The 117,500-nt window shown below is 38.0% G+C and overlaps 6 protein-coding genes across 6 annotated transcripts; 1 reads left to right on the top strand and 5 right to left on the bottom strand.

The window, feature by feature from the left end:
* Nucleotides 1–25,046: 25,046 nt before the first annotated feature.
* ackr3a (atypical chemokine receptor 3a) lies at nt 25,047–30,427 on the bottom strand. The gene is made up of 2 exons (XM_079253717.1): nt 30,300–30,427; nt 25,047–27,483 (listed from the first exon to the last, which is right to left on the bottom strand). Exon 2 carries the CDS (start codon nt 27,412–27,414, stop codon nt 26,245–26,247), a length of 1,170 nt encoding a protein of 389 aa, XP_079109843.1. The 5' UTR covers nt 27,415–27,483; nt 30,300–30,427; the 3' UTR covers nt 25,047–26,244.
* Nucleotides 30,428–46,289: 15,862 nt separating this feature from the next.
* LOC306766831 (NAD(P)H dehydrogenase [quinone] 1-like) lies at nt 46,290–50,652 on the bottom strand (the record flags this gene model as incomplete). Its single annotated transcript, XM_079254681.1, has 6 exons — nt 46,290–46,586; nt 46,667–46,768; nt 46,841–46,954; nt 47,027–47,157; nt 47,247–47,414; nt 50,550–50,652. The coding sequence occupies 6 exons, from the start codon at nt 50,650–50,652 to the stop codon at nt 46,290–46,292; spliced, it is 915 nt and encodes a 304-aa protein (XP_079110807.1).
* Nucleotides 50,653–51,243: 591 nt separating this feature from the next.
* LOC306766830 (NAD(P)H dehydrogenase [quinone] 1-like) lies at nt 51,244–52,540 on the bottom strand (the record flags this gene model as incomplete). The annotated part of the gene is made up of 6 exons (XM_079254680.1): nt 51,244–51,540; nt 51,621–51,722; nt 51,795–51,908; nt 51,981–52,111; nt 52,195–52,359; nt 52,537–52,540. The coding sequence occupies 6 exons, from the start codon at nt 52,538–52,540 to the stop codon at nt 51,244–51,246; spliced, it is 813 nt and encodes a 270-aa protein (XP_079110806.1).
* A 12,838-nt stretch (nt 52,541–65,378) lies between these two features.
* Nucleotides 65,379–80,969, top strand: LOC306766652 (vang-like protein 1; the record flags this gene model as incomplete). Its single annotated transcript, XM_079254459.1, has 9 exons — nt 65,379–65,449; nt 66,220–66,391; nt 73,597–74,025; nt 75,005–75,180; nt 76,412–76,545; nt 76,703–76,738; nt 78,092–78,242; nt 79,845–80,079; nt 80,709–80,969. 9 exons carry the CDS (start codon nt 65,379–65,381, stop codon nt 80,967–80,969), a joined length of 1,665 nt encoding a protein of 554 aa, XP_079110585.1.
* A 3,020-nt stretch (nt 80,970–83,989) lies between these two features.
* LOC306767009 (calsequestrin-2-like) lies at nt 83,990–91,083 on the bottom strand. Its single transcript, XM_079254898.1, has 11 exons — nt 90,630–91,083; nt 88,356–88,440; nt 88,135–88,235; nt 87,904–88,015; nt 87,380–87,453; nt 87,170–87,300; nt 87,015–87,060; nt 86,881–86,935; nt 86,186–86,286; nt 85,976–86,050; nt 83,990–85,823 (listed from the first exon to the last, which is right to left on the bottom strand). The coding sequence occupies exons 1-11, from the start codon at nt 90,864–90,866 to the stop codon at nt 85,509–85,511; spliced, it is 1,332 nt and encodes a 443-aa protein (XP_079111024.1). The 5' UTR covers nt 90,867–91,083; the 3' UTR covers nt 83,990–85,508.
* A 14,152-nt stretch (nt 91,084–105,235) lies between these two features.
* On the bottom strand, nt 105,236–107,371 carry slc5a3b (solute carrier family 5 member 3b; the record flags this gene model as incomplete). Its single annotated transcript, XM_079254177.1, has 1 exon — nt 105,236–107,371. The coding sequence occupies one exon, from the start codon at nt 107,369–107,371 to the stop codon at nt 105,236–105,238; it is 2,136 nt and encodes a 711-aa protein (XP_079110303.1).
* Nucleotides 107,372–117,500: the final 10,129 nt, after the last annotated feature.

Raw genomic sequence — 117,500 nt, 5'->3', positions numbered from 1 at the left:
AAATATATTTTGCAGAATTTTATTACATATACTATATGTGGTCTGTCTGAAGTTTATGGTCGCGGTTTTGTCAGGGAGACTGTTAAAGACTAAAATTTCTGAGGTCATCTGTTGTGAGTTTTCTGAGCTGGATTATCTTGTTGGTTTTATCTTCTGCTTTTTTTTTTTTTTTTTTTTTTTTTTTTTTTTTTTTTAACAGATTGGATTTTTTTTCCTGCCGTGAACTGTTTCCTGTGTCATCAGCTGGAACACAAACCCAAAACATCACTGATACTCTATAGGGCTTTACATTGAAACAGGTGTTGTTTTCATTGACTCCTGGACCCCTTTTCTCCATACATGTCTTTGTTCATAGTGGGCCATGAATCTTCTTTTTAACAACACCATTTAACTTTTATTATATAGTATGTATTTACTTATAAGGCTTTTTTTTTTTTTAGCATAACAAAACTCAGCATCTCTGCGTTGTTGAGTTTTGTAATAAAGGCTTCAAGCCAGCTGTTTCTCCATGTATGTGTGGGTTCTCCAGTGTATCTGTCACCCCACTCTACCTCCAACAAAACCCTCTTTGCCTTTTGTCAGTTCATCTTGCTAAAATAAAGCAAATTTTGAAGAGGGGCTCTCAGATAATGACATATTACTGTTATGTTTACTTCATCTGTATAATTAGCTTTCTGTCAGTTATTTAAACTGCATTAATCATCTTTTATGTCCCACTGTGTTTTGACATAATAAACATATTAGGCCTGACCACAACTCGTGAGCATTAGTGGACAGAGTGGAACAGTAACTGTTTGCAAAAACCCACTCCTGGGAGAAACAGATCGACACTTATAATTTAGGGGTAAATGGGGGACAATGGGTCACTTCAACAGGCCAGAAAATGGGAGCTCTCTGTGGGAACTGGTAAATTACAGGACAATTTACTCATTCTGCTATTGGCCTACTGAATGTTTTCATGTCAACAAAGATTACCTCCCAACTTTATAAAAGGACTGAATTCCCAAATTTAGTTTTTATGATTCAGAAAGAGAGAAAAAAGAACACTGTACCAAGTTTAATATTTACTCGCAACAGGCAGAGTTTTGGTTTATTAAATGTAGAAATCCACTCCTGATAAAAATAGCTTTATACGATCAGATAGAGAGATTTTTATTCCTTAATTTAAAGTGTATTTATGTGTATGTGATATTTTGCTGCATGAGCTTTAAATCAACTTACAGTGAATCTCATTTTCTGTCTTTCAAAGTGGCTAATTCTGCGGCAAGTCTGAGTGGAAGGAGGCTTTCATTCTTGCTCCTTATGGGGAATTTTCTCTTTTTGTCCATGTACAGGATGGATTTGAATCAGGATGATTTTCTTCTCTGCTGGGAATAATATTAAATGTTTCTAGTTCTAGGAATACAGCAGGAGCATCGTCTTCTGAGTGTTTCTCAGCTGTGGAAATAAAGTGATCATGTGGGGGAAACTCTTTGGCACTTGGTGCACATCTCCTTTGGATAAGATAAATTTGTTGAAGAAAAATAGTGAGAACCATCACCATCGCGTGATCCAAGAGAGACTTTGGATCCTGACCCCATCTGGTGTTTCCAACAGCTGTTGGACCCACCGTGGAGAGTGTTAAAGTGTCTGGCAGTTTCAGCAAATTCTCCAAGATCCTCTTCCCCAAGCAAAGATACATTTTGGGATTTTAACTGTGGCAAGATGAAAGGTAATTTAGAGGGATAGATGCAGTTACTTTCATGTATGTTGAAACAAAAAATCACTTGTTCAGATTCTGAATGAGCTCAAACAAATGTTTCTTTCTGACTTTGAAGCTAAACAGCGTCCTGACATAATTTGAATTGAGTCTGTATGGATAAAAGCTGACTGTGAACCACCATGTCAAACTGACTCAAATGATTATTTGATCATTTTACCTCTGGATTGCTGACAAAAGTTTTTAATTTACTTTTATTTTAATAACATTCCAAAGGTTTATCTACATATAAAAAGTCCAAGCAGTGAATTTCACAACAAAATGTGTGAATAATGATGCTCTCCAGCCCACACGTTTATTAAATTGATACGCTCTCTAAAATTTTAATGTTGCGTTCTGTATCTCAGGGCTATCCTGTAATCAGTCCTTTGAGACATGAATGCACTGCAATAACAAAGTATTTGTAATGGTTGTTAATTGATTAATGATAAGCAATGGCAAACATTGTTGCACACAGCAGCTAGAAACCAGAGCTTTCAGTCAGTTGTGGAAAAAATAACAAAGCCATTCCCTCCAGATATGTTTTACAGATAAACGGGTATGAACTCAGTACTTCAAAATATGTTTATAATCTACTGCCCCTGGCCATTTAGACTCCAACTGAAATGACTGTCATTAATATCTTATATAAGCAAATACAGACGTGTTTTTTTTTTTGTTGTTGTTTTTTTAAAAAAACAAGTTAAAAAAAAAAAAAAAAGAACACATCATATCCATGTGCTGTATTGGTGCTGCAACAAGCAGGGAAACTATCAGGAAAGTCCCTAAACTAAGCTGCTGAAGTCAACAATGCTACAGACTCATCCTTCGTACTTTGGCATCTCACTTTATACATGGACAAATGAGTCAGCAAACATAGAAACTTAATATCCAAGTATTGCTGATGTATCTAATGCTGATGCAATTCAGTCATCAACCCTTAATGTCTGGGTTTTAACATAAAATGGCTGTAGTTTTTTTTTGCAGATCCCTCTTTGTTTAATAAAACCTTTATTTAGACACATAATCTCATTGCGATCAAGAAGCCTTTAATAGGAAAGACCGAGGTTTAAGAACCACACAGGGTGGATTTGAGCAAAGAACAGGCACATGCCTCCTCAAATCCCCAGGTCTTTATATTTCATGGTGTAGTTGAGGCACGGGACATGACAGGACAGACCGAGACATGCTGTTTATAAAGTAAAAAATGATACCTCAATCATACCATATAATACCACTGAGCACACAGAGGGGAAAGTCCAGTTATTTTATGGAATGTATGGAAATAACACCTCAGCTGCACTGAAAATACATTCACTGCAGAGTCCCACACACTTTGAAAATCTGTTCAACTCTGTTCTCCTGAGTCTTCTGCCCTGGCAATGACATATGCGAATGGTATTATCATGGGAAATCACTCGTTTCATTTAAAGACTTTAAGGATGTACACAGACATCCTGACAATGTGTTGTCCCACTGTCCAATTAACCTCCCACAGAGAACGTAGGGAAGCGAGTGCAAGAGTGTGCTGGGTTACAGCCCCCGAAAGACACGCAAACCTTTGAGAGCACTTCATCAACATTCGTACAGTCCGAGTGTTGTCATTCATCCTATAGATATCCTTCCAGGTATTTTCCTTCTTTTATTCAGATTTCCCTGCTGCTGGTTGGCAGCATGAAAGGCTAATATTGACTTTACTGATGTGCCTTTGTTTGACATGGGAACGCTTGAGGCCTTGGCTGGTCCTGGCCTCTTTGAGTGGCTAACCAGAGGGGCCTGGAAGATAGCCAGCATGTATAGCTGCTAATAATGGATTTGTTATACTACTCTCCTCTGCAGATGAGAAAATGTGGAGTGAAAATAAGCACCTAAAGAAATTACTCTGCCGGTCCATTTGAATTAGAGACTACATTCAGCAGTGATAGTACTTCAGTTATATTGTACTTAAAAGAGACTTTAACTTGAACCTGTTTGGCTTCCTGAAGTGTACTCAGAACTAAAACACTTGAGAATGGCTTAATAGAGAAAGATAATTCTGTGTTTTTCTCCAGGAAACACTCCTTGACGTATAGAGAACACACAAAGCTGAAAAATGTGGATCATTGTTGAGGAACATGGGTGGGCCTTTGCCAGCAGATTACGTGAGGTACTCCATCAACAGAAATCGAGGCATGTAAGGGCGCTCCATAAATCCACACGAGCCCTGACAAATATTTTTTTGTCATGCAGAAACTATCTGAGAGACAAACAGAAACATTTGGAGGAGATCCACCCTGCACTGAAGTTCAGTAATGTAGCACATCAGGGTTGTTATGCAGGCAGCAAAAAGGGTGTTCCTTCAACTGGGTTACATAACGTCTAGAAAATGAAAGCTTTTCATTAAGTTTGTGGATTTCCCTTGAGTAAAATAACCAGTCCCGTGGGTCACTGATTAATTAAGGACACTTTTTTACTTCTCCCACAACAGTATGTGTCATAATGGCAACTTTCCAGTCAGTTATTTTTAATTATGTCTGTAAATGGCAAAAACTAGTAAGAGACAAACAAAAGTAACAATGTTATTTTATATATCAGGCAACAGCATAGCTTTTTTTTTTTTTGTCTTAAGTGCTGCAAATAGTGAAAACATTGAGAAGAATAAGATGTTTGGTTAATTTATCGCAAAGTATCAGATTTAACAAACAGAAATAATTCAAAGTAGCTTTTGTTTTTAGAACAAAGAATGCAAATTCATCCATAAATAATTTAAATAGTAAGAACAAAACTGTGAAAAAAATCTAACACTACTCAGAAGAAACAAAAACATCTGTCTCCAAAGCAAAAGATGTTATAATCTACAAATAAGCCAAAAAGACCTCAAACCTGATTGTTCTGTACAAACTGTCCTGTTTTTGAGCATACAGCAGGAAACAGTAATGATTTAAGATTTTGTACCTATTTAAAAAACAAAATAAACTGGTTATTTTGATGGGATATTATCCATATCACATGAATGACATTGCCATCGGACAGCAGTAAATTCTTAGAAGTCCCATCATTCTATGTTGATTTTTACATGCAAACTGCCTTTTGTCATTAGTACAATTCACTATCATGCTAATTTTAGGGATATTATCACATTGGTTTGGAAGCTGTGCTGCTCAGATGGTGTCTCCTTGGACTCCTTTCAGAATCTATTATTATGAGTATCCATGGCAGCAGAAGTCTTGTTTACAAATGATTAATCTCTCCTAAACCATATTAATGAGCAAAACACACCAAATGCCAAATGAGCTGAAGAGCAAACAAGACGGACAAAAGAAGATCAGGAACAAAGAAGACATATTCTGTCTATTTTCTGTGCTTACTGAATTTTGTGCTTAGTTAAAGGTATTGTTATGGCTGTATTGAATGATTTTAGCTTACAAAGCTGAATTTAAAAATTCATCAATCAGACTTCACCAAAACCTGATTGCTCTTGTCCCTCTAGGCTGCACCGTCCATTTGAAATAGGACGACATGCATACTGTACCTGTGGTGTGAATGTATGTGTGTTACAAAAAAAAGGGTTTGTTTGTGTGTGAGGAATCTTAAGCTATTTTTCCAACCTTTCTGCTGGGCAATGTGAGGTTGCTAGCTAACAAAATGGACAAGCTCGAAGTGCTAACAAGGACCCAGAAGAAATACACAATTCAGTTTTGGTATTTTGCAGAGACATGGCTGTTAACACATCCTGGAGTTCATTGTGTGTGGATAGTATTTCAAGACAGTAAGAGCAAACTGACACAGCAAAGTTAGCAGCAAGTTAAAAGGTGGAAGTGTTTTTGACCACTAAGGTGTCCTTCTAGACATGTCAGTGAAAAAGAAAGGTTTTGCTCATGGGACTCTGAACTGTTAGCTTAACAGCTTACGACTTCATCAGCTCAGTTGTTGCTAGGCTACACATTCATACCTTACACAACACAGTGAGGGAGCAACAGTGTGTTCAAGTATGCTGGAAGAAAGAGGGGAGCAGCCGTCACTCTCTAGAACAGAATTTGACTGTGAATGAATTATTCATTATTAATTAATTATTTATTAATTATTTATTTTAAAATTATGTTAGATTAAAAAAATACTACTATTTCACTCCGATAACTACTAAATTATTTTAATTTGATTTTATGAAGGTGTTAAGGTAGAGATAATGAACTGGATGCAGTTATGGGCTGACTTGTCTTTGCACATGGGAAGCCAAATCTCAAAGGAAGCAGAAAACTCATATATTTGTTTTCCAAAATGTCAAAATATTTTCTCAGTCTAATATGAGATCAAAGTTAGATATATACATATATGAGCGAAAATTGTATTTGCACTTTTTAGATAAAAGCAATACACTTTGTCAACACAGCACTACTGTTAAGTGACCACACGCATTGTGAAGTTCAGCCTAAGAGGCTTGATCACTGCAAACAAACAACATGCTCATGCAAATTGAAAGCTTTATGTAACAATTTGACCACAATGATGGTATTTAATGTTTACCAGAAAATACTATAAGAACAACCAGCTATTGCAGAAATAACTGCATGGCTGCCATGGGACAACCTGTGTTTGTTTGGCTCCATACCTGTTGCTGTCTGTCATGACAGTCAAGTACATTTTAGATGCACATTCCTGTGGTATTAAGACACTCATGAATCCCTGGCAGGAATTCCCCAAGCGCTCGCTTTTGTTTTTCCTGCCACGTCCCTACCCTGCCGCTGAGGTGAGGGAAAGTTCAACCACACAAAATCTGGAATCTGCGAGAGCATCTTTATTTTTCACTACATGGTGTTCCTCGATTCTTTGGTGGATGTTTGAACATGGCACCTAGAAAATACACCTACGCTGAGATTTTAGATATTTTGGATACCTTCTTTTTGACTGTCAGCTATAATGGTGTGTGTCTCTATGGATGTTTCACAAAGGCAGAAACATGATCGTCAGTTGAATACATACAGTTGATAAATATAATAGCTGTGAGATGGCATAGAGCAGAGGGAGAATCATTTTACATGTGAAAAAGCCAGTGAGTAACACTTTCTAACAGGAAAACAGTTATTCGAGTGGAAATATTGGCAAAGTTTCAATGTTTCATGCTGGATTTTGTTTTTCTTCAGAGTAAAGAATATGTTTTTGCCCAAAGGAAGTTTTCAGTGCTCCTTCCAGGGCTATCTGTTAACTGTTTTACCAGAATGATTTATGGCCGAATGTGGTCTAAAATCGATATAACCTTGACTCCGTTGGGTTGAGTAAAACCTTCCTCAAGCCTCTGACATTTTCAGAGATGGTAAAGATCAGTGGAATGAAGACATGAACCACAAGGGCTCTTGGTTTTCCTTGTGCGTCATTCTGGGGAAGCATAAGTAGATATCATATCAAGATGTTGGTCTTTATGATATTTACCTACTGTGCTCCACCTGTACTATCTGTACAGGATGACACCATAGAGCACACTGACCGAATCATCTGATAATTGAATAAGACTTCTTTTTACAAAATATCTCTTTGAAGCACAGATGAGGAATAGTTTAAACTAAATAACGAGGTTGTACAATAAAAGGTTTTATTTATACACACTGCAATTGCTTTCAGTTTAATTGAATATTTTTGGCCCAAAATTTAAAAAATCTGCTAGATTGCAATTACAAGTTAACAACTAGCTGGTGAACACAGTAATGAAGCAATATGCAGCCTAAAAGTTCAAAGTAGAAATGAGCTCTCCCCCAAAGGTGCTGAAAACCAAAACACAGATAAAAAAGACATTCTTCAGGCAATCAGACAGCTCCGAAAGATTTAGTGTTGCTTTGCACCTTCTGTATATGTAGACAGAAGACAAATAGCTAACAGCTTAAATCTTTTAAACTCATCAGGTGATAAAATGTTGGAATGTTTAAAACGCATTTTCAGAGTTCATCTTAAGCTTATGGAAGGTACACAACACACAAGCTTTAAATGCAAAACACAAGCAATTCTGGGTTGTTGTTTTTTTTGGATTGTTTATAGGCAAATAATCAAGGTAACATGTTTGAAAATGTTCAGAAATGTATGAAATTCTGGTCATGTATGTACAGGTTGTCTGTCTCCTCACAAATAGCTGCTGATTAAAGGGCACAGACGCTTTACTGTAATTAGTGGGGCAGAAAAAGAACAGCAAACTCGAGGATGGCAGTGCTGGAAAATACTTGGAAACACATTAGCAGAAATATCCTAATTAATCAGAAACATTGTATTTTACTTTATTTTTTCCATTGTGTTTGTACACAAGGTTGTGAAGGTTTTGGCTCCTACTGCAAACTGACATCCTCTTGGCACATTAAACATGTGCCAGTCCACCCGAGCTATGATTCACTGTGGCGACCCCTTCAAAAAGAGACAAGCTGAAAGGGTAACAACAACAAAGACAACACTGTTATCATGGATTGGTCGAGAGCCAACATATTACAGCGATTAAGCATATATCGTTTATGTTTCAACATGTATTGGTGCATCTGAAATATCAACAAAGACATTATGAAAAAACATACAATAAGGTAACAAAATGCAATTTTAAAAAAAGCAATCAGGAATGCATACTTACATACTTGTGCTTCATCATGCAAAGAAAACACATTAAATTCATTCTAATTGATCCAACTTTCATATTTTGTCATGATGTGTGTTTTGGTTTGGACTTTTTGTGTCTTAGTTTCCGTCTTATTTTGTAGTTTGTCCTGTTGAGTTCCCATGTGTCTTGTTTCCTGGTCAGGCTTGTTCATCATTAGTTTCACCTGTTCTTGTTCGTTCATTCACGTCACCTGTGTATCGTTTTGTTTAGTGTATTTATACCCTTGGTTTTCTGTTCTCCTGTGTGAGTTCATTGTGTTTCGTTACTCCCCTGGGTCGCAAGTCTCCTGTGTTCTTGTGGCTAAGAATTAAAAACTGGCTTAACTTTGCACCCCTGGCCTCAACTCTGTATTTGGGTCCACACCGACAGTGCTCCCCGCGACATACTCAGAAGATAGCAACATCTCTACAGTTTATAACCCGAGTTATTTGGACATATATCTTATCTGTGTAATGTGGAAAGTGGATTTTCAATAAATCATTTTTAATTATAAAGCATCTTTCCTACAAATAAATAGAGGCACAAGTGCTTAGCATTAACCCTTTAAGGTCCTGATCTACCATTTGGTAGAGGTAAATTTGCGGTAACTTTCATTAATTTCTTTAACAAATTGTGGAAATAAACCCGCCTGAGCCATTTCTACCAACTGGTTTGAGTATGTAAAACCCAAACTAAGTGTTATAACACTACTGTTTCAAATTTTGACCATTTCACTGTTGGTACATTATTAACTTCTTCCACTTGACATCTCTACCATTTACTAAAGAACATTTATTTTGTTCATTCTTGTCCAAAACAAATGGAAAAACACAGAAAAAAATTTTCTCTGGACTTTTTGTCAAAGGATAAAAGCAGAAGAGTCAAAACAATATCACCCATCTAATCCCCTTAAATCAAGAACACAGCAAACACGGAAAATCATGTCTCATGAGGTGCTGTCTAACCACATTAACTGTATTGGGAAGCTAAGACACTGAAAAAATAAAGATGTTAATATTACATAAAAATTTGAGAGAATAAAACATAAAACATGAAAAATAAAAATATAGAAACACTAAAAGACAAAAAATATTAAGATTAGATTAAATAAAACAACACATAAAAAATTAACATATAGTAAAATAACAGACTTATCTTATAACAGGATGAAAACAATTATCGTCTCAGAAATGATTAATCAACATTTTTACTAAAAAGGTAAGTTTTAAGCTGCCTCTTAAAGACATCAACACTCCTAGCAGCCCTTTGACTTTACAAACCCAGCCTTTGTTCTCTGGCTTATAGGTCTTATAGATCTTAGATTTTGATTAAAGTGCAAGAAATCTTTGTTTCAAATGCAATAACTTTTCCAAACTTACAAATACCTAACTTTTTCTATCGCAAATTATTTTGCTTGCAAAATTGTGCCCTGTACTTTGCCACTACAACAAAACATTAAAGTATTTTTATATTTCTAAGTATTTACTTTTGTGTTTTTGCTTCAAACTCAGATTGTGAGCCATGTTGACCCTTTTGGAAATGTATGATTGAACCAAACCAAACTTAAGTGAGCAGTCATAGGCGTTAATGGAAGTACAAGCTGGCGGTGTTTAGGTAACTGATGCGTACACTTTCACTACATCAACCCAACCGTTGCCCCCAAGTGACTAAAAAATCACAAAATCCTCAGCGGGGCCTGCAAGTGAGAGCATTCTTACGACTTTCCACGGACTGCTGTGCCTTCTGTGAAATGTTGACTTTATCCTTCTCCACATGCTGATTTGGGTCATTTGCACACTTTTGCTTGTAGTTTACAACTCAGTGTGCCCCAGCAGAGGCAGCACTAAAGACGCTGCTTTCAGCACCACAGCATTCGAAACATTTATGGCTGCTATTGTCACTCCCTGGCTTGACTCTTGGTTCATGCTGGAAAGTGAAACATTTACTTACTCACAAAAAATTATGTAACCAGGCAAAATGGTGACATTTATGTGATTTGCTCTTATTTGTAGAGTCACACCACTTTGCTACATTGGGACTCAGCTGTTTTGTTGAAAATGGCAGACAAGGTAGGCTAAACCCAATTTCTTCACTCAGATGTTCAAATTCCTTCATCATGCTGGCACGACTGCTTTAAAATCAGTCTTTTTACACCAAATGTTCAGGTTTTACATAAGCCCAGAAAGTAAGCTGGTCAAATGGTAATAGGTGAATATTATGACTGAGATTTCAGATTTCTTCACTGCTTTGGGAAGAAAAAAGTATGAAAAGAAAGCAAATAAGCTTACAAACTGGGAAAATATGACTAAACTAAGTAACCACTCCAAACAAACCCTCTTAGGATTGTTCAATGATGACTGACAATTTTAAATTGGTGGAAAAAACTATTTTTATGACAATACCAAATGTGTGTAAGGCCGTTCTCACATTGAGATAAGATTGTGCACTCTGCTATTTGAGAAAAAGCAGGTCGTGCGAATGGGATTAGGGAAATGGGAGCAAATGTACACGAAAGTACACTAAGAGTCTCATAACTGAGGATAATGTAAAAAGCAGAGCCGATAATGTTTTTAGGGCTATGTCATGCGCACCTTGACCTATCGCAAGTCTCATGGTACGGTCAAATTGCCAGAAAAATCCACTCCTGTTGTTTTTTTCTCAGTATTTTGTCTGACCTTGTTAGAAAATGACATGAGGATAAGGAAATATGGCGGGGGGAAATTCGTCCATACCCTAGAAAGGATGACAACACTACCATCATAATCCAGCCAGTCTTAACATTACGTTGTGATGTGGGTATTTGTAGTACTTAAAGTTAGTCAAACACATTCTACACAATAACAGTGAAATATATCATACAGGCTTCTCCCACTCAAATTTATGTCCATGACGCCAAGTCAGAAAAATTGCATGAAAACAGTTTTTGTCTTTGTTGTGGTCAAAAGGAATTATGGGACAGAATAGGAATCCTTTATTTTATAAAGACTGGCCCAGTGATTCATATGCCACAGAGGATGGTAAAAAAAAAAGAAGCAACAAAGTCCCCTTTTTTAAACATTTAGTTCATTCAGTCATATCTCATCGTGGCAGCTTCTCACATATTTTTAGGTAATTTAATAGGAAGCTATCAGAGCAAACATGGCTGCTCGAAGTCAGGCACAAGATTTAATTTCTTTTATTCTTCTTGGAAATGGAAAAGGAAAGTAGTTGCATGGAAGCACAAATCCTTGTGGTGATTGAGCTATGCACATAAACATCTTCAAACTAACATAAAACTTTTACTGCGCCTGTTTCTGTGAGAAAATATAAACGGAGCTGCCATGTGTTCTCACCTGCTGCATGACAGGCACATGCACACGTTTCCAGACAGCCTCGCATGGGCGCCTATAATGCACATTTACCACCTTAAATACACAGACACACATGTGTTCAGAAACATCTGTGAAACACACAAGTCCTGATTAATGTGTGTAGAATCTAAATGAAAGGGACTAAGCCTTTGATATCTGTATATCGGTGTTTCCATTACAAGGCCACCTACTCAGTACTATTTATACACTGTACTGCAAACATAATCCGCATAGCAGGAGAGGTAGGAAAAAAAAGCAGTGAGTCTTGTGAAAATGGAGGGAAAATGTGTAATAATTTAATTAAGAATCTGGATTAACAATGGAAAATAATTACACAGTCTGAGGTCAGAGATGGTGTTGAACCTCTGCCAGTGCCAGAGCCTGTAACTGTCAATGACCTGTGTTTTATGTGTGTTTGTGTTTATCCACCCCAGGAGCAAAGTCTGTGTGTGTCCAACCTGTGGACTGGTGTGGATCTGGTCAACTGCATTTGTGTCCCATCCACAAAACCCCTCTGGTGGGCCCAGGTGATTGATGATGCCTGGAAGCTGCACGACTGCATGGTGTTCATGTAAGTGCTGTCTGTGCTGCTACTTGATAGGCAATGAATGATGGATGATCTGAGTTCGTGTGACCGTGTAGGTAAGTTTGGGTGTAAAGGGGTGACAGGTTAGGATGGCCCCCGTGTTTCAGGTGTTATTCTAACATTATTGATTACAAGGTGACAGGCATGTGAAAGGAAACTATTTAATACTGTAGCAGAGAGTGGTGAAATGCATACCTTCCCCCCCCAAGCTTGTGTTTGTTCAAACCCCCGACTTCTCCTATAAAATTACAAATCATACACCAATTGTAAGATCAGGATGGAAAGCCTAGTTTTAGTAGCAGAGTTTAGTTGTAGCATTTCAACCCCAGTGAAAATATTCATTCATCAATCTTTAGCGTTAAACAGACGGCAAAAAGTTCACTAATTTGACTAAAAACACAGTTTACAGCTTGTATGTTGGGTTAAGGCTCAAAGGAATGCCCCACATGTGATTCATGTCTAAACTAGATCCTTTGAGAATATTCTGACTGATTTTTCAGTTTTTTTTGTTTTCTTTTTAATAATTAATAATTTGTATTTCAGATTATCCTAAGATCAGTGTCCAAATACTTCAAACAATCCAAATATATACTTTAGGCTATGCTCTGGTATTCCAGTATAGCTATGGTAACTTTAATAAAATGAAATGAATGATTGCAGCTAGAAAAGAATTTAGCTGTAAATCAACCATGAAGATTTGAAGAATTTCTTTTCCCACTTTGCAGCCAACATGACCGCTCTTAAAAATAATCCCAAACGTAAATTTCCATGGAGGCTTGTTTGCTGCTAAAAGGTTTCAGCTGACAGTTGCTGTACTTACAAAAAAATTAAAAGAATTTAAAACATTTTGGCTTTCCAGTGGGTTGCAGGTTGAGTGTTCCTGCAAGATTGCAGAAACGCTGGACACTCAATGGTCTGTAGCGACAACTATCACAGATAATAGACAACACACGTCAGAGTCTATTCTTTCAGGGGTCTGCAGTGTTTAGGACACAAGTATCAGTTCAGCTTGCTTAAAATCTCAGCTGAGGTAGAACCCTAAAAGTTTTAATTACTAATGGCCACTATGATGACAAAACAAAGTGCATTGTGGATTCAGCGCACTGCATCATGGGTACCTGCAAACTAAAACATATGTGTGTGATGATAGGCGACTAGATGATTTTTTTTAAAGTTCTGATAGAAATCTGATCAGGCCAAGACTGCTAAAATCTGATCAGCTCCCAGTTTCGCGATTATGCCCTAGAAGTCAAAGTTGCTCTGCATTAAGCCAGTGGTTTGCAAACCTTTTGAGCCATGACCCCCATTGCTGGAGTTGGTGACCTCCACCCACATGCTATGACTGAATGATTAATTGTGTGCTGTATCAAATGGGTCATCTTGCTGCCGTCTTCTAAATATAAGGCTGGTGAACTGTCAGAATCTTAACTAATAAAGAGGATAAAGTGTTTTTTGGTGGATTTGGTTCACCGCTGTGACCTACATACCCATAATCAGATTCTCACATGGAGATAATGTCAATTTCAGATTTTTAATATGATATCTGTACAAACTTTGTTGTTCATTTGTTACTGTGTTAATAGATACATAAAAGAAAAATAGAAAATATACAGGGAGCCCTCCATTTGTGCTGATCATAATATATGAATAAAAAACACACAAAGCAAGACGAAAATCAAGCTTCACTTGAATGAACTCCGGTAATTTTCTCTCTTTCATGTCTTTTTTTAAATGAAAAGGAGAGAAGGGAATTTCCAGAAAAATATTCAATCAAACAAAAAAGCTTTTTTTTCCCTGCTCATTCTGTTCCCCATCATCCATCTGGCATTTTGGCTCCAAACCCCACATTATGCTCCTTTGATGCTTTGTGTTGCTATAGTGACCATGCAGCACAGATCAAGATTATACATTTTACATCACACATGCAAACTTGATAAGACAGCAGGCAGTGAGGTTTTATCTCTATGTCTTCGTGTTTAGTAAAACTGGTGCATTATTGCACAGTTTCAACAGGGTGAAAGGTCAGTTTTTGTATTCTATGCCTTACAGATTTCCCAGATCTCTGTCACAGCTATTGGTGGTACTGATTACTCCATTGGCTCTTCTAGTGTTTCTCCTACGGGTCTTCTTTTTAAAATCTTTGTTTTTGAAACAATAAAATAGCTGCAGCTGTGACAACAATAATGACTTGAGGCAACTAAAGCCAGCAAATGATACATGGGGGCAACTCAAAACCAATGAAGAGGTGAAAGGGGGCAGAAGGGGGTAGTTAGGCTTCTGAAATTCTTCTATTCATAACTGAATGCCAAAGAGGGAAATACAATCCATGGCATGTTTTCATTTGGTCAATTGTGTGGATGAATGCTGAGGTTTGGTGTCACACTGGGCGTGTCAGCTCTCAGTTTCCCCAACCTAAACCACCCTCACTAGACCTTCACCCCTACCCGGAAACTACAACTTCCTCCTCCATTCATCTCACTCCGATTTTGTTTTATTTCTCATGAGCTCTTTCACAAACTCATTTGTCAAGCCACATAAAAGTTTACTGAGCCCTGTGAAACCAGGCGGAAAACAGTGCTCTCGTGATGCTCCTTTTTATACAAAAAGAAGAAAAAACCAAAACAGCAATCAGCTGGATATTTAAGTTCTAGCAGGCTAACAATAGAAAGCCCAGCCTGCGTTGAGTTGAGAAATACACTGTTAAAACATAAATATATAAATAAAACCAGTCAAATAAAGTTCATCGTATTTGTGTGGGTGTGTACACTATAAATTCCTTCTTATCGCAGCATGGTGCTCGACATAAGTCACTGGTTGTTTAAGCCAGAGGGAACCTGTAACCAAAACAACGTAATGGAGGAAGAGTTGAGTGAGTTCCAGAGAAGCTGTGGAAGTTTCTGTCCGTCGGGGGCAGTAACTACGGCGATATGAAGTATGACAAGTAGCTCTCAATTCAGCCAAGACACTAGAAAGTAGTTGTTGAATGACAGGGAGACATTTGTTTTCACCTCAGGGTATCAATATTGTGTGTGTGTGTGTGTGTGTGTGTGTGTGTGTGTGTGTGTGTGCGTGTGTGTGTGTGTTACTGATGGTGAGAGAAACTCCCTGTAAACTGATACCATGTAGTCAATCAGTCCTGCTATTCAGACAAGGAAAAAAGTAAAGCAGATAGGAGAAGAGACAGCAATGTTTTTCTTTCCATTTTAGTGCTGGACAGACCAAAATACATCATCAGGAACAATCACAGTTGAACATTTTTTATATATAATGACATGTCTGAAGAATAAGTACAGATGAAGAATTAACGTAGCAGCCTTAAAAAAAACAAAAAGTTATAATGGAACACAATCCAGTCAGCAATCTGGGTCCCTTTCCAAAACATAACCAAGATAACAAATGAAGGGAAATCATTTCTGGGAGACAGTTGCCAGGATGTTTGATCCTTCATCCTTGTTTTTTTGTGTGTCAGTTGAAAATTTGTCAAAGCATTTACAAGACTATGCTCTGCCGATGACCCGGTAATGTAAAGAGCAGGTGTAGGGAATGAGCATAGTCAAATTACATTTTTTTTCCATTAATTGTGCAAAGCGTGGAGCCAACTTGGGGATATTACTTTACATGTTGAATTTGTCAAAATTCAGGTGTTCTTATGATATTTACTAATTCCTGGGCACAGGTCAAATAAGCAGAATTACACCTCTGGAAACACAATGTACACGTTGTGTAGTTCTGTGGTGAGTGTTGGGTACTGGCATGTGTTCAAACACAACATTTCATCTGTGGTTGGAACGTCGTCATCAGAATATCAGAATGCAGACAAAGAATTGCTATTGTGTGTGCTGCATTAATATACGACAGCAAAAAGCTGAAAGCTCCAGATTTTTGGAGGGGATTTCCATGTTTTTGCCTTAATTGTTAAATATCATGTTCCAACAGTTTATATGGTGACCTAAAGGTGTAAAACAGCAACAGGGGATAGAGCTGAGGAAATCTATAAAATGTCAACATTTGAAAAAGTTTTGGTGTTATGTTTTCTAAAAATGTTTTTTTTTTTTTTTTTTTTTTTACTTTACTTTCTTTTATTGTGTTTTGTTAGTCCGGGCAGTGAGATGGAAGAGGCGTCGGCTGTTTTTTTTTTACTGAGAAATGTTGTCTTTTGTGGTTTTGGTTTGCATTTTCTAAAAATGACAAATTTTCTGTTTTTATGTGTTCGATTTTTATATTTGATTAGTGTTTCTGCTTTGTTTTCAGAAATGCTTTCTTCTGTAAAATACTTAGCATTTTCTGTTTCATTAGGTTTTCTTATCCTTTTTGGTAATTTTGTTTGTGGAAAATATATATTTTTTTTGTTGTTGCTTCTTTATGTGCTTTGTTGTGCTAATTTTCTAACGCTATTGTGTTTTGTATTTTCTGAAATTTGATTGTGTCTCAGTGTTTGCTGAAATATAGACATAATCGTGAGTATAAGAATTAACAAAACATGACAATGGTCTTCATTTTCAACTGTTGTTGAAACACTTAGGTAGTTCAGACCATCAAACTCCAGGGCTACAGTCCTGCAGATGTACTCCAACATACTTGATTTATTTCAAATGGATCAAAAAGCTTTGTTGTAAAGTTCTGCACAAAGGCCCATTCATTTCAGGCAATCATGAAGCAGGAAAACATCTAAAATCTGCAGAACTCTTGCCTTCGAAGACTTGAGTATGAGCCCACAACTCACTAACAAGATTGAGAATATTTTAGTGCAAACATTCCTGAAGGCGAATAAAGACATTTGTGTGCATCAAACCATTATTAGCATAGTTTTATTCTCTGTCAAGTAGAGAGAGAAACCTAAATAAACAAGTCAATTTCTCCTGTTTAATTGCAATTTTCTAAAGCATAACAAACAATGTTTTTTGACACTGAGAATAAAGAGGTTCCTGGACGTTCATAGACATCAAAAACATGCAAATCTTGTTATTGTGAAGCAGTTTTTTTTATATATACATAGGGAATGTCTGTTTTATTTTCCAATTGCAGCTGTATTTTGTGCTTCGGAGGTGGCATACCTCTCATTTGTTTTCTGTTTATTTCATGAATTTATGATTTTTTTTATATTTAGAAAAGCTGTCTTTCACTGTACACTTCTTGAGATTACACATAATAAATGGTGCTACGTTAGTAAAACTGCCTTTCCCATTATCCCTGAAAAGAAATTCCAGTTTGACATTTCCCTCTCGATAAGTTTGCAAGGCACACATAAAGCTTATTTTTCAGTAACATTTTCCTGAATTTGTCATGACTTAGAAAGCAGACAGAAGGAGGAGACAGCTACAGGTTTATGAAGCTTATTAAAGTCAGCTCTGGTGTGGTGATGTTATGTTGACTTGACTGGGACTCACGCTTTTGTCTGAAAACACAGGCGTGTTTATTCAGTGGAATGCCACAGTCTGACCCCAGACGGGAACCGAAGGAGGACGTTTAGCAGCTCAAACATGATCACAGACAAAACATCTCACGCAGCCAAAGGTTTGCTGGGTTTTTGTCACATCAGAGAAGCACATAAATCCTGCTTTTTAATGTAGCTGTCTCTGTTAACACACTCTGACAGCTGAGATAAAGGTATGTCAACACCTTTTTTTCTCTGTTCGGGATCAAAATAAGCTTTCATTATCTGCAGTCGGTTTTAAAGTATTATTGGTAAGTCATTCATTATGTAGCTATGTAGGGGGGGGGGGGTGATTTAACAGAGAAACTTTTCTAAACATGACCACACTGGGTTCAAAAGCAAGATATTCAAGCTTAACATTTTGCACATACACACATATCATGCAATATTGAATATGGGATAATGACAAAACAGATTAGTTAGATAAACACTGGTTGATCAAAGTACCACAATACATTGAAATCAAGTTATAACCATCCTCCTAACTCCAAACACATTACTGGGTGCTTAGAACATAACTGACAGATAAAATAACTACGCCAAACCGTTTGTACAGGCTTGTGTGCTTCTTTAAGTTGTAAAGCAGCTGCGTTCTCTTCCATGACACATCTCTGAAGTCTCATTATCTGCTTTGACACGAACATGCTGCTTGGATGATCAAGTGGAGACTGAATTTAAAGTTGCACATCAAGGTGAGCTCTCGCAACTGACAGAACGGTGGATGAATTAGGTGACATCTAAACACCGGATGTATGGCTTCAGCATGAAGTGTGGTATAAATCAACCCCCTCAATATCAAGCCGTCACGGCCATGTGTGTCCAGCCTATACAGTTACATTTTTGGATCTGGAAAAGATTAGAGCTTCCCTACCAACAGTAAGCCACAGGATAGTTTATGAGGGGTTGAACAAAAGGCATGGAGTGCTGGGTAATTGTACAGAACATCACATCCCATGATTCAGGATACATGTGAAGCTTATTTTTGGGATACACTAATCTCTATTTAGTCCAAAAAAACAGATTCAAAGATTATGTCAAGCAATCTGTGGGCTTAAAGAAACCACATTGCTGCTGCCTTTAATGTAGTCGTGACATGGACGTTTTTAAGATCGGACACTTAAACAGTTTACAAACTGCATGTAGCATGATTTGAAGATACATTGAATTTGTGTTTATGAAGGAAAATGTTTGTGTTTTGGATGTTTGTTTTGCTGTTTGTGCCTTCTAGCACGACTTTTAATGTTTGTTTGTTTGTTTTTTTATATGCAGCACGTGAAAGTCTGTGGCAGCCAACAATCCAGTAACAGGATATTTGAGTGTGATATGTGATACGTAACTAAAGCAAAAGATATAATGCAAGCCATGATGTTTTCGCAATACACCGACATTATTGATACAACAGTCTAACCAAGTAGATTGTAATTTAAAAGATGAGTTTTCATACCTAACCTTAACTCAGCAGGGTTAGTGTTTGTTTTACAGCAATGACAAAACTAGTGAATTCACAGGGAAACGATGACAACATGGAAACACATTTTCAGGTGGTAGAAAGCAGTAACAGAATCCAAACCAGATGTTTTAAAGTAAAGTTACTGAAGACACTGGTCAGGCCCAGACATGATCTCAGGTCTCCTACTCAGCAGTTGGTAGTGAAGCACCATCTTCATCCCCTCCACATATGGGCTTTGTGCCTTATTAAATGCAATACAACAATCAAAATGTGAGTTTTCTGTGAAATGCTATGACACAAAACACATGAACTGCTCTGCTAGTACACTAGTGTGGATGTCTGTGTGGCTGCTTGTAGGCAATGAGTGTGTTTTTAAAAAGTCATTTTCCTCACTTTGATGTGGTTTCATTTTAATATACATTAATTGCTTTTATCATGTTAAACACTTTGTGTTGCCTTTGGCAGGAAAAGTGCTTTATAAATAAAGTTTGATTGGATCATCTATCTTCAAATGAGCCTTTCACGATGATTGCCTTGGTTTTACAGCCGTGGTATCAATGGTCTGATTTAAATGCAGCTATATTAGAATGAATCCTTTGTCAAATGACCCCAAATTGAACATGTGTTTTCATTTCCGTAACTTTTATCTGTGTATTATTAGTTAGAAGAATCAAAGCTATTGGGCTTGGGTCGAAACACAATCCGTCAAGAGGCAAACTTCATCTGTCAAAAGGGCACTATTCCATTTTCTTTGTCACCTCTGTGAGAAAAACCAGTGACAACAATGACACTACCCTGCTGAAAGCTTCAGACATAAACACTGGTCGCAACCATTGGCCATATTAACCATCCTAAACAATTCAGTCATGCTGTGACACCATCAAACTGTCTGGATTTTTCCATCGTGGGACAGGTTAGTTTTGCTGCTGATGAGCTGTTGCAGAAGTGTTACAGTGGTGAGCTAAAGAAAAAAAACCTCTAAACCAGCTGCCCAGTCACAGTGAAAGATTTGGTTGTTGAAGAGCCAAATATGTTGATACAGAGATACAGGAACTGAAACAGAAAAATTATTTTACATAGATTATAATTGACTTTTAGTAGTTTTAAATACTTTTTATCTATTTGTCTACATCTTCAGAAAAAAAACTAAATGCATAAATACAAATATTGTTTGTGCCTCAGTCAATGCTACAGGACTCATTGTGTCCATATTGTGACTTTTTAGCTTCCCTTGGGTCGGCGTGTTGTATTTTGGTAGCAGAGATTGCTGGTCTTTTGTTTTCTTGTTGTTTTTTTTTTTTTTTTTTGTGCATTTCAAACTAAACAAAACCCTTAAGAGTCTCCTCTATGAGGTTTTCAGCTTTAGTCATGTTCAATCCACTCTTCATCATCTGAAATAGGAACTATTGGGCAAACCAACCTTATGCTTTCAGAGACCCTAGAAGTATCATCATTAATCCCGAACAAAGCAAAATAAACACCAGCACGCTCTCAGTTTCTGTTGATTTATTCCAGCTCACTGAAACAATCTGCCTCTATAATGTTATCAAAACAGGTTCAATAGGCCTTGACTTTGCAAATTAATGGGTACCGTTGGTGTTTCCTTATCCCAAAATCCGTTTCATTGGTCTCTGAACTTAAGTTTTTTTTTTTCCTTTAAAATTCAACAGAACATCTGTCAAGCATCTGGACATATGTTCTCTTTATCTGAGTGCTAAAACAACTCACTTCTCTAACTTTTTTTTATATCCATACCAAAAACTCCTTCTGAGGAAAAACAGCTGCAGCTTTCTGTTCTACTTTATTAATAATTCAAGACCTTTTATTCACCATTAGTCTCCATTTTAAATCCCCACCACAGTGAGCAAAGTAAGCTCAGACTTAATTTGGAAATGAACCTACTTTAAAAGTCTGGCAATGGTCCAAAAACAATATAACAGTTTCATTTACAACACTGGCCTTTGCTGTTTGTGTGAGCACAGTATGATTAATGTGTGTACATTTTCAAAGCGTGCTCCTCATGTGGATAGCACTAAGGAAAGCTTTTACTTGAAATTATTCTCCACCTCTGCACCTCCTCTCTGTTTCTTAATTCATTAACGTTATCTCCTCTCATCATAAGATAGATGCAATCGTTGTGCTATGAAAAAACATTCCATTAACAGGCTTTCTGGCCCATTACCCATGCTTATTAAATCAAACTCAAATACCCTTGTAACTCATATATGATGGTGCTGTAAAGAATAAAGGACTGAAATGGATATCAGATAATCCCTTTATCCAGATTTGAAGTTCTGGGCATTTTGAATGTCATACATTTACTATAAATCTTTCTTTTTGTTTGGAAAGTTTTACACAAATCATCAGAAATGGGTCACATTTCACATACAGGCAGTAAACTGCACTTAGAGGTAAAGTGTTAAGGCAGGGCTGTTTAGAGTGCGCTCCTTATTATAATAAGTAACATCTTATTCAAAGTGTATTTGAGTTTGAACAGAGAACTGCCCACTCTTGGTAGCATGTTTGAAACGTCCTGCATATGCGACTTGAAGGGAGTAAAATCAAATTATAGCTCACCAAACTGTGACAGTCAGAACAGCAGCTCAGCACATTCCAAGTGAAACATAAGCCCTTCAGTTGTGGAGCGGCAGAAAAGCTGCTTACCATGAGCAAAGCATCTCCCAGGAAATAAAACTAAACTGCATCATCAAATATGTTTTTAGGAGATGGAATACCACCTGATCACATTGCAAATTTACACAATAACGACATCTTCATTACAGCATTTGACAAGTCATGAATATGATGTCAACAGTCAACATTTTGTTCCAACCAAAACATCCACATGAACTTCCACCTTACCAGTTCAGTTCATAAACACAGCTGATCTAAAAAATTAACACAAAATAAATAAAGAAATAAAATAAAAATCTAGAAAATCAAGGGGATCATCATACCAGTAATGGTCCCCTTGGCAAAGTAAATTTGCTCAGCAGAACACAGCATCCAGACAATCATTCTGCTTGCTTAAATGCTGGACAAGACAAAAAAAAAAAAAAAAAAGAATAATAAAATAAAAATAAATAAATAAACACAGTTGAATAATAATTTTTTTTAAAAATTGTTTGCATCATACTGGCAGCAATCATGCTAACTGGGCTTGCTGGGTGAACTAGAAATACATTAACAAACCTCAGTTAGTGTCCATGTTTGTGCATTGAGATAATGCAACCGTTTGCCATTAGGTCTATAGTAAATAGAGTATGTAAGCTGTATAGATCATGCATATGTCCGACAGCTCAGAGGATTTATATAGTCCCTGTAATGAGAAACCACTATTTTGACTCTTATCTGTAGAGGGGTTCTGTCCGTCATCTGGGTTTGATAGCATTTAGATTGCACTTGATGCACTTTGAGCATAATTCACAACATGTCTGCATTTAATCTAGTTACAGCACACCAAAGCTTGGGAGCACACAGGCTTAATTAGGGCCCATAACTCTTCCTCTAAGAGCTGCTTCTGGGGTGATTGCTCTGTCAGAGGCAAACGAACCTGCATTCCAGTAACTACAAAGCATATGCACTCACTACATTTGAGTTACTTAGTGAGGTTCACTGACCTGTGAAGAACCAACTGAAGGTATTGACAGGGTCAAATGAGAAGGTCTTGTGTCGGAAAAATCATTCACACAAGAAAGGAGAGGGCGACCACCACACCCCAGGAGCGCTGCAAGATCAAGGCTGTGTCTTGGAGAGAAAGGAGGCTGGGAGGGTATCATTAGCAGGTCACTCACTCAGTTTGACCTTCAGAATTCTCTGCACAGCTTCCTTATCAGAGCAGTGTGCAACAGTGTGGCCTGACTATGTCACTGGTTAAGCACTGAACAGGGTTGAGCTACTTTTCACTGAAAATCTTTTGCACACCTTGCTCAGCAGTTTCTGTCTCAAGGGTACTGGTGATGTGTCTAAAGACCTAAAAAGCAGGACAAGATACCGATAATATGTGTGCAAGAGGTGAACATTTTGAAAAAAAAAAAAAAACTGTAAAAATAGTTACAGAAAAAAGAAGCTTGATGTATTACTGGAAATCATCTGCTCCTGCCGTGTTTTACAATAAGATAAACACAACCTCAGTTTAAATTTATTTAAATAAAACTGAGCCAAATTTTGATGAATTGATCATAAGTGAGTTGTGCACCTTTTTATACAAGCAACATGTTTGGCAAGTTGCTGGTCTGCAGCATTCAAGTGTGTAAACACATTGCCAAATGAGTGAAATACATCAGCAGTGATCTTAGAAAAACAAATATTGCTGCTAGGTAATCTGGGAAGGTTTACAAGTTTGACTCCAAGTTATGTCAAACTCTGTACAATGATAAATATTATTAAAAGGTGGAAAACATTAACGTTAGTAAGCAAACTTTCCAGGAGTGGATGTCCCAGCAAGTCCATCCTAAAATCTAATTATGAAATTGCAAAAGATCCAAGAGCTACATTTCAGATCCTACAGGTCTAGTGTAGCATGTTAGATATAACCATGTTTTGCAAGGCTTTAGTATGACTGAAAAAGAAGGTGTTAAAGTTTTACAATGAACCAGTCAAAGCCCTTCTAGTCTGACTAAAATGATGTGGTGGGAGTGTGAAAGAACTCTGCATAAACCTTAATGAGTGATCCAAAATTCCTCTACAATGATGTGAAAGTGTGATGGCATCATATAAAATCAATACCTTGGACTTTTTGCAGTTAAAGGTGGCGCCATGTTTTCTCCAGTCATGAACTGTACTTGCTTTTTACACTGCTTCTGCCTTTTATCTAAGTTTTGCTGTTTATTGGATAATGGCAGCATCATTTGTCATGTTGTGATTTATCTGAGATTATTTTACTCAGTTTTAGGATGTTTTGAGGATCAGATGATTTTCCTTTATGATGTGCTGATACATAAAACCTAAGAATTTAAGGAGGATTTACTTTCCTTTTCTAATGACCATATGTTGTTTTGTTTTTTTTTAAAGGGTTTTAGAAGTGAAAGCTTTACAAATATGGTGCAAAAAGAAATAAACTATAATAGCTGAAGTAATGTAAGGACTAAGTTTGGCAGGAGTATCTCACAAAGAGTGAGATCCATCTGCATCAAAGCATACATCCATCTGCCCAGAAGTGTTCTTTGGCCATTGTGACAGTTTTCTTTATTGAACTCATCATCTCATGGGAGGGAAGGATATAGACGCTGGTTACGAGCAAAGGATACGGAAATGGTGATGAATCGGAGCTGAGTGGTGTTTTGTCATGTATCCTGAGGGCAACAGACAAGGTTTTGTTCCTCCCACTAAGACAATTAGTTAAACTGAGCCAAGTTTTCATTGTCGTAATGAAATTGTATGGTTGGAGTTGGCAATGAAACCAGGTAGCATGCACATTTCTGTCAGTCCAAGTTGTTTGAGGCTTATCAGCTTCCATACTGTAGCTCTGCAAATGGACTGAACTTTGTTGGGAATTTTCTTTTTTTTTTTTTTTATCTGTGTATGTAACTAAATAAGAAGTTAAACAAAAGAAAAAGCAGAACTAAAACCAATGTCTAAAAAAATGCAAGTTTTCTAACATGGAATAAAATAAAACACTCTTATTAAGAGTTTCATATTAATTAAAAAGACACTTTTCACCATGACTAATTTATCTAAAATTTTATACACCCTCCAGACCTTTGTGCATGCCTTATCATATTTTGCATTTTTAAAAAAAACAACAAAAAAAAAACAGGATTTAATTGACCTTAAGTTCTGGAAAATATTAAGTCTTTAGATTATTTTGACAAAAATCAAAGAAACAAAACATTTTCTCTGTATTTAATACATTAAAAAAAACACACGTTACACATTAAAATGTCAAAGGAATGCTGTTCTTGTAGAAACTTGTCCGTCTCCAATTCTTTTCTAATCACAAACTAAAATCTTTGCAGATTACAAGCATGTGTATCTAATCACGTGACCAATCGCACTGTGTGCCAGCAATGCAAAACAATACAGTAAGCAGATTCAATGTCTGTGACAAATAATCAACTCTTGGCATCAAGCTTTGGTTCATAAACACACACACGCTGAGCTTTAAAGGAATGCATTTATGTTTTTGTGTAATTTGGTCTCAAGCAATGTTGCACACCACAGCTGCTGTCTGCATTAGAGGAGTAAGGCTATTCATTCATGTTATTTGCTCATAAAGTTTGCGCTGGCTGTGGCCTCCATGCTGATAGAAGGATTAATAACACATGGACATGTGAATCTCTTTCGCCACTAGCACTGGTATAAATTACAGACACAGCAGTCTGTGTCAGCTTTCAGCAAAGTCAAGAGCTGCATGTACATATTCGCTCTACATGACCAGTAGTCATAGCTGAAGCCTCCAGACAATGCCGTATTTAAAACAGAAAGAAAATTAAGTGGTAATCTATCCTGGCTGGCTGAACTACACTAATTAGCAACTTCCTGCTGCTTCCTGCAACACGAGATTGATATCAGACTTCTTATTTAAGCAGAAGCAAAAACACGAATATTTATATCAACAAATGGAACAATGTCATCTTGGATTTACAAACCAAACTTTTCTGAAGGCTTCAGCTGATGCATCATGAGGTTATGATTCATCATGAGACAGCAGGACTAATGCAAAGAGCCCATCAGTGGCTCGACTCTTAATGATGAGGCAGTATTGTGCAATGTGGAGCACTGAGCTGACATCAGTGTGTGAAGACTTTGCATTACATCGTGAACAAGGCAAACAATATTAAAAATGTATATAAATACAAACTAGATACAATGATATTACTCCGTTGGTACTACCAGTATACATTACACACCACATGCAAATACACACACTACACATTCACACTTACACAGTAAAGGAAATGATGTCATACAATTTACAGGCCTTGGTTTGGCTTTACAACTATAATGAATACATATATGATTTTAATATTAGCTGTTATTATAAGCTGCTTTAAGTGCTTTTCAATCTTCAAGTTTTCTATGGCAAAAGCAGATTTCTGTACAAAGAATGCTGGATTGGCTTTGGTGAAGAGACAGAGCAAATCAGCTGAGTCATAAGTTTATATTGCATTCGAATCATTTAGGTTTTGTCTTTCAGCTGAGTTTTCCACAGCTACAGCAGAGTATTCGGTCTCAGACATGTTGGAAGCCTCGATGAGACGTGCCAAGCCCGTCCTCGTCGAGTATTTAAAAATGAAGGCCTTCATGAGGTCGTACCGGTAGTTTCTGTTAATGAAGTTGTAGAGGATGGGGTTGAAGCAGCAGTGGAGCAGGGAGAGGCACTGGGTGAGGTGTAAGGCCACATAGATTACATTCTCCATGCCGCATGTTAGCGGTACCATGCCCAGCTGCGACAGGGCATCAGCCAGGAGAATGGCATGGTAGGGACCCCAGCAGGCCAGAAAAACGACGATGTAGGCTAGAATCACCCTGCGGCTCACACGGCGCTCCTGCTCCACTGGAGAAGGTGATGACGAAGAAGAAGAAGAAGAGGAACGGGTGAAAGCGCTGGCCAACAGGGCATAAAACACTGCAATGACAGGAAAGGGGAGAACAAAGCCCAGCAGGATAAAACTCAGCTGCACTCCCACCATCCACTCCATGGGGTTGTCCTCTGGGTACACAGGCCTGCACAACATAGTGTCCCCATGTGTCGACTTCACAGTGCGCAGGAAGTAGGTGTCCGGCAAGGAGGCCACCAGAGCCAGAAACCACACCCCTACACATGCACCACGGCGAATGAACTTCCTCCGCGCACCTCCCTCCTCTCTAGGCTGCGTCAAACTTATGTAGCGGTCCACACTCATGCATGCCAGGAAGAAGATGCTGCCGAAGAGGTTGACAGAGAACATCAGGTGTGTGAGTTTACACGCCACCTCTCCAAACGGCCAGTGGCCATGCTGTGCCAAGGAGCTCACCCACACAGGAAGTGTTGCGCAAACACACAGGTCAGCCACCGCCAGGTGAGCGATGTACATGTGCGTTTCGTGACGAGGGGTGGAGTCTCTTTGAGCGCGAAAGTTTACCCAGAGGACCAGCGCGTTAGCAGCCAGACCAACGATGAATATGAACGTGTAGAGAACACACATAGAGTACAGCAGAGCGCTGCGGTTGAACGCCGTGGCGCACACCTTCGCATCCACACTTGTAATGTTGCTGAAGGTATCAGAGAAGTTCAGGTCACTTAATGACTCCCACAAGTCCTCCAGCTCACTTGTGCTCAGACTCATGTTTCAGCTTTTGGAGAGAACCGCAGACCACGGGGAGGTAACACACACCACTTCTGACTGGGATGGATCCTGGAAAAACATGACATTAACTTATTATTTCTTGTAACATACATTCGTCTTAATAACCTCTAAATGTTAGCAGTTTTTCACATAACCATCTCATTTAAGAAGCAATTTTCTGTTGCATAAAGCGTGGCTTATTTTACACATGGGGACCCCCTGAGCTTAATAAAACATAAGCTTACTTATGGTATGCTACCAGATCCTGAAGAATCTTAATGTGGTTAACTTGTTAAAACACTGCTTTCATGAGCTAATAACAGCTCTCTGTTATTGTGTCACAAATGGTGGACTTTTCTGTGATTGATGTGCACTCCAGGGGCAGCACAATAAATGTTTACATTAGCTCTGCTTGGCACAGAGTGCACATTGGACATAAGAAAGTGGGATCGTGAAACCCAAACAGAGTGTATTTCCGGAGCGTTCTGGGCGTTCCAAGATAAAGCCACTGGTCAGGGTGGGAAACCCGATGCCTCTTTAAAGACATTTTTCCTTTAACATGCTTGTTATTGAAAAACACAACAAATCCCATGTCTCTTCCCTGCACACAGAGCAGGAGCAGAGAGGGTGAGAGATCAGCTGTCATCACCCAGATGATCAAAGAAAATCCCTGAATACGTCATTTTACAACATCTGAATCTGATAATGCGGGAAAACACCAATTCAAATGCATTGCTCATGTATGCATACTGAAGCAGCGTGCCACATTATGAAAGTAGCAGACTAGAGCACTTTGGCACGCCAATAACCCGCTGCGATTCCTCTGAGCTTGGTGGACCTCTGAAATGTTCACCTCTGCATGGCCTGTGTTCACAGCTTATTGCTGCAATGTCTCTCTCAGCTAACTGTCAGCCTGCCGCAGTGTGCAAGATCAGAGGTGAGAGGTGATAGATCAAAACCAGAACACAAGTGGCTTAACCCTGCTGTTGTCCTTGACTAGCTTGTGCGCCCACAGAGTGAGTTGTGTGCAGAGATCTGCAGGAGGTTTGACGCCTGCGAGATGGCCTGAGTGAGGTTAAAAAGAGGGTCACCGACCACTGGGTGACACAGCACGCCAGAGAGCAGTAAAATGTGACCGTGTCAGACATCTGTCTGTGTTGGAGCAGGATTTTTGCTGTACATTAGGGTAATTGGCAAAAAGTCACTAAGAATGAAGGAAAATAGTAAAGATTTTAATTTTTTTTAAAAAAGCACACCAGGAGTATTTTAGGATGTGCAATTGTCTAGTGATGGTCTGCTTTTAACATTTGCTTTAAAACACCACATTTCAAGGGCATAAAAACATTTAAAAAAAAAAAAAAAAACAACAATTATTTGAAAGCAGCAATTGCCAGATATCTTTCACAGTGGGATTTTAAACCTACAAAGCAGCATACAAAATTATATGTTGCTGCAGCATGAAATAGAAAAGCAGCTCAAGAGATAGTGAAATTTTGTTTTTATTATTATTAAGCAGTCATTAGATTCAAATAATAAAAGGCACAGTCGTATAACACTAAGTGGTGTGAAAATTTTATTTGATGATGGGTTGGACTGTATTTCTCAGTCTACTGTTTACATTTCTCTTAATTTTCAATGTCTACGAATTTAAAGACTGCCTGTAGCACCCCAGGGCTAAACCTGCATCCACCTATTATGTCCTCTACTGTTCGATTTCATTCTTGTGTTGTGCTCATTCGTGCATGTCATGTGCTTTGGATAAAACATACATACATATATATATATATATATATATATATATATATATATATATATATATATATATGTTCAGATACATATTTAAAAGAAAAAGATGTGCCTTGGCAGCTATCTATATTGCATACATTACCGACACATTACCAGCATAAGATATGTTAACGGTGGTATTACAACCTCTGCTTTGTAATGGTAACACTTTCACCTTTTGTTATTAAAGCTATACTATATCTTCTTTCACTTTAAATCATTAAAAGATACCGGGAAGTTCTATTTATTCAAACTGAGAGATTTTCTGAGCAGAGATAATCCTCCCCAGTGGTTTGTCTAATTCCCGTATATTATATGGAAAATACTTAGAGGTGCCAGGTTTCTCTGCAGGCTTCAAGCCAATTAATCTTTTCACACCCACATCAGATAACCCACACTGCACAAAAAGCTCATCGTTCCCACTGTATTTCTCTCTCTTTCTTGTCCCCTCTTAACCCACCATCCATTCACAATTAGGGCGAGAACATCTTTTGTTTTTCAATACACTGAAAAAAGAGCAAATAAGGTATTTTCATGTGCAAATGCTGCCGTCAAGAATAGTGCAGGTGCAGCGTGTTTGTCAGGAATTCCGCCTGTCAGTCTCGATCAACAGGCTTTAGTTTGAGGGAGAGAAAAAAAAACAAAAACAAACGAAAAAGTTTGGACAGGACATGATGTTTCCGCGTAGATAAACACAGAAGTGTCGTTTTGTGCGTCATTACGCATGAGCACAGAAAGGCATGAGCGATGCCAGACTGCTACTGGGCACAAATATCATTGTTGCCATTGTTGATTTGTATCAAGCTGGAAACGAACTAGTGTTGTGTTATCAGTTCTTAACGCACTGTAGCTCAACTAGAGGATTCAATGGAGAGGCAAACAAACAGCGTCCAACACAGGAAAAAAAAAAACTCGAAAAAATACGACTGAGGCATTCCTGTTATAACTCAATTTTTGCATAATAATTGGTTTATTCTTTCCGAAATGCAAAATAGATTTGTCTCTTCTAAAGAAGTCTCTTTATGGGCGGTAAGGGAGCAATGAGTTTCGCATGTCACGCATCTCTGTATTAAAAAGCTGGAAAACTTCGCTATTCTTACCGCACAGCTGCTGTGGCAACTTTTTCCTTCCCTGTCTTCAGTCTCCTCGTCTCCTTCGAAGAACAGATTTGTTTGCGAATATTGTTGATGCTGAAAGATAAACTCAGTTCCACAGCAAGTAACTTGCGTGTGCCTCACTCCGCCTCCTGGAATGAATGTGAGCTTCTATGTTAACCTGCACTTGCTGATGTTCTCGGAGTTACGCCTCCAAGGCTGGTCCCAACAGAAGCACACTGACATGACGCCTCATCCCCTCAACAGCACGCAGCCCAGATAGCTTCAGCAAGCAGAAAAACTGAAATAAATATATTAATAAAATACAGAAATATATTATTATATCTAATAATATTTTTTAATGCAAATATATTGCATTAACAATATTACTTTTTAGATTATTTATGAACTACGGAAATCTTTATCGTCAAAGTTTTTCTTTAACAATATTTGTACATTGACATTATTCCTTTGAAACCTGAACAAATTAATTTGATTGTGTTATTAAAAGTTTTTATAAAGCCTTTTATACTTATACAGTGCTTTTTTAAAAAGTAATGTTGACCACTCAAAGCACTTTGCATTGGCTACTACATGAGGGGAAGGTTGAAATCAAGATATCAACCTCTTTGTTAGACATCTCCACTTCCTCCTGAGCAACAGTCACCTACAGCCATAATGACAATTGGAAACCACAACAGTTTCTTTTGAGTGGATGTAGCAACACATTTTGCTATACATAAACCCACATTAAACCACCCTACAGGGCCAGCATCCTGTACTCCTTTGAGTGCCACACCCCACGTACCTACATGTGAAACCAAAATCTGAGACATTCAGTAAAACCACATTGTCTGTCAACCGTCTCTTGCTTCCACCCAAAACTGAAAAACGGGTTAAACCCAAAAAAAAAAAACTCTCCACATAGTTAACTGCAAACACCCTCTGAATAACGAACAACAGTTTGCATTTTCATCTCATGCCATTTTGCCATTATCTGGGACCTTTTCGAGCAAATCATACAAGTAAAGAGGCAAAGTATTTAGGCTATAAGGAGGGACATGTAAGCTGCACGCCAGAGCCATGTTGCTTCATTGTCATTTGAACCACATTCAGTCTCATTTCAGGGAACATTCTTTGGAAGCAGCACAAAGCTGCGTGGGAGGCTTGTGTTTACAGAGAGTTGCTGAAAGCTCACCTGCAACTCTGGTGGCCTCACAGCTGCTTCCACCAGGGCAATTAACCCCAAGTTCAATACAAAGACAGGATCACAAAAGGAAGCAAGAAGTAGGGTTTTTAAGTTAGGAATGCAAGGAGCAAAGGCGTTTGTCTTGTAAAATCATGATATCACACTTTGATTGATATGTGAGGAAAATTATTTTATTGATGTAATGTTCAGTGAGTAAAGTATTAATGTTGCCAGGTTCATTGTGTCCAGCATGTTTCCTTATGGAAAAAAGATATGGCACGCACAGGTCACCAAACTTACATGTTTATTATGATTGTCTGCCAAGAGTTTAGAGATGAAATACAACCAGTAGGCTACTCTGACCTCATTAAAGAGCAAAGAAGTAAAGTCAGTTTCAATGAGGCTTTATGAAAGCTCCCACTACGCACGCATACCCATTGTCCTCCGTATCAGGAGCATCGGGGGGGATTTGTAAGCCTTTCTGATAAGCATCCGTAGTCCCACAGACTGCTGCCAGCCCTCTATTCTGCAGTCTTCATTCACAGGGAGGCCATGAGAGAAAACAGCAGGGGGGTGTGTGTGTGTGTGTGTGTGTGTGTGTGTGTGTGTGTGTGTGTGTGTGTGGATGTCTGCAAGAAAGAAAGATAATGATTTTAAAACTAGCAAGATCATTTCAGATGCATTTTGGGTGATGCAAAGCCCTGAAACAATTATGTGCATATAATTACAGGATAAAGTCATATATTTTAATGTTTTTAATGTTTGAACAAATAATTCTTTTTTCTTTTCTTTTCAGGTGAAGTATTCTGGTCACGCATGTTTTTAAATAAAGTTGGACACAAAATTCTCATTGTTTTCTTCGCAGTATGATGTTTCAACTACTTTCTTTCTATTGGAAAAGGTTTTTGGAGCTGACTTATTCTGGGTTTTTTTTTATTCTGTCAGCCTAGTGTGATAAAAGTGTGTGTTCTCATTCTGATAAAGAAACAGGAGCTACATGATGATGATGAATGTCATCCTAATGTCCTAGCATTCTTGTCAAGATGCAACTAAAACTGGAAAATTACTGCAAAACTGTCATAAAACCCCCATTTCCCTTTGCTAACCAAGGTAACATGACTGGAAACTTTTTACAACCCTTGGATTATCAGCAAAATATGTTAAAAAAAAAAAAAATCAAATAAATAAGAACAATAGTTTAATCACAGTTTTCCAGCTGGACCTGTTGATTACAAGCCTTGCCCAGACACAGGGGCTTGAACTGGCCAGTTCGAGATTAGGAATGGATTACTCTACCACTGGACCGACAAGTGCTAAGATGTTAAGCTTGTTAACCTTGATCATTAAAGATTAGCTTCATATAAGGGTCAAAACTGCAAAGATTTAGATGCAGTTCAATTAAAATGGATTCACATAACACCAAATGTTCTTAAAATGTATAAAAGTTCATTTTTGTGTTGTTTATTGATACATAAATAAATTGTTTGTACCTATTTTTATTATGTCCTTAAACATCAAAACGGACAAATAAATGCGTCCACATATACAATTAAATAGAAACTTTTTGTTTGTTTGTTTGTTTTTTAGCATTTATTTGATGGGTCATAGTTATACCTATTAGATGTGTTTTTATATAACTGAGTAAATGGAAAACTTCTGCAGGCTCTCTGTATGGATCTGTCTGGAAATGTTTCAGTCTTAAAATTTGGCCTAATTTGGGGTATGTCCTGTTGATTGATAGGTACAGATATCTGGCTGCAAAAAGGCAGAGTTTAGCACACCCATGTTAGCTGATATAGCTTTAGCCCACCTACATCAGTTAGCTGGTTAGTTACCATTATCTCAGTTAGCTCTTAGCTACAGGAAGGACAGAGTTTTATAGATATCAATTATCCACCCGACGCTCATAGCCCCCCTCTCAGCTATACTTCTCCGCCCAATTTTGTATGTTCTGGGAGTGACGGCTCACGTGACACTACTAAGATATCGACTGAGGGAACCACTCAATGAACTTCAATTCAGCTTTCCAGACCCTATGGGTGACGTCACCGAGGCTCCTTCCTATTTTTAGACAGTCCATGGTTAAAATATTGTCTGTGAAAAAATGTAAATTGCAAGATCTGTTCATAGAATAACAAGTAATCCGGAATGAAACTTTTTTCTGAATGATATTTTGAGTGATTTCAGGCCATTTTAAGCGACATTTTGTTTTGTTGATTATATCATCATTTACAGCTAATGCACATGTTACAGCAGTGATGCTTGATGCATTAGATGCACTCTGTCTTTGAGTGTTATGTCAATTTAAAAAAATGTTTTGTGAATGCCATAACATTCGTTCAACCTTCATTGCTTGACGTTCTCATTGATAATAACCTAAAACACTGCTGCACATGTTTTGAATATACAGGATATCTGTAATGCATTATTCATGGATGTGCAGGGTTTTCAATCCAATAACTGTTATGTAATTTAATATGTATATTGATGCCTATGCATCAAAAGGTAACACATTACATTGTTAAATAGTGTAATAGTAGAAGAAAGAAAATAAAATTAAAAACTAACAAAAGGTAGAAAAAGCCCAGCTTCAAGGTTGGATCAAGACATGAGTCCCATGTCTGGCAGCATTGCTTTTATACCGTTCTTTCCTTATTATCTCCTAATGTTGTCCATGTTATTTGTTGACCTCAAGTTGCCATGGATCATTAGTTTTAAAAGTTGTGATGCATTTTTATACAGCAATTCACTCACTGGAATGGGCAATGCATTATTGATGTCTATTAAGTCTGGAAGAGTATGCAGGTCCTTTGTTACTTTTGTTTAGGAACTCCCCACTATACTTCCCAGAACGAGGTTTTGGCTGTGTTTCGTTAGACTGACCTAATCAAAAAGAAGTTTGTGTGGAATATTTGTTTAATAAAACTGACTTGACTCAGTTTTTCAGGTATGTATGGGATGTGGACACAAATGCAAGCTGATAAGGCAGGCAGCCACAGGAATCCAAGGTTTAATCCAAATAATAAAAAAACATAAACAGAACTTGGAAAAACTTAAACAAATTCACTTTACACATGGAAAGGAAACACAGCGATGATCTGGCAAGGAGATACTGAAACCAAGGGGTAGAAGTACACTGAGGACAACAGGTGAAGTGAGTTAGCAAAATCTAAACAGGTGAACTAATCACAGGAAGCAGAAAGCAAAACAAAACACACAAGGGAAAACAGAATTAAACATAACAAGACTTAAACAACCAAAACCAAAACCCAAAGACCTTGGCAACATGGCCAAGTTCATCACAGAAGATAAACAAAATGATCAATAAATAAACAGAGGTAAAAGGAGAGGCAGTGAGGAAGAACAAGTAGGATACAGTGTTATGGATAAGAAAAATTCAAATGACTTCTTCTGTTGTTGTTAGTCCTGGGTCATGGAGGTGGGTCCGTCAGTCTATTTTTGTGCAAATGTCCATTGAAAAGGGTCCTTCTCAAACTCTCAACCACATTGTTATCAGTCAACCTCCCCTCCTGCTCTGAGGGACCCTCAAGCACTTTTCTGCTCCCTCACATTCCTCCTGATCCTGTCAGTAACCTTATTCATTTTTCTCTAAATTATTTCTTCATTTATTATGTTTTAAACAGAACAATGCTTCTGTGGATGTGTTGCAGCTGTGTACATGCAGCGAATCGACATTGCCAAGGAGTGTCTGAGTTTGAGAGGAATCAACTAAAACAACTGACAGAAGAAAAGATTGGCAGGTATTTGTTGAATTCAACCTCATCTTGAGTTTTGGACAGTTTCTGTGTATTTTCTTAATCCTTGTGATTGAGTAACCTGAATCCCTCAGGACTCTGTTCCTTCAGGTGGAAATTATACCGTGTGTGTCCCTGATTTGAAATGTGGAAATGAAGGCATTCCTCATGGACACAACATCTCTCACACCTCAATGTGAATTTAAGTAAAACCCAAAAAGTGTTTATAGAGTCAGAAAAGTAGGAACACTCAGACTCCATATAACCCAGACCCATAAATAATCATTCTAAATGTTTTTGATTGTTTGCTTTTAGCACTACAAGCCATTTTTAAGAATATGACTTGCTCAGCACCAAAATCTTTTTTCACTTTATAGAAGTTGACAATTTAACTTGAAACATCTACTTAATTTGCTCATATTTTTTAATTTGGCAATTGCATTTTCTTGTTTTATTATATCTATTGGTGTGTGAAAGTTTTAATGATTAGCTTAGCTTAGCTTGTCATGATGATTGACTCTGTGTAAGGTTTAAACTTGCTAGCCAGCTGAGTTGGAAGTTACAGAAGAGTATTAGGGCCACTGAATAAAAAAAGAAATAATTCTGAAAAAAAAGTCAGAATTCTGACTTTAATCTCAGAATTCTGACTTTTTTCTCATAATTCTGACTTTCATCACAGAATTCTGACTTTTTTCTCAGTGTTCCCTGCATCTCGCCCAAAGGCTTCTGGGATAGGCTCCAGTTTCCCCGCGACATTTACTTGAATTAAATGGGTTCAAAAAATGAATGAATTAATGACTGAATGACTGAATGAATGGTTGTATTATATCGCACACTGTCCAAAAAGATTATACAAATGAATGAATGAACTTTCAAGAATTTATGAACATACGCACCTGTATTGGTTATTCATAAACACTGGTGTAATTTGTTTTCTGACTTTAAACAGTGTAATATTAAAAGAGATTAGTTACATTTGCCACACGGAGTAAGTGATTATGAGTTAAGGTGCTGTCAACTTTATCCATTTTAGATCTGTGTGTCCTTTTGCAGGAAAACACTAAAATAATTAATTTAGAATTGTTCCTATTGTTTTGAAAGTACAACAGAACTGTACTGTATTATTGCACATCAGAAGACATTTTTGGGACTACTGCATACACAGCTTTTGTATGTGAAACTTTGAGGATACAGATTCTTTATCACCAGCAAACTAATCACTTGAAATAGGGGGATTTTTTTGAGATTAAAGTCAGAATTATGAGATTAATGTCAGAACTCTGAGAGAAAAGTCAGAATTCTGAGAAAAAAAGTCAGAATTCTGAAATTAAAGTCAGAATTCTGAGGAAAAAAAAGTCAGAATTCTGAGATTAATGTCAGAACTCTGAGAGAAAAGTCAGAATTCTGAGAAAAAAGTCAGAATTCTGAAATTAAAGTCAGAATTCTGAGGAAAAAAAAGTCAGAATTCTGAGATTAAAGTTAGAATTCTGACTTTTTTCTCAGAATTTTTTTTTTTTCATTGGCCCTCATACTCTTCCGTAGGAAGTTGGTGCTGATGACGTAAATTTTATTTTTTTTGCTAAATATTCAACATGGCCACCTCTGGATGTAAGACACACCCTAAAAATTCAACTTTTGAATAAACCACTTGGATTTTAATGATGCATTACATTAAGCAGCATTGTTGGTTTTTAATGCACTAAAAATAAATAAATAAAAATGCAAACAAGCTGACACTATTTTAGACACTGCATAAATACTGGTTACTCAGCTACATTGGGATTTCTTTCTTATTTTTTCAGCTTTTTGCTGCATCCTCTGGATGATAACAATGCTCATGAGAAAGTTACATTTTAACCTTGGAAGGCAGCTGGACTCTCATGATATCAAAATCAAAACACAATGCATCAGGGCAAGCAACTGGTTTGTGGCCAAAGCAAAAGTTTTGACCAATCATTGTCCACTACATGCCAATGTTAGTTGTGAGAACAAATTATAAGTCACATTCACTAACAATGTCTACTGATCACGCTTTGTTGAACTTATTGGTTGAAACTAACAGAAATGCTCAATCCAACCATTAAGTTATTTTGACAGCACCTGCTCCCTTACAATTCTTTTCTAAATATGGCTAATAAAAAAAAAGTTTAGATAAGATTCGACTGAACAGTTTGCATTTATTCATTTATTCATTATCTGAAACCACTTAATCCAAGTAAGGATTGTGGGGGAACTGGAGCCTATCCCAACAGTCTTTGGGCAAGAGGCAGAGTACACCCTGGACAGGTCACCAGTCCATCGAAGGGCTACTGTTTCCATTACGGACATTAAGGATTTAAGTCATTAATACATATGTATTTTAAAATGAAGACAATTTTCGTCCATATTAATGTTTTGTCTGCCATTCATACAATGTCGGTAACTTTTAGCTGAAATGACAATTAAAAGAATATGCACGATAATGGTCTGAAACAAATCAGCAGTTCGTGACTAAAAAAAGAGACTGGTGTAAAAATCTGATCTGAACCCATTGTATTTCTGAGGGAGTAAGACAAAAAAACAGCGCAGACCTTGGAGTGATACTCAAGTCTTTCCGTGACGAGCAACCAAGTGCTTCAATCAGCATGACAACAAACAACATAGCAACAGATACCATAACGACATGAACCGACATGAATCCTATGCTAAAACTGGTATCAAATGACATCACAAACCATGGTTGTGCGTATGCGAGTGTAAAAAGAAAGGAAGAGTTTGGTTGCTTGCATGAGCGATGGGTGTGACAAATCAGGGAAGGACACATGTCATTGTAAAGACTAAGCTTTTCTCTTGTTACCTGCATACAGAGCTTTCAGATATCTTCTTCCTGAAAGGAATTTTCCAAAAGATTAGTAACCAGTGAGCTAAACATACTGGCCTTTGTATGTGGGCCAAAGGCCAGAATGTTCTGAAAAAACTTAATTTAAAAAATGTCTGTGTAAGTGTTGAAAAGGCTAAGGAGTAATTATTCCTGCTGTTTAGAAAAGCTTTCTTTTGGCTCTATCTCCTCTCTTTTCTTATGCCTGTGAATCTATCAGCGCTGTCACGCTTTGCTCTTGGCCATGGCCATCCGCAGTGTATGCAGACCATTGACTTTGTCATCCCTGCACGCAGTAGGAACTCAAAAAGTTATGCTCCCCCAAGCCACTGTGTTCACCCTCAACTCTTTCTCCACCACTACTCATCCATCCGCTAAACCTCTCATACATAAACATTCAAAGCCAGGTCACTGGGATCATGCAGAAGGTGGGTGATAGCTGAAGAAAAGTGTTGCCTCAGGTGACAGTGAGTGTGTCCAGTATGGATTAGTGAATGACAGACTCTTTCAACAGACTCACAAGAAGGTGTCTGTCTTTCTGCATATGCTGGAGTCTGCATCTCTAATCTTGTAATCATATCCTGACAATCCCGACCTGTGCTTACAACACCTTTCCTTTCCATCCTGAATGTTCGACACAGAGTTCATACGTAGATATGTTGGGAAACTTTCACCCCTATTGTCCTGTCAAGCGGCATGAAAAATGGACTATCAGGGCTGCTGGAATAGCTCTTATGACCACATTACCTGTAGGTGTTTTGCCATCCTGCAGCTTTACATGAAAGCCTCTGTGCTGACTGCCACATGGATCAAGTTCATATTTCAACTAAAGTTAACTTCTAAGTTGTGTTGGGAAATAGATTTAGACGTTGTGACATTGCACTTCAACATCAAATGTCAACGTTCTGTAAGAATGCGAGCACTGAGAGAAAACTAAACTCTGCGGGCTTCATCGAGTATAAACAAACTGCAAAGTGCTCAAACAAGATGATGGAATAAATAATTTGGGTAAACATGTCAGCAGAGTGAAGTCTGACTCAGTTTTATGGGAAAAGATCTAAATGGCAATACACTGCAAGTACACTGTCCGTCAAAAAAACAAAACAAAAAACATGCCCCCGTGGCACTAAATCGTTAATCTAAATAAAAAGTGCAGCGTGCAATGGAAAATCCCCTTAAGCATTTGTTTCTCTGTCCAAGGTGGTTCCTATTTACAGTTTTGCATACTCACCAGTGAATGTATCACTGCAGGGGGATAGCAACCAGGATGTGGCAACCCAGGCAGCATCTGGAGCTGAGCTCTGTGTGCCTGGAGCGCACAGTGAGGGGCACTACCATGCACTCCCATTCATCTACTCCTCCTTCATAGCCTCATTTATTGCCCTGAGCTTGTTACAGCCAGTACACACAGAAAAAAAAACTCATGTGGCTATTTGTTGTCATTCAGTGTTTATACTGTCATGTGACAGCTGGCGAAAGATCTAAGTGAATGTGTGAAACAAGAGACTGAAACTAGTAAGAAACAAAAAAAGGAGTCGTCACTGGACAAGATTCGCTGTGTTTGTACAATGTCTGTTTCTTCCATCCCTCTGCATCTTGGGGTGGAAATAGAGGAGATCTGCTTTTCATTAAAGTGAAGAGAAGGATTTAAAGAGGAGCGTAATGGCTGACTGGAGTCTTAACCCTGTCACTCCGACACCCCAAACACTAAAGCCACACTCAGCCTTCACCTGTAAATACAAAACAGCTTTGCTGCATCACGTCAACCTCACAGTACCAGGCACTCCATTCATCAGAGCTTAAATGGAAACCAAATAGCGTGATATCTATCCATTCGTCAAAGCTACGACTGCAGGCCTTCCGTGTAAGAGCTACAAAGTTGCAAAGTGCAGGCCTGCCTTGGCCTAATCACTGCCAGACCAGCAGAGCGAAGTGTCTGTCAGGAGCAATCTGCGAAAGTGTATATAAGAGGTAAACTGCAGTCCAGTCCCATGAGAAATCCGTCTCCAGTGAGCATTCAAATCCCCAAAGTGCAGAAGATGTGTTAAAAGTCCCATTGTGGTAAAAGTTTCCTGTGTATTTTCACATCGGTGAGAGGAGACGACTAACACAAAGGAAGGACGGAGATGAGGATAAATTGAACAAGAGATGAAAGACGTATCCTGCAGAAGTGCATAAAAAGAGGAAGGAGGTAGTGTTTGTTATTATTTTTCTCCCATGTTTTCTCTCTTTTTTTTTTTTTTTTGGACCTACAGGGCTCCTTGGCTCTGCTTGTGGTCCTGTTCCTCCACAGCTGTTGTAGTCAACAACTTTTTTATATTCCTCCTGACCAGCTGTTCAAGCTGTGATTACAGGCATCGGGTTAGGAGGGCTGGGAGGTTTATCTCTAATCCACAAACACCCATGCAAGCAGTTAATGCCTTCAACTTATGGGAAAATAAAAGCATAACATTTGTTTCCTTTTATACTAAACACGTGAGAGTAAATTTCTTATATAAAAGTTCTTCTACAATATTGTTTATTTGATACCTGGAAACTACACTCTGCAAGAAAAACTAATTTGAAGGAGGCTGCTGTGAGTGGTGCAGTTTGGGGGATCACCATGCTCAGATGTCAGAGGGAATTCCTCAGCTCTATAGTGATGGGGAACATACAATGGACACTCTGTGATAGGAAGATAAAGGGGGCAGTTTGAAAGTTAAAGCATAAAAGTTTGTGCTAGTCGTTCTCATTACAAACCTTTCCTGCTGCCAATCTTAATATTACAGCCTTGAACCGGGCCTCATTCCTTATGTGTATGCTGGATTCACTCACACACACACACACACACACACACAGGCAAAGCTCAAAAGGCGGCATTTTTTGCAATGATATAATTGATTGTATTTCAGTGTAAGCCTTTACGGAGCTAGACGATGGATGATGTAAATAATTTGTCTAATTTTTCAAATGACCTTTTTATCTCATTGACTTTACCTTCTCTTTCCCTACCTCTGCCTGTTGGGTGGGGGGGTCACTGTCACCATTTTTAATGGCTGGCCTGTTGTTAACCCAGTGACATCTGGCGTAAACACAGAGACTGATTTATAGCCTCATCAAAACACCTAGAAGAGTCACATCTGCTTTAAAGTGCAGTTAAGATTGGAAAGTTTGTATTTTTTTTCATTTGTTTTATTTTTTTTGTTTTGTTTTGTTTTGTTTCAAATATACATTCAAAGTATATAAGTTTCACCAGAAATGTGCAATATGTATGTTTGTCCATATTTCCATTTTGTTTTCTGGACAAGGCAACATGACACAACAGAAATGACATCTTATGTTAAAATCTGTTTGCTGTAGGAATGTAGGTTTTAGGCTGTCAAACTGTTTTAAGCTGCATTTAGACGCAACTATATGGCCTACTATTACTCCAATGTTAACTTTTCACAGAAAAGGAGAAAAATCTTGAGTGGAACAGAAAGCCGAAAAGTTCAATAATTGTGGAAAACCTTGTACAGGACAATTTAACTTAGAATCTCTTACATTAAGGTTCATGCAGCCCTCCTCCCCAAAACATGTCAATGAGCCATTTGTTCTCCCAGGGTAGGCGACCTGTCATGGTTATGAGAGCCACCGCATGTTTGACTTGTCAAAAGCACTGGTCACAATTAACTTTAATAAAACACCGCATCAGAACCAAAACCATTTATATCTTCTAACTCTACAATCCATTTTTATAGTAACTACTACAAAATTATGTGATTGTCTGGCAGTGACAAAGATGTTTTAGTAAAGTGTTACCAAAGTATTAACTGAATGTAACACATGTTTGAGTCAAAGGGCAGCACATACTCAAACTATCCACACCTCTCTGTCCTCAGTATAAGAACCTTTTGTCGTCTTTGATTAAAGACTTCTGAATGAATATGCTGTTAACTTGAAACACTCATCCTCATTTCCCTCCTTCCACTTGCAATGGCTATGTGTTACAAAATGCCATTCTGTGTTGTAAATAAAAATAAGCACAAATGTCCTATACACTCTTGATCCAATAACTTACTAAAAGATTTATACACATGTATAATAAAAAAATGTATGTGACCATTTCATGCATGGGTGGGTGAGTCACTTCCAGCCAATTTAAATTAGTAAGCAAGATAGCAAGATCCCCTTCTTCTGTTTCCTTCATATTTTTTTTATCATTTAATGTTGCCCTACCAAACCATTGAAAGCTGACAGCATCCTAAACACAATGCAAATTTCTTAAAAATGACCTGTACATTTGGTGGAAAGAAGGACGATTTGGTCCAGCAGACCTTCAGAATTAATCTTCACACTATACTGTTTGTATTTAAGCTCTGGGTAAAGCAGAGCTGCATTTCCTGTGACTCTGTTCAATAGCTGGTATCAGACAGTGCCCACTTCCTTCCATTGATCCAGCCAAAAATGGCCTTCCATGCAGCCAGGGTGGGAAAATTCAGATGGACAATAGAGCAGGATGGACACCAGATTAGCAATCATAGCATGAGCCCCATACACAAACTCAATACCCACGAATCCTAGCTCCAACACTGCTTTATCTGCCTGGGAAAATTACTTGTATTTATGTTTTCTGAACATAATTCTGAGGATCTACTAATAACGTGAGCACAGTTTGATCATGGAGACTAAACAAATCATACTGTAATCAGTTCACATGAGAATTAGTCAAAATTGCATTTATCCAAGCAGCCCCTTACCAGTGCCATTTTAAAAAATATATATGTCTAGTGAAGGCCAGTAGTGTTAAAAAATCACAAGCTTTTGCAACAGCAAGATCTGAAAAGGATCTGGTCATAGAGACAGGTGATTACAAAGCCTGGCTCTGATTTAACACAAACACATGGTGACCTTGTGAAACCCCAGCTGTTAAATAAGCGCCATTGAGTTCCTACATGTCACAAACTGTGGTCCGGTCTTCAGAGTGCAAGGCCATTTCCTTAAGTGTGCCTCGCCCCCTCCTTCTCCACCCATGTCTCATTTCCTCCATACCCAAACAAAAGCTGTTTCTCTGGGAAAAGTGCTCAGCCACTTGCATTTCTTTGCAGAACTCAGTCCTGCTTGCAACTAGACTCCCTCACTAGCCTGTATGTCTATATATAAAAAAGGTGAAGAACAATTTATATAAAGTATTGAATGAGTATTCAAGTTGCTGCCTTCACAAAAGTCAAGCAATAGCTGCAAGAACTGTAAAACTGACATTAATTAGCCCCCTACAATCACTACCATCAATTATGTTAGGGTGACAGATGAGTTTCCTGAAATAGCTAATGGATTTTTAGGGACTCCTCTTCCCATTGAGCTCTCTCCTACGTAGTGCAAAGTGATACAAGATCTCTAGAAACCTGAAGAAAAGAGTCTTTAGGCCCAAATGGAAGCTTATGCCCAATTCTGGAAAATAACAAAAGAGTTGAAACGCATACATACACAAACCACAAAGGTCCACAAATAATGTTAGAGTGAACCAGCTTTCATTCTACATTCATATCAAAACCACATCATCTGACTGTGGGGAGGCAGTAGCCTGCTCAGGTGGACGCCCACCGTCAGTCCAAACTCATTCCCAGCATGTTTCTTGTGGACATCGGGTTTCACCTGGAAATCTTTCTCATCAAAGCAGTCCAAAGAAATGTAGGACAGTGGTTTGACTTCCAGGAGGCTTTGCACCCAATCAAACCAGCCCTTCAGGATTCCAGGAACACTGAACCAGTACATGGGGAACTGGGAAGGAAGGGGATTTTAGCATTGAGTGCTGCACATGTAGCAGAGAATCACAGTCATACAGGATCTACCTGAAAGATAACAAGGTCTGGCTGCAGCATTGAATGATCCAGAGCTCTGATGGGCGTACACGATCAACACTTTCCTTGGAGCTAAAAGTAGAGAATTATTATTAAGAAAATAATTAATTAAATGCACAGTGTCCTAAGGTGCTAGGAATGATTACATTTTCAATCAACTGATTCTTTGAGGCACATCATAAGAAATCTCAGCAGGCTGTTTTTATCCATCCTTGAAACTCTCTCATGTGCTATCATTTACCAATCAAGGTAATCAATCAAGTCAGCTTGCAGCAGCATTTATCTGTGGAGTATTGCCTTTATTGACTTCGTACTCAGAATGGAAAAGTATTTTTCATCAGATGTACTGTCCCACTGACAGGAAGCTGTGATTGATCCATTTTTAAAATCCAGATTATTTTTACATCTTAGAGTTCAAGACTTCTTTTTTTTTTTATTTAACCATGTAGAGAAAGAGTCAGAATCTCCATGTTTCCAAGTCTCTCTTCTTTATGCCTGTAATGCTGTAATGTGTAGTTATTTGATAGCGGGCATGTCTGTATTTGTCAGTCTGTCTACAAGATGTTTAAAATTGTGTGCCACTCCCGAGGTCTACCAACCACATGAAGCACATGTGGTAGGGTAATCCTCTCACTCTGTTTCTGGTTTTCCTTTACATTACTTTCCTCCACAGAAAACGCTCGCCTGCTGTTAGATCTACTCACGAATGTTCCTCTATTAAAAAAAAAAGATGGACTCAGAGATGGACTTCAAAGGCAGACAAGAGCTGGCACACATCTGGAGTAAAAGTAACCATCCCTTATGTTCAGCTGCTGTGAAGACGGGGGTTAATGAACAACTGTTTCATACTAGCTGACAGAAGCACATGCATGCTTTTTCATATCTTTGCCTCTTCTCTTTTTTTTTTTTATTTGAGTTAGACGTAATAGCTATTTATCAATCCAAATCTTTTATCTTTTAAAGTATTCCTTCATTTTGTATAACTCTCACTCAAATTCCAGGTCATGGGGGAGCTAAAGCCTGCCCTCAGAATTAACTCTACACCGTGAACAGGTCACCAGTCTATTGCAGTGCCACTATGCTCACCCCTATAGTGTATTTAGAGTGACCAGTTAACCAAGCATGCATATTTTTTACAGTGGGTGGAAGCTGAACTGTCTGGAAAGAACCCACTCATACATGGAGGGAACATATGAGAACATACAAAATACACTTTGAAAAGCCACTGACTGAACCCCCTCCCTCCCCAACTATGGCTCAAACAAGTGACCTTCTTGCTGTGAGGCTGCAGTGCTAACTACACAGCCCCTTTTAAACCGTCACCAAACTAATTCATCTTGAGCATGTGTCTTTTTTCTCTTAGCTGCAACTGGAAGGAATCTTGTGCTTTGCTGGCATCCGAGAATGTTTTCTTGGCTTTTCATACACTGAGCCTCAGTCCCTGTAGTTCAGTGTTTCATAATACCTTATACACCTCCCAAGTATTTAACCTGTGAGTTTTAGACAGATGCTGGATAATGTTACAATTTGGCTTATATTGCCACCATGTGGCCAAAGTGAAAGCAGTTATCATGGACATCAAAGTCCTGTTTTAATGCAAATGTTTCAGATCCTTAGAGTAAATTATGAGTCATAACTTTAGCTTCAAAACCTTGCCGGATTAAGAACATTAAAACCACTCTGAACATATGACAAGTCACTGTTATGACACTGAAAATATATCCAAAGTGACAAGCTTTTGTTAAAGTAAAAGGGAAAAAAAAAAGAAACTTGGCAGGTTCAAAGCACTGTTAGACTTCAGTTTTCTGCCAATTTACCGATCCGAAAACATAGTAACTTTCAGTATAACTTTTCTGGAGCATTTTCCACACCTGGCAAACTGCTCAGTTTTCAGCAGAGCCACAAAAAAAAAAAAAAAAAGTGCTTGATAAGAGCAGGTGGACACCACATTTGATAGAGTATCAAATGATTTTGAAAGATCAAGCATTCAAATTCCTCCTCTGTGCATCATGGGCAAAAACACCCACTTTGAGTTTAAAAAAAAAAAAAAAAAAAAGTTAAAGATATTACAGCAACCTGTAAATATGTTCTCCGCATCAAACAGATTTAGCTGTCAAAATTGGCTAGACCTATCAGTACACCTACACTATTAAGGTCACCCTGCAATAACCAGTCATACAGTGATCAAAATATAACTGGAAACATGCAATGGTCAGTTTGTTGCCAGAATGCAGTATAAACACTCACATCTGGTTTTGTCTATAAAGTTGCTTGATAAGATCCAGTTTAACAAACAAAGCAAACTCATGAGCCTTCCAAACACACAACTACATTCTCAGAATGAACCAGCTTTTTATTCATATCAAAACCACATCTTCAGCATCCAGCTTTCATCTGGTTGTGGAGAGGCAGTTTCCTGCCCAAGTGGACGCCCACCGTCAGTCCAAACTCCTTGCCAGCATGTTTCTCATGGACGTCGGGCTTCAGCTGAAAGCCCTTCTTGTCAAAACAGTCCAAGGGAACAAAGGACAGTGGTTTCTCCTCCAGGAGGCCTTGCAGCCGTGTACGCCAGCCCTCCAGCATGCACTGGCGAGCTTCAGGAGAAGCACAGGAGGGAGCCCAGAAGATCTGTGGAGCCAGAACCTGGAAGCCACAGTAGTGCAGGATGCCATTCTGCAGAGAAACATTAATGCTATTATGGTCACATGAAGATTTGGCTACAACAACAAACCCATTTAATACTAGAACCACACCTGCAGTGGCCACAAGGTAACATTCATGTCCCCATTGACACCAGTTGGGCTGAACATGGATTCAAGAGACCCAGTGGTAAAGGACAGCATGGCTTTCTTGTCCTGAGGGGAAGCAGCAAGTATAAGATTCATAATCCTGGATACAAAGAGGAGACATCCCAACTGAGCCTTTACCTTGAAGACCCCCTGGCTGTACAGCTTCTCCAGGGAGAAGGCAAAGCCACTTGTGAGCACCCGATCAAACCAGCCCTTCAGGATTCCAGGAACACTGAACCAGTACATGGGGAACTGGGAAGGAAGGGGAATTTTAGCATAGAGTGCTGCACATGTAGTAGAGAATCACAGTCATACAGGATCTACCTGAAAGATAACAAGGTCTGCTTCAGTGAGCTTGGTTTGCTCCTTGGTGATGTCATCTGACAGCCTCCCCTCCTCCCATGCCAGTCTGGTCTCCTTCAAGTAACTGAAGTTCTCAGCTTCCTTGATGTCACCTTAATAAAAAAAAAAAAAAAAAAAAGTTACAGTTGACAAGAATCAAAGCTACACCCCCCCCCCCCCTCTCATCACCCAAGTAGGATACCTTTGATATCCTCAGCAGTAGCAGTGGCTTTGAAGTTCATGGCATACAGGTCAGAGACTTCCACTGTGCAGCCCTGAGATTTCAAAACCTCCACAGCAGCAGTTTTGGCTGCAGCATTGAATGATCCAGAGCTCTGATGGGCGTACACGATCAACACTTTCTTGGCTGCTAAATCCAGAAAGGAAAGATCAAAATTCAGTGTTGATCAGTGTTTTTTGTTTTTAAAAAAAAAAAAAAAAAAAAGTCACTCAAGTCTTGACTAACCAAGCTCTCACACCATTTAAACAGACAATATCAAATATAACCAATTACTGATGGAAATGAAAATCAGGCTAAAACAGGTACCCATTCTGAAGCAGGCTCTCAGCTGTTACTGAATGACTTCTCAAGCAGCTGGTTCAAAGACGCTTAGTCTGCAAAAGGGGCCGCATGCTGTTTTTATACAGATTTTTAACTCAAGTTCTGTCAGGTGTAATCAATCAGCAATCAATGCCATCAATCAATCAGTTGACATTAGACAATTAAGTTTCATTGCCAAAACTTTCACCCAAGCTGGAAGGTATTTTCAAATAGCAGCAGATGTTAATCTAAATATAAGAGTTGTCTTATGTTGAATGTAAATCCTGCATGTATTCTTTTTCAAGACAGTATGTTCATTTTTTTTTCTTTTTTCATTTTTCTATCCTTGTGCATTTTAAGTCAATGTGCTCATAATGTTACTGGTTCCCAGCTCTGTTTTACTTTAGTTTTTATATAAAGAAACATCTGCCTGCGGTCAAGTTCCGTCATGAATGTTGCCCTGTAAAAAAGGCAGACATGAGCTGGCAACCACGTGGAGGTAGAGTCAAAAGGTTCAAATAATTACCCCCCCACACATAAACCAGAAAACTTCTCCTTGACCTCAGTGAAAAATGTCTTGAGATCAAGAAGATAATAAAAGCAAAACTATGTGTTACTTACAAAAATACAGTTGTTGAGCTGAAATGATTCATCAGACTCGCTTTGACCAGACCTTGAGTCCTACCAAGAGGATTATCTCGTTTACAGTTGAAAATACTGTTGCAAGTTTAATTTGTATAAACTCATTTGACACCCTGTTTGCTCTTACATTGTGGTTGTATGGAGGCTTTATAAATATGGACAACCATATTTACCAACTCGACCGATGCTTGTGATTTAAGACACTCTTTAAAAATAAAAAAAATAAAAGTATAACTTTGGCACAAAGTAAATCTCACGCAGCCTCCTATGAAAATATATTTGCATTAATGACTGTGTGAAAACAAAAAAATATGGGTTTGAATGTTATTGCTGGAAGTAACTGTGAGCCAGTAACCTTTTCATTTGGTAAAGGTTCATGCATTCTGTGCTGGAGGAGATGATAAAGCACTGAACCTACTTTTTGTGACATTTAGAGAATACCAGCTGTTATTACGGCAGCAAGACAGATTTTTCTTGGTTTTATTCACTCATGTTAGTAAAAACCTTCAGAGGCAACAGACTGAGTGCGTTCTTAGACCAGAAGCAGTGATTCATCCCATCTGTAACCACTATGGGGAAAGCCACATTTCATGCAGACTGGAGAATACAGAATCAGAACACTTTCAGCCTCAGAGGGAACTCAGGTTGTCAGTGCAACACATTCAAGAAGCAAGAAGAATAAGAAAAAACACTCAAAATAGAAGCTACTGCAATGCATTCAGGGTGCTATTTTAGGTGTACAAAAAGTATGCATATATTACTTTGTATTACTTTAGTTCTGCCTTTAATCTAATACAGCTACACCTTCTTGTCAGTAAACATACTCAGGTCAACGTAGATCCTTTATTAAGTAGTATTATTATTTTTGACGGGCAGGTCACAACAGGTGATGCTCAGCTCCTCTATCAGACACAACAATACGTAGTACTGGAACTCCCCAGGGGTGTATTAGTTCTCCATTTCTGTTCACCTTTCACACAATGAGCCAAGCATTTTGGAGCAGATAATTTCATATTTAAATTCTCTGATGATACTGTTTTACTTAGCCGACTGATAAAAGACTTTACTGCAAATACACATAAAGTTTCTGTTACTAATTTAGTGTCCTGGTGTGACATACACAAAGTTATAGTCTGGACAAGTACAACTGCTGAGATGCTTGTCAACCCCACATCAGTTGGAAGTTATTTTCTCGTGAACATTCATCAGACTTTGCAGGTAACTTCCTTTAAATATCTGGGTGCACACGTGTCTCATGTTTGCTCCTAATTCCATCAGCACCTGCTTTTTTTGGTCAGTCAAAAAAAATCTTTTTCACAGATAAACAGTTGAATTAGTTCCTAGATACAGCATGACAAACTGGTTTGGCAATCTCACTGTAAAATAAAAAACACAAAGATTTACAATGTTTTTGAGCAGACCACATGGAGACTGGCACGGAATATCTTATCAGATGACAAACATGTTTTGCACGGTGAATGATGAATTCAGGGAGAAGGTACAGAGTTTATCTGTGTAAGTGCAAAAGATACAAAAACTCCTGGATTAATTTCTCAGTTATACTTTTAAAGGATCAAACGTGACTGGGGCGTGTGGAGTGAGTGAGTGAATGCTAAAGAAGTGGGAAGGGGCATGTTCATGGATATGACAGAACCGTATATTTGCACAGTCCTATCAGACATAGGCACCTTTTTTTGTAATGAACTTGAGTTTATTTTGTTTTTTTAAACCTATTTATCAAGTTTTCCTTAATTTTTGTAGCAGTGTTTATTTTTTATCTTTTTATTGATGTGGTTGTGTTATACAGCAAGCCACTTTCTTCAAGACAAATTTCACCCAAGGAAAACAAATTAAAAGACCTTTGACAAAAATAAATGAAAGATTTCCACCTTGACAATGTAAACTACAGACCCAAGTCAGAGGAGCTTCTCAGTCAATATTTTAAACTAATAAAACCCAAACTCTTGGTGAACATCAGTAGGAACTAGTTTATTTCAATCAGATTTAACTAAAATAAGTTACACTGGCAGCAACATAATTAAAAACAAAAAAGTGACAGCAACCAGAACCAGCATTGCTAACAAGCTAGCAAGCAAAGTAGCCACAGCACAATGATGAAGTTAATAAAATGCCTGCAAACTTTTCCAGGAGCCTGGTGATGTCAAAGTGCTACAGACTCCTTCACACCCTGCAGGCCTCAGTAAACTTATTGCAGAAAACTGCGCTTTTCAGACTCTTGCTAAGAAAAATTTTGAACTTCTTGCTGAAACTCAAAACCTAACGCATTGAGCACACCAGACTCAGACCTAAACCTGCACTCACAAGAACGGTCTTTTATCAGTACTTTGAACAGGCAGCAAACCATGTGAAGCACCACGATGTGACTTCCCAAAGGAAGAGCTGGGTTTAATACTGTGAAGGACATCTTTATCTCAAAAGATGTACAGTGTCATCTGCTGCACAGTCTGACAGTGTTTAAAAGGAGAAAACCATAAGTTAAACTCACTTTCGGGGGGGGGGGGGGGGGGGGGGGGGGGGGGGGCAAGTGCCTCATTTTATTGGCACTTGCACCATGGCGTTTCTCCAAAGCAGCCTAATTGAGATGTGTTTAGACATTAAGTTCAACCCCCCCCCCCGTGTGCATGCAAAGACAAGTTTGCTACAGCTCACTGTGTCTCCATACACAAGTTCTGGTGCTTAGTTTTGTATGGCATGTCAGATCCTCCTTTACAGGGAATGTAAAAAGTCTGAGCATTTGAAGTTTGAACATTTGGAGAAAAAGGCTGAATTTATGTGTGGGGCATAAAGTCTCAATATGCAAAGTGGCCAGCAACACTATTAAAGTTGGCACAAAATGCTTTAAGACATGCACTGGTCTGTGAGAACTGATACCTGTAGTCAAGGCTGCTTGATATGATTCAGTTTTAAACCTCACCCCAGAACCAATGAACTCAGTCTTCCAAACAACTACATTCTCAGAATGAACCAGCTTTTTATTCATATCAAAACCACATCTTCAGCATCCAGCTTTCATCTGGTTGTGGAGAGGCAGTTTCCTGCCCAAGTGGACGCCCACCGTCAGTCCAAACTCCTTGCCAGCATGTTTCTCATGGACGTCGGGCTTCAGCTGAAAGCCCTTCTTGTCAAAACAGTCCAAGGGAACAAAGGACAGTGGTTTCTCCTCCAGGAGGCCTTGCAGCCGTGTACGCCAGCCCTCCAGCATGCACTGGCGAGCTTCAGGAGAAGCACAGGAGGGAGCCCAGAAGATCTGTGGAGCCAGAACCTGGAAGCCACAGTAGTGCAGGATGCCATTCTGCAGAGAAACATTAATGCTATTATGGTCACATGAAGATTTGGCTACAACAACAAACCCATTTAATACTAGAACCACACCTGCAGTGGCCACAAGGTAACATTCATGTCCCCATTGACACCAGTTGGGCTGAACATGGATTCAAGAGACCCAGTGGTAAAGGACAGCATGGCTTTCTTGTCCTGAGGGGAAGCAGCAAGTATAAGATTCATAATCCTGGATACAAAGAGGAGACATCCCAACTGAGCCTTTACCTTGAAGACCCCCTGGCTGTACAGCTTCTCCAGGGAGAAGGCAAAGCCACTTGTGAGCACCCGATCAAACCAGCCCTTCAGGATTCCAGGAACACTGAACCAGTACATGGGGAACTGGGAAGGAAGGGGAATTTTAGCATTGAGTGCTGCACATGTAGCAGAGAATCACAGTCATACAGGATCTACCTGAAAGATAACAAGGTCTGCTTCAGTGAGCTTGGTTTGCTCCTTGGTGATGTCATCTGACAGCCTCCCCTCCTCCCATGCCAGTCTGGTCTCCTTCAAGTAACTGAAGTTCTCAGCTTCCTTAACATCTCCTGTGATAAGAGGCTTTGTTACAAGAAGTTCAACCACAAGTAAGAGGATTCAACCATCATCCACTTATGATATATTGATGTACCTTTGATATCCCCAGCAGTAGCAGCGGCTTTAAAATTCATGGCATACAGGTCAGAGACTTCCACTGTGCAGCCCTGAGCTGTCAAAACCTCCACAGCAGCAGTTTTGGCTGCAGCATTGAATGATCCAGAGCTCTGATGAGCGTACACGATCAACACTTTCTTAGCTGTCGAATCCAGGAAAAAAAAAATTTTAAAAACAGGTTCAGTTCCATTCATTTTAGAAATAGTGTAAACTTAAGGCTAAACAGAAGCAAATACATATTAAAACATAAACAGCTTTGGTTTGTTTGTTTGTTTGTGTTTTTTTAAAACCACAAAAAAAAAAAAAAAAAAAAGCTTACCCATGCTGAAGACAAACTGGACCTGAACAGCTGGTTAGCTGAAAGAAAGAAGAGCTGATCCTGTCAGAAAGCGCAGGATGTTGCTTTTTATACAGCCTTGAATCTCAGGCTCACTCATGTGCTGTCAATCAGCAATCAAGTCCAGTCAATCCACTGGATGTTCAGGATCATCTCAAAACTCATAACAGCTCACATATAAAAACTGAAGGTTAGAAAAACTATTCAACAATTTAAAAAAAACAAATGTACAGCACATTTCCAAGTATACATTATGTTACATATATAATATGGTATATTCTTCTTATTTGAGCCCAAAAAGGGGCACAGAGTCCATGCTTGCAAGAATAAGCTGGTAAATGAAGCGTATGCACCTTATGTAGCTTATTCTGTATAACTCCAACACCACAATAAATAAGTAGATAATAATAATAAGTAGATTTTAGTTTTTAAAAAATTAAAGATAAAATTAGTTTTTAATTTTAGTTTTTAAATGATCTTTGTATTCTCTGCATATGTAGTTTACCAATAAGACCGTTTAGGCTAGTTTTTGGAATGAGCCTTTGATTGTTTCTGCGTTGCCATTTTTCTGCCTCTTGGTCAGGTTGTCATTGTAAATCAGAACAGGTTCTCAATGGACTTACCTGGTTATAAACAAAGGCTCCATCAAAAGAAGAGAACGTTCAAATTGCATTTGAAAAAGAACAGTAAAGTTAAATGTCTCTATCTTATTGAAATAACATAGAAATAGATTTATAACCATGCTCGTCTGAGCCTTTGACATCATGCCACGAATATATTCAGAAAGTTACTTCCAACTTTCTGCCAGTATATTTTCAAAAATGCAGCGATACTGTTGAAGCAAAGAGATTGATTTGGTCTAGTTTATGGTTTAATCCTGTGCTGTTAATATCCACAGTGTGTGATATCCCTGCAGATGGTGAGACATAAATTATAGCTGCATAGTAATGAACCATAATCATTGTAAAGTATGCAAATGGAAACCTTTAACAGATTAATGTTGCTGATCTCATCACCAGGATAACAGCGAGTAAACAGAGCAGCTGGATTTACGGTCAGACTTTTGGCACCACGGCCTGGCAGGGAGACAAGGTGGGTGGCGTTCCAGTAACATCCAGGACTCAATGAGGAGCCCAGTTACTTTGTCCATTTTAGTATGGATCCTACAAAAGTGACCTAAAATGAATCTTTACTGGTGCTGTTTCATGATGTTAAACCAGAGGTGGTACCTTATCACAACTAAATCCTAAAATACTGAAAGATTTTCTGAGCAAAAAAGAAAAAACAATTTGAAGCAAATAGATCATCCTTAAAATATATATATGTATGTATATATATATACCAAACAGTCTCATTCATATATTAGATTAGTTTAAATCTAAACACTCAATGGGCATGATGCTGCTGTTTGATCCTTTTTAAAACTACATGATTACAATTAAAAGTGAGTTTTATTAACATCTCAACATTAGCAAGATCACATAAAACTCCTTAAACACAATAACTCTTTCAAGTATAGTTATGCAGTTTATAAATCCTCTACATTTGATCACAACTTATGTCATGTTGTTTTATGAGTAAAACAATAAGAGGAAGGGAAAAAAAGTGGCTGAAAATCTTGTTATCATGACATTAAATTTCATTCCTAATTACTTAAAACATGCACATTTATCAGATTGAAACACGTTGTCTGTTTCTGCACCACTGACTCAACTAAAGAAGCTCCTTTTCTGTTTATATTTTCTAGACGAGTGTAAAAGTGTGACTAAAGAAGGTGAAGTTATAAACAACATTCTCCACAAACTCTTGATCAGCATGTTATCTTATGATCTTTGAAATATTAAGCCTTGTTTCCGTGAATGTGGCATGTGAAATATTCCTTACCTTCCTCTCATACCCCGTCTGCTTTGTTCTCCTAAACATGATAAATCATTCATAATATATCTGTTTAGTAAAAAAGGGTTTCCTCAGGAAAATAAAAAATAAAAAACCTTCCAGGCAACATCATTAAGAAATGGTCCCTGATCTGTGAGGCTGAGTTACATTGTTGTTCGAGTGGATGACTGACAGATTTTGTGTATAATTATTTATTCTCATAACTTGGGAATGCAGCAAGATAAGAGCCTCCGCTTCTGAAAAACTGAGGAGAAACTGTGCCTGCTTTGAACATTAGCATGCAGGTCTCTGCTGTTCACTCTTTACCCCAGAGGAGTCACAAACTGCTGTCTTTTACAATTTCCCTCCCTATAGAAAAAGAACAACAAAAGAAACTAAAGTCACTGTGTTAGTATAAATAAATAAAAAATGCTAAAGTGTTCCCCAGTGATTGCAGTGAATGCGCAACAAATCAAATTACACTTTATTTCCATTTAAATGTCTCTTCTCAGTGAACTTTAATTAGCTGAAAAAGGGTTAAAAAAAAAAAGGTATGAAACTGATTAGAAAAGTGATACTACTTAACATTATTTTTTCATCAAACGTATTTCTTTTACTATCTTTGTTGAATTATAGTAGGATAAAAAAAATCCTATATATATACATATATAAATATATATATATATATATATATATATATATATATATATATATATATATATATATATATATATATATATATATACACACAAATTTGGAAGATATATTTTTCAGATTCACTGACATTTGGTGCAGTGTGAGCTTGCTTTCATGGGGTCTTTCAAGTAGGACTCAAACCAAGCATCTCTTCAAAATAATGCCCCATTTTCTTCACATTTTGAGCTATTGTTGTTGGACAGTTACAAATTTTAAAAATATTTCATGAAATCATTTGAAAAATGAATATGGGTCCTGCAGCTGGATCCTTGATTTAGTTAAATTTTTATATGATTTGAAGCCCTTCAAAAATGGAACTTGACCATTTTGTTCAGTTTCTCCCTCAAGCAAGACTTTTAAATCAATCAAATTTCTACATCAATTTTAACCAGACATGCAAACTGAACATGCTTGTACATTCTCAAATTCATCAAATTCTCACAGAGAGCAGCAAAATTCAATAACAAAGATGTTTACCACCAATAATTCAGACAAATATTTGTTTACTACATGCCATATCTTTCTTGCCCTCCTCAAAAGTTAAAATGATAACAGTGGCTCTGTAAAAATGATATAATGTAATCCATATGCCACGGCCTTCTCAATGACTGCACATGATCTCCATTTGGCATTTATGGAGCAACTTTTCACAGGGTCTGAGGAAACATCCCTCCCATCAACTCAGAGGTGGAGACCTCTTGATCATTTAGACAAAGAGATTGTTATTATTAGCGCTGGCATTTTTTCTTCTCCGGCATTAGCAAATGAAAATGCCAAAATGTTGATTTGACCACAGGACAGAACAACAACGATTTGCTTGTGGCACTTAATTTTTACTGCAGTACTGTCGACCTGTTAAGGCTGGCCAGTTTGCCCAGTAGCTGGAATAAATCAGCAAATGGAAAACAGATGACTGGATGGATTATCTGCTTTTCCTTTTCCTTTTAAAACTCGAGCTCTCTTCACTCAATGTAGGAAAATAACTGCAGACGTCACTGGCATCACTGGCAGACGTTTCCCGTCCTGTTACCATCATTCATATAACTGGTTGTCTGTGCATCATCAATTTAGCCTTTCAGTTACTTTTCAAATAAAACACAAAGAAATGCAACTAAATGCAAAGTTTGTTTTCACTTGTGGTTAATAAAAGATAGATAAAGAGCTTTGGAGCGCAAACATCCCTCACCATCCCGCTGTGCTTGTCATCACCTCACTCTGGTTTTATGGACAGATGGGGATGTATCTGTGCATAGACAGGAGAGGTTAGATTTAAGACAACTGACACACGTATGATGCAGCCTAATTGAAGAAGAGGATATTATAGCTTTATATAAAGGTTGGACAACAAAATGAAGGGAAATTGCATCTGGAATCACACTTAGATTTGTCTAATCCAGTGTTCTGCTGACCAAAGACCGACACTGGACCTTAATGATGACATCCTGCTGGTTACATGCTGACTTACTGACGCAGCTGGAATATTTACTACATTTACTAAATCGAGCATTTTGAATGTGCAAGGTAAGTTAGACTTTGATCTCTTCTTTCCCTGTTAATTCAGCCTCTGCAATATTTCAAAGTACTTTTCTGTTTCAGCTCTAAGATTGTTTGGAACTAGTCCACTTTAAAGCTAAAACTCGTTTTAATAAGTAACAATACAATTCTGTAAATACAAGCCTTATAAATGAACAAATAAATAAATAAAAGGTTCAATGCATGAAAAATTGTCAAATCAGAGATGCGCTCAAATGCAACCGATACCTGAAGTTTCAACGATTCGCTTTGCTTGTTTATACATCACATGATTGTTTTTGTCCCTTGTTTGTTTATTTGTCATGCGGTTGTTCTTTCAGCACCATGGAGAGCGTCTGGCCCACCACGCAGCAACTCCGTGCACCTTCCACTGAGGGGCAGCACGAGACTCTAACATTAGTGTTGTCTTTGTGCAAAACATTGTTCAACAAATGAAATGATACCAATAAAACGGAGATTGAATGTATTTTTTCACACGTAATTCCTTGTAAGTTTACTAAATTTAGTGTAAAATTTGGATAAAAGAAAATTTGCTGCGCTGCATTTAAAGAAGAAAGATAGAAAAAAAAAAACTACTAACTCGAAGCGAGTTTTCTAAACTTCCACATTTTATGATGAAATCCCAGTGTGGGGAGGGAAATAATGCTCTATTCTGACCAACAGCAGCCTTATCGGTCAAGCGGACACGAATATCTGCGTGGGTTCATGCCGGCTGAGCTCTGTGATGGAGAGGACAGCGCGCTCCAGGGAGGAGAGAAGGCACAGGAGGCGCGCGACAGCTAAATATCGATCTGCGCATGCCTCCAGGGAGCGGATCCGCGTCGTGGCCTTCAACGTGGCCTTTGCAGAGCTCAGAAGACTTCTCCCGACGCTCCCACCGGACAAAAAGCTGTCTAAGATTGAAATCCTTCGACTCGCCATTTGTTACATCTCCTACCTTCAGCACGTGCACGATGTTTAAGCTGTGTGGAGCCACAGCTGAAGCAGGACAGGAGACATGGGGAAAATGCCACATTATTTACCAACAGGAAATATTTTATTAGCATAAACCTTATGTTTTCCTTTTTTCTTTCTGTTTGTGCTTTCACTGTGTTGGTTTAGTAATCAGATTAAATTATATCTCAAAAGTTGAAAACTAGCTGTAACAGATTAAACATTAAGCAAGCAGTTACATTAAAAAAGACTATGAATAAATAAATAAGACACTTTCTACATATTTCTGTTCTCTGCATTGGAATTAAGATCAAAATGAATGAGATTTGCACAATTAATTTCGGTTAAACCTGTAAATATATATATATATATATATATATATATATATATATATATATATATATATATATATATATATATATATATATATATATTTTCTTTTTTTTCTTTTTTTTTTTTTAAAGACTTTAAGTAAGCTGTCTAGAGCCTGCATTTGTAGCTTCTTCAGAAAGTATTATTATGGCTTAAAGGCAACAACATTAGCTTATGTTGTCACTTTATTTATCAAAATATACATTATTTTTGGAAACAAAAATTTATTTTTCCACATTTTAGATTGTGGCATTCTGTACTGTATAAATATTATACTGTATGAGCTCAAGCTGGGGATGAGAGCTCACGTGTCTTTTGCTTTTTCTCCCCATTAGTCAGAGGAGGCTTGCGCTCCTACTATCATCCCTTTATGTGAATCTCTGCAGTGTAATGTGACCCAGGGGGCTCGAGGTATTGTTCGTGTCCACTCCGGCAGCAAGAGTGACAGCCCTTTGTCTGCACACTGCACATTATACACATTGCACACTGCTACACACTGGAGAAAGTCGTTATGTCTGTTAGAAAGGAAAAGCTTTACTCTTTTATCTGATTTTAATAGCAGGGAATTTGTACATCATATACGGTGATTAGTTTGGTGTTTAAAGCAAAAACAGAAAACTGAGTTGTGAAACAGTGTTTTTTTTAAAAAAAAAAAAAAAACTCAAAACTTACTGCCAGTGGGTGACTGTTGCCCTAAGCAATATATTTGCATAGGGAACACTTTCTGCATGCAATTTGGTGCATTCTTGTAGTTTCAGATCATGTTGTCAGAGGGAGTAACACTGCCATCTGACGGTGTTCCATGAGGGAAAAATTACAAGAGGATTCTTGCACAGGTCGTCTATTGTTTAAAGAAGTTTTTTCTGAAAACACAGACCCTATTCATCGTATGTTTAAGGCTTATCCAACTATCTTTGTTTCACAAAATGGCTTTATGTTCTGCTTAGTTATTTTACACTCCCACCTTTAATCCTTCATATACCTTTGCTGCTTCATATTACCCAGTGCAGATAAGAATGTTACTCTTTTATTCAGCAGTGGTGGAATAGGAAAGGTTACAGCTGCGTGTTTTTTTCAACTCCTTGCACCACTTAAAAGCACAGCTTTCTATTTGTCACACAGTCCAAACTGATGTATGAAATTCACTGGATAAGAATATACAAAGAAATGTTCAAATCCAAACTAGTGGTGAAAGCTCCAAAGCATTTAATAAATATACAAAAAGTACATTTTTGCTGTCTTCTGTCTGCCATGTGGTCTACGCTTAGTAATATATTGTTAACCCATGTTGTACGCTTTTTTTAATCCTTGCACCGCGGCCCTTCTTCTCTTTTGTTTGCTGGGTGCAGAATTGGTGTCTTGCATAACAGAGAAATATATTCTTTTCCATCAGATTATCTTTCTGTCGTCCGGCTGGAGATGAAATACAGCAAGACAATTTATTCCATACAGAACATTTTTGGAGAAACCAAATGGGACAAACCTCTGAAATAGTTTCTCCAAACAATATAAAACTGTCAATGTTTTATTGTCTTTCAGATTTTATGACATATCTTGCAACCATAAACACTTAATCATCAGTAACTGTTCAACTGTATTCATGCTTGCAGGGGTTAGACTCACACTCTCCAGTTTCCCTGGTATTCAAGTTGTATGGTCTGTATATGAGCAGGATGCAAAAAAACCTAATTATTTACCTTTTATTTTGAATGTTTTGTAATTTGATTAGTAAAATAGTTCAGAATGGTTCTAAATTAATATTTAGTTATTCGTACAAGTCTAGTGAACGCACAACTTCAGAGGTCGCATGAAGATGTAGCACTATATTGTGACACTTTTAAGAGTGGAGAAAGTAAACAAACTAAAAACACACTCGTCCTTCTCTCCTTCTTGTTGAACATAGAAACTTCGCTAAATACTCTCAGTTTCAAGTCTTTATGCTTGACATTTCACAGTAGGGGTGCAAACACACTGCACATTTTCTGCAGCTGCATATTGATATGGACCGATCAGTTTAACCATTAATAATGGTTATTGGTTGGGGTTCCAAAGAATTTCAGAGAGGTTTTAGTTTAACATTTTATTTTCTGGAGGAATTGCAGGGATTTTCTCAGGAAAGTCCAAGTGTGAATTTTACATAGACTGGCTATATGACAACTATCAGTGTGGACATATTGGTTCAGTCGGTGCATGTGTAAGGGACTAAAACATCATCTTTTAACCAGTATCTGCATTACTGGTGTATGAATGAGTAAAAATATTTCAATGGTGGTCAGAGAGGCTGTAGGTTTTATCCACACTTACTGTAAATTAAGGCTGAATGTCTCAATCTGTGAAAACTGTTATTTAAGGAAACATTTCATGCCATGCAGGTTTTGGAGATGTCCCTGCTTCAACACACCTGACTAATAGGGCATTGTGCAGAACCTAACAGCAAACTGTTGGAAGCCTTTATTACTTGAACCAGGTATGCTGAAGGAGGGAAACATCACGACAGTACCCCTCGACAACCACACTATGAGATCATGCTTTAAAGTCCAGGTGATCAGGTATTATTAAATAACATCACATACCTTCATGGACCGGATATTTTTAAACTTTATAGGAGAACAGTCAGAAAATGATTTAAACTGGTCCAAAACCTCTTGTAAAGGGCGACCTCTAGTGGGCCATAGAAGAACATTCTCATTGTTTTGCACTTGAGAGAATTGTACATCCATGCTGCCTCCCTCTCTGTCCTGCAAACCACAATGGCCAGGCTCGTATGAGGGAGCGCCTCACAGAAGCAGGATCCACTGCCAAAGAGGCGCAAAGAGGAGCTGATCACACATTTCTGAGACAAAGGTAAGTCTATGAATGTTTATATCGAAATGATAGGCTAAATGACTGAGACACCAGGATCGGGTGTAGGTTGTCTTTGCCCAAAATCCAGAGGCGAACGACCTCATATTACTGATGAACTTCTCTTCTGCCATATCGTGGATAAAAAGGTGGGGGGGGGGGGGGGTTCTTCCCTACCAGACAGATGTGGTCTAGTCTAGTCATCCGTTTTCATTTTTTACGCGTAATGTCGTTTTGGTTTTCTTTCCTTTTTGTGAATATAAAGGACTAGTTCAGAGCCTTTTAAATGCAAATAAATCCATCAATCCACCAGCAGAATGACTGTCTTATTTGAAGGGATTGTAGACCATTTAGGCCAGTAGTGGTGAATGTGGATCGGGGTGAGACTGATACTGTAACCGAAACTGCAGCTGTACAAAGGAGGAGTAACATCCTCTGTCAAAGCAGCAGACTTTTTTTTTTTCTTTTTTTTTTTTAAAGAAGAAGTAAAAGAAAAAAGGGCGTTTGTGGACGAGGCAGTTTCAAAAGGGCGACGGTGTATCGCCATCATCAGCATCTGTCTGCAGGGCTGCACAGCTGGATGAGGTGTTTTATGACTAAAACAGCCTCGTGCGTGTCCTCTGGCGCTGTCTCCCACGGAGTCATGATGCTGCAAACAGACTGCGCAAAGAGACCAACAGTTATTCATTATTAAGCAGTGTTGATAGGTCCTGAGCAGGGAGGGTCAGGGCACTGAGATCTGGGAAACTCTTGATAAGATGAGTCATGCAAGATATCACTTCTTGCCAGTGAGGATCAAAAGAAACTAGTTGTGCATTGCTTTGTCTTTGTTCTTTTTAAAACCATGTTTTCTGACATCTTTACTGTATGTAAAAATAAAATGAGAAAATAGATTACCTTCAGGCTAAAACAGAACATGTTAAATGCAGGATTCTATGCAATACATTAATTTAAGTTATACTGAGACATGAACGCTCTTGAAGGGGGAAAGCATAGAGGTTAACTCCTCTAAACCCCAAGCCTCCAGCTCCTTCTTAGTGTACTTTTTAGTTCCACATGAGTGAAGTGGAGGGGCCTAAAGTTTGCATTCCAGAAACTGTGTCAGGTCTTAACTTTCACCCTTTGTTTTATGTACGTGTATGTGTGTGAGTGTGAAGGAGCAATAAGGTGGGAGTAGCAGGGACTCAATCAGAGGTCAGCTGTTTACTTTCTGCATATAATAGATATTAATTTTACCAGAACTGAATGGGAACGCAAACAATAAAAGGAAAAAAAAGTTGATCTCATTTCAGAATTAACAAGTTCCATGAAATAAGAACAAAAGCTGTTTCTCAGTGAGTTTTATGACTCTGGCTAAGTTCATGTGATTGAAATCCAACAGCAATATAATCTGTTAGAGAGCAGGTGTTCTTCTGGGTTATCTGAAGTCCACTGAGGGATTGGGAACTGAATTTACTATAAATAACCTTACACACTTTATGTCTGCACGCTTTGTCTGATTTTGCAGAGGTTTTAACAAGCTTATTGGAATGTTTCCCATGTGCTGCTCTGCTTATTGTGTGTATTTTACCGCACTGAAACAACAGTTAGCAGTGGCAGGTCCACAAACAGGACTTGTAGCTTAGTTTTTATTGGTAACAAATTAAGCATAATTCATACTTGCTCCAATACAACAACTCATTTCTCTATTATCTGACGCGCGTTCTTCATTTTGTAGGTTGGTGTTTTGTTGTTTGTTTACTAATGTCAAGTTGTGAGACAATCAGCTGCTGCATCTGGCAGATTATAGCATAATGCCACCAGAGCAGAGTGTGCATGAAGGAAGGAAGGCATAATGGTTAATGGGTGTGAGGGAGGGCACAGATGCCATGGTAACCAAGCCCCAGCATGTCCTCTAGCAGAGCTATAAAACTGATCTGTGACATTTAGGTAGCCAAGACTGATTTGGACACTACAATGTCAAAATTTTCTCCTTGTCTGACAAGTGTAGAAGTTTTTTTTTCTCTTCTTTTCTAGATCTATTAATAATTTTTAAATATGATTTATAGCAGCATTTTGTTGCCAGGTCTGGTTCTGTTTTTTGTATAGAAGTATAAAAGAGCCCATATAGCACCATATGTGTACGCACCTCTCAGCTAGTACACGTGTAAATACATTACTCCTTACTGTGATGCAGCCTCTGTCCACTAAACAAACACATTAATGAATGTTTGTTTTACATTAGTGTCAGTATCTGCTCTTGTGTGTCAGTGCTGGGAGCAGTCAAGCAGAACGATGTGCAGCGATGCAAGCGCACCTCACCAAACAATATATGTTCTATACAGGCCCTCAGACAGAGGACTACTGAAATATTTTGTAAGGGCTGACTCAGTATAAACCGCTGCAGCATGTCTCTGAAGCACGTTTTTTTATTCCCGCATGCTTTATTCATAGTTAGCCCTGGTTTGTAACTGATAGTTTTTCTTACCCCATGGCTGCGATTTTCCACATGGCCTGGTTCACTGCGCCTCTTCATGCTCATCTTTTGGATGAGTGGCCTCTCAGTGGGATCTCCTTGGCCCACATACTGCGACCACACGCCCCAAGATCAGCACTCAGGAGGTTAACAGCTTTCATTCAAATCATCTGGCTTATTCATTTAGCCATACGGGTGATTGGTGGGATGAGAGACCATTGTTTGCTCTTTGTGCCCTCTGTTTGTGCCACCCCCCACCTTAACTCACTCACACACACACACACATAAGTGTATAACACAAATTTACTCTTGGCAGGGGTGATTGATTGTTGCTTCTAGATGAGGCCTCCTGCCTCCTCTTACATCCTTTGTTACCGGGGTAACAACAGACGCTGCAGATGTGGGCTAGAAATTAGATATATGACTTTCTGCTTAAAAAGGTTTGCTGCACCATCAGCTGTGACTCAATGATTAGCATGTTGAAGCACCGTATTTCACAACATCAGTAAGTTAAGGTTCATTAAAAACTGAAGTATCCTCTGGGATTTTTTTTTTCTTTGTTTTTTTCTCTACACAGAAACATCATGTGGCTGGATTATAGAAATAGCAGTATTAGTCTAATACTGCAAATCTTTTAGGTTCATTTATATGCATTGCATGGCAGTCATTAATTGAATATTTATCACTTTTCTTTAACATTAGTGGCACCATTTCCCCTGATAGGTTGTGGAAGGAAAGAAAAGAACACAAACCTCCGCAAAATGAGCTATCAATGTCTTTTTCTGACCATAATGACATTCACCGCATTCAATTTCTGGTCTGCTGTATCTTCTAATTTAGTGTTTGTACACATTACTGGCTGAAGAGACTACAATGGCCTGCACATTATGTGTGGAATAATAAATCCAGTTAGCAAAATGAAGAGGTGGTGGCAATAGATATTGGCAGTCGGTTGCCAGGACAACAGCTAAGAGACAGACAGGTTGTAGATTGAGGTCTAAATGAAAGGACATGCTTGGTGAAACGCTGAGATATCACCCTGCATACATCGCACTACACAAATTATAGCCCTGGAGGATGGTATATGCAGCTGTGACTCTTAATGACATCACAGAGAAATAGTTTTGTTGTTTTTATGTTTTTTGTTTTTTTCAGTGTGTATCTGTGTTAAATAGTAAAGTTAAATTAATATGCATTTTTACAGAGCAGCCTAGAATTAATTTAGTTAAACTTTAATGTATCAGAGGTAGTTTTTTTTTGTTAAAGTGGGTTTTATAAATCAGAGAGGGTTTAATATAAAAAAAAATATATACATAAAGTAACGATTAATGTTAGATCTAATATACGTTAAGTAGGTTGATATCATGGGTCTGTAATTAATAGCCAGATACAGATAGAAAGATAGAAAGGCATGGTGTGTCTATGTGTGCCAAGTCTCCTGAAATGTAATTTCATAAATATAATTGTTTACTAAAAGTGGCAAAGTAGCAGCATTCAGACACACTACCAGAAAACACACACAGAAATAGTTTAAGAGCCATAAAAGACATCTTGATTGCTAAAAACTTTCCTATTGAGTCACATTTTAAATGTGCCATTTGAATTCCAAGTTTTATGCAAGTCTGGCAAAATAAAGTGGCTCTTGTAAATGAGTCCAAGCTGAGTGTAAAATGCAGTTCTGCCTAGTTCAGGGCAAACTTTGAACATTATCCATGAAATATAGCATATAAATTAGATAGGAATGAGACCAGTTTTGCAAGGTTTCCAGAAATATAAAGCTTATAATAGATAATATAATCTAATGTACCTATATGCAACTCAGTGCTGCACAAAAGCTCTGACTCTTGAATGAGAATCCTCTATTCTGTTTCTGTCATGTACATATTAGATGTTGGCTGCTGGTTTTGACACAAACCTGAGACTCTGTTCTTATCTGTTTGTCTTTCAGGTTAATGTGGTATCTGAAGCAGCTCTCTGGGGTAGTTGTCAGCCGCTGTGGATTCCTGAGGCCTGTCTCTATAGCAACCCATTCCTCCTCCTGAGCACTGCTGCCAACCTACCCTCTCTACCACGCGACAGTCACTCCTCTGCCCAATCGGCAGGTCTGAGCTCTGTTGGAATGGACACCGAGTCGACACACTCAGGCTACTCTTATCACTCCAGTCGCTCTGGGAGGTCAAACCGGCATGGGTACGTTTCCTCTCCAGCTTATTGTCTGCTTCTGATTGCACCATGACATGAATTTGTCTCCACTAAATCACTCACTCTATTTTACTTCACAGCCTTTGCTATAGTACTTATACTAGTTTGCTGTTTCACTTTGAGTGTGCCACATGTTGGTTATGGCCCAGTAAATGAGATGAGAGACTAAGACGGAAAACAGAACAAGCTAGAGATTGAGATGGACAGAGCTTGTGGATTAGGGTCGTCGGGAGCTGAGTGGTTCGACCCTATTTCAGTGATTGACTGAGTCTACTTTGCAACGGCAGAGTCATTTCATCCTCATCCTGTTCATTCCTGAAGCCTGTGCTTCTGAATGCTGCATCCTTCCCATCACTTTTTTCTGGTTATCATTTTTTTCGTTCGTGTTCACATAGTTTTTATAAATAGATTGTATAAATTTATCTGCCAGTAAAATCTAAAAAAAAATAATAAGCACTGAAAACTGAATAATCCGCAGCTTAAGCTGATCTCCTTTAATGTTGTACTTTTTCAAAACATCTGTTAAAAATTATTTATTGTATTGGCACAAATAAAAAAGGACTTAGATTTTAATGTTCACTTGCTTATAGTCATTGATCCATATAATCAGTTTTACTGCTGCTATTTGCACATTCAATTGTCCAAACAATTAATCCTGAAATCATCTCTGCATGGATCAATAATAGAAACAACATCTTGTGTATTTCTTTTTTTATTATTGTTTTCAGTCATGTTTATTGTAAAATATCCTTTTCCAGAGATCGAAGTCGTGAACGACACAAAGCCAGCAGCAGCAAAGACAGCAGTCGCTCTGAGAGATCTGTCGTCATCAATCCCCCTGACACGCCATCCCAAGACTCCCCAGTTCACAATGGAGAACCACTGCCTGGAGAGGCTGCACCAGCAGGAGATCATGGGGATGAGGCTCAGGTATTTATAAGTGCTTAGGTTGGAATAACTTGAAACTATGAAAATCAAAAAGGAAACTGATCAATAGTAATCACATTAGTTCACAAAAAAAATCCAGTAATCCACATGAACCCTATATTCTGACCTTGTAAACTCTGGTTCCCACACAGCTGGCTGCCCATTGCATGGCATAAAACAACAATTGTGACATGAGATCAAATAGGTCAGTGGATTAGCATCCCTTTTGTAGGCGTGGATGGATTTATTCAGACAGTGCTGCGTTACAGTGTGTGTGCAGTTGTGTGAGATTGAGTCTAACTGTCATGCCTGGCTCTGACAGTGAATCAGAATAGACAGTCATTATATAAAGCTGATTTTTTTTTTTTTTTTTTTTATCTCTAAAAAGCAAACAGGTTTTATAGTACATGGAAAATGTGTAGATGAGCAGTCAGCACATCAAGGATTGGAGATGCTGTGGAAAACAGTGATAACTGTATGAAAAAATAGTTCAATATTTCATGTTTGTTTGCAGACACTCATACAAGACAAATAAGGCCACTTTCATACCTGTGTGTGAAGTTATACTTTGCTGTTTGCCAGCTTAGCTTCTCTCAAATAGCTGGAAATGTTTAGATAGTGTCTCTTCTCCTGATTAGTGACTTCCTTTCTTCTGTTGTTATCAGCTTGCCAGGGAAGATACAACAGCAATGTTACTGTTTTTACATGTTAGTCTACGAGTGCTTCCCAAAATGTCTGTGTATTCTACACTGAAAGAAGAAAAATTAGCCACTAAAGGTGGAAGAGAGACCTTCTCTTCCTTTTTAAACTCAAGTTATTACTTTTCATAGGTATGGTGCCTTGGGGCAGTCTTCACAGTGTTTTTGACCTACTTGAAATCTATTTTAACAAAGAACATTTTCTCAGCTTTTATGCACTGAGGAAGTTGTGGAAAACGTATGTGTTGCACAAGCTGCTAATAAAATGTACTTTCCCAAACTAATAAAATGTTTTAATGTAATTAGGAGATGACTTTCTGGCATGTTTTAGAGGTCTGGCCTATTTCGCCATAATTCTGCTCTGCATCTCCTCCTGGCGGGAACGTAACATTCCACACATTCCCCTCTGGCATGTGATTGTCAGCATGTAGCTTCCATCCATTGTCAGCAGTGTAAGGTAATCTGCCATTGTACTACATTTGCCCTCCAGCAAAATGTGTCCACGGCAACACTGTCATTACCATCTCCCTGCCATCACCAAAGTCCTCGCCCGCTTGTGCTTTCTGGAGCGGTTCACATGGGCTGGCAGAGCCACTGTAACACTAACTGGTCTCCAGTGCAGGGAGATAGTCTCCCAGACTGAGATTAGCCTTAGATTCCTGCCAAATGCCACTTTGGGGAAAACCGATATGAATAATCTTCTATGTTTACATGCATGACATAAGGATATGGCCTTAGAGTGCAAGCTTTGTGTTTGTGTGTGTTTGCATGTGTGTGAGTCATACAGAGAGTCTATTACTGAGACTGTCCATGATGCTTTGTGAGAGACTTTGTGCCAGGAGGGAACAGCTTTGGTTTCCCTCATGTTCCAGCAACACCAACGCATATGTTACTCTTGCCTTTGGATTTCACCACATGCTTTTTTAGTTCCTTTCTTACACAGAAATACAGACACAACTTCTTCTAACCAAGAGCAGTTTGTAAGTTGAGAAAAAAAAACCCACCACAGTAAAAAATAAATAAATAAATAAATAGCCAACAGTTAATTAAGGGAAAGCTTCAGGAACTGGAAGCATTTTGACCTCACAGCTCTAAGAATTCATTTTAGCGTGCCTCCTTACATGGTTTACACCCTCTCTATGGCTCTAAAGCTCTGTCAAACACAAATAAACCAACATGTAAATGTAATTTAACTTCCATCCAGGCCAACAGGCCTAAGCCACTGTGCTGTGCAATTGGCAGATTGTTTTTGTATGTGTGTGTGTGTGTTGTGGTGCTATGTGGTGGTGGAACAGGCTCAAGCATAATCCATATTCAGCCTCTGCCAGATGAAAAGACTGCCAAGCGAGCAGCCGGCAGTCATGCCATTCACTGTTTCTTCCTGTCTTTCTCACTTTTGCTTTCTGCGGATTTCATTGTGTAGAGTTCACGTCAGACTAACTAGTCCCTAGGATTAGTTTTGGCTGGTTTTAACAGCATCATAGGTCAGTCAGTGGGGCACTGTTTTTCTTAAATATGTCTGACATTTAGATAAAAGCTTATTGTCTTAGATGTCTTGCCACAGTGATTATTTAGCAGAATAATATTATAAACACCAAAAGGGAGCTGAAGAGTTCATACATCCAAGTTTCAATATAAAGCACAACCAAAATGTGAAATATCATTTAAATTGTCAAGTGAGGAGGTGGCAGCACTTATGTTTTTGTCAGCATTTATCTGTCTGTCCATCCGTATGTTTGTTTGTTTTCAACTTTACATAAAAACGACCGGACAAATTTTAATGGGTTTTGGTCTGATTTAGAAGCCATTAAATTTTGGGAGTGACTCATGTAACTCCAAAATAAATGGTGAGGGTGCTTGGCCAAAAAATACAGGGGAAGTCCCTAACAGGTTTTACAAGATATCAAAGATAGATCTGCATCCTAGCAAATTTCTGAATACTGTGATCCAGAACAGGAAAAATTAGGGAGTCTTTGAATTTTTTGTCACTGCAAGAAAACAAATTAAGATATAAACATGCAATAAACACAAAAATATGGCCAAAATACTGTGGATTTATTATGATTGTATCTAAATATAATAGTTTATGAAATGAATTTAGGACACAAAGTGGAAATCACAATATGGGTGGAAATGAGTAGCTTTGGGTAGTTCTGCATTCTCCAAGTGCTTTTCTAGTTACAAAAATGTCATTTATATTATTTGTAAGAAATAAAAGCCCCACAGTATGAATTTATGGATTGGATTATTCTTCCATAAGGCTTACTGTCTGTTACAAACATTGACTGATTTATTTTCTTATTGCCAGCAGATATTTTTTATTTTTCCTACTGCACTTTGCTTTTTCTTTAAAATACCTCAAAAATATTTTGTTGTATCGAGATCGGGTGTCATCCTTGGTCAGGTCACCATTTTTACAATTTGTGCCCTAGATTTTATTTTAAAATAAAAAACAAGAGATCACACTCAAAAACACCTTTCTGGCATTTGTCATTCTGTGTTTATTGAATATCCACAGGCAATAAAACCTATGATGCCTCTAATGTGTTCCTGGTGTGTGAATGCATGTGGCAGTAAAAAGCACTGTGAACAGTGTATATTTTACAAAGTGTTGTATATTTACTGCATGTGTGTGTGTTAATGGTCAACAAGACGAGACTGTTATATACCAACATGTTTTACATCCATGTAGCATTACACATTTGTGTTCTTCACTGTTACAACTAAAACATTCATTCTGAGCTGAATTTCCTACCTGACTGAAACACGCTCTTTGTATTCATCAGGTTTTGTGTCACGTTTACCTGCAAATTTTATCCTGCAGCTACAGTATGTGCCAAAGAGCAATGAATAGTTTTTCTTTGACAATATTAATGCAGTGTCTTTCACATGGTTCACATTGTCATAGACTTCTAATCACAGCCAGTGGACCAAGTCTGCCTGCCTGTCTGCCTGTCTTCCAGGGCTGCAATTGGTATGCATTTTCTGAGGTGTAATTTTATAATAAATGAGCACTGTGGCTCTCACTGGTAGTATTATTGCTCCTTCAATGCCCTCTGATTACTGCTCTATGTGCTGGCTGAAATCTTTTGTTGCTTGCGGATCTGTAGCTTCTTTCTCCCTTATGAAGCATCATAATGAGTTTTCCATGTGGATCCATGACAGACATTGAGATAAATACAGTCTTTAGAGTCAAAACTAAATCACAGATCATTTTATGAATTTATTTTACGCTGTTAGGTTAAATAACAGCTTTAGTCTGTTTTTCTCCAGGCGTTAACTCAATGATCACAGGTATCGTTCGTTCTTATTGCAAAGCCTTTTTATTTGGAGGCCTGCGCTTTCAGTATAGACTTCCTAAAATAGTTTTGCAGTTAAAATGAAAAATGCTGCTAATCAATTACATCACAGAAGTTGTAATAGAGTAATGGTAAGAGTAATCATAAATATTATGTTCTCATTTTGGTCATAAACTGTTCTTTATCAAATAAAATATATGCTGTTATTGAACTTGAACACATCTTTTCAAATTATTTGCATTTGGAACTTTTTTCTCTGTTTTATCAGGAACAAACCTACAATATGTGTATGATTTTTTTTTTAACCTTTAGGCAGGTACTTGAGATCAAATAATCTGTACATGGTAGCAGTAACACAAACAAGAAAGTGGGTCCACAGGATTACAGCTCATAAATACAACCCTCTCTTTCTCCAATAATTTCAAGCAATCGTTATAAGGCTGTGTTTTTTACTGCCTGCAAAAATCATAATAATTATGATATTCATCATTTATTTTGGTGAGAAAACATCAGCTGATGTGAAGAGAAAATGTAGAAGTGTGAGAAGGTGAAAATGCTAGGGCAACGCTGTGTTGTTTTTTTGTGTTGCTGCTCTGCTCTGCCAGTGAAGTGTGGAATGATGTTAGCTGTTCACAGATCCTGTTATCACGTTAGTGTCCTGACAAGTGGGGGTTGGTTTAAGAAAAAAAAAAAGAGAAGTAGTGGAGATATGTGAGCTGAATAGAAATGAGATTGGACACTAAATGGAGCAGACGTTACCCCGACTGAACCTGGCCAACCTCTCATTTCACTCATTAGTTTTGTAGACACGTGAAAGATTAAATACCTCTGAACTCCTCATCACATCCACCTTTCTCTCTCTCTCTCTCTCTCTCTCTCTCTCTCTCTCTCTGTCTCTCTCTCTCTCTCTCTTCCCGTCTGCTGCTGTATTTCTTCTTAGCCATTGCCATCCCCCTCCCTGACTTGTCTCTTTTTTTCCTGCTCATTCATCTTCTGGCTCCCGTTGCTATCCCCTCCTCCAGCAAGGCAAGTTAATTGGCTGCTAACTACACTCAAGGACAAAAAGTGGATTCATGGGGTATATTCCTGCCACATCGTTGTCCTATTTCAACAACAGAAAGCTCACTAGATCCCTAAATATTAATCTTAACCTCTTGATAGCGTGTAAAGAGCCAACAAACAGTGATGCACACACTCTAGACAAGTGAACAGTAATGAGACCTTCTGTTGTCTGGCTTTCCAGCGGCTTTGTAGCAGCACAGGGGCTCTTCATTCTGTTTGACGTGCTTATAGGTGTATTTGTGCACACGTATGTGAAGGTATAAGGTTCAGCTTGTCATTTTTCCAGCCTCTCTGCAGCTGATGCTCCTGTGATTAGTTGTAGTTGGCACAACACAGTGACACTCTTGGGAACTATGAATGGCTAATTAGCTACACAAATTAGTGACAGACACGCGAAAAAATGAAGGATTCCTTAGAGCAGACTTCTGACATTCTTCCTGTGTTTCTTTGTTGAGAATATTTATGCATTAAATGACCGTGACTGTTTGGAAGCTGGAGGAAAAAAAGACAATAATTTGCAATGATGGGCATGGAAAGCTTTTGTTGTGATTCAGAGTGTGTGTGTGAATACCTTCATGTTTCTTCACGTTGCTGTGTGTTTTCCCTTTCAGTTTGAACCTAACTGCACATCCTACCCTGCCATCCCACATTACTTCAGCTGGATTTTAAAGGTTTGCCATAATGAGGCAAAACAAAAGAAAATCAGACATCTTTAAATAGCATGAAGGATGTGCCACATGCATAGCGCATAAAATCTGTGGTGCTACTGTGGCTAAGCAGGATAAAAGTAAGTAGACTTAAATCAAAAAGATTTTTTTTTAACCTGGCAGTTTCTCGTTGATTTTACTGGGTTTTTTTTTATCCCCTTAAAGAGATTTGGCTTAAGGTGGTTCTCCATCAATCTTTTTACTCCCTGTTTAGGATCAAACGGTGCTACATTTATTTTTTCTGAATTAGCATTTAGTTCACAGTCACTTAGTTTGATTTCCATGTTAGAAATGGTACGTCTAACTGTTACTCTCTATTTGTCTCAGCTCTGAGCAAACACACATACGTTGAAAGAGTGAACATGACTGTTGTAGTGCAGTGGGGCCTATAGTAAAAAACCTTTACCTTAATGGCAATTTTATCAGAAAGAAATCAGCAAAACAAAACAAGAAAAAAATTGTATTAGCATTTTTGTAACTAATGCAGGTATCATCAGGTATTAATATACAGAAAATGCAAAAAGTTCATGCTACACATATCACATCATGACTATAGGACATTTAAGTAGAATAATATGATCACAGTTCTTTAATTTCAGATTATTTATAGAAGCGAAAACTATCAAGCCAGAAGGCGAAGCTCTCCATTTACCGATTACGTTCCTACCCTCACCTATGGTCATGAGCTGTGGGTCGTGACTGAAAGAACAAGATCTCGTATGCAGGGGGCTGAAATGAGTTTCCTCCACAGGGTGGCCGGGCTCTCCCTTAGAGATAGGGTGAGGAGCTCGGTCATCCGGGAGGGGTCAGAGTAGAGCCGCTGCTCCTCCGCATCGAGAGGAACCAGTTGAGGTGGCTCGGGCAACTGGTCAGGATGCCTCCTGGACGCCTCCCTGGTGAGGTGTTCCAGGCACGTCCCTCTGGGAGGAGATCCAGGACACGCTGGAGGGATTATATCTCTCGGCTGGCTTGGGAACGCCTCGGGATTCCTTCCGTAGAGTTGGCAAATGTGGCTGGGGAGAGGGAAGTCTGGGCTTCCCTGCTTAGGCTGCTGCCCCCGAGACCCGACCCTGGATGAGCGGCAGAAGATGGATGGATGGATGGAAAACTATCAACAGCAATACTAAAACATAAAAATGTCAGCGTCTCAATGACTTGTCATGTGTTAGGTGTCGTCTTGGTCTAATGATGTCTGAATTTCATCAGGATGATGAAGAGGACTGTGACAAGCAGTAACTGGATCAAAATACTTAATGGTTCATTCATGGTTCTGATACTTCTTTTGTTCACTTGTGTTAGATCCATACACCATGTTAAAAGCAGAAACATTAAGCACACATAGTAGACTGAACAGGCCAACATACACAATCTTGTCCTTCCAAATGTGTATAATTGCCTTACAACACCTGTTTTTCACCCATTCTTCCCATTTCTCCTTTCAGGATGATAACTGGGGAGAAACCACCACAGCTGTGACAGGCACGTCAGAGCTGAGTATTTCCCAGGAGGAAGTTGTTGGCCTGGGAAAGGAAATACAGGACCGAACCCATAATTTCCGTCGGTATCTTCCCCTGGCTGTGGGCATTTGTATGGGGCTGCTGGTTCTGGCAACACCGCTGGTCTTCCTGCTTCTTCCGGCAGTAATGTGGCCCGACAGATTACAGGCTTGTGGTGCAGCTTGTGAGGGCCTCTTCCTCTCCATCTCCTTCAAGCTCCTCATTCTCCTGGTTGCTATTTGGGCTTTGTTTCTGAGGCCAGGCCGAGCCTGCCTGCCAAGGGTATGTGTGTATCGTGCCTTCCTCATCACGCTCACACTCCTCCTCACCATGTCCTATTGGCTCTTCTATGGAGTTCGGATCCTTGATGCCCAGGTGAGTTTGTTGATATGCTAGATATTTACCTTTTTTGTTGTTTTTGTTCTGGTTTTAAATTAAATAAAAATAAACAAACTCCCCAAAAGGCAATTCAAATAAAATATTTTTTCTGAAATTAGTAGCTTCAATAAAGCTAAAGAAAAATTCAATATGTTTATCATGAACTTCCTCATTTAGAAAGATTTTACAGTCTTTTTTTAATTAAAGGTGTTTGTTTTTGTTTTTTTTCTCCTGATCTGATATCATAAGAGTCCGTACTAATTACTACTAATAAACAACATTTTGATATTTTCACAGTGGCTGCAATTATATGTGTTATATGTGTAAACTCAAGAGCAAGAAAAAACACAAAAAAAGGTTGTTTTGTTTTTTCCCAAGATAGACTTAATCATTATGTGATAAAAGTAACAAAAGCAGAAGCTTTTATTTATATACATATGGCTCAAATGATATGCAAAATGTTTGTGTTTGTGTTAATATCTGCTAACTTGACAGTCTCAGCCTGTCAGTGTCAAAACAAATATTTTTATCTTGATACTGACTATGACATCATTGGATTACACATCAATAGATGATTATAGATGAGCACTTCTGCTCAATGCTTTACTCATAAAGACCCAGACCATAAAAAAATGATAAGATAATATTTCATTATTGGAATATGAGATTTTATTTGCCCTTTTCACAAAATGTGAAATCTGTGATAGGTCAGATTTTTGAAGATTAAACTTCTGCTTTCTGGTGTCAAATAAGGGGCAGAAGACAAAAATCAGATTGTGTTCCACAGGATTTTCAGCAAAGCCATAAAGTGATGTCAAATGTGTCAGGAACTGTTTACATCATATATGTCATGCTGGGTTCTTAAGGGGTTAAAAATCTTTTTACTTTTAATCACATTTTTTAAAGCAAGGATAGAAGTGAATGGGTTTGAAAGTTGTATATAATTTATATTTAATGGAACCTGTGGTCTGAGCAGGATGAGGATTACCATGGTATCGTCCAGTTTGCCGTGTCCCTCGTGGATTCCCAGCTGTTTGTTCACTACCTCGCTGTGGTGTTGCTGGAGCTCCGCCATCTTCATCCCTGCTACAGCGTGTGTGTCATCCGCTCCACTGACGGAGAGACGCGTCACTACAACGTAGGACAGCTCAGGTACGGATGCAGATATACAGCTGTAATAACAAGGTTGATGTTTCTGTGGAAAAAAACAAGACCTCCACCATGTCACATGTGAAAATGACCTTTCTGTGCAGCACAAACTGACACACTGGCTTCGCACCACACTCTCTTTGTTGAAGAATGTGTGTAATTAGAGGGTGATGTCTGCGGGGAAATCTGGAACAGGTCATTTTGGAGGAAGGATTAGAAAGTGCAAGACAAAGACATTCATCTTACTGCCTTGCTTTGTCTCTGTTTTTGTAAATCTCCTTATAAAGAGGGAGTGAGCACTTACAGGCAAGAAAGAATGAGGTTACACACGTAGTAGCTGCATCAGCTTAAGCTCGTCCAACTTCATTTGCTGTTAATTGTTTCACAATGTCTTGTTTTAGGTTATGTTTTTATCCCAATTTTTGTCCTAATGTTTTTGGATTATCATCTTCTGTGTCTGTTAACTTGACTTCCTGTTTTCATTCCGATTAGTTTTGCGTCCTGCTCTTCCTTTGCACCATCTTCCAATTACTGATTTATATGTCAAACTGACAATTGGCTGTCAGAAACATCTAAAACATATGAAAGTCAGAATGTATCTCGTGTTTTCAATGTATTGTGCGCAATCTCCACTCTCAGATCCTGTCGACATTATTTTCATCTATTCAGCACGTTGAAGTGACATCAAGCCTGTTTAGATAGAAAGCAGTGATTTTATCCTCCAAGTTTATTTTCTTCCTATTTTTTGCCTTTTCTTATTTTCTTACACAGCGATGCAGCCTTGCCGTTGCCATTCCCACGACAAAGTTCTCACTAGCCCTACCCTCAGATTACACAAAAATTTTACAGTAAACAAAATGTATGGAGTTACAATAAAACAAGCATTGTTTTGTTTATTTCTTTCTTTTGTTTCCTTATCTACACTGTATTTTAGTTACTTTTGTTGAATGATGTTAGCAGACCACCGCACATTTCTGGAGTAGAGTTATGTCCCCTTGTGTAGGCATGGAAAGTGCATCTTGGCTGGCTCTAAGATGTGGTCGTTGCAGTGTATTTAAATATAATTTTTTCTCAAAAGTTGGGACTTGAAAGAGACAAAAAAAGATCGTGTAAAAAAACAAACAACAAAACAGACACAAAATTTTTAGAATCTAGGCATAATTGGTTGTCTTTCACCGCAATAAGTAAGTTGTAATATAAACTGAACTTCTTTCTCTTTTTTTTTCTCACACAGCATTCAAAGGGCTGCTTTGTCCATTTTGGAGTATTACTACAGAGACTTTCCACTTCACAACCCTGCCCTTCTCTCTGCCTCTAAGCACCGAGCTGCCAAACACCTGGCTGGGTTAAAGGTCTACAACGTAGATGGTCAGTCGCCTCATATGTCCCAGTAATTTCCTCCTGTGCTAATAACACTTCTGCTAATCTCCCTCCTTTTTTTTTTTTTTACCACTGGGTTGAAATGTTTAACTGTTCTCCTGTTTTTTTTTCCTGCTGTACTTTTCCTCTTCATTCTCCTGAGCAGCTTTTAAAAATAAACTGAGAACATACATTTTAAACAGTAAGTGCAGCTGAAAGTCCTCACTATCACGCTACTCAGCACTGTAGCACAGGAAGCAGCTTATTTCATGGTTCAACTCCCTGAATTTTTACTGCACCCTGAAGCTCCATCTACAATATAACGTATATATTGCATCTCCTACAAGGCATGCTTCAACTGCAATGCCACAGTTGTCTTGATATATTACCTCCTTGCACTCACATGCACGCATCCTGTAAAGCCACGTTGCACTCTTTCCTGCAGTTAAAAGGATCTTCCACTCATCGCCCATTAATCCCCCTCCCGCTGCTGAGCATATATGGCAGGGATGCAGTATGGGATATGTTGTCTTACTGCTGTCCTCATTGCACTTTATATCCACCCCACCCCCTTCCATTCCCTATCACAGTGCAATGGAAAGGCCTCTAGGGGGCCTCAGAATTTCAAGCCTTAAATAATTCATCAGAGTAGCGCTCATTTCTCACATTCTCCCACATCTCTCCTTCCTCCTGCTCAGTCGTTCTCCAGCTCTGCCTGCTCTGTCCTTTATTTCTTCCTTGTCAACCCCCACTCCAGTTTCTGTCTTCCCTATTCATCCATCCACAGTCATTATAGCTTATTATAGCATGAATGTAGGCCAGGAGGGAAAGGAAGCTGATATTTACTTGTTTTTTTGTCATATTTCTCATGCAGTTTTTGCCACACACAGACATGAATTTTCATCCATACCTCATCACTGCATTTGGAGTCTGTTTTTCACCTGCACATTCTCATTAACACACATATGTAGATCAGGTTATTAATGATTTATATCCTTACCTGACCTGGAGCATTACCTCTATCACCTACCCCCAAAACTTTCCTGCTCCTCAAGAATATGTACAAAATCCCCTCACCCAGAAAACCTCGCAATTCTAACTACTAAAACCGCAGAAGCTCCATTAGCTTCACAGGTTTGTCACACAAACCGGTAAATTCACACACCAGATGAACAATTACCATGTGTAAAATATGGATTATTCATTGAAGCAGCATCCTGTAAGGAGGTTTCTGTTGTGTTATTGGAAATGTGAAGATTTTAGTGGAAATGACTTATTTTACACGTTATCATTTAAAAGTTGGGAGAATTTCTCAGAAAAGTAGCAAAGATTAATACACATAATCATTTTTTTTTTCCTCATATTTCATGAGCATGATAAAAATCTAAAAACCGAGTGATCTCTATTGTTAGAATCATCAGATTTCTTTTTTTTTTTTTCAGTGAGTTTCTGTTAAGCCCATTCGTCAGTGGTGGGAGAGCCACAGACCAGGAGCTGCTCTCTCCAGTTTAAACTGATATAATCAGTTTTACCATGTCTTCTCTTTCTGCTGCAGCTCCAGGAAGCACAGCAGCAGCTCAGCCCAGCAATGGAAATCAGTCACGGTCTATGGTTACACCTACTGGCAAACGCAAAGACAATGCACACAATGAGTTGTACTATGAAGAAGCTGACTACGAGAGAAGAGTCCGCAAACGTAGAGCCAGGTGAATAAAATATCTTTGTATTAAAACCTGCATTCACAAGTACTCAATAGGAATGCAAAAAGGTCAGATTCAGGTAATGTCCACTGCTGTTGCCTTCGTGTAAATCTAGCGACTGTTTTAAATAGCAATTAAATCTAAATATGTTGCCACTCAAACCTATTTACATCTAAATTTACGTATTTACGTCTGACCTCTGCATCCACATACATTTCAGAATAATCACAACCTATGCCGTTATTTCCAAAAAGGTGCTCTCACTGGGCAGCTCCATACAGTTTATTAAAGACATTTCTTTTTTTCTTTTTTTTTTTTTAATATGTCCTGTCCAGCATCTTGACAGCAGAATGTTGTTTTGTGCTAAACAGATTTAATCTACCAAGAGGAGCCCATGGATGTGAGGCTTCCCCTGATTCTTAAGCTTTATTCTTTATTTCATTATTTATATCATAAATCTGTTATTTCAGCTCGTAACAGCTGGAGGAAAAGAAGCCATAGAGGGAGAGGATGAGGGAAAAAAAGAATGAAGAAAAGAGAGAAATGATGGAGAGAAAAAACACGAAAAGGAAAAACTGAACAAAAACTGAACAACATATTAAAGACATTTCCAAATCCAATGTACAGATCAGAGATGAAGTTGGAACTTCTTTTAAAGCCACAAATTAACCTTTTTAATTGCATTTAAACTGATAGGTTAACCTGTCCTCTTCCCAGAACTTCATGTATGACCACTGCTTGTAAAGTTTTATCTCCACATCTGGTATACTCTGTACTTTGTCACGGTCAGTTGTACTCTTTTCCTGGCCAGAAATTTGCCCTTGAGTGTATTCTCCCTCATTTTCTTATTTTCTTTCTTGACACCTTGATGAATGATTTTTCAATAAATTGGTCAGTTTACAGTCCACATGTGAATTTTTACATTTCAAAATTAATTGAGAACAGTCACAAGTGAGCTTGTTAACCATCCTCGTAATGGTCATTTAGTGTTTTCAAAGACAATCTATTTTAACATCTGTCAGTGATGCTGTAAATCGCTGAATGGAAATAACTTTCTAAGCACATTTATCCCTTGGTGTCTGTTAAATGTTAATTTCCCCTTGCTGGACAAATAAAGTTGTTTAAATGTTAAGTAAAACCGAACAAATTTTTATCCTTTTTTTAAATCCATATTTATAGACATCCATGGCACATGTTAATGAATTAGAACACTGTTGCAGCTGGTTGTTTAGTGTTAGCTAAGAAAATGTTAGACAAACTTTAAATTTATGTCAGCTGCTCTAAGTAGCTTTGGATAAAAAGTTTCAAATGTTAAATTAAACTATTAACTCACAACTCAACAATACATTGCTTTAAAATCATTACCAACTCTTAGTTCATAGCTTTAGCTACGCTAGCTACCTCAACGTCATTTAGCAAACAGTTTTATAGAATTAACAGTTTATTATTTTAACAAGACACATCTTTGTCAATCATTTATTGACTTTTTGACCATGACAGTCAATTTTATTTTAATCAGTCTACATTTGAGCTGCATAGCTTCTTATCAGATGATATCTGCAGATGTAACCTACTGGTAACTATGGGTATGTGTGTTACATTTGGCAGGTTGGTTGTTGCTGTGGAGGAGGCCTTTACACATGTCCGCCGCATGAAGAAAGAGGATGAAAACGCAACACCATCTGACATTATGGATGTGCGGGAGGCAGCTTTGGCCATATTTCCCTCAATGGCTCGTGCGCTACAGAAGTATCTCCGCACCACCAGGAGACAGCATTGCCACAGCATGGAGAGCATCCAGAAGCACCTCGCTTTCTGCCTCGTCAATAACATGAGCCCTAAGGTCAGTGTAGCTTAAAATGTCTGTTTTCATACTGGAAATTTTCATTGGAACAGATTCATTGTTTAACTTTGAAGTCAATGAATTCAGTGTTTATCCAACTTGGGCTTAAAGTTGTCTAAAAGTTATTTACGGTGTCTGAATTTCCACAACTAGAGACATCACATCACACCTGTAAAATCCAAAAGGACAAAAGTTTACTCTACAGAGAACAGATCAAGCACACGTAATGACTACAGAAGGAAAACTTAAAAACAGGGAGCAGTCAGACTGGAACTGAACTGTGCAGATAAGGGCGATCCATATAACAAAAACCAGGAACAAGCTGAGGTCACAGAGTTAAGCAAAACACAAGGATGAAAGACCGGAAAGCAAATCACAAAGGAACTTTAACAAATGGAGAAAGAAGTACAGTAGCGTGCACATGAACCAAACAATAACATCAAACTGGCTATATGAATGTCTACACTTTACATCGTTTATTTTTTATGCTTTGGTCTTTATTAACATTGGAAGTGTTGACAGCATTATAAATTGGATGGTTACACTGAATTATTGCATGCAATAGCCATGGATGACCTGTGCTGTTAGTCATGCAGGATTCCACTAACATTGTCTTTTTCTGTGTGCAGGCCTTTCTTGAGGCCTACCTAGCACCTGGTCCAACCCTGCAGTATGGCCCAGAGCGCTGGATGGCAGATCAGTGGACTTTGGTCTGTGAGGCTTCTGTCACCAGTGGTATTAAGGAGGGGACTGAGTTCCTGTTGAGGTGTCTTGATTTTAGCTTAGCAGTCACTGTCAAGGGCATCCCTTACATTCGTTTGACAGAAGAGTACATCGACCCCAAGTCCCACAAGTTTTTACTGCTGCTCCAATCAGAAACCTCAGTTTAACAGTGAAGACGGTCAACCAGCGCTGCCGCTGTGGACGTACAGAACTTTCACAGTCACCCAACTGAATTTTTCAAGAATAATCTTTTGTACTGTTTTTGTACTTATCATGCAGAGCATCTTTGTCTTTGTCATGGAAGACTTGAAAGGTGATAAATAGCAGAAAAAAGGAGGAATAGGCCTGAATTAATGGACATTTGCAGGACACAGTTTAGTATCTCCTCTATGCACTACAGATGACCCTCACATATACACCCATTGTCTGCATGTGTCAGTGTGTGCCTGTGTAGGAAAGTCTGGGTATTGGGAAGAGTTTTAAGATTTAAGATGCAAAAAAATGTGTGCTCATAGTTTTCCACTGAGGTGTACACTGGGGTCTGTCTTGGCTGATTACACATAAACCGAACCCTTTTCTCCAGCACTACTCTTTTTTTTACTTGTAGCAGTTGTTATTTATAACCGTCCTGTTTTACAGATATTTGTACAGTATTTATATGTCAATACACTTTATCCCAACAGACTTTTTATACTAAAATTGTGCACTGTTTGAATAGTTTTTCTTTTTTATCTTGTCAAATCTTTTTTACCTTGTGTGTCTGCAATGTATTTTGTTGAGAGATTTACTGTAAATACATGTAATTGTCTTTTTAAAGGTCCAAGGAAATCAGAAAAGACTCATGAACAGAATGCCAATCCACAGTACTACTGTATACAGCCAAAACTGGCTTTTCATTATCTGTTTAGTTTACTCAGCAGGTCTACCACGGTAAGCTAGAAAAGACTGAATATTTGTGCAGTTTTTATTGGTTCAAAACCGTTGCATATTTCACATAAAACTGTGATCAAGTGCTGTTTTTCAGATCGCATTCCTCTTAAATTCATCTTGGATTAACAAAGAGGGGTTTGAGACATTTTGTGAAAGTCCCTCTGCAAAATTAATAATTAGTAATCTCATGCTGGTTAGTGTTTAAGTGTTGAAAATGAATACTGAAGCGTGAATTTGCTCTGGCCAGTGTCAGTATTCCTGCCTAGTGTTTTGTTTGGAACACTACTGCCACCTACCTGCCATGACAGGAACACTGTCCTGAGCGTCATGTTTCCTTGTGTTTAGGAATATTTGATCCATATTTTTGAAAACCTTTTTCTATTTATGAGGCTTGTTGTGTTGTGTACTTTTAGAGTGGTACCGTGTTCCATGACAGTGTAGTTTGATTAAGGCTGTTTAGGCGTGTTGGTGGTTCTAAATACATTCTCTTAACCACACATGTGCCTCTGTCATACTACATATTTAGGATGCTTTCAGCATACACGTGCAAGGGAGTGTGTGTGTGTGTGTGTGTGTGTGTGTGTGTGTGTGTGTGTGTGTGTATGTGTGTGTGTGTGTGTGTGTGTGAACAAGACAAAGAAAAGAGAGATTGCTTCTTTTTAAACAACAGAACATGTAAAATCACAGCAGCTGTGGCAAAATTTGAAAATAAATAAATAAATAAATAAAGATTTGTACTGACCCTTGTGCCACCAGTTATTGCAAGTGATCAAGAGACAACATTAGTCTGGTCTATTAAAGTTAGTATATTCAGAGTAGTTTCATAGTATCATAAACAGTAAGAAAATCGTACACTTTCACAAACTAGTTGTCTGATTGAGAAGCATTTTTGTTTTAACTTGATTTTTGGCAGCATAATTGCAGGTATCTGGAACCTCTCTGTTGGTTTTAATGTTATTGAACTGTTATATTTTGATATATACAGTTTTAATACTTTATTAATTTGTCATCTGAGATTAATGTTGGGGTTTAATTCAACAGGAATTTGACTTTACTTGTGCTGTTGGTACGTAAACTGCCAAAATGAAAGATACCATTACTGACATCTGGTGGTAAGATACCAAACCTGCAAGATGCAATCAGTATCTTGCAACTAATTGTATACGCACAAGTGCTGTGGTCCCTCTGTCAGATATGTCTCGCTATCACCAAGTTTGACCCCATTTTGCTTTTAACACTGCATCTATTCTTTGTGACATAGATTCAATAAGCTGTTGGAAATATTCCTCAGATATTTTGTTTCACTTTGCCATTGAATAAAACAGTTGCTGCAGATTTGTCGGCTCCACATCCATGATGAGAATCAACTATGCCGGTTAAACCATGTTCAAATGATGTGCCATCCAGGCACCATCACATTGCCATCAGAAGCCCGATCCATTTTATGTAAATCTTATGGAATGACCTTGAGATATAAGACCAATTAACATTTTTCCAAATTTCGTCTGTCCTGTTTGGTAAGCCTGTGTTAAATGTAGCTTTCTGTTCTTAGCACAGAGGAGTGGCACCTCTTCTGCTACAGTCCTACTACAAGGTTCAGCAAGTACATTCAAGAATGTTACTCTGCATATACCATGAAGCAGATATTCCACATATGCTGGCTAAATTACCTTCCTGGGTTAGAAGTATCTTAATCTGTGATTTCTTTCCATGATGAGCCACAATAGTGATATTATTTTCTTCCTTTTTAAACCCCATGAACAGCTTTGCCTCTTCTTATTTCTTGCTCAACAACTAAGATTAACCTGTTCTTGCATTATGAATTTATTTTATTTCCTAAAATAAAATAAATTTATTTTAAGAAATTTATTTTAAGAAATTTTTCACATCATGTCAAAAGTATTTAGATCTTTCGTGGCCAGATGTTTCAACTTATCATTGGTAAATTACAAGGGTTACATCAACTGATGTGATATTAATCTGGGGTCTCATGTTGTGTTTTATTTTTTATTTCTTTGTTCTGGAATGGACATAAAGTTACATTAACAAAAAGAATGAGTAAATAGATTAATAAACTTGAAGCATTCAGGGAGAGCAGATTTTCCCCGAAGGTCATTCCCCTGAGAAAAACATCAAAAGGCCCAACCCAGTCCACCCAGTTACCAACCACATACAAACACTGTTATGTACACTTTAAGCTAATATCATTCCCTATTTACATCATCAGGATAGATGGTGGAAGGAAATGGTGAAATTATTGATGAAATCTGTATTTTATCAAATGGCAACATTTAGGGTTACCGGATAGTGTATTTAACATTTAACATTTACCATTATTTCAAAATTATCCCTACTGACCGGCAGTAAAGAGTCCTTTAAAAAAATTCCTGGACGAGCCAAATGTATCTGTGCTTTTTATTCCATTTCTGACATTTCCTGAAATTTTAATCAAATCGGCCATAAAGTTTTGAGTGTTGTTGCTGACAGACAGATAAAACCAACACTGCTGAAAACTTCATATCTGCTTTTGTGGAGGTAAAAATGAAAGCAGTTATTCTACAAATTTAGTGAAAAGTCACAGAGTTAGTTGTTTAACAGACTAAAGCTTTAAATAATTTTTTTAAAAAAATTAAAAAAAAATTTAAAATTGTGTTTTCACCTAAAAGTGAAAAGTCATGTTCATTAGACAAATTTCTGTGAATTAATTTCTGGTCTTAAAATAATGTGATAAAGGGTTGAAAAATTCAGTCAGAGACCACAATGTTTTCCAATTCTTCATCAAAATTCAGTGGCTTTGAGTTAACATCTGAAATCTTCTGAGAGTCTTTCTTTTGACAGAACGTGTGTAGAGCCACATTCAAGCAAACAGATGTCCACAAGGACCAGATAGGCCAGACCAGTTAAAATGTTCATATGGTGGGTTTGACACATGGAGAACAGCACAGCTGAGCAGCTTGCTCACCATGTCATGCTTCCCAGCTCTGATTGGCTGTATGCCTTTCCACCTGCTCAAAACATGGCCATAGAAACAAAAATCTATCAAGCAGTTGTATCTTTGTTTGTTCATAGCTAATCGTTTAGCAAATGCTTGCTATTTAGTTTTGTATCTTCACAAACATTCATTCACATCACAACAAACACAGTAGCCAACTGAAGTTGCCAAGTCACCCTTATGTGCAATATTTGATCTCTAGGGGCTAAAATGTTGCCATGGCAACTAGGCTATTTCCTGGTGAGCTGCTTTTCCTCCTCCCCACATCTTGCAGCTCCAGCAGAGACTTAGTGATAATAACAAAGTTTCTCCAAAATGAAAATGCTAACGAGCCGCATACACATTACAAATAAGATTAATTTGAACATAGACAGTAACAGTACACTCCATATTGGAGCAGATTTTGAGTATCCACGTTTTATTCTACTTCCTGATGTAGGCACTTTGATGAGACTGATAACAGATGTTCTCATATCTTTTACACCAAAAGAAAAAAATATTTTTCTTGTTGTTTTTTTTTTTTTTATTAACAATCATATTTATTTATTTATTCATCCATTGCCACATCTGGTCCAGATTTTTAAGCACATTTCTAATTTTTTGTATATCCCAAAACTAATTCCAGGCTTATTTACATATTCAAAACTGACTTTTTGGGATATTGATCACTAGAATTAATTAAAATCTTCACAGACTGATTTTCAGAACAAACATTCTGGTTTTTTTTTCCTCAATAAAACTTTCTAATATAAAATGTGACTGACTAAAGAGGAGAAACCACAGATTACTCCTCATCATCATCATCATCATCATCGTTGTCATTATCGTCATCATCATCATCATCGTCATCACCATCATCATCGTTGTCATTATTTCCCTCGTCATCATCATTGTCATCATCATTGTCCTCATCATCATCATCGTCATCATTATCGTCATCATCATCATCATCATCATCATCATCATCATCATCATCATCATCATCATCATCATCTTCAGTATTGATTTTGCCTGAGAGCACATCTTCGATCCAGTCCTCCAGTTCCTGAGGTGTGGGCAAGTCTTCCTCATCTTCCATTTCCATCCACACGCTATCCGCCTACAAGCACACACACACACACACACACACACACACACACACACACACACACACACACACACACACACACACACACATACAGAGAGAATCAAACACTGATAGTAATCACATCAGGTAGCCAGGCAGGTATTTATAGCATGTCAAGGACTTACATCTGTCACATTTATGACTCCAATGTGCGGTCTGAACAGATCCACCTTGAAGGTCTTTTCCCAGTAGGGAATCAACTGAAAGAGGGACGTGGGGAAAAAGTTTCAGACCTATAAATTGCTACTGAAATGCCTCATTTATCACTTTTTCAATTTAGCAAATCTTTCCTGTTTATTTGATTCTCTGTTTATCTAAGCCAAGACAAGTTTTACCAGCGGGAAGTCATCGGGATCAATCCAGATGATGCTGAGGTCAGGAAGGTGAGTGTTGTCTCTGGCCACTTCCTTCAGGATCTCCAGGAACTCATAACCATCTGGAAGAAAATAGTTTCCCATGTTAACACTTAGTGTTGCTTTTATTACATCTGTTTTTCTGAGTGTTGTGATTCTCTGGACGCTTTCCCAAATGTTTCCAGATATTCTCTAGAGACCCTGCAGCTTTTAACTAATCGATATCACCATGAATTTTTCCAACTAATCATTAGTGATTTGCAAACATGTCCGCTAAACAACATTTGTGAAAATAAAACAATTAAATGTGAAATTTCGGAAAAAGGATTATTAAAGTCATATGACAGACTTGCAGAATGTAGACAAAAATCTCACTCAGGAGAAAAAACCTTTACAGCAGGATGTTTTTGTATCTGAAATAAGTGTTTTGATCATCTAAGAGTAAATGTAAATATTTATCTACCATGTACTTGTATTATTTAAATATTTATTTTCCCCTATTTTATCATGGCTAATTATTTCATTGTCATCATCTCTATATTTATGTATGCATGTGGTTGTTATTTTATTGGGTGTTTGGATGAAGAGGCTACAACACAAATAGTTCGGAACCTTCCATTTTTGTAGCAACTATCCTCTAAACCAGTAGCAATTCCACACCATGAATACACACTCACCAGGGTCTTCTTCCTCTGCAAAAGCCACAATGTGGATGCCCTCGATATCATCTTCCTGAGAAAAACAGACATAAGGTGAATACAATAAGGTACACTTTAGGGGATAACGAGAAGAACTAAAGATGTGTACTCACCCACGTCTCAAACATGTCTTCTGCACGCAACTTTCGAAGGGTTGGTCTGACAGCCCAGAAAACACCAGATGTTATATAATGTGTTCGTAGTATTGGGCAAATGGACAAAAGTTATTTAACTAAAAGCAGATCAGGTTGATTTGCTCTTTGTTTACCGTCTATGTTCAGTTATGAAGTCGACCAGTTCCTCCTCAGAGTGAGGCTTGCCAGGAATGGTGACAGGCTCCTCCATGAAGGGCTCATAGAAATCCACTTCATTCATTTTCAGAGTCAGCTCCTTGGCCACCTGAAGCAGCAAAGAGAGATCATTAAAAACAACACTAATAGTAATATCGCGTAAATGTTAGTATTTTTTTTAAACTTACAGATTTTTCAAATGTGGCAAAGAATTTAATGTAGGGCTGAAACTGCTCGGCAGCTTCTTTAAATGCTTCATAATCTGATAAATAAACAGGGAAAGAAAGGGTTATTCACAGAACAGTGTTTATATGTTGCATAAAGTAGTTTTCTTGTAATCTACATGATTACAGATGAGTTTGTCCTTTCTTTGGCCATTATGTGCTTGACACTTGCACACCAGGGAGCGGAAATAGCTAAGCTTTGACCTTAGCGTAATGCTCCCACAGATGGTCAGATGGGATGTAACTGCAGCTCGTTGCTGTGAGTAAACTACAGACTTGGTCTCTTTAAAGCACGTGAAAAGGCTGTGGGCAGCTGTGTTAGCAGCAAAGGTAAAATTGGATCTGTAAATCCATGGAGATGAGGGGGTTAAAATGCAATCCTGTTATAATAAAGGTCACAGAAAGTCCATTGCAGACCTATTTAAACAGGGTAGTGAGTGTGTTTAGGCTGCAAAATGTTATTTGTTTTACAAAATGAATCTACTTACGCTCAGAGTCTTCGCTCTTAAAGTAGCCAATGAGTCGGATGTCCTCCTCCATTCTGTCAAAGGCTCTCAACTCTAAAGCATTTTCTATAATCTCCACTGGCTCATCTAATAGCTGGAGACATACAGAAGGAAAGTAGAATGAAGGGTTCCACTGTGTGGTAAAAACCTGCACAAGGCTGGTGCTGACTGGAGCAAACAGCTGAGAATCTGCTCAGAGATAAATCTACTCACATCAAGCAAGAACTCCGCCAGAGTGTTAGCAGAAAGAAAACCGTCAAACTCGATCACCCTGTCCTCCTTAAAAACATACACACTTCCCTCCTCCTCCAAGCCTGCAGTGACAGAAAAATGATGTGTTAAAGAATGCTCAGATTCATAACTCAAAGTCTGTGATCAGAGGAAGATCTGTCTCAGGACAGATACAGTTTTGAAAAGGGTTTGTTCCTGCTCACCTAGTTTCTTTGCCACTTTTGCATCTTTTTGCGAGTCAACCATCCCAAAACCAATGTCCTTTTCTTCCATTACCTGAGCTACAAGCTGAAGCCAATAAAAAAAAATAACATGAAGGATTAAACTGCAAGAATAGACATCACAAAGAGACAAGACAGAAAGACAATCATTTATTTTGGATGTTGAGCTTTGGAAACAAAAGTCCAAGTGTTGTTAAGAGATTAAATTAGGTCAAGTTTGCGAGTAGAATCCTGACAGCAGCACCAAAGTTGGCAATGTGACAGAGCTGCAGGAGCACAGGGATAGAGTTACATAATCATCCAGCCTGCCTTGTTCTAAATATAACCAAAGTGAGAATATACTGTGTGTAATTGTTCTGGCAATTGTCACGTGAAGTACAGTACAGGACTGTATGACCCCTTCTACGACAAAGGATGGAAGAAGGTAAGGTATTTGGTGCAGATGTTGGTTTTCAGTTGTGCAAAATGTGTGAGTGGATTTCCACTTGGTTTAACTCACAAGAATAGTCAGACACACAAATTAGCAGACATGGTGATGTTTTTAAACTGCTCTCTGTTTCATGTCATCCCACTGGTTGACAGTTATTGGTGCAAATGTGCAAACAATGGCAGTAAATCATCCTCAGGTGTGTGAAAGATAATAATACATCATTCAAGCTTTATTTTCAGAAGTGGGATCTTACTAAATGCATGATGGGTAAAACTTTGTAAATTTTACTTTCTGCTCAAAGTTCATGTAAATTGTGTCATAATGTCTGACATGCATTTGTAAACATGGTATTACAGAAAAAAACAACAATACTAGAAAAACCAAGCCCAATGTGAAAGGCATATAAAGAAGTGTTATCTAAAGACAATCTCTATTCAGTTCTCTCTTAAATAAAACAAAAATAAAAATACATAGATTAAAATGAGCTCCTTTACAAGCTTTAATAATGTTAAGTTAAAAGTTAGAAATAAGAACATCATGCATATATAAGATTTCAAGCCAAATACAAGCATAACAAACATTTTCACTGTGTACAATACACCACAATTTAACCTGGAAAAAAAAGTAAGATTAAATAAGTAAAATTAATTTTATTTCCCTTCAAAGTGCACTGTAATAACTGTGTCATAAAACACTGGTAAGCGTTCATGTTTACATGTAAATCAAATGTCCTTAAAGTTCCTAACGTTTTCTGTGTTCTGTGAAGTCAGAAACTAAGGATTTTGCCCCCCCCCCCCCCCCCCCCCCCCCCCCCTCCCCTCCCCCCATCCTGAAACGCATGTTCTTCTTTGAGTGGATACCACCCACAAACATCAGCTCCACTTGCTGAAAAATCATTTCTTTTTATGTTTGTAAAACACAAGAATTGTCATTGATTGGAATATTGGTAGTAAACTCTGAGCGTTACACCGCCAATTAACAGTGGTTATATCTTAAATAACTTCAAGTTGGTTTTAAACTGCAGGAACACCTGCAAACTGTATAAACTCTGTGCAAACTGGTTTTCATGTGGCATGCTTGTTTCACACCAGAATACACTCCAGCAAAGTGGACTGTAGCTACCACAAATTCTTTCTACGAGGCTTTATGGGTGCCCGGCTGTTGCAGAACTGCCCACCTGTGTTATGTCAAGCTAGTGAAGCTAATATCAGGATTGCACGTCTGGGCTCAGATTACTTTCAACAGGTCAAAGAGGAATTCGTCCTCGGCTCTGTGTAATATGAGCCAAACTGTTGTGCACTACTATTAGTTATTCAGAAAGATCCATTTAATCCAAATACTTAATTTCCAACTGAAAATAAGATACCTTTAAGTCTTGTTTTTTGCTTTGTACACCTCATAAAAGAGAAGGCAGCAGTACCCTTCAGACTAAAAATGTTTCGTTAACTCTTGGCTATTTTTTGCCAGCAGAGGAGAGCCACAGGGTGAACAAGCCTCCTGCATTTCTGTGTGATGCTGCAAATTGACAAAGGATGAAATAACTCTCCAGTCCTACATCTGTGACAGAACTGCATGTCACTGGAAAACTTTGCCCTCCTAAAGTCAAAGCACACTGACCTTGTGGAAACATGTACACATGTTTCCTGGAGTTTATGTGAGCTCATTTAATTGGGTTGTAAGGAACTAAAGGAAGTCAAATTATTAAATCTTACTTTTCAAAATGATCTTTTTTAAGATTATCTTTGCTTTTCCCCATTTGTTAATCTACACCGTCTCCCTTTCCATGCTTCCTCCATGCATTACTTCTCTGCCACCTCATACTTTACCTCCAGCACCAACTCAGTCATCTGGTGTCGCTTCTGCAGCTCCTTGTTGTCTGGTATGGGCTCATGGTAATATAGGCAAAGCATAGTGTACTTCTTCATGGATTTCTTGTAGTTCTTGTCATTGATATCAAGAACGCGGTCCTTCCCATCATACTGTGGGAACTCCAGACCCTTCTCGGCCGGTGCCCGAATCACAAAGCTCAAGCAAGGGAGCATGAATAACCAGAGGGAGAGCATGGTCCAGAGCTACCACCCACTCCCACAGTAGGGTTTGCTTGCAGTGGATGAAACTGTACAAGCAGAGAGGTCACACAAGACAGGTGAAGGGAAAGGAAGTGCTGCAGGAGTTGATGGTAAAAAGCTTCTGTCAGTCGAAGTTCTCAAGCATCCCCAAAGAAATCCACAAGCTTCCTGAGAAACCCTTTCTCCCACTGTGATAACTCCTTCACGCCTTCTCTCAGTGGACAAAAAGACCAAAGAGGAGGGCTGCTAGGCCTATGAGGTACTGGTGGGTGGATACCATACATAGCAACACTCCTCTCCTCCCTACCCATGCAGGACAAGCCCATTTTTAGGAGACCAGTTGTTTGAATGCTATAAATAAAACTATGGTGAGTGAGAAAGGAAAATAGCAAAGGATGAGAGTTGTGGTTTTATTGAGTACAATGCGCGTTCCAAAAGATGTTTTTTTTTAAAGAGTTTCATATAGAAGAGAAAGCATTTAAAGGCCTGGAACCTACAGTGATGTTTTGTAACAGGGCAGAGAACACTGATATATGTGTGACAGCTCATGGGACAATCTGCCAACAGGTGTGAAATGAGCAATTCAAACAATCTGCCTGTACAGTGTTTGCTCTGCCTAAATGTGGTTCTATGAGTTTGGCATGTGTAGTTTGTAGTCTAACTCTGTGATGTGGCCTCTATAGCAACTCTTGCTGAGACTGAGGAGCAGGTTGTTATGTCTAACTAGTCTGTCATATAAGTGATGGTGTCAGGACAGTCGTTTTGACTGTTAATTTTTCTTTGCAAACTATGCCAGTCCAGAATATTTTAATCTAAGGTGTGTAACAGTTCAAGTACATCTTTGTTTGCTCTTCACGTTATACTTGGAATCTAGATCAGGACTGAAGTGTTTTGAGTATTTGTCCCAGTATTTTGCCCTTGTTTATAACTAAATTACACATTAACATTTAGTTTTTCCGTTTAAAGTTCACCTTATATACTTACTGTATATTTTTGACAAAACAGCGGCAGATATTTTAATACTTTTGAGAGACACGTTCTTCTCTAAAGTTACACCTATGCAGGTGCCTTTAACATTTAGAGATGCTAAAGAACTGTTGACTCTTTAGAGTACTTAGACAAAATACGCAAAGTAAGGCAAAGGTAAGTAATTTGCAAACTGACTCACTGACATCGCTACTGGAACTACCTTATAGTGAGAAAATAATGCCTCTTTGATACCATATGTATTATATGCAATAAATACAGTTTCTAAGACCTTTTGGATCACATTTTGGTAAAAACTGTTCAAAACCTTGCTGAACTTCTCTTCTGCACCCTGGTGAATACCTTATACACTGAAATAATTTCATATGAGGTTGCTGGTTCGATCCTTGGCTGGGGCTAGACTTGGACAGTGGCCTTCTGTGTGGAGTTTGCATGTTTTCCCCGTGTATGCGTGGGTTCTCTCCGGGTACTCCGGCTTTCTCCCACCATCCAAAGACATTAATTGGTTAATTTGTTACTCTAAATTGCCCATAGGAATGAGTGTAAGAGTGAGTGGTTGTTTGTCTCTGTGTGGCCCTGCGATGGAGTGGTGAGCTGTCCAGGGTGTACCTCGCGTTTCGCTCAATGATTGCTGGGATAGGCTCCAGCTTCCCTTCATTGGATTAAGCAGTTAGGAGAATGAATGAATGAATCATTTCACATGTCATGCAGAAATAGGCAGTAAATACACTTTGTTAACTCAAAATAAAGATTTCACATTCACAAAAAGTGAGAATTTTGCCTCATTTCTTGTCTTTTTTCTTTTTTGTGTATTTATTGTCATCCAAAAAACAAAGGTAAACAATTGTAGATGAATAACCTTGCAATAGCAAAAACCAGTTTATTGACAAAAGGCGGCAAGTGGAATCAGGAGGCCAGGTTCACAGGCGAGCAGGCAGAGGACTTGTGATCAGACCTGAGAAGATTTACCGCAGCAAATAATAAGAGGATTGTCATCAGTTGTGTGGGAAACAAAAACTCCACCTGGAAAACAAAAGACATGCCCACAGGCACACATACACACACACACACACACACACACCAAACCCATGGCATTTATCCCTACAAGAAATGATCTCATCACAAATGTTGCTGTGACAAACTCTCAAAGAGCCTCATGTGACACGAGAAGCATCATCCTTTTTCTGTCTTCAGGGCCTTCCCCTATAAATATTCAGCGGGGTTGAGGTCAGGGGACTTTGGAGGAAGGTTAATCACAGTCAGCACTTCTTCAGATTCTTTGGTCCTAAAGTAGTCCTTGCAAAAGTTGGACGTGAGCTTCAGCTTATTGTCCTGTTGATGTATGTTTTGTTCACAGAAGCATCAACCATGGGGGACATCCTGACGTAATGCCCAAACTGCTCTCATCTCTTACTGGTCAGGATTAAGATATTAAAGGGCTGGTGACCAACTTGAAAGTTTGTTACAACAAGATAAAAAAAAATTTTAAACTGACATCTGCAGAGCTGTATGATTGTAAATCCTTTATAATAACCTTTGAAAGTGACAACAAAAGCTTGAGCAAATATTTTACTATAATACTGATTCTTAATAACTCTTCAATGCACTGTTGTTTGTTGTTGTTCGACAAGTAGTCAAAAAGTTGAGAATTCCACCTGAACGCATCCAACTTTTTTGACACATATCTAAAACGTTAATTCCCTGTCAATATATATTATTTTCCATCAATGTTCTATGAAATATTTTCGTATTTAAATCCTTCCCATGCACTTCATCATGTTCTCAGTCAGGCTTAAAGAAAATACTCAACCTCTGACACAACAAGAACGCTTTTTTTTGACAGAAAGTTTTGCTGATTGGAGTCTTGTGTTCTTTATTTAGCTCATTTTTTTTATCCACAATGAAATGTCTCAGAGTTTGATGTGAAGATCTTTTGATTGTGAGGTCGCCTTTGGACAGCCTGAAAATAATTCTGTTACTATGATGGTATGTGTGTTGATGCTGTGTTGGTGTGATTTCTATGTTTTGTGTGTGTGTGTGTGTGTGTGTGTGTGTGTGTGTGTGTGTGTGTGTGTGTGTGTGTGTGTGTGTGTGTGTGTGTGTGTGTGTGTGTGTGTGTGTGTGTGTGTGTGTGTGTGAGACAAAGTTGAGTTTAGTGTGGGGTGTGTTTGGTTGTCCTGCCCTGTTGGCTAGTCTGAGGAATTTGACAGGAAAACATTAAGTGTTGATATTTTCTTTAGCTGATAAATAAAATGAAGTGCTAAAAGTCATTCAAATCTGTACACACATACAGTGTCATTAAATAGCATGAAAACTGGCCTGATGTGTGAGACAGGGCCCTGTGATGGACTGGCGACCTGTTCAGGGAGCACCCTGCCTCTCGCCCAGTGATTGCTGGGATAAACTTTAACTTTCTGAAAACCTGGAATGGTCTAAACTGTTAAGAAAATAGAAGTATAGATGGTGTGAGAACAGTAAGTGTTGATTAATCTGTAATTCCTCATAAACCCACATGGAGGGAGCACATTTCAGTAATCACTAACTCCCTGTCCACCAGTTATATAACTTCCCCCTCTAGATGGCACTAAAACTCAACACATTTAGGACATGTACACTCATACCTATTTGTGTGAAATATGACATTTCCTCTAATAAAAAAAAACACAATCTTAACTTTTGTTCTCCTACATGGTCTAAACAAACAAAGGAATTAAAAAAGGAAAAGGTGATTTAAAAGTAAATGTCTGCAGCCAAGAGTCCTTGGAGATCTCATATCTTCAAGGACTTCTCAGCTTTGTATTTGCTTCAAACTGCATTTTGTAATTGTGTTTCTGATGGGAACAACTCTCTCCACCTCTGATAATTCCCAGATCATTCTGGTTTTCTCCTGCAGTCTCAGAGGACTGAGGCTTATTTTCTGTTCTATCTGTGGCGAAACTAGGGAAAATTGGAGAAGTGGAAGGAAACACATACACGCAAAGAGAAATTAAAATAAAAAATACACACAAATTTCATATCCTGAGGAGAGAGAGTACAGCAGATGCAACTGCAAAACCAGTAATGGTTAGATTTTAACTTGAGATATTGTTTTCTGAAAACATCTAAGAAAATTCCCCAACTGTTGCCGTGTGACACAAAAGATAACAGACAGCAGCATTTTACTGCACAGCAATTCTCATGTTCATTTTTATATGCCAACATGATAAGAATTTAATTTTCCAATGTTAAACATTGAAAAATGTGAACCACACTTTACAATGTCTGTGAAATATTTCTGTGTTTCTTTTCATCCCCTGCTCAGGCTTCAGCAGACTCAGTGTGGTGAAAGGCCATTACAGCACACTGCATGTTGCAATAAACTGACAGCAGGGTCCAGTACATCTGTTGCTGTCAGATATAAATGATACAGACACTGCAGTGCTGAACATGAAAAATATCGGTATCTTTTTGCTTACAGCAATCTATGGGATCAAGATGGTGGGATAATCACTACTGCTAGGCTTCAAGCTGCAGGCTTGCAGCCAATGTCCAGTGGTTTGGACCAAGCAGTGTGCTGTTCTGGCATCAACCAGTAAGTTTTAATTGTGACAACAACTAATGGTCACAGCTCTTAAACTGGTTGGCTTTTGGCATCTGGAGTATCAGAACTGAAATGTACCTTCAAATAAAAGATGGGCGGCTGTAGCTCAGGAGGAAGAGTAGTTCGCTTGCAACTGGAAAGTTGGGAGATTGATTCCAGGCTTCCCTTGACTATGTGCTGAAGTGTCCTTGGGCAAGATACTGGATCCCAAGTTGCCCCCCGATGTGCCTATCGGGCTAGGAGTGTGTATGTAGGTTGCTTTGGATGAAAGCGTCTGCTATAATGATTGTAAGTTACACATTAAGTTTTCTCAGTAAAAGGTTGTTTTGTTGTTGTTTTTGTTCCTGCTGACTTTGGAAAGACTGGGTCCACATATATGAATTGCATTAACTGCTGACAGTGGTTGAACCTTATGTCTGACAAAGAATGGAAAATCAGTGTTTTGTTTTTTTTAGTTTGCTTGTTTGTTTGTTTTTCACATCGCAATCTTTTAGTTGAACACCTTCGACACCTACGTTGAACTTTTGGGGAACATTTAGACCAAGAGTTGCCAAAATGTCTAAACTCTGTGCAAAAATTTCTCTAATTTTGTTTTGCATTTTATCAGACTTTATCTTTGCGGACATAATTTTTACATATTGTACCATGATTTGATAGATGTCTAGAGCTACAGCAGCATCATTCCAAAAATATTTTCTATTTATTCTGAAAGTTTTTTTCATTTTAGGAGTCTTTTTTTTTTTTTATTTGTGCCATTTTTATTTATTTTTCGCCAGTGATTCATAAAATTATATTTACATATCTTCACATGTCTCACAAGTGGTCCCTCTACTACTTCAGAATTATTCAGATAGATTGGCAGCAGATTTACAGTATATTTATTTCTTTACAGAAATGATATTATGGAGCGGAGGCCTCAAAATAGGGACAGGACCCAAAGGGTTAAACCAGATATCTTCAAAACAGACACCTAATTGCAAAAACATTTTAATCTCTAAAGAGCATACTTAAAGCAAGAAAATATATATATGTGTTGCCAATTTTTGGATAAATTCAAACTTTAAAAATAAATGAAGAACAGCTCCCCTTAGGTGTAAACAAAGCAGAAACAGCAAAGATAAACTGATTACACCAGAAGTCATCGGACATCATCACAAACTTGGCTGGATTAAACATCAGCGGTCAGACATAGACCAAAAAAAGCAACAAAAACCCCAAGGCAAGAGTGACATATGCAAAAGAGCCTCAAGAGCCAGTGAACCATAAACTCCCAGCCAAGCTTGAGTGTTACGTAAACTCTAAATACAGATTTCCACGTACTTACTGAAGCAATTAACTTTTCTGACTTACTTTTGCACATGCAGGCAGGATCACACACACATGAATCACTCTCTGATTCCAGGAACGTGTGTGTATGTGTCATTCATAACTGCTAACTGCAGTTATGAATTCATAACTGAACTGCTATTTTATATTTTTACTTGTTTTTATCTTTGTTCAGCACTTTGGTCAACTAAGGTTGTTGTAAAGCGCTTTATAAATAAAATTTGATTGATTGATTTGATTGATTCATAAAGCGTCCAGCAGTCAGCTGTGATTCACTTGAGTATATTATTACATATTTTTAATGAAATAATCATAAATGTGTTAAATAGTTACTTAGGGTTTGTAGTTGGAAGGGCAGTCATACCTGATCATGCACCCCCGTTTTAGCATTTGATGATTCATCTAGCTACATCAATAATAAGAAAGCTTGTTGTAACTTGCTCATGTTGGGAGTCATACTCTTGGCTGTTATCTCATCCCTCTGATTTGTCCATCCTTGAAAAGTAAACACTGCAGTACTTTCCCATTCATCCTCATGAGATTTCTTTTTATGTCATCACTATTGCACAGGTTATGATCTCTCATAACTCGCGCTGGTAATTACACCTGACAGGAGTTGTTGTGATAATTACTGTTAACCATCATAACATCTTTAATCCACGATATATTAATCCTGCATGGTTGTACATGGAAAGAGTATTTTCAGTTTCTGTTTTAATACAAACAAGGTAAACCCAAGTCATGTTGTGAGGACAGTGCAGCTAAAATAATGCTGCTCTTTGCATTTGCAATATTATTGTTTGTTGATTGTATACGGCCTAATTATTCTTAGAATAACTATTTAACATATAACAAAAATACATTTAACCCATGTAAATGCCCATAATATCACATTTAAGTATTTCTAATGAAGTTAGATGTGTTTTATGTTTTTATTTGTTTAAAAGCATGAAACACTTAACACTTAAGTAATTTGAGGGTATTCTCTGGCTTTCCACCTTTCCAAATTTCAGCAGAGTTGATGCATATTGGGATGAAGAGTTCCTATTTATACCATCAAAGGTGACCAATCAGAGTAGACCTGGCTTTTTGGGAGGGGTTAACCTCTCTACCCTCTGTTACTCCAGAAGTATAAATGTGAGTAAACATGGGGGCTGTTCAACTTTGGCTTGAATCATTTTGCTCTATATTCTAAAATTTCTCCTTATATTATTTAATGATATTACACACTGCAAATTATTTAAGCCTCTTATCATGGCAAAATTATAACATTTCAAATTATCATGTCTTCTGTTTTATATAACACCCCTTAGTGAAATACCTCTCCCAAAGAAAACCAACACATGGTAGAAGAATTCAATTCATACACTGTGAGGGCTTCTTGAGACAAAAAGAAAATGTTGAACATTGCACAGCCTTAAGTATTTACTTACACCCACACCTATTTTCTAAAGCAGTGACAGTAAAGTATGTGACAATCGGACAATGTCACAAGTTAAAAGTACAGTTTTACTTACAGAATATAGCATACAGAGATAAGAGCTGCTGATGAGGCTCGCTTTGATATATATTTTGTTTCTGATCATATCAACAGCTCACTGTTCAGCCATCTTTTATCAGCTATGTACTCTTCACACCCCAATAACACTGCTGTTGATTCATCAAAAAATGTTGTCACGGGTCAGTTTGACCTAGAAAGGCAGAAAAAAGGCCTCACCATTGTTTGTTTCAACTCACAACCACAAGGTCTCGACCTTAGACAATATTTTTCCTGCTGTTATTTCTAAAGGACGTAAATATTTCCTTTTGCCATTGAAGCCCTATTCAATGGATTAATGCTAGAATCCCAGGCATGCCGCCACAGTTTAGCCGGGCTGTACATGGGGAACGCCAGGAATGCAATGACTATGTGTTTGCTGTATATTTGAAAGGTCACACCACATTTCCTACATGGTTGATTCCGTTGTCCAATCAATGGGAATGAACAACAGAGACATTTTTAAGCCTTCAAAGTGTCTGGTTAGTTACGACAGCGGAGCAACATCAGCCACAGAGAAATACATCAATTTGTGCAAATGTAAATATATTTGCCAACAAGTAACATCTTAATTTATTCATTTATTTATTTTAGTTGCAGTATCATATATTATGACTGTTCGTTAATCATTTAATAAATCCAATGATGACAATTTTCAAATATTTCAAAGCCTACATTAAACTGAAAAGCGTACTAAATGCTAAAACTGAAATATTCTTCTCTCTAACCAGCAACACATTGGAAAACAGATGGTACAGTATCAGGTTTACAGATGTTTGCATCACTTCGTCACTTAACAATACTCTGTGGATGTTTTGAAACTGTTCAGTAGCTTGGAAAGCAAAATATTTTCCAATCCCTTCTCACTCAACAGTTCAGGTCATCATTAATACATCTTACTGTTATGTATGCGAGACTTTCCTTGATCGACACACTGTCTTATCGGAACACATGTTGCTCCAAAATCTGAATATTAATTGTGTTTGTATATTAACATGGAGCGAAACTGTGATGTGAAATATTTTCAGAACTAATCCAGCTTTTTCAAAATTAAAATCCTTACCAGATGGGAACAGTGTTTGCTTGTCGCTTGCAACTGGAAAGAGAGCACTGGTGCAACAGTCTGTCTAAATAAAGCTTTAAAGACACTGGTAAGAAAGTAAATGGCCTTTAAAGAGTATTATCCAAAAACAACTCCTTTCTTCATTGGGTTGAGGAGACAGAGAAATATGCATCTCCGTGTGGCAAAGAATGGGTCTGCAGACCTGATCCCCATAATTTTCTACCCTTGAACTGCCTGTCACGTTTCTCAATCCAACCCATGATTATTACTTTGGTTTCCTCCTCTTTGTTGTTACAGACATATGGCATCAAAGCTATTGTTTTGTATCTGCCTGGATGCAACAAAGATGACACTTCTTTCAAATTCAACTATTATTTGCACAGCCCTAAATGTACATGGTGGATCAGAGTATCAGGATCAGGATTCTCAATGATGACATTTCAACACTTGGCAATGGTTTGGAGTTGTTTGAAGCTTCAGGATCAGTCATGTTAGCTGATTGGCTGGCACCTTTTCCTAGTTACTCTAAACTTTAACTTTTTTTATCCGTTGATAAGAAGTAATGATATAAATTGAAAATATGTAGAATAGTAGACGTTGTAATGTTGAAACTTCCTGAGGACCCATAAACATGAAGCCAAATTCTAAATTACAAACTATTAAAAGATACAGTCCACAGTCAGTTCACCCAGTGTATAAATCCCAAAACTATGCTTGAATCCAATAATATTCATTCAACATTGTGTTGGTCTTACAACTATTAACTCACTTTCACATCTTTTATTCATATCTTTTTAAAAAATAAATATATTACTTTAAAATGTGTCTTGCTTTTCCCCCGTGTACATATCAAAAAATTAGCAATACAATATCAATAGTAGCTGAGGGTTTTGTTTAAGCTTTTATAGCCAAGCAAAATGTTCACAGCTGCCTGCATGCTACATCAATTATCCTTTTAAATATGTGAAGGTGATGTCAGCTGATGTTAATTTTGTTTAACTGGAGGTAATCGTTAATCCTTTGTTAACCCATTTGTCACAAATTTGTTTCATGGAAAACCCAGTGAAGTATTAGCTGAAGGCTGGCAGGGAAGGAAAAAAATAAACGTTTAATAAGCCAAAAGAGCAATAGGTGGTTCATGAAGCATGAATTCACTTCACTATAGTGAAACAGACAAAAACAACAACAAAAAAAGCTTACAAATTGACAAACAGCAAGGACAGCCTTAAGTGTACTGTATAGGAAAGACAAAAGAACAGACATGGTAATTAGCACACTAAACGTGATGGGAAATAATGAGCTGGAATGACGAAGGAAACCAAGTCCTACTGAATAAAACAGATATACTTGAGAGAATAAACCAACAGGAACAAAGAGAACATCCTTTGGCCTGATGTTACCCAGTCATTTCTTTGTTGTTAATATGTGGCTTTGGTTTTTACTCCTTTTTTGTTCCATCTGGTACCTAACACCTCTCCTCTGGTAATGTTTTATACATATACATATATATATATATATATATATATATATATATATATATATATATATATATATATATATATATATATATATATATATATATATATATATATATATATCCTCCTGACTACCAGGGGGAAAAAATGTGTAACTACAAATGTCCACTACGGAGGACATTGCTTAAACTTTTAAATATTGTGGTCAAATATAGCTATATTTATCTAAGAAACGATTTAATGTGTTTCGAAGATATTCATTGAAAATATAACTACAAAATTTCAAGTAAAAATCAGCATAAAGAAAAGTATTATGCACTTTTTATCTTCCCATAAAACATGGTCAGTGAGTTTTTTTTCTCCTTTGTGTCTGTGTCATTGCAATATGTGCCAGATGAGTCTGAGGAACTTTTGATCCTGTCAGTGTAGAATTGCTTTGTTTAGCTTTACTGTCCTACTATAGCATCGGTTTCTTCATGAACTGTATTTATCTGTTGAGTTCCACTAAAATTCATTATATTGCTTGGGGTATCCCTGCTTACCCTAATGTCATACCCTAATTACAGCTAAATAACAGCCTTTTTCACCCATCACTTTGTTGTCCCATTTGTCCTCATTTGATTATCTGACACATTATTTGGGAGTAATGTGTTAGTGTCCCTTTAAGACCTTCTGTTCTACATCTTCTGCCAAAAGATCATCACTTAGAGTTTCTTACAAACAGCACCGGCACAGATAAAAGGAAAAAGACTAAGCAGGGTACATTTAGGTTATTGTGTCATTGGAAAAGTGGTGCTGATTTAAAGCTTCATAACTAATAGTGGACTGTAATTCATATTATGAAACTTCTTCTGCCAGATCCATCCATTTCAAGCATTTCTATCAGGCTATTGTTTGCATTTTCTCCATCCAAAGGGACAATGAACAAAGCGTGGTCTGGATGCCAGTACTTTTCCACAAGGACAATATCATTAGTTTCCTCTTGGAAAAGAGGCAGGGCATGAGTCTAGTGAGGGCTGATAGAGGAGTAAGTTAAATGTGTTGTGGATTTTGAGTGATTTATGACAGTAAGAATTAGTACTAGCCTGAAATACCATGTCTTACACAAGTGATGTGAACATTAGAGGTAAAGTTACAGCAATGCTGGGGGAGCTCAAAGCAAGTTATTCTGCATAGGTTAATAATTTGTTAAATGAACTACTCATCTGTGAAACTTCAGTAAATAGGAATGCAAGAAGCATTTAGATCACTATAGTTAACTTAGTGATGTTGTATTAATTTTTACCTTATAACACTTCATGTATATAAACTCTTATTTAATGAACTGTTAGCAACAAGTTACACTTTACATTTTATTCTCATTACTGATTAGTTAATATGTCACTGGAATTTTGTTTTTTATTGTATTCCTGCTGCTAGCTATGTTATGATGTCATAATGAGATCATATAATGGTTCTTATTATTCTCAATATTCTGAACATTTTTAAGACTAATTTTACTTTGAATTAAACAAAGGTTCTTTCCGGTGGCAGATTACATTTTAAAACGAAATATTTCAAATCAAAACAATGATTGTCACATTGTATTTGTGATGTTTAGTCAGTTGTATTGCTGGAAAATAAAAAGCCAAATTACTTTAGCAAATATTTGATTTCAAAAGACTCCAGAAAACAGCTAAGTAATTGCAATGGTCATCAAGGTCAAAATTCAAGCTTAAAAGAAACATGCAGATTTGGACTTTAAATTAAAGCTATTGAAAAGTAGCTGAGAACAGGTGGGTCCATAACCTGGATTTAAATTAATTGAGATTAATTGAGAGAACTGATCTGAGACTTTTGGCTTTTCTGAGGGAGATTGTTCCAGACATGTTGTGCATAAAAGCTGAATGCAGATTTTCTCTTGTTCTGACTCAGAGAGCGCTAATTATGACCCCTTCAGAACACAGTGTATCAATAAACACAATATCCAATACATCATTGATTTATTTAGCATATTTACATTGGCTTCTGGGTTTCATACCACACAGAATTAAATGTTTACAGTCTATTTTCTTAATTAACTCTTAATTATGGGAGGTTGATGTGAAGTTTGGTAAATGGAGAATAGATGAATGCATGGAGGTATACTGAAAGAAGTGGGGACTTGTCTACTACCACCAGCTTTTTGATTGGTAGAATCTAGATTAAAGAGGCGTTGAATCAGCCAATCCATGTTTGGCTCAAAGCAGATTAATGGGACATTGCTAGGGTTTATGTAATCCTGGTCAATAAGCCCAGAGAGTCCCATGTATGGGAAACACAGCAAGGGATGGTCCAAGTGATGATTTGCTTCTGTCCATAATGTCTTCATAGCTATAAAAAAGATACCTTCAAATTGAAACTTGGATTAGCAACATGACCATAAGAGACTAACTGCAAAGTCAACAACTGATACGCTCTGAAATTAAAATACATTTCACCAAATGGAAATAACAGATAGGACTTCATGCTGTACATGATGGTATCAGCTAATAATTACTGAGATTGTATGCTCCAGGTCTTGAGTAGAATATCAAGGATTTGTGCTGCTTGAATGGAAATTTAAAGTATGCTAGCTTTTCATTTATATCTTATATCATTTATAGCTTAATGTTACATTTTAAAATAAGGTTATTATTTAATTCTCTCTGAATACAAAGAAAGACAAACACTTTTCTCTTGGTTCCACAGAAACTTTATTTTCAGTCTCTAAAAATAAGATCCATAAAAATAACGCACACTTTCTCAGAAAGAAAAAGTTTCAAAGCTCTTTCCCAAACAGCAATCATTTCATCAATTCTTCACGTTATTCATTGTTTATGTTTAACATGGATAATAACTGTTTTGTCACATTTTGGACTGAGGTCAGTCAACACTGTTGTCAGTCAAAAATGCATACAAGTACTGTCTTTTCATTCCATATTTTGTCATTTTTGTGAAATGTTTATGTGTGGACACATTACACTGTAAAAGTAATGACCACAATCCTGAAACCCAGAAAGTAATGTTATTTCTGTTTTGGATGATTATTTCTCCTATGATGCTATGACATAAAAACCTGCTAGCCGCTAAGCTAATTTCCAACATTGTTTTCAACAAATGAGATACTCGCTTTAAAAATTTCAATACAAAAAACAAAACATCTTTATTTGAAGTTCTTTGCCTTTTTTTTCCCATTTAGGCATTGCAAACTAAGACACAATTGGTAGGAGGTTGGAAAAAATGCACTTGAAATATGATTGAATGACATTTCATAACTGCAGTGCATTGCAAGTACTATGACACACAGTAGATACACAGCACAGCCTACTTTTTAGAAATGTAAGGGAATAAATATTTGTATGTAAAATTAAAATAAATCAAAAGACTTGATGTGCTTTTCAATAATGTGAAACATGAAATGACTTAAAATATTAACAGATACAGAATCATGAGCATTGGTACTTGTAGCTTTTTGTTGTGATATAATAGTGGATGAACGCTGCATGTTGGTGACTAACTTTTACACAGCCACACAGATAAAGTAAAAATAAACAAAAAAATATTGAGCTAGAAAACATCATGTAAATCCCTGAAAAGAATAGCAGTAGAGCTCCAGATATGACTGGAATTTGGTCATGACCCTGCTGGATAACCAGTCCACATTTATCATTCTTTTTTTTTTTTTTACATATTGTGCTTCTTTTTTATTCATTGGGATGGGAAAAAAAACAACTCTCAAAATCAAATGGAAGCTGTAAGCTTGATAAAGTGGTTCTGGGTGTAACATATTCACAAGGCTACTTTAAAACAAGATTTTCATTATAATCACTAAAAACATACTGGTGTGTTGCTCACCAGCAGTGAAGCAATTCTTCTTAGCGTTCTCTCAGTTCACCTCTTATGATTAAAGAGGTCTGGATGAAAATAAAAACCATTGCCAGAAGCTAATTCTAAAATTAATTTTAGCTAGGTGGGGGAAAAAAGGCTTAAACCACAGTATATTTTCTTATTTTGTTTGGGTTTTTTTTTTGTTTATTTACAATAAATAAAAACAGTGCAAATGTAAAATAAGGCAAATATTAAATTAACTTATAGAACAACAACGCTAAAAATCCCAATTGGTATTTTGAAAGAAATATTAACAACAATAAGATTAAAAGTCAAAGCAGTGTACAGTTATTTTTTGTCATGTGGCGAAACTTCAATCGTTTTTTAAAAAAAATATTAGAATATGCTTAAATCCCTGTTAGAGCTGCAAAAGACAACTGTAAATATTACAGAGCTTCTTAAACTGCTGAAAGTTCAACCGTTTGTAACAACCCAAAACCTCTCATATTACTCCCACCTTTGCAAAAGCTCCCAAAACCGTTCCAGTAAGCTCAGTGCAAGGTTCAGTTACAGTGAGAAATACACAAACATGAATATGCCCACAGAGCACACACATATCAGACCTACGTTTAGGAGAATTTTAACTTTTGGTGGCTCGTACAGCATCTCTGCGATGACTCTTGGATCTTCCTGTATCACTTTTTGCTGGGCGCTCTGCTCCCCGTCTTGATATCCACAAAAACAGTCAAATAATCGTAAGAACCAACTCCTCTGTCCTTTTCCATGACAGCCCTCCTCTGCTCTGATCATGCCCACCTTCCCAAAACCAAGGTGTTCAGCAGGGGTGGTGGCTGGAGATGTTTCTGTGCTGGAGGTTGTGGGGTCATGGTCTGTGGTTGGAACCAAAAGTTTGATATCAGCTCCATCTAAGCACCTCTCCTTTTTGACATCAGGGGGCATCGGTTTATGATGGCTTCCAGTGCAGTTACAGGGTTTCTTCTCAGTCAGGTGGTACGACTCCTCTCTGTCCCTTTGGGGAACCATTTTAAGGTTTTGGAGCCCCCAAACTGTGGTGGTGCGAACCTGCTCATCATCTGGCGGAGAGGTGCAGAGACTGACTACCACCGCCACCAGTCCTGAAATCCAGAAGAGCCCAGCCGCAAAATACATGTAGTGAACATGAACGATGAAGGCAGGTCTATTGTCTGGCTGGTCACAGCGAGGCTGGCGGTAGATAAAAGCAAGGATCAGTCGTGTGGTACCAAGTGCAAAACCTGTCATGCCTCCCCAAAAGGCACCTTTCTCATTACACCGTTTCCAGAACACACCAAGCAGGAAAAGGGCGGCGACGGGTGGAGTGAGGTAGCCAGCGACTTCCTGGATGTACAGATATGTCTGTCCACCTTGCATCTCAATGATAACTGGGACCCAAGCAATGCTGATTGCTACCATGACGACAACAAACAAGCGTCCCACAATCAGCAGCTCACGCTGGGACGCCTTCTTCCGCATAGTTTGGTAGATATCCAAGGTGAAGATGGTGCTCGCACTATTGAAGATCGAGTCAAGATCACTCATCAGAGCAGCGATCATAACAGCCATCATAAGACCCCTGAGTCCCACAGGCATCACTGCCATTACCAGGCGGGGGTAGGCAATGTTTGAGCAGCCAGCCTGAGAACCACACACAGACATGCAGTGCTCGGGCCCAATGCAGGCAATTTCATCTGCAAACATGATGCGGGAGATCATTCCTGGAATGACTATAACAAACATGGGCAGGATCTTGAGAAATCCAGCCATGAGTGTTGAACATTTAGCGTGGGCAATGTTCTTTGCAGCTAGCACTCTCTGAACGATGACCTGGTCTGCGCACCAATACCAAATGGATGCAGGGGTCTGCCCCAGAATGAATCCTGGCCAAGGGATGTCTTCATCCAGGGGGCCACGCAGGATCCGTAGTGAGTTTGGTTTAGGTTCAATGCGACAAGATGGTGAATAAGTGTAGTTTCCAGCAGCAACGATGGCAGAAACATTGGGGACTGCCTGCATGTACTTAGTTCTAACTCCTTCTAGCCCACCAACTTTCACTAAGCTAATGATGGTTAAGGTAAGAGCACCACCGATCATCAACACTGCCTGAAGGGCGTCCGTGTACAGCACTGCAACTAGTCCACCAGTGACAGTGAGTAGGGCAGTCATACCGATGAGCAGAACAATGGACAAATAAAGGTTCCACCCCAGGGATTCCTGAATAAAGAGAGCTCCAGCGTACAAGTCCACAGATAACTTGGTAAAAATGTAAAGTAGCACAGACAAGCAAGCAAAGTAAAACTTTAGCCTGTTGCCACCAAAGCGTTTTGACAGATACGCAGGCATGGTGTAGACTCCCGAGTGGATGTACACTGGAATAAACACCCAGCCAAGTAACTGCAGAAGCAGCAGAGCATTGAATTCCCATGCTCCTACAGCAAAGCCACTCGCTGCTCCTGAGCCAGCTAGGCCTATGAAATGTTCACTGCCAATGTTACTGACAAAGAGTGACGCGCCAATAACTATCCACGTCATGGAGCGTCCGGCCAGGAAGTAGCCACTCACAGTGCTGCGATTGGCTTTCCACATAGCAAAAAACCCAATGAGTAGCACCAGGACAAAATACAGTGCTACCACAGCGATGTCAGCCGCTTCCATCACAGAGGCCATTTTGGAGAGACTACTTTTTGGGAAGCTAACAGGAGTCCTTTTAACAGTTGTAAATATGTTAATTTCTCTTAAGTTTTAAGGGTGAATTTAAAAAAGGAGCAGAATCCACTGTCAGATAAAATCCACTCAATGAGGCGATCCCACGGCACTGAGGTCATACAAGGTAAGGAGGAGGACGTTGCAGACTTCTGGTCAAGAAAAGCATCGAGAGAATTTTCCTGCAAAACAGCAAAGACAAAGACTTCATTAAAACCTTAAAAAAAAAAAAGAATGAGCAGGTTATTTGATATCTGCTCTAAATTGGGAACATTTGCACAAAATGATGCAGACAAGTTAGTGGCGTTTAAATGAACGTCATCTCACAAAGCAACAATATGTACTGTGTAGCATTATAAGACCATTTAGACTTTATTTTGGTTTAACTCAAATAGGATTGGCTCAGTGCCACACAAAAGTGAATTCAAGATGACTTTCCTGTTAATCTGTTTAAATACAAGAGCTTGAGCCATGGCAGAGTAAAAACTTCAAAGAAACATTATGTAAGATGTAAAAAAGAACAAAATCATGTTGCCAACAGTGATACAGATCTTAGGTATGCACCTTTACTTCAGTACTTAATTTTATTATGGACTAAAGTGAAGTTCTACGCAAGATCTGTAGGTATGCAACTTTACTTTTGTCCTTAATAAAAAAAAGAAGTCCTTTAGGTTTTTAGGTCAATAACATGTCTGGAATTCAGTGCATACAGTTGATATACTAACTTGTCTCACCTATGAGCTGCTAAAACCCACTACACCCAATCTATAACTCAGAATCTAAATTGAGATATTTTGATGGATTTTTATCAGATTCCTGCTGACATGAAAAAACTGTATGAATGGGGATGTATGAACACACAAACTCAGACTTGGATGTCTGGTTTCTCTTGAGGTTTCAGTCCGTCATGGATGTTAGAAAATAAACCCATGTCTTCTTCTTCACAACCATGCTTTATGCATAAGTATCTCCTTATATAAAAGAAGTCTTTGTTTCATTTTACCATTTCACCATTGAAACCTACTTCCCATGTGTTCACCATAAACAGCCCAAGAGACTCTGGTTCTGACAGACTGCAGCATCATTCAACAGAAAAATATATTTGCAATTAAATACAGGATTCAGTATAATACCTGTCCTTCCAGTGTGCTAGATCTGATTATAGAGCACTTATGCAGCGAGATGCTAATGGATTAATCAGACTTGGGAGGCTTGCTTTAATAATGTGATGGGTTTCAGTAATTTACTCCTTATCTTATGGTTTTATTGATTTTTTTATATAAAATATTTCAACTTTGTGATGAAACTCCTAGATGTGTCCTCAACTCTGAGACAAACTGAAAACCATCAAGAAACAATGTTCAGTATCTGAAATTGGCTTCCATTGATCTAAACAAATCAACTCAGTTTGGACGCTGAGGCGACAACCCATCTTTTAGGTTTTTCTTTTCTGGTTTTTTTTTTGTACAACTTTATCTTGTGTCTGTTCTCTGAACTACACTAAAAGATAACAACCCCGCTCAGAGAAATGGGGCAAAATATTGTTGTACATTCTCATTCATCCAGATCAGAAGTCCTTGACTTCTGAATTTAATAGATAGACCTCTTTTCTTGTTTCTTGAACCAAGAAAATGAATTCATGCTTCCATATTTGCAAATAGATACTTAATTTATTGAAGGTTTTATTGTGATGAACAGTATGAATATATGTGTTATGTATACATGTTTTAATTCAACTGGAGAATAAATGAAGATATAAAAACTTGTTTAACATTTTCAGGAGCTTAAACCCATTTAACAACAAAGGTGTGTTGGAACCAGCATCTCCCTGGAAGGCCTATTCATAATAAAATGGCACTATAAACACCACAAGGACAATTTGATGATTCATATTTCTGTTTTAAACACATAACAGGTGTAGACTAGTCCATCCACTTCCCTTCACTGGTTATTGTTTCAAGCTAAGCTGAAGACAAACTTCCTCCTGACGCTGGCTTTGTAAGCTATTTAAAAGACAAGAGGGTCGTTATAACAAACCTGTCCAGACATGAAACATAAAGGATACTTTAGCGTAGCTTGTTGACCCCGGCTTTTTCCTTTTTCTCTGAGCTGGAAACTTAGTGCGTAACCTTTTTTGTCAACGATAAACAGTCACTATGCGAGAAACGTGGAAAAGTGAAGCCCAGCTGGTACCGTCACGGAGCTGAGGCTTCGCCTACACCGACTGGATAGCCGTGGGGACAAAACAATGTCGCTTTAATTAATGACCAGATGCGAATAACTCCGAGACCACCGTCGTGAATACAAAGAGGAGGCGACACCACTCCGCGACTGGGCACTGATGCACCTATCAGGAGGTAGGAAATTTCTAGAAGAGCCACTCATCCATCCGCTTGCAAAAGATGCGCATCATTAAAGAGGGTTGGAAGTCTTAGTTGTTAATAAAGAAACTTATATTCAACACAACAGACTGGAGTGAAATGTAAACTTAAACATGTTTTTGTAGTTGGTGTTTCCTCTCTAGTCTGATGAGACGTGGAGACAAGAATTACTGATACAGAACTGCCATTACTGAAAACAGCTTTACAGACTTAATATAGTCGTTTTATTCGACCATACATCAGCATATATTCTGAATTTTAAAAAAAAAAAAAAAAAAGTCACGAAAGCTTCACCACTGACTCACCGGCTTCACTGTTAAAACGCAGCCGCTTCATCCGGAGACGCGCCGAAGATGCCTTTCCTTTCCACGCCCATTTGAGCGGATGATGTGGATAAAGAAAAGACTCCTTCCTGGAGATCCGTCTGCGGGTCACTCTGTTTCCTCTTAGGCTACTGGGCTGTAAATGTGACCCAAACAGACAGTCTTATCTTTTGAAGTCGGTTTTCTCGGTGATGCTGGTCAGACAGTAGCTAATGTGCCTGACTTCCTCCTCTTCTTCTTATAGGTTCCAGTTCAAATCCACGCCCCACACGTGTAACACACCCGTGACGCGTTGGGATTCAAAACACGCCTACTACTAGAAACTGCTCCAGCCAATTATAAATTCTTGCATTAACGCGCATGCTTACATAAGATGGAGAATGCGGACAGGTGCGTTTTAATTAACTGTCCCCAAAACGCGATGTTCAAGAATATGGACCTACTTCTCCCACGGCTTTTTAAATTATTATTGTCGAGGGCTGATCATCATTTTATAGCTTTTTTTTTTTTTTTTTTTGCTTTTAAAATAATTAAAACTGAATTTTACTCACACTTTGAATGAAAGTAATATAAATTAAACACACTGCTAGGTTGTCATTTTCAGTGATGGGAACACTGGACCCCCCTGCAAGTTTTCAATGTGTCTCCGCACCATACCTACTGGTATGAAGTAAAAGGGAAAAACTTGCAGGAGTTTTGCCCTCGAAGAAAAGGGATTCGCACCGTTGATCTAAAACAATGTATTACTGGAGAGAGATGTCCAAATTTTTATTAACCTGCAAATAAACTATACACCTGCCATATCAATTGAAAGTGTGCATCTAAACTGTTGAAACAACAGAGCAGTTTCTAATCCTGGAATAGTAATAATAGGCTTTTCCCTGAGCTGTTAAGACAGCGAAACTACCAGAAAACTCTGCTCCAGCTGATTAAGAGTCTAACACCTAATATTGGCCTGATATATGTAATCTGGAATAACCCAGAAACTCCTATTAGTGCTTGCTTAAAAGAGTTTAGGCCTTTTTAATGTTTCTCATTCAAACTTAAGTGAAGAAGTGAGCGCTTTCTCACACAGGACTTTCATCCTGTAATACCAAGACCAGATGATGGGAGGTAATGCCTTTGCAACAATGTGTGTTTTTTTATTTTCAAAATGTGTCCGGGCACAGTTGAAGCTATTCATAAAAGGCATCAGACTTATGATCAAGAGGAAATAGGAGAGAGCCTAACACTTACTGCATGCAACCAGTAGGTTATTTATAGTAATGCCATCATTGTACTGCAAAATCATGTTAAATCATCAGGGTAAATTCATGTGACATTTTTCAGGTTGTCACAGTAAATTAATGAGCAGGCAAACGATAATCTCTTGATAATTTTTTCCTAATACTAAGAGTATCAGGAAGAACCACCTCCTATTCCAAGAGGGTTGTGTTTATGAATAACTGTGAGATGTGAGGATTACCATTCACACCTCAACAAAACGTTGCTGCTTAGTATTTGCATGTGTCACGCAGCATAAAATCTCATGAATTTCTTTATGGTGCACAGATGCGAGAACTAGTGTAGTTGCATTTTACTATTTGTTTTTGGATGTGTGTGTTTCGGATAAGCTACAAAATGCATGGAATCATTAAAACAACCGATTAATGCAAATTCAAAACAGCTTACCTATGACAAGAGCTGTTGCTAAGACTAGTAATAGTAGTGGTTATAACTAATAACCAGACATAGTGATGAAACAGCAGTCATAATATGTAATAAGCAGTGATACTGAAATTATAATACAAACTACCAGTTGTCTGAGGTCAGATGGGAATATGGTTTAAATGGTTAGATTCCAACAAAACATCTTGAAAGACAGACACAGCTCTGCGTATCACAGGGGGAGTGTTACGGAGTAAATTTCCACTCACTTGTTTAGACAGATATCTTGGAAATTTCCATCTCGTGTCGAACGTCATTTCCCAGCAAACCTTGCGCGACCTGAGGTGAACGCGAGGCGGACTTGTTGAGCGACGTCGTGAAAATAAAAATGGCAGCTGTTTTTGAAGAATGCAGGAAGTGTAAAATAATTTACAGATTTTCTTTTTTATTTTGCTTTCTTGTTTTTCCCAGTGTTTGTTTGATGTTGAGCGTAAAGTTAACGTGACCATATTTTCCTGTTTCCGCGTCGTCGAGCTTTTGACTGCGTCCTGCGCCTCCCTGGCAGCGGAGCATCATCACTCTGCGGGGTTTCTAACCGTGTGTTGATCAAATCGTTGCGAAAATGATCTAATTGGAGTTTTTTATTCACCTCATTTTAGATGACGATTAAACTGAATTATATCACGGGAATTTGCTTTGTTTGGTTTGTGTTCAATTCTCGTGTCGACAATCCGAGTCACCTTTATCTTCCGTTTGACACTTCAAGCTTTTTTCTACAACTTTTCTCATTTATTTGTTTAAGCAGTTGATTGTAGACAGCAACTTACAAACCCTATTCTTATCTTTAAAATGGCTTAAATGCATTTTTTTAATACCCAAACTGTATTGTGAATAACACAATTTAACCATAAGACGTAAAAGTTTCCGCCACAAATTACAACATGTAAACAGTTTAGTGTTTATTCATGAATAATTAGTCCTGTTAGAAAGAAGGTCTTTCGGGCTGCATATAAGACAAGTAGGCTACAGATAAGAGCCACATCAGTATAATTATTATTCATTTTATTTTTATTATATTTTATATATATATTTTATATTTTATTTTATTATTATTAAAATTGATCTGCAGATGCTTCCCTGTTAAAACACCTGACTCATATTAATGGGTCATTGTGCAACAATTTTTTTTTTTGTTTGTTTGTTTTGTTTTGTTTTATTGTGTTTTTATTCCCATTAGCTTGCATGGATCTATTTAATTTGAGTCAAGTATTTTGGAAGAGTGTATAATGTGCAGGAAATGACCCTCAAGGACCAGAGATTTCTGCGTTTTATAATTTAATACACACATATCAATTGTTGATCATGCTTTTCACTTTTGAAATTTTTACTGAGATATAGCAGGAATGTTGATGGACTGGAGACCTGTCCAGGGTGTACGCTGCGTCTCACCTGCTAATTGCTGGGACAGGTTCTAGCTTCGTTGCAACCCTGAATTAGATTGAGTGGTTAAGAATGTTGTTACAGTCAACATTGTAAATATTTTTCTTTATGGAATAAATTACTAAAGCTTTATTTTTATCCCCAGGGGAGAAAAAATATTTTTGCAGTCAGACATATCATTTGCGTTGAATTTACGATTGCGATTTTATACAAGTACTGTGTTGGAAATAAATACAAAAAGACCTTTGATTTATTCCGGAGTTAAATTCTGGAGTTTATTCTTGCTGGAAAAACTTTGTATCTTTTGACAGATCCAGTTGCTTGTGCAGTGATAGGTTTAATTACCATGTTTGATATTTTCCAAGTTTATTCCCAAAAGTGTTATACATTTTTTTTTTTTAAAAAGTATGTATTAAAAGGCACTAATATCCATTATGTAAACTTGCTGGTAATTTGTGTTTGACTTGTTAATGTTATAAATCTTGTGATTCATAGATTGGTTTAAGTTGGTTCAGGTTCAGCTTTGTGTGCATTATAACAAGACTAGAAAAGAATATCATCGAAAACACTCATATTAAAATGCTTTTTTTTTTTTTTTTTTTTAAAAAGAGGGCTGCCCACATAATAAATGCATTATTCTGTTTATAGTCATGTTTAATTACAGTAATGTAGATCAGGAATCTACATACTGTAATCCTTGTAAATGATAATGGATTCAATCCATTATCATTTACAAGGTGATGGACGACTGATTAAAAAAAAATAACTCTAGATAGACAACAAACAACAATCTTTGTCATTTTTGCTGGTATGACTGCATAGTACAGTCAAACAATATAATGATGCAACAGGAAAGTGTTGTAACTGTCTGATATGTGCATGATAATATTTTAATTTAAAGCTCCTTGCTTTTCTTCAAACAAAAGAGCCTTTTTGCATAAGATCACACACAAAAAACCCCATAAAAATTAAGTAAATTAGAGTCTACTTGGTAAGCCAGACTGATTTTCACCTCAGTTTCAGCTTAAGATGGCACACATAACATAAAACCTTGTGGTGAAGCTTCCTGTTTATTTACAGTAAACAGTGAGTATGCAGCTGTCTAGCTCAGGTAAATGGTCTGACTGGACATTAGAAGCACTGCTTGTGCTCACACAGACACAAAAGAGTCAGCTGTCTTCTTTAGTCTGAGCCAGTGCTTAGAGGTGAGTTGATTGCAGACTGTGGATATGCCGTATATGTTTACTTTCTTAAACAGACCAAGAGCTTATTCTAAAACTACATATCACAGGATAGATCCTGGTCATACATACTGGTCTGACTGTTTTGTTGTTTATTGTCACAGCATTGGAATTGATGCTATGTACAGATGACCTCTCTATCAGGGACCAGGAAAAAATTGGGCTGCATATCTCATCACACTTATGATTTATAGTCCTGAAAAGGTATAAGACCCATTCAAAATCAATAACTATTAAGAGGAAGTGACTATTAATCGTGGATCAGTCATATTGTTTACTGTTAAATAAAAATGTTGTTTTCAGAGTTATTTGTGAGCAAACTTGAAGATGGTAAAGACTGCGTGCATATTTTTTTCTTGATGAAATATCACAATGCATTTATGAATTATTGCAATTATGTCAAGTAGGCAGCATAGAAAATAACAGACAGATAGTATGATTGTCTCCACAGGAAGGTTTTTTAGCGTTTCCTTCTAAATTTCCATCATCATCAGTCAAGGAAATGGAAAACCACCCTAACTACAATAAATCAGTTATTTCCCTTCTTGTCACACTTGATTGTTTGAGTACACTTTTATGTGTATAGTGCACACAATGAGCACAACCCCTCCTTTGTGTCACAGGAGCATGTTGAGCTCAGAGCATCTCTCTGCCACGTTTGCCTTAGTTGACTTTATAACATCAAGTCAGATCAGATATCACATGACTTTGGGAAAAATATGTTAGTCAGACAACTAGAAAGCATTCAGAGGCTACACAGTCATGCTGATGTTTTGATTGATCCTTTTTTTAAAAAGAAAATCTGCATCTGATTGTCACCACACCCATGGTAAAAGGCAATCACCTATAGAAGCAGTCACAAGATTAACCCCAGCAGCAGGTGAAGTCAGTAATATTGGTCAATATAATATATGATGTGCTGTTGGAAATCTTGGATTCTGGAGTTTATGTGGCTGTCACTTTGATAAACTCAAACAAAGCATGCCTTCCTGTTCAAAAGGTAGAACTTGAATCCAGCAGCTTCTCCCAGCAGGACAATAAACGCAGCCGCACAGCAAAAATGGCCAATTTTAAGGGTGCCCTTATTTCTGTTAGGCATTGTCTTTTTTTTTTTTTCACTTTTGATAACCACAGATTTAGCTATCTGATGTGCAGAGTTGCACTCAGACTCTGCACTTCAGATAGTGCTGTTGCAGAAATAGCAGGCTTTACTGCACCACATTTGGACCATTGTTGTCATGTAAACTTCCACTTACCAGGTTTTCTCTTGCAGTTCATAAAATTATTTTATAACTGGGATTCTTATCAGTAAATATTGATTTCTCACTTTGAGTCTATTAAAAGATTTTTTTTAAAAAGTGGTTGCTCATTGGTACAAAAGGTCATATTTGGCAGATCCATTATTCAGTCACTAATATTATCATCTTCCTGCCTAATGTTCTTAACTCTGATTGATACAACATGTAAGTGCTTAGTCTACATGTGTAAATATTATAAACAATATTAGAATTGCGTTGTACTGGGCTATCATGTTAACCTGTCATTGTTCAACAAACCTGCGATGGACTGGCGAGCTGTCCAGGGTGTACCCTGCCTGTCGCCCAAAGCCGGCTGGGATAGGCTCCAGCTTCCCCGCGACCCTGAATTGGAATAAGCGGTTCGGAAAATGAATGAATGAATGAATGTTCAACAAACTTTCCACACAGTCTGACTTTAAACAGAAACAACCACATACATATTTAGTGGCTTTAAAGTCTTAGTTTGTCATGGGAAGCAACTCCTGCAGATAAAGTCATCATATTTTTATTTAGTTTACCGCCTTGGACATTATGAAAAAACACAATGATATGTATTATTATAGGTTTATTATTATATATTTATATTATGCTAACATGCTAGTGCTATTTTACAACAAATTTCAATTTAAATACAACTGACTACTGCAGCTACAGTAAAAAATAGTGTGGAAAAAAACTGTGTCACAAAATTATAATACAATGAACATTCAGGACAGGAGGGTGGAAATGGTGGTGTCTCCACCATTTACTGACTAACAGTATTAAAGTGTTCTGTCATTGATAATAGATGACACATAATTTGGGTTCTTAAGACAACCAGTGTTGTACAAATTAATAAAAGTTGAAAATACTACAGTCAGGGAATAAGAACAGCTTGCATATCTTTAGGATCTCATAGATTTTGTTTGTTTCAATTAAATGTGCAATGCAGTTTTGATAAACACCTCACTTGATTTTCTAAGTTCATTGAACTAAGATAATATTCTCTGAGCTGGAAAGCACGAATGTTTTCAGCTGCAGGAGCTCCATCTACAGATGCAAACTTGCACATGCAGGTTCTTCTGTGGACAGATTTCATGTCACCGCACAACTAAACAAGTTATTGTCAATACTTATGATGTAATGTGATGCATAATAATCATTGTGTAATTATACACAATGGGTTTAGTCACAATAACAAATGCACAAATATATATATATGCACATTACAATAATTTGAATAAATTGCCTTCATTTGGTACATAACACGATAATCATAAATGCGTTGCTCATAAAATTAGGATGACCAACTAGACATTTGTAAAGCTTTTCACTGCAATTGCACACATTGTAATATTTCAGTAATAAAGAGTGAAGTGTAGTGTTACTGAAAGATGTATTACAGTACTTTAATAGGAACATACTTTTGCAGCTCTACTCATTCCAGTATTTAAAATATCACATTACGATTTTCAACACTAATATTTGAACTTACAGCTTTTTAAAGAAAGACTCAAATGAAAAATTTTAGCATTGGATTTCAAAGTATAACCTGTAAAAACTTCATTAAACTGAAGACCAAGTTTAGTTTGGACTGTAAAATGATAGTGGCCCACACTGTTTGACATAAATGTTAATTTTATTTATTTTATTTGTTTTATCAAAGCTGCATTGTCCCACTTATAACAATACAGTTTTCTGTGAAATACATGGTAAAAAAAAAAAAAAATATATATATATATATATATATATATCTGACAGTGAGGTGAGACGTTTGTAAACAG

Source organism: Telmatherina bonti (assembly GCF_933228915.1).
Source record: "Telmatherina bonti genome assembly, chromosome: 15".
Lineage (NCBI taxonomy): Eukaryota > Metazoa > Chordata > Actinopteri > Atheriniformes > Telmatherinidae > Telmatherina > Telmatherina bonti.
Note: the sequence above shows the minus strand (reverse complement) of the source record. Positions and strands in the feature narration are given on the sequence as shown.

What these genes read in the sequence shown, in the direction of transcription:
- ackr3a (XM_079253717.1), bottom strand. Translation starts at nt 27,414, where the DNA reads ATGAGTCTGAGCACAAGTGAGCTGGAGGACTTGTGGGAGTCATTAAGT.
- LOC306767009 (XM_079254898.1), bottom strand. Translation starts at nt 90,866, where the DNA reads ATGCTCTCCCTCTGGTTATTCATGCTCCCTTGCTTGAGCTTTGTGATT. An exon ending in TTGCCACATTTGAAAAATCT is followed by an intron (nt 87,301 to 87,379) that starts GTAAGTTTAAAA and finishes TTGCTGCTTCAG; the next exon opens with GTGGCCAAGGAGCTGACTCT. An exon ending in ATCCCGATGACTTCCCGCTG is followed by an intron (nt 86,051 to 86,185) that starts GTAAAACTTGTC and finishes TCCCTCTTTCAG; the next exon opens with TTGATTCCCTACTGGGAAAA.